General features: G+C 34.0%; 5 protein-coding genes across 5 annotated transcripts; 4 read left to right on the top strand and 1 right to left on the bottom strand.

The window, feature by feature from the left end:
* The first annotated feature begins 12828 nt into the window (after nt 1-12828).
* On the top strand, nt 12829-25647 carry LOC137400586 (G-protein coupled receptor dmsr-1-like). The gene is made up of 6 exons (XM_068086917.1): nt 12829-12977; nt 14713-14785; nt 15257-15476; nt 18693-18727; nt 21853-22127; nt 25455-25647. Exons 1-6 carry the CDS (start codon nt 12829-12831, stop codon nt 25645-25647), a joined length of 945 nt encoding a protein of 314 aa, XP_067943018.1.
* A 6104-nt stretch (nt 25648-31751) lies between these two features.
* On the top strand, nt 31752-32750 carry LOC137400585 (protein FAM200C-like). The gene has a single exon (XM_068086916.1). It carries the CDS (start codon nt 31752-31754, stop codon nt 32748-32750), a length of 999 nt encoding a protein of 332 aa, XP_067943017.1.
* Nucleotides 32751-58830: 26080 nt separating this feature from the next.
* On the top strand, nt 58831-84086 carry LOC137400584 (uncharacterized). The gene is made up of 7 exons (XM_068086915.1): nt 58831-58939; nt 74741-74935; nt 76008-76259; nt 76356-76541; nt 80911-81129; nt 83975-84030; nt 84075-84086. The coding sequence occupies exons 1-7, from the start codon at nt 58831-58833 to the stop codon at nt 84084-84086; spliced, it is 1029 nt and encodes a 342-aa protein (XP_067943016.1).
* On the top strand, nt 84059-131146 carry LOC137399516 (receptor-type tyrosine-protein phosphatase epsilon-like). Its single transcript, XM_068085664.1, has 26 exons — nt 84059-84190; nt 84607-84837; nt 85627-85744; nt 88237-88445; nt 88661-88746; nt 89389-89581; nt 90609-90724; nt 91366-91525; nt 94617-94725; nt 97078-97211; nt 97873-98018; nt 99646-99733; nt 101573-101646; nt 102160-102196; nt 103384-103484; nt 104689-104814; nt 106674-106822; nt 108741-108876; nt 111089-111235; nt 115315-115411; nt 117508-117575; nt 119835-119957; nt 124807-124929; nt 126475-126617; nt 128635-128770; nt 130715-131146. The coding sequence occupies exons 1-26, from the start codon at nt 84103-84105 to the stop codon at nt 130787-130789; spliced, it is 3213 nt and encodes a 1070-aa protein (XP_067941765.1). The 5' UTR covers nt 84059-84102; the 3' UTR covers nt 130790-131146.
* A 5386-nt stretch (nt 131147-136532) lies between these two features.
* LOC137400583 (uncharacterized) lies at nt 136533-139032 on the bottom strand. Its single transcript, XM_068086914.1, has 2 exons — nt 138988-139032; nt 136533-137027 (listed from the first exon to the last, which is right to left on the bottom strand). Exons 1-2 carry the CDS (start codon nt 139030-139032, stop codon nt 136533-136535), a joined length of 540 nt encoding a protein of 179 aa, XP_067943015.1.
* Nucleotides 139033-144179: the final 5147 nt, after the last annotated feature.

Here is a 144179-nt window from a genome sequence, read left to right as displayed (position 1 = left end):
ACTAGTATGAGAACAGTATAATTTATAGATTACTATAAAAAAACTATGTCTGAGCTAATAAATACTACCACATGTGACTAGTTACTACCACATGTGACTTTGTTTACATACAATATCTTGAGATGAATAATGGAGCCAATCTCAATGCCCTTTTTAAAGTAAAAGATAATAAGATGGCTTTTAAAAGAGTTATAGATGTTGCAATAACAGCCAAAGGTGCTAAGCTTGCTTTGACAATGATAACTAGAAAGCTATATATATAGAACAAAAGAAAATCAGTAATGTGCAAACAGTTTGTATTCACAAACAAACGTACAACTGACTATTCAAGCAATAAAGCGACAAGATCGACAACTCTCAATAAAAACAGTTTTTGTAAACAGAGCCACGTGAATGTCATTATTCCAAACTCTAGGGTTTCTGGCACACCTTATGCAATGCCGAAATAACAGCCTTTAGAGTTCAAAATGTTAATAGCTAACTCTCGCCTACATGAAATCTATAAACTACCACCAAACCAGTACATCAAACAATTCACCAAACAACACTAGGATTGAGCATCAATTTTACAGCAAATTCTTACTTACATGTAATCTATCAACAATCACTGAACCACTGAACCTGAAAAGGAGTATATTGTGGTCTACGAGATGCTTTGTGAGGTTACTGTGCACTTTTATAATACAGCCACAATGCCATCAGTGAATAGTGCCATCAATGAACGCTGTTTCTTGTAAAATGTGCTTTCACTATTGCAATCCTTGGCACTTGAAGAAAAGAAAGAGTCATTAGTTAAGATGCTGAGTGGATTGCCTAATGCACATGCACATGTTGGAGCTGTAGGGCAGCTGTGGTTGTGGTCAAGTATCTGCACTTTGATCAACAGATTAACAGACAGCAACTGGAGTTCATTTAAAAATAGGTTTATCTAACAACTACTCATAGTCACGTACTGAGCCTGAGCATTTCTTTAGTTATACTGTGGGAGATGTCAGTCGATCTTTCCGCCAAGGGATAACAGGTCAAACTGGCTGACAACAGTGTTGGCAGGGGGCTGAAGAAAGGCTCAACTCGGTATGCTGAAAAGGAACTGGCAAGGCTGGGCTGAACTGGGTCTGTCTGAACTAGACCATACGAGGCCAGAGCAAAAAGGAACTAGCTTGGCTGACAGCAAGACTGGCAGGCCGCCAGATAAACTGCTACAAAATTCATTCAGAGTACAAAAAAGAAACAAATAATCCTTAATTGATTGCTAGTACAATATATTTTGTTTTAATTCTTTTTAGATCAATATGTAAAAAAAGAATTTGAATAACTTTTATGTTTGCTTTTGTGGGCTAATTTACTTTGCAATCTATTTTTAGGAAAGAAGGTGAAAGGCAATGGTGCATCTAACACAGCAAACAAACCTGCTGTTGTTTTTCCTGATCATATCTATGGCAACTTGGGTCAGCCGAGACACCATAAACCACTATGTGCTTATAAGATGGCTTTGTGTTTTTTTAATTCAGTGATCTTTCTAGACATAAATTTGCAACTTAACATAATTTCAGCTAGAAGATGTGAAGTAATTTGCTATTTATCCAAAAAATGGTTTAAACTTGAATTACGTGGGGTGTCTGAGAAAACTTCAAACTCGAACATGCTTGCAACAGAAAAATCAATTTAAATGCATTTTTCTTATGGACATAAATTGCTTTTATACATCTCAGCAAAACCGTCATATTTACACCATTCTGGAAACTTCTACTCACAATCAAGCAGATTTGTTCTTATTGCAGAGGTTGAGTAATTGCTTCTCATATAGTAAAAACCTTTTTAGGAATCTTAATTTTTTGTACAGTGCATCCTCAGGATACAATTTTAATTTATTCTAGGGTTGGCATCATATGGTGAAAGAACCGTGTAGAGGGTTATAGAAACCATAGAAATAAGAAAATGCAAACATCTGGTAAAAATCTTCAAAATCCTATACAAGTATTGTATGTATTCAACATTACTAACAAAATAATATGTCAACCTTGGTAACTATCGTTGCCTAAAGTAACTTTTGTGTATTTAGTGTATTTATTGGTCATGATCTCCATTGAAATGTAATGTTACAATGTGCTATGTGCAGTGCGTGCCATAAAGAGATCTTACATTTTTGAACTACTTTAAATAAGTTTAGATTACCAAACACTGACTTAAAGCTCATTTTTTGTAGGTATTTTAACTATTTTATTGATTTTAAACTTTTTATCACTAAAATTCTATCACCTATCAGTTTCTGGCTTAGCTTTATCTATAATTTTAGTCAATCTCATTAGAAACTCTTTCAAACTAATTCGGCAAGAATGCCCGAACGATCCTGTTTTAATAATGTAGTGAATGTTTGTTAGCGAATTAAAAGAATTTTTCTGATTGGGATCGAAACTCCAACTTTGCAAATAGTTTTGGAGCAACATATTACGTACCACTTTTTACACGAGCAATGCTAGACTGAAGGATATCAGTCATCGTATCCTTTTCAGGTGTTTTGCAAAAAAGTTGGTGAACAGAATATTGGTATCTTTGTTATTTCGATGTACGAAATAAGAACACAGACTGCCAAATTGTAACACAGGTGAAAATTTGGTTGAGCTCATATGGTAAAAAAATATTTGTATGGCAAAGTGGAAAAATCATCATGTTCCATTTCAACATGTTAAACAATCGTACAATTGGGTAATTGTATCCCGAGTGTACACTGTAATTGTTATGGTTCCATCTAGACAACGGCCTACCAAAATAACTTTACAAACGACTAACGTTTTCAGTAGGCAGCAAAATCTTATTCTATTGTAATCTTGATTTGAACTACCATTGTTTCAATAACTCTAACATTGTCAGACTTAAGTAGCTGTACTGGCATTGCTTGTTGGTTTTATTTCTTCTATTTTGCACTTTCGACTGTCTGCCTTTTGTTACCCATCTTCATTGTGTAGTCAGCTATTTCTAATGCTTCTGTTTTTTGAACAGTCTCAAAATAGATATATAACATTAATCAAAGCTGTAATTAAATAGCTAAGATAAATCTTTGCAATGTGGTAATATGCTTTGAAAACAAAATTAGGTTGTCATTTAAATAATTGCAATACAATATAAAATAATTTATTATCTTATCAAATTGTTCATGTTACAAAAGTTAGGAAGTTACCAATAATCAACGCAACGTGTCAACAAAATTGGTTAATACCTGTATTTTTAGTTTTAATTCTTAAAGATTACAAAATTTTACTCTGTCTAGCTTCTTCTTTACATGGTATTTCTTGCAGGTTGTTATTTTATCTGAACTTTAGAGTATAAATGGTAGACTGCCAGTAAAGTTGCAATCCTTACGAACAACATATATATTAGGGCATTTACATCATCTTTGATTACTCGGCAGCTCATAGCTACTTGTTATCAAATTCTGTATGAAAGTGACACTAAGAGTAGTTATATGCCTGCTATTTTTTCTTGTTTTTAATTTGATTGCCCATAATACTTGCTAAACAATCTTGAAACAAGAGTTGATAATACTGGCTCAGAAAATCATAATAAGCACCATTCATGTGCCTGTCTTAATTAAATCAATGCCCAATTTATACCTAAAATGGATTCAGTTTCACAAAGCTTTGTCATCAGAGTTGTCTTCTTTTACTACTAGCAGTCACTCAGTACTTCATGTCTCTATCAGCTTTTGTTTAGCTGGAGTTTATGTATGATAGTTTCATCAATGGGTAGTCTTTGATACAGTGTAACAGCATTGCCTATCTTTTAGTATTCACAAATAAATGGAATCACATCGATCATTAGCTTTCACTCAAACTGGTGATGACAATTTCATGTGCAGACAACTTCATATATCTGCCAAATGAAATAATACCTTCTAAGTGAATGTACCTCAATACATCATGTTTTAAAGTTTGTTATTCTAGTTGTTTCTATATATTAATTATTTGGGTCATTTCAACATTGTTGAATAGAGCATCAGAAAGCAAAATAGACATTAAATGGTAAAACTACAGTCAAACATGGATAACTCGAACTTCAAGGGACCGAGCAAAAGTGTTCGAATTATCAGAGCGTTCAAGTTATCAGAGCACTGTCACAAGTCCATATATTTACTTATTTATTAGTAGATACATGTACATATACAAACTATAATATAAATCAAAAACACAAATGGCTTGTTTCAAATTAAATGCTTCTAATGTAAAGTTTAAAACGTTTTCATGAAAAAGTATAGAGATTTTTCTATCACTTGAGATTGGTTTGTTGTTTGAGGTGATGTTATTGCCAGGACGTTTTTCAGATTGACATTGGCAAAACTTGATCGTTGTTGAAATGCTCAAAAGAAAGGACATTTTTTTCTTTTGGGGTTTTACCCACGATCAATTTTGCCGTTTTTTCTTGAAGTTTATGCAGATTACCTAACTTTACCTGGGATTCGTTAAGACCAACACTCCGAGGCAGTTCAATTAGAAGTTTTACGAGGTTTTACGGTACATTCTATATCACTCACGCTTTTTTAATAGATACTTATTGAATGTACACACGTATTCTGTGTTTAGGTCAAACGATGAATAGTTTTTTGTAGCTCAGACAACGTATACATTTAATTACAACATTTTTAAGACGTTTTAAACATTCAACATCCCGACGTAGATTCAACACGGAATCAACGTCGGAAAACTATTCATCACGGGCTAGCCGGATCACGCACTCAAAGATTTTCGCCACGCACATACAAAGCAACATGCGATTTTTGTTTTGTATGTGCGTGGCGAAAATCTCGGCTAGCCCGTGCTATTCATCGTATCGCAGTATAAATCAAATTTCACCAAACTTTTAGAAAAGTCGTTGACAAAAATATTTTGCCGATGGTGGTAATAATGACGCTTATGAATTACGAAAAGATGAAGTTTACCTCTATGGCTTTGAATAAAGTGATTTTCTAAAGCGATAACAACCGTTTCGGTAGCCGTTGGGCAAAAAACAGTTCGAATAAACGGTGTTGAGTTCGAGTTATCTATAGCAATTTATCATTACGTGGGAACGGACCAAAGGAAATGTTCGAATTAACCATGTGTTCGAGCTATCCGTGGACGAGTTATCCATGTTTGACTGTATTTTGTTTTTACCAGTTTCCTGATAGCGCTGAATGAACTGAAAACACTGTGATAGACTGTCAAGAGTTTCGATAAAGCACAGATAATAAGTACATGGGTCGTAATTGCAAAACACTGGAAGGTGAATGATTGGCTCAGGTGGTAGTGAGTTGCGTGGCGAAGCAAAATGTTGCTGCTGCGGTCACCCGCTACATTTTTTTCCTCCCAACTCTTGCTTTGAACAGACATGTCTCTTGTTATGGAACACTTTACTTGTCTGAGTCAAAGTATAAACAGTTTGTCTTTGCTTTTTGCAAACAAAAATGATGCCTTCATCTAAATGTAAACAGCACAATTGTCAAGAACTAATATAGCGAGTCTCTCCTCCTCTCTTCCTTTTGATTTGTCTGTAACACAGTAGGTAATAAAATATCAGTATTCGGCAGTTCAAATGGAAAGTCACCTACAGTTAGTTTTACAAAAAGTAATTTAAAGGTTGAAGGTTCCAATTTGCTATCATTACCATAACAGGAACACTTTGCGATAAGAGTTAGCAATAATAACTTTTTTTCATTATTATTTCAAAGCAAGATCATTCTCATTTCTTAAATGTCAAATAAATATCAATTCAATAATAAGTAAAATTTTATGAAAAAATGTTTGAGGTTCGAGATGTTAGGATTTGAACTCACATGATTTTTGGGGTCCAACTGCCAACCTCTTTCAAGCTATAAGAAAGTTACAATATTGTTCACTTCCCAAGTGTTGGGAAACCAAGTTATTGGCTGATAGTAAAATAAGGTATGCTCGGCGATGCAGCAGCAAAAGGCACAGCCTGAAATATTTACAAATGTTTTTGGTGTTTTCAGTCTATAATAAGAAATAGTTACCTTTAACAAGTGCATTCAATGTATGTTAAACATGTTGTTATTCGTCCATTCAAGTTTCAATAATTGCTTAGTTGATTATATATTTATGAATTTTAAATTTGAATTGAACTACTCACATGTATAACAAACACTTTCAATGCATCTAACAAATATTTTTGTTCATCTAATGAAGTGTCACTGATTATCTGTTAAACATAATTATATTGATGGATTGGGCATGTGGAAGATGATTCCAAGATAATAGATACACATACAACTACAGTGTGAACAAGTACTTATTACACACTCTATTCCACTTTAGATAGTTTTTGACATTGTAGCCGTATAGGCTACCCTTTTAAGTTACATGTGCAGCATTCAAACCTGCTCACCGATGTCTTGTGGACTTGCATTTAAATTTGATATTTGCAGCACTATAAAACAAAATTAATTCACATTTGTCAGGAAAACTATATAAAATTGATTGTGCAGCAACTAGTTGCAACAATTGTACATAAAATTCTCATTTGCTGCATCACACGCCTGCAGGACAATAGCTAAAGCTAACCAAATGAACAACCCTGACTGCCAAACACCAAGTTGTACAAATAAATAAACTACTTAGAACCCTTAGTGTTTCAATTTAGTACCTTACTACCCAAATCAATAAACTCTGTTGGTTTTTTGAAAGCAGAAAAGCTGAGGACATCAACCCAGGAGCAAATGTAGAAAGGTAATTCTTGTTTCCTAATTCCTAAGATAGCAATGATATCTTTTGAACTACACACACAGTCCATGCAATCATTTTTAGCCGTTGGAAGCCCCTCAATGCTTCAGGACATTAGCAAAGACTCCTTACAACATCAAATCTCCGATAATGAGCAAAATGTGAACAATCCTTCTGAAACTTTGGCTTGATGGTAATGAAAGACCTTTGTGTGCAGCTATAACATTCCTAGAAGAAAAGTAATGCTTGAGAAAACGGAGTTCTTATAATTTTTGGTTACCTTTTAGCCTGCTCTGGCATGGACACATGGACAGGTCTACTGATTTTAAGAAACAAATTATAGTATTAAAATTCTTTGAAAAAGTATTTTAAAAATTGTTGCTTCCAAAAAGCAACAAGATTCACAACCGATTTATAATTTATTAGCAATAAACTAAATGTTTGGTTTAAAGATTTTGCAAGAACAAAAGTACATTTAAATTATATCAAAACACAAAAATCTTGTTCTTTTTAAAGTCATAAAAAGTTAAGTAGATTGACCTGATAATCAACAGAACTGAGTGTAAATATATCACTGATTCTAAAATAGGATTGCTTTATGAATGAGTACTTCAAACATTTTCAGTTCCTCAGGTCACGCTACATATACCATAGCGTTAAAATAAAATATATTAGAGCTTGATAGATGTAGATTAAATCAATATTTAATTAGGATAGAATAGGGATTGCAACTGCATAGAGTAGAGAAGCTAGCAATGCCAGTGCATTCTCAGAACAACAGGTCAAGTGTTATGTCCGACTAGCGGGTCTAAGCAAATTATAGAATTTTAAAATCTTAAGTGGGAGAATATTTTTAGTTGGCCGTAAGATCTAGTTTGAACTCAACAGCCTATGCATTATACACACTTGGTTAAGCCTGATTTCATATACGCAGCAATGCACCGGCGACAGCACCACAGCCTATCGCTGTGAAAGTGAACCTGCCCACCGGGTACTGCTGAGCACCACCAGTAGTTGCTGGCGGTCAACGCAAGAGTTTAGTGTTGTTCAAGTTTCGCAAATAGCCTCAGAAAAAACCTTCCTGAAATGCACCGTACAGGCGAAGTTCACCACTATTGGAACGGCATGGCGAGCAAACAGTTTATGTGATTATTAGCGCTGCAGCTTCAAATGTGAACAAAAGCCATGGAGCCTAGCATCGCAAGCGTTTTGTTGGGCAAATTACTATCGGGGTCTCGCAATCGATATGGGAACCATGCTTTAGATATTGAGAAGGCAGCGTAATGAAGGTTCTCCAGCTAAAAGAGCATTTGTAAGCTGATCTTAAGAAGACCTTAGTAAACTGATTTCTACCTTGCTATTACCCTCTTAGACTGTAAAATAAATTAGGTCCAATATACTGCAAACTCAAACAATGTCTTTGTCAAAGTTGATAGTAGAACACTGTCTATAGTATAGCATCTACTATTGTTATGTGAGTAACTGTAAAGATAAGCTTTACAGGCAAGAGGTTGAGTACTGATGCTGGTTTTATCTTTTATTTGCTCTGCTATTTAAATTAAGACAGCTTTTTAAGAAAAAATAAGCAAAAATTTAAGCAGAATAAATGGTGTTTGGGACTTCCTAAAACATAGCTGATGCTGGTAAAGTTGCAAGGCACTGAATATTCATCAATTATGGTCGCATAACTTTTTATATGTTTTATCTGTGAAAAGATATTTGCACTCTACCTCCTGGTTGACAACTAAAGTCATGGACAATTGCTGCCGACTGCAAGTGCTGACAACTATAATTGATAGATGAACACACTGAAAACTACTGGTGACAGCAACTACTGCCAACTAATGGTTACTGCAAGTACAAACAAACTTGGAAGGCTGATAGTATCAACAGTTATTTGTGACTGCAACTACTAACAACTAATGGTTACTGCAAGTACTGCCAACTACTGGTAACGGCAACTACTGCCAACTAATGGTTATTGAAAGTACTAACAAACGTGGAGGGCTGATAGTATCAACAGCTACTTGTGACTACAACTACTAACAACTAATGGTTACTGCAAGTACAAACAAACTTGGAAGGCTGATAGTATCAACAGTTATTTGTGACTGCAACTACTAACAACTAATGGTTACTGCAAGTACTGCCAACTACTGGTAACGGCAACTACTGCCAACTAATGGTTATTGAAAGTACTAACAAACATGGAGGGCTGATAGTATCAACAGCTACTAGTGACTGCAACTACTAACAACTACCAATGGATAAAAGCACAGACAATTGTTAGTGGCTGCTAGTGCTGCCAACTATAAATTACAGCAAATACCATCAACCGTGGATAGCTGAAAGTACGGTCAACTACTGGTGACCTCAAGCACTAACTACTGTGAATAAGACCTGCTATAATCAGGTGTTTTTCATTATGATTGGGTCTCTAATTTAAATATGACCAGAGTGAACCATTCACACACTCTAGAAATAAATAAAGTAAAGCTTGATTGGATGAATCGCATAACTTATTACAGGTTTGATCTATATTGATTGCACTAGCGTTATAAAAACTATACTATATTATGCAGTCGCTAATCTACGACTCAAGTTAGATAAGGATCTATTACGATGCAGTCGAAAGAGTCTGTACATATCATTTACAAGATGTCAGAGATGCCATCTTGTTTTACTTAGTTACGAGCAGGTAATCGGATAAAAATATGTCACATTCAGCTTTATGACTAATTTAATCTTTGGTTTCTATTCTTTTGGAATGACAAAAAGCTGCAGCTTTTGCATCTGCTGAGAAGTTGTTTAAAGAGCTAAAATCATGCTTACAAACCTCTCTTACTCTATTTCTGTGCCAACTGACTTTGCGGAAAAAGAAGAGCACACACACAACGTAGTTAGAGCTATCACAAGGTATACGAACAGCAATGAACACGCTTATATCTCTCTCGCTATATGTTTCATCGGAATTCTAACCAACGGACTCAACCTACTTGTGCTGACAAGGAAATGCATGAAAACTTCCACAAATTTACTTCTCAGCAGCATTAGCACTACTGATCTGCTCACAATAGTCATGTACATGCTGAAGCTTGTCGTTGTCACTGCTGACCCTATGCTAGATAGAACGAGGATGTTCAACTACTACAAACTTGTGAGTACTAGCTGCATTTTAGTTTATGTTTAGGGGCTAATTAGCTGTTATTCTCTATAAGACGTTTTTTGGTAGAGCATGACTTTTTTTTGCAAATAAATGCATCGATATGTTTCTGAATCATTAAACAGCCATATTAATTTTACCAAAAACCTTTAATGATGTCATAGCGAGCTCTGATTTAAAACAGCTTGTATGAACAAAGTGTGTATTCAAAGTATGTTAACTGTGCGGTACATACATGCAACCTTGAAATAATATTATATTTTGTGTGATCAAACATAATTTCTGTAAACCATATGTTACTGCTTAAGTGTTTCGAATACTTACATTAACAATTAACTTTGCGTACTCTCTATAGATGTTCTACTCTGGTGCACATTAAATCTGTGAGTAAATAAACAATGTGCTAACTAAACTTTTGCATATTCATCGCTTCCTCTGTATTTCTGCACTGTCACCGCTTAAAAATTGAAAATGCTTTCATTCATGTTACATTACTCTTTGGAGTAATTCAAACAGTTTGATGTACATTAATCAATTCTATTTTGTCGTTGTGTGTGTGCATGAGAGCATGAGCATTTTTCTGTGTCTTATTTTAGGCAGGCGACATGCGTTTTCACATTTTTTACCAATTTCATCTAAACTTTACAGCCATGTGCTGCGTACCTTTTAGTAGGTCACTAAAAATAATTTGTTCAAAAACTCATTTTGGTTAGTGAGAACCAGCCTCCTAAATACTTATCTGCGGGCTATCTGGTTAACAATCAAAAAATTATCAGATGTTGCTAGATTTACTCCTAGTGTACATTAACATGCTGCATAAAAGAAAACTTCTTTAGTTATATTTCTGTTTGTTATTTTATCTATTTAATAATTATACACAGCATGGCACGTTATAAAATGTCATTTGTTAATATTTATTGGCATGTTTTTAAAACCTTTGAAATGAAGTTTTTTTTGTAACAAGCATAATGTCTGAATAAAAACCAATGTGGCAATAGTGTTAAATATTTTTAGTGAAAAGGAGTTTTACATATAATAATAAATGGTTGTTAAAGTAAATTGTGTATGCAAGCTTTAAAGAAGGTTTACCAACATCTGTTAGTTTTGTTTTCAAATTAATTGCAATTGTTCCCAGAATTCATTGTATATTTTATTTGTCATGTCTGATTTCTTAATTACATACTATACATTATTGACCGGTCAGTATGAGTATAAACAATTACAAATTAATATTTCTCTTAACTGTTAAGTTATCTTTAGCATTAAAATGGCGGAAGCTTTTCTTCTTTAGAAACTATAATAAAAGTTTGTCTGTCATTAGGCCTGTTTATTAGTACTAGCAGTTAGAAATATGGGACTTATAGAAATTGTTGACAGTAGCCAATAGAGTTAGCCGATATGGAAAGCTTGTCCATAGACTTCACAATAATTGTAACAATCATAGTCTTAAGCTTGTTGCTTCTGTAATCTGGAAAATAAAATGTGAAACAATTGTGTCTTGGCGGAATAAAATTTATAAATGAAAAACTCTTATGTATTGAAAAGCGATCAGCCCCTGCTAAGGGTCTGTCTAACATGATAGTGGTATTCTTTCAGAAGAAATCATGGTGATTACTTTCAGTTACATGTAGCTCTATACGGCAAGCGATTCATTGTTCACTCATAAGATTTTACCTCCAGTAGAGTTGAATGGTAAACATTACTTTAATAACTGTTCAGTGTAGATGTTGATGAAAGCTAAATAGAAAAGTTAGTAACTGTGAAAAAAGTTGTACCTTTATAGACAACTCCCAGTGCCGATCTTAGGCTTCGACTATTTTAGAAACAAAAGAATGTGTATATTCTCACGAGAATGGAAACAATCTAGTAAAATGTTTCTAAGTTACTTTGTATTGTATACCTATAATTTCCACAGATAATTGAGTAGGTTGAACTGAGCCATAATCATTAGCATTGCTCTTATGATGGCTGCCAATGCGCTGAGTAGCCCTTAACACAACAAGCATTTTTAGAACAGGTCAGTTAGAAGTGGAAAGACAGCGCGTAACTTTCTAAGTCACTGCACATAATGGGAAAAATAAAACTGAAAGCTATCTTCTTTCGGACCGTAACAAATTGCCTGACCTGAAGGAGCCTGACGTAACCAACTATTAGACTCTCAAGCGACCATGTTAATCAATATTCCACTTCCTGCATTCTAAAGACTTAAACATGCTTCCACAATAGCCTTTTGGTATCAACAGATTGGGTGCACTAATCATATAAACATTCTACAGTAAAATTCATGTAGTTTAGCTTACAAGATTCTCCTATGCTAATTCTCTGATAAAACAATCAACTATCTTTTGTTTATTTAACATAAGATTTGGTCTACTTGTCTACTTTATTAAGGTATTTGCATATCTAGTTCAATAAACTAATCTTATATGCGTCATATCAGCTAAAGACAATAATATCAATTTGTCCATAAATAATTAGTTATCTGTCAGATTTATCTATGTGGTTAATTATCATTCATTATTAGCAGTTTTACATCTGTGCTCATGTCCAGTTAGGTAAACTAGTCATCTACAAGTGAACACACAATTCACTAGAACGAGAAAAGAGTATACCAAAGCTTTAGAAATTAGCATAGCGTTAGATATTACCGTAGTGTTAGATATTACCATAGCGTTAGAGATTACCATAGTGTTGGATATTACCATAGTGTTATATATTACCATAGCGTTAAAGATTATCATAGCGTTAGAGATTACCATAGTGTTAGATATTACCATAGAGTTAGAGATTACCATTGTATTAGATATTACCATAGTGTTAGAAATTACCGTAGTATTGGAGGTTACTATAGTCTTAGAGATTACCATAGCATTAGAGATTACCATAGTGTTAGAGATAACCGTAGTAGTGGAGATTACTATAGTCTTAGAGATTACCATAGCGTTAGAGATTACGATGGCGTTAGAGATTACCATAGCGTTAGAGATTACCATAGCGTTAGATATTACCATAGCGATAGAGATTACCATAGCGTTAAAGATTACCATAGAGTTAGAGATTACCATAGAGTTAGAGATTACCATAGCGTTAGAGATTACCATAACGTTAGATATTACCATAGCGTTAGATATTACCGTAGTGTTAGATATTACCATAGCGTTAGAGATTACCATAGTGTTGGATATTACCATAGTGTTATATATTACCATAGCGTTAAAGATTATCATAGCGTTAGCGATTACCATAGTTTTAAATATTACCATAGAGTTAGAGATTACCATAGTGTTAGAGATTACCATAGTGTTAGAGATTACCATACTGTTAGATATTACCATAGCGTTAAAGATTACCATAGTGTTAGATATTACCATAGAGTTAGAGATTACCATAGAGTTAGAGATTACCATAGCGTTAGAGATTACCATAACGTTAGAGATTACCATAGCGTTAGATATTACCATAACGTTAGAGATTACCATAGTGTTAGATATTACCGTAGTATTGGAGGTTACTATAGTCTTAGAGATTACCATAGCGTTAGAGATTACCATAGTGTTAGAGATTATCATAGTGTTCGAGATTACCATATAAAACATAAAATTAAGAGCTCTTTTAATAAAATACACATATATGTCTATTTCTCTAAGTGATCACTTACGCTGTCGTACAAGTAATCTTTTCATTCTCTTACATCATATTTTTTAATGTGGAGGTTTAACAGCTGTTTTGAAATTTAGTATTCCACCCTATAGTTAGGTATATATTATGGTATGAGTCAAAAGTTATAGGACCAATTTGAACCTGATTAATTTTCATCTCTGGCTACTAAATCTAAAAAGTCACAGTCAGCTGTGATTCTCTTAGTAACTCCGGTACTAGTACTTGATGTATTAGAATAATCTCGGAGAGTTCTCTTAGAAGTCGTCATGACAATAAACTGAATTAAAACTCTCGAAGCTTTCAGTAAATAACGGCTAAAACAGAACCAAAAAGAAAAAAAGTAATTAAAAATTATTCAGAACGGTTTTCTAATTTTTTTCGCAATTTTTATTCATTTATCACTGCTGAAAACAATCGTTTTGTGCAAATATAAATTTTTTAGAAGCTAATCGAAGCCAATACACCGTAGCTTGCTATCAATTAGAAAGGTACACAAAAAATGGCATTTAGCTAACCAAAAGCCGCAATAAAACAAATATGTTACTATGGCAACAAAAATGTCGCTCCGCCCATTTGAAGAAGTATCGCGAAGCGACAAAAATGTCGCTTTGCCGCAAAAGGGTTAATGACAAGCTCATGTGTCAATACTTCATAAAAATTGAATGTTGTTTTCCATCACGTTATAGGAATCACTTCCCTTCTACACTTTGGATCTTACCAAAGCCAGAGTGACTTTATAATGTTTGTTTAGATTGCAGTAAGCCAAGATATGACAGAATATACAAGTTTATTTTAATTGCTGCACAGCTACTAACCAATCAATATAAGTCACATATTTCCTACCTAAAGCATGCTTATTTACTAAGCATATATTTCATAAACTGTGTAAAGGATCCACAAAGACCCTTTACTTCTCGACTGAAAACCAGCAGGTTGTTTGAGTAATGAAATAGCATATTTTAATATATTGATGCAGTGCAGAGCATGCAATACGAACATAACTGTTCACTAAGGCTTGCGTGGCTCTGCCTTTCTTCGGTCTTAGCTGCGCTCATTTATAATTTTGGCTTCGGGTACTTTGTCCCAGAACCCATTTAGTTTTTCCAATGCCAGCCAGAGAATGCCTGGTCATTCTTTTGGCTACATGTAGGTGAGTACTCCCTTCTTTTGGCATGGTAGGGTTGCACAGTTTTTTTGCTGGCCAGGTAGGGCTAAAGACAGTCAGGCCGCCCAGTGTCTGGGTGAGATATCGGTCAGTCGGTTTTTATCGAGCTCTGATTTCTGTTATTACTTGTGTTTCAATATCTGGCTGAACTGATAACAAAAGAAGAACATAGTTTAAAAAGCGCCAGGGATCAAGAGTATAATTATGACTGTTTGTTCATAGATATTTGTTATTGTGGTCATTCCACTCTGCTGTCTAGTCACATTGTTAAATGATTTTTACACAAACAAGTGTTAGGAATAGAATTATAAACTATTCAGTTTATAGCAAAATATTAATTAAAATTTATTAAAATTATGTTGTAATCACGAACCATATTTATAGAGTGTTTTGATACATAAGGTGTTCCTAGCAGAATTTATCTCTCAACTTGCTAAAAACTATTTTCTAAGCACCTTTTTTAACTATCAAGAATATTTTGTTGCAAGATTCTTTGCTAGACCTGCATTTCCAACTTTGCATAATGTTTTTGTCTAAAATGTAAATGATGCCTTACAGGTATTTGCCCATGTAACTCTTCTTGCTCACACAACTTCCATATGGCTGACAGTGTGTTTGTGCGTATTCCGCTGCCTCATTGTGCTAGCAAACAGGGGCAAGAAGTACACAAGGTTTATTCAAGCAAAAGTAGCAATAGCTTTAGTGGCTGTTGCAGTCATAATATTTGGACTTCCCAACTTTGTACTACTGAGAGTGCACAGCATCCACCTACAAAAAGGTTAGAAAAATCTTGTCTTATTTGTGACATTCTTGATTGCTTCATGTAATAAAAAGGCCCTACATCCTTTGAAATACATGTATATAGATACACATGGCGCTCAAAAGAGGTAAACATACATGTATTTTATCAATTGTCAATTAGACCAATAATATACAGCCCCCAAGGATAGGCAACATCTATCATCTGGGGGGTTTAATGATCGTGCTTTGTTAGCATTGTGCTAGCCTGGGTTTCGGAGCTAACACAATTCTCGTGGGGCGGTCGCGTTGCCTTGTTAGGTTTTGGAAAACACGACTTGCTGTTATCGTGTCATTAGCTCATTCAGTCAGTAGCCCCCCCCCTCCCGCAAACCTTGAATTTCTACAATGTAGGGGTAGCACCTAACTAAAAAAAGTAGATCCATGAAAAATAAAACATTTCAAATTATCTATTTTTACCAATTTTTAAATTGGTAGGCGTCGTAGTATGTGCTTAAATTTAAATATAATTTACCCAAAATCACCCGATCAATGGCATTTTTTTCCAAGTTTTTGATTAATACATGGTAGAGTTGCACAATTTTTGTGTTGGCCAGGTAGGGCTAAAGTCAATTAGGCCAAGCATTGTCTGGGTGATTTATCGGTCAGTCGGTTTCCCTCACGCTCTGATATCTGTTATTACTTGTGTTTCAATATCTGGCTGAACTGATAACAAAAGTAGAACATAATTCAAAAAGCACCAGGGATCAAGAGTATAGTTTTGATTGTTTGTTTATAGTTATTTGTTATTGTGGTCATTCCATACTATGCTACCTAGTCTCATTGTTAAATGAACTTTTGCCATCCCTAATATAAAAATATAAATACAAAACCGAATTCGGGCTATTTTACGATTGCGACTATTAATATCATGAATGCTTGTGAATGGCAACTGACTGATCATAACGGTGACCATATCGGACAACTATATTTATTTTACAACAAAATGAAACCAACAGATCAGTAAAATAGCCACTATTGTTTGCAATGTTGGTAAATTTACAAGGAGCTTTATTCAGCATATTGGTTTGTTCCAGTGCTGTGTTCGGGTTCATCCCAACAGAGTTTGATCATTACACCCCGCCCACATGATCCCATTGTCTATCCTTGTGGGGGCTGTATATTATTGATTAGACTTTTATTATACTTTCTATATTTCAAAAAGCATAAATATTTGTATATAATTGTACACTGTTTTATGTATCTAGTTAAATAGCTCCTATAGCCATGAGTGCAGCATTTGTTGAAACCTGAGACTCAAAATATTAATATTGGCTGCTGCATTAATTTACCTAAAGTTATGGTTTGAGGCAGAGTGTAATCCAAAGTTCTGGTATGATGACTTCTGTTCTACTACTGCAAGCTGTCGCATTTATCTACAAGAAGTTATAAATGATTACGAAGATCTATATTTCTATTTTCACCATGTTATCAGCATATTGCTAGATTGTTAACAAGGCTTAAAATAATAGCACTAGTTATTATAAGCTACTTATCTTAAAATAAAATTACTATTTTAATTTAATTTTTAATTTCAGAGATCTCAATTCTACAATAACCATATAAATTTTCAACAAACTTTTTTCACCAGCCAGTAATTTCATAGGTTTGAATTTTTTTTAAGTATTATGGTTAATAACATAACTATGAAGCAAAACTCTAAATATGTAATAATGTTTATCAATAATAAGATTATTAGTTAGATCACCAATTCTCAAGTCAGTAGCTTCTTTTCTATTGGTCAGATGCCATTAGGCTAATTCGTGGCTTCTTTGCTATTCACCCAATGCTATAGGGCTAAAATAGACTAAGCTCTCAAAATATCACAACATACTTTACTGAAGTAGAACAGTCTGTTTAAACTACTATTTTCTTTATTTTAAAAATGCAAGAATGTTTGCATGTAATGTTTGAATCTGATGGCTCCACTTATATAAATTTCAAACTTCGTGTGTGTGCGTGCGCGTGCGCGAGCGCGTGCGTGGGTGTGTGCTTTTTTCCAGCTATAGCTATTAAAATCTCGGAGTGAAAAGCTCGCTGTGTGCTGAATTTGAACTCACAGAGATATTGACTGCAGGTTTTAAACCCCGATATTCACTGAGCTATAAATTCCTTAGCATTTCAAAGCTCTTATTATATACGGTATACTGTATGCGCACGCTAAATGTGCATTTATGCTTTGAAATTGTTTAAAAACTAGTTTTTGCTACCATTACCGACTTTTTTAATTTTTAATTTTCACATGGACTATTTTAATTTCAAATGTGCCACTACATTTATATTTCTGGTTTTCATTACATTTTATTGCTAAATCGTAAGGGCAATACTTTTCACTCAGACATATGTATTATCTCAAGAAGGAATCGCGTCTATACATCCTTCCTCTGTTCAGTCAGACAAAGTGCCAGACAAAGGCTGTTCAATATCTCATTTTACGTTTGTAACTGTATCGAGAGATACCAGTATCGTCGTACTTAAAGTTTTGATAGATAGCTTCTGCTTGAACAGTAGCCTTTTTATACACATACTTCTATGCACAAATTGTTATTTTAATTCAACATAATCTATTTTTTTATTTTGTTTTGTCAGTTATATTAATTGCATCAATAACAAATCATCTTTTATTGTAATCGTAGCAAAACGGAATTCATTTAGCTATTACTTACTTATTATTTCACATTTACATTTAAACTCATTTATATTTGTTTTATTTTTGTTTCCTAATTCATTTGACTTGCACAAAATATTTTCCTTGCGATCTGAAGTTTGAAAGTTAAAGTTGTTTGAAAGAGTTTGAAAACTCTTACAATTGTTTTAGTTTTTGTCTCAATTTATTTAATCTTCATTAAACACTTCTTTTTGCAATATTAAATTTGAAAGTTAGAATGGTAGCTGTTATTATATGTTAAATTAAATAAACTATTTGTGCAATAATAACACCATTATTATTTCTCTTTGTGTTGTTGCACTTTAAGCAAAGCAAATTCACCAAAATGAATTTTGCAAAAGAAATATATTTATCTTGTAGATTGCAATACTACTGGGGAATGTGGAGATATAGTACAGCTCTGGTACATTGACATTGGAAATGTCAATTCTAGCACACAAGAGAGAAAAAAAGCATTAAACTTTTACAACATAGAGATGTGGATTGTTGCTGTTTTTGGGAAAATTTTGCCATGCATATTGATTGCAGGGATGTCATCTATTCTGGTTCATAAACTTGTGCAGGTAAATGTCACAAAAAAATTATGTTTCAATGCTCTAGAATATCAACATAGATTCAAGTTGTTAAAAAACAAATTTAATTTGAGAAAGATTTGTCACAAAGAAGTTACATTACGATGCTCTAAGTTGTCAACAAAAAATCATGTTTTTAGACCACATTTTAAAAACATTTATACAGCTACTTGACCAAGTTGAGAGGGAAACATGCTAACACAGTCAAACACGGATAACTCGCCCTCCGAAAGCTCAAACACATGGTTAACTCGAACGGTTTCTTTGGTCCGTTCCCACGTAATAATAAATTGCTTTAGATAACTCAACCTCAAGTCTGTTACCTCGAGCAGTTTTTTGCCCAAAGGCTACCAAGATGGTTATCATCGCTTTAGAAAATCACTTTATTCCAAGCTATAGAGGTAAACCTCAACTTTTCGTAATTTATAGGCGTTGTTATTACCACCATAATATCACCACAAAATATTTTAGTTCACGACTTTTTTAAAGGTTTGGTGAATTTTGATTTTGACCAAACATCCGCTTAGCGATGGTCCTTCGGAAGCAAGGAAAAGTGAGGTAACCTTTGCATAAACCTCAAGAAAAATCGGCAAAATTGATCCTTGGTTAAAACGCTCAAAAGAAAAAAATGCCTTTTCTTCCGAGCATTTCAACAACAATCAAATTTTGCAAATTTTAATCTAAAAGTTGTCCTGGCAATAACATCACCTCAAACAACAAACCAATCTCAAGTGATAGAAAAATCTCTATACTATTTGATAAAAAAGTTTTAAATTTTACATTAGAAGCATTTAATTTGAAACAAACCATTTATGCTTTTGACTTATTTTATAGTTTGTATACGTACATGTATCTACTAATAAATTTATACATGGACTTGTGACAGTGCTCTGATAACTTGAACGCTCTGATAACTCGAACACTTTCGCTCTGTTCCGTGAAGTTCAAGTTATCCACGTTTGACTGTATTTTGTTGTTAGTTGTCTCATGGTATATTTTACCATGTCCTATACAAAAAAATTAAAATAGAAAAAGATAAATTTTTAAGGAGACTTTTTAATGGCAAGTTGATCTCAAAAGCACAAACAACTTTATTTACAAAAACAAGTTTACTGTAGTTTTGTGTCCCCTATTTATAACATTTGTTTTTACATTAGCTCATTTCACTCAATGGCTTTTACCTTGCTCCGATGTGTTTGTCTTTTAGGAGTTTACCTGTTGAGTTGTCATAAGCATAATACTTCTCTAAGCTTTGTACTGATTGTATTAGCCTGCCTGAATTAACTTCAGATGAAGGGGTCAATAGGTCAATAGGCTGCATAGAGCTAATGATTGGCACAAAACATCAAATGAAAGCATATTTTCAAGTCAAATAGACATTTCACTTTGCCCAGTGATTTCAAAAAGTTTATTTCTATAGTAGTGCTTCAGAATATTCATTCATCTATTACTTTGTGTTAAACCATAACGGTCACGTACAACTTTTGTCGTATTTTCTAGGTAAATCAGACAAGCTGATTCTGATTTTGTACTCAAAATAAAGATTGGTCCACGAACTTTTAAAGTCATTAAGGCTTTTTTAAAGCATTTCAATATCCATCTCGAAACAAGAAAATCGGCAAACCAAGCGCCACTCATAAATATGTGACGAAACCTAGCTTTTTCAGGAATGGAAGTTAGGAATGTTTAAGCCGTGGTCACACGGGCACCGAACCGAACTAAATGACGCAAAAAGACGTCGTTTTCAGCTCTAAAAAGTTCGGCTGAGGACATTTCTGGCCAAAACGAACTATTTCGATACTGCTCGAAATTTCGTGCCGAACCCTTGCTCTTATTGGCTGGTTAAAATTCTAGAATTCTAGCAAGCACGCGTCACATTTCTTCTTACGTGCGTGTGAGTAAAGTTAAAAAAGAAATGGGATGATACTTTTATTTCGTTAAATAAACAACATGAAGCAATTTACGACAAGGTTCACCCGGACTTGTGATTGGGTTGCATAAATGTAAGATGTTGCACTTAAGTTTTGCATAAATGTAAGGGAATGGTTGTGATTTTCTTTCGTGTAGAATATAAGTAATGTGTCATATTCATCCTGATGAACTATCGTTGACTGATTTATTTATGTAAAACCACAGTACTATGATAAAGACTGTTTTTGTTTGTTATGTACTCAGCATAGAAAAACATTCATATGTTATTAAAAAAGTATAATTATGTTGATGGGAAGGGTTAGCAAAATCTTTGTATCGAGTGATTTATTTTGAGCAGCTGAACGATCTTCTGATAAATCTGCTGTGTAATTATAATTTATAATAGCTCCTCAAAGTTGTTTGTTTACAATAGAAATATTTAACTCAAATACATAAAAACTACTAATGAAACCGTGTCCTGTCTCTATACATATGGTATCTAAGAAGCGAAGTTACTTCGGTGGCCGTGTGACATGTGCCACGTACCGAACCAGCCTCCGAACCGATCCTACGTTGGTTCGGTGCTCGTGTGACCACGCCTTTAGTCTGATTTAGAATAATAGAGATGTTTGTCTTAAAACTCGTTATTATCTAAATCCAGCATGTAAAATTATCTCAATCTTTTAAGAAAGGTACATAATAACCTATTTAAAATTGCTCGTAGCTTGTTACATGATGTTTTAATAGGCTGAATGCCAAGAAAAATGAGCTCAAACAACGCGGTTTTATCACAAGCTAGAGTAATTATCCTGCTTTTTTGAGTTCAATTTTAAATTTACAATGTTAAATAGCTTCTCTACCTTTCAGAAAAGACAGATTATTTTTTAGACTGAATTTAGATAATAATGGATTTTAAAACACCCATCTTTATCATTTTAAATCGGACTAAACATCCCTAACTTCTGTTCCTAAAAAGCTAAGTTACGTCACGTATTTATGGGCGGAGCTTGTTGGGCCAATCGTGTTGTTTTCGAGACCGATACTAAAACACTGTAAAAAAGCCTTCATTACTCTGAAAGTTACTGACCAATCTTTATTTTGAGTACAAAATCGGATTCAATGTGTCTGACTTACCTAGTAGATACGATAAAAGTTGTATGTGACAGTTATGGTTTAGGGATTAATGAATAACTCTCTGTCTATAGATTGACACAAAATACAGGCATCTCAAAGCAGCTTCACTATCAAAGGCTTTACAATGTCCAGAAGAAACGCAGCTCTGCGTGACTGAAAGTAACTCTAATGATGCCGAACAGAAACAAAATCAAGTCGTTACCAAACTGCTCTTATTTAAAGGATCAGCTAGCTATCGCAAAAACATTCGAAATTCTCAAAGCCACAGATCGACTGTCATGCTGCTGGTCATCGTCTTCGCAGTGTTTTTCACAGAGTTTCCACTTGCAATTCTTCTTTTACTCAGGTAACAAAGTTTTAAATCATTTTTTGGTATTTAATCAACGAATCAATAACATAGTTCAGCCAAAATACACAAAACTTTTCATTTATGCAATTGCTTTGCAAGTCAAAACTATTACAATAATTTATGATAGTACTTGTATTCTGTTTAATTTGTTTCAGGGCTCATAACAACAGTAAATACTTCCAATTATATGCAACATTATATAACATACATTAAATAACATGCATTGTATAACATGCATTATATAACATGCATTATATAACATGCATTATATAACATGCATGGTATAACATGCATTATATAAAATGCATTATATAATACTAAAACTGATTGTGAAAAAATCAATTAATCAGTAAAATGCGATTCCTTTTTAAATTATATTTGAGGTGCATGAACAAATTTAGTGGGTGCAGCCACAATGAGTTTGTTTGTTTGTTTTATTTCAAACTAGCTGTGCCACTCGGCGTTGCCCGCGTAATAGAAAAGTCTTTAGACAGAAAATTGATTTGTATTTAACATTCAACAACATTTGCCAGTCTAACTTTCAAACTACATATCATGAGAAAAGAGCAGAGCAGTTAGGTATTTTCTCTTCCGTAATGACTTATATTGGCAAGCTAGCAATTTGATTTCTGTAGTCTAGCGGGTAAGGCGTCAGACTGGTGAATGGCAGGGTCCGAGACCAAATCTTCTTCGGTATGGAATATTTATTCCAAGATTTTAGGATCTATAGCCAGACAATCAATCCTATAAATGACAAACTTTGAGAAATATATATAGAGATTGAACCATGACATTATAAGATTATAGAGAATCAAGGTGCAATGTGGGCCCATATGCGCAGTAGCATGGCTATTCAAGGCTCAGAGCCCAACTTAACAGGTGAGATTGATTGTCAATGAAAAAAAACATGGTTGTCTAAGCAATAAAAATTGGAACAAATCTATCCCAGAGAGTTCAGCAAGTATTGCTTTAAAGCAGCTCTATAACCATAATGACTACCAATTTTCTTTAGCCAAATTGGCAAGGAATTCTATGCTGATGTCACGCGATAGGCAATCCGTCTATGGCCACCAGTAGAAGAGGAGGGTGGAAGAGGTAATGAAAATAAGGAATGACGAGTGTTATAATGAGTTGACATGTTAGTTTGAGATTTAAATTGTGTGAAGGCTAAAAGACATATTCTTAGTTGGTAAAGTTGCTACATAGACAAAACATGATATATCTTTTAAACTTAGAAATTGACGGAAATTAAAAGTTTTTATGATATATTATTCACAGCAATCGCTTTTTGACGACTGAAATTTTATTTAGTTAGCTCATTGGAGCATTTCTTTATGCTTCCAAGCAGTAAAATATTTTACTGTTAATTAGAGTATTATATAAAAGCAAAAGAGGCATTTCCAGTAATATCAACGAGGCTTGGTAAATATGTCCCAAGCTTTGCCGCAGTTGTTTCCTCAATAGTTCTGTGTGTCTTGACTAGTTTAGTGTGCTATCTATTGTAGGACCTAAAAATGTTATGCTATCCGTCATTAGTATGTTTTGTCTATTCATGGAAATGTTTTCTGCTAATCGAAATTTATTTTGTTGATTTTGAATAACTATGAAGTTAGTCTGGTCATCATTCAATGTTAGTTGGTTTTAGTCACAACAATTTTTATTGCATTTAATTCTTTGTTCATTATAGTTATATCTTTATTTGAGTTTTTACCAGTATAAAAAAGTTAGTATCATCAGCAAACAAAATAGTTTTCAATTTATCAGTACTCTTTACAAAATCATTTATGTATAACAAAAATAGTGTTGGTCCAAGGATGGATCCTTGGGGTACTCCACATTTAATTACTACAGGTTGGGATATTTTTTGAAATATTATAACACTTTGAAGACAATTTGATGAATAATTTTGAATTAAATTTAAACATGAATAAGAAACATTTATTTGCTTAAGCTTACTGATCAACATAGAGTGATCTATTGTATCAAAAGTCTTTGAGAGATCAATGAATATACATTGTATTTAAAACAGCTAGACTATTATTTAAAGCTGTAAGTTTACTGTTTCTAAATTCTATCAATGCTTCACGAGTTCCTTTCCCTTTTTGAAATTCAAACTGAAATTCTGCAATAATCTTTTTTTTATTAGAGTAGTTTATAATTTGTTGGTTAATAAGATGCTCAAAGATTTGTGAGAAAACCTGCAGAATAAAAATAGGTCTATAGTTATTAAATAAAAGCTTACTGTCTTTGTTTTTAAATATGGGAACCACTTTCCCGCATTTCTTTTTTTGTGGAAAAACACAATGCTTTATGCTCATGTTGAATATGTAGGCTAAAGGTTTTGATATATCAAGTGAAAATGCTTTTACTAATTTTGCGGGCAATAATAAGGTACAACAAAATTACCTCTACCCTAAATATAATTGATTTAATTTACACATTTTATCACTTCTATATTTTTTTTTAACTTATAAAGTTCTTTTAATTTACTCTCAAAACAGTAGCAGCTCAAAAAACTTTGGGCACCTTTGGCAACTACTTCATATGCTGAGAGGGGTATTTGCTCTACTTGCATTTGGTTTTAAAAACATTTTATGTTTGGCTGCACATTTATATTAAAAGGCTAAAGTATGGTGTTATGAACACTTGTATCATATTCATCAAATAAGTAGATTATTAGAATAATGTATCAGGAAAGCATTCCACTAAGTTTAAAGTACTCTACAATAATGAAATTAATGTTACCTTTTATGTCGATCATGCAATAATTACTCAAATTTCTGTAAAATTTATTGATGTGTAAAATTTTACTAACAACAATATTCAAGTTTAGAATCCTCTGGGGAGGCGGTTTTGATGTTCGGTCTCTCTTTAATGTTTAGTAGGTTTGTTATGCTTGGTAGTGTTTTAGTCATTTGATTATTAAATTACCTTCTATGGAAAAAACTAACATAAATGTTTACACATTTGTTGGACTATATACTTTGTTGTTGTTGCATGAGAAGCAGTGTACTAAGATTTTGCTGGTGCACAGGCTATGTATGCAGGTATGGTCTTTATAGGCTAGAAACTTTCTATTTTTAATAATACCTTTTTAGGTTGCACTTCATCATCTGGCAAACTTGTTCCCAGCTAAATCAGAAATATTACTCAATTTTTAATAGTCATAATTATAATTAATGATGTAGAGTGTAATAATCTTCAGCAGCTTTTCACACGTAAAATACGGAATCAATGTTGACTAAAACACAAGCAGTTCAAAGAAACTTTAAGCCTATGTTAGCATAGCCAACAAGTGCTGATTTGTTCTTATTTTATTTTCAGCCAGGCAATCGGAGAGCAGTTCTTTGACCACATTTATCTCCGACTTGCCAGTCTCTTTGACATCCTTATAATCTTCAGGAGCTCCTGCAACTTTCTCGTTTACTGTTCCATGAGTGGACAATTCCGTAACACCTTTATAGAGCTTTTTCGCTGTCCATCAACTAAAAACAGGAAAAAAATAAACATTATTTAGCAGTGTGTGTTAGAGTTAATGTTAGTTAGCAGCAAGTGTGTTAGCAAAATTGATCAGTATTTTACAAGTCTCTTGAACTGTGTCCATAATATGTTAAATATGCATAAAATATAAAAAAATGATTGAGGATGGGTTCATTCCTTTATTAGGAAATAAAATCATATCCAGCAGAGAATGTTTTTTTAAAAAGCATTCACCAAAAAATCTTTAGGGATGTTTTATAAGGTTAAATTAAAAAATAATTTACAAGTAGGCTAGCGGCAAATGATTTTTTTTCACAAAAAATTTAATTGATTATCTATTATGTACATGTATGATATTTAGTGCTAGTGCAATGTTTGTACAAGACCCACATGAAAATAAGTTTTCTACAAAGTTACTCTTTGGAGACCACATTCCCTCTTCTGCTCATCCTCTTCTTTTTCTGTCTCCTCTCTCCATCTCTTTTTCCCTTCTCTTATCCCTCTTCATGATTCCCCTTTTCCTCTACCGCCCCTACATGCTAGGACAATAAGCTATGTTGTTTAAGCTCTAGCGTGTCAGACGCTATAAATATACCATAGATAATAAAGTCTTCTGAAAGTCTGATTCTTCTTGAAAAGGTCTGTTCAATCGAAAGCATTATAGAAGTGAATTTCATATAAGGAGGTTTAAAAATATTAATCAATAGCATGATATGATGGAGGTTTGTGCAATTTTTCACATTCGTTGTTTTGTGAGTTATACATGTCAGGCAATCTCTAAAGGTCTTCATGCCATAATATGCCTGTACCAAAGGTTTCAGAAGTTTTTTTTGAAAAGCTTACAAAAAGTTAATACTAGTTTTTGAGCATGTTTTTGGTCAAATTTTAAACAAAACTCAATTTGATCACTTAGCGTGTGAAATCATTCTCAACAATCACGGCATGCGCTGCTTGATACGTACATGGTTTTACTTTCTGTGACTGTATTTGCTGAATAATATTGGGTTTCTAGGAAAATAAATTGTTTATTTATTAGTAAAAAACTTATGCTTGTAATGTATTTTTGTTCAATTTGTGGTGATGTTTACAATAGTTCTATATATGTAGCATTAAAGTATTTATTTCTTCTTACAAGTGCAAGTGAAAAAGAATTGTCAGGATTTAACACTGTTTTAAGAAACTTTATGGCTTTAAATTCATGTTATACCTAAATGTTGGAATAATAATAATTAGATTTTGTATCACAGGTTATTGTGTTCTTAACAAAAAATTTATTTGTTCATTGTTATATGATTTTTGTTTGTTAAATACTTTTATTAATTTGTGCTTATGTTTACAATAGTTTATCTAGTGTTACATTATTTATTATTGCTCATAAATTCTTCGTTAATGTTACAAATGCAAGATGAAAACTTATTGGCAAGATTCAACACTGTTTTTAGAGAAACTTCTTACTTTATATTCATGTTATACATAGATGTTAGAATCATAATATTTTTATTTTATATCACAGGTTAAACCTTTCACACAAAGTATTATGAAGGCAATAGATTTCTGGTTGAAAAACCCTGTCAGTTAGTCTTTTGTCGATTGATTAAAATATTTCTAACATTTTCATTAATGATTGCAAGTATTTCTAAACATATCTATAAAACACTGTATATTTAAAAGCAAAGAGGACATTGTGGTTGTGTTATAAAAGCTCTGTATAATAAAACAGTAAGCGCTTCTCACTAAATAGAGCTGCATAACGTTTATTACAACTCTTGAGGCTCTGGTTCTAGAATTTAACTTTGCTACTTATCAAAACACTGTATACATAATATGTATGTATATAATATGCATGTTATGCATGTTATGATTTCTTTAGAATATATTATAAAGCTTTGCATAGCTTATAATGCTTATTGTAAAGTGAACCTATTCATAAAAAAATCTACAGTGCATATTAAAAGTAAGGTACCTGAAAAGTTGTATAGTCATTTTGCAAACACTTGGAAAATACCTCTATTATAAGGATGCTCAACTCATATCAATGAACTCTGAATTTTTCATGTAGGCAAAAAATAATGTTTTGTTTGAAAAGGAATAATTATGAACTGTTTATTATTTAAGCTGATGCACAGAATTGACTCACTGCCAGAATTACTAAATAGAGTTGTTTTGGGGATATAAAATAAGCATTGTATACAGAGTGAGTATATATAATGAGCACAGATGCAATACTGTGATGGAAGGTCAGAGCAGATCCAGATCAGATCCACAGCCCCTAAAAGTCTCATCCTATGCAGTTATTTGTATGAGCGCTACTTTCGACTTTATTATATAATTGAAAAATATGTACACGTATTGCCATGCACTCGAGTGACTTGTTTCCTTGTGGAGCAAGTAGAGGAATTTGGTCGGATATTTTACAATACATAGATGTAGCTGTATGTTATACATGTATGTAATACATAGGATTGTGATATAAAAATATGCAAATATTTACTATTCAAGGAGTTATAGCAATCCTTTTGTCTGTTTGAAGCCAACTAATAGCGTTAGGAAAAGATTATTTCATACAGGAAACAAACTTGAGCATACAATTTTGCAGACAGGCATGCTACCAAATGCGCCACTAAACCACATTGCAAACCAAAGAATAATATTACATAGACCGTACAATTTGTTTGAACCCTTTTTGGAGGCCAGCTATGTTTGAGCACCACTATAGAAGGAAGGCTGAAAAATAGAGCGCTATCTTATATTTATATGTCTATTAAGCCTTTATGATTTGGTATAGCCTTGCAAACCTTGCTTGTAGCTGAAGGTTGTCTTTTCTCTTTCAGCACTTTTATACCAGTCACACCTAGTTTTTAGGAGTGTAAAGGGATAGTTTCTCTTCATCCTCCTGCTTTATGGTTATCAGTTTTTCTTCAAAGATAGCATGGAAGTCCTCCAATCACTTGAGTACAGCCACAACAATCTTATTGGTCTGTTGAGCTTACATGGGTGGTAGATGAGACTCCTGCTGGTCATATAGTTGTAACTCTTGTCTGAGCATCAGCATGTTGGCTGCTTCTTTCTTGGTTGAGTGGGGTGTGCTTCTGTACGCCTTTATAAGTTAAGAGAGCAGCCTGTCTCACTTTTTCTGGCCTCGCGTCTGGTCAACAATATTGCTTGGAGTGACTCACCTAGCTGTTGGTTGATACATTTCACCAATCTGTTAGCTTGAAGGTGATATCGGGTAGTGTGTGACTTTCCACTTGCCAAAGCTGGTACGGTTTGGTCATTAGTATACTTTCAAACTGTGCCTCTTGGTTAACGTGGATCTATTCCAGCAAGCCCATGTAGCAGAAGACTCTTTCATCTAAGGTGCTAACCACCACCAGCGCACCGGCCTCTGGGAGGGTGAAAGTGTTCTGCCATCAGGTGAAGTAGTCGGTTAAGACCAATATTTTTTGTTTCTCTTTGGTGTTATCAGCAGTGGCCCTACCAAGTCTACTGCTACCTTTTTCTATGGGCCCTTTGTGTTGAGCCTCTGTCTGCCGCCACCTGTTGTTGACCAACTGTGTTTCGCAGCTTAGCATACTTTACAGTTTTTTGCCAGTCTCTTCACATTCACTGTTATACCTTATTAATACCATGTCAAATGGAGGTGGCTGGGTGTATTTCTTAACTAAGTATGTAGACCAAAGTAATTGCCACGCGGTGGTTTCACTATCGGCCAGCAAGCAGATTGCATCCCATCGAGGCTGGTTGTGAAGAGATGTCTGTCTGGGCTTTCAATGCTCTGTATAGCCATTTTCAGAAAAACCGGCCAGATCTTGTATAAATGCAGGAGCTCTTGGTCTCTTAGTTGTAACTTGTCTTTAGTCAGTTCTTTTGCCCAAAATGGTGTCTGGTATATGGTTGCCACTGGTTGCCGGCTCAGAGCCACTGGGCCCTGGTTTTAGCCTGTTTGTGAGCCAGTTCTTTGTCGAAGTCATCTCCAGTTTCACACGAGTCTTCTCAGAGAGTGCCAAGGTTGCTTCAGCCAGCCCTAGCCCAACCCCTCCTTCCCTCTCTCTAACTGCTGTAGTGACAGCGTATTTGGTGACCTTTTGGTGCCAACCCTTACAAAAGGGTCCTTTAGATCTTCAGAGAGAGCTGACTATAAGGCAGCTTAAGCTCGCACTTGTTTCAGAGTCTCTTGCATCGGGGTATTCGTTATCTCTGAAGCTCTACTCTTACTACTATAAGGGTTGCCTTGGAGATCGCATCTATATGTCTACTGTATTTTGTGGAGTCGAGATCCACAACTCCACTGCTCTCACCAGGGTAAAGAGAACTACTTTGTTACTTTTTTGCCTTCTTTTACTGCTCCACAAGAACTAAACCACTTGAGTACAGAAGCAAAAAATAATTGTTTCTCAAATGTATATAATGGAGCAGTTTATCAGAAGCAATGAAAAAACAGTAAATTGCACGATCGGAGACTTCCAGGTGCTGTATTTTCAGTCACTTCTGTATCGTTTTATATAGCCTCTGTAGAATGGCAAGTATCACTTCTCAGTCGTACGGCCGACTTGGTAACTGACCAGTTGACTGACTAGGGAATCTAACAACGACCATGTCGTCTTGCAAAGCTCAAGTAAAAGTGTATTCTCATAATTCTCATAGAACAAGAACTACAGAGCGCTGGACTTCTTCTTCCTTACAGTGATTTCAAAATTGAGCTCATTACCTGGATTCATCAGCAACATCAAAATAATTGGTATCAGGTGAATGATGCTTTGAAGAAAAGTGTTCCTTTTGTTGACATGTAGAGGTTTCAAAGCCAGAAATGGCTGGTTTGAAGAGTTTTTGCTTTGCCACAACTTAGTCCAAAGTCATCCAACGATGACTTGCCAGAAAAATCTAGAAAAATACGCCAAGAGAATCATTAATTACTTACTGTATGTCAAACAGCAGCATCAATCCTTGAACTATTCATACATCTATGCTGGGCACGAGATGGCGGTCAATTTTCTAATTTAACAGTCCGCTGTTGAAAATAAAGAAACCCGAGACGTTCCTGTGCAGACTTGAGGTCACAACAAGTTATACTTTACTGTCATGCTGACAGCTCAATCTGATGGAATTGTATGCTTACCATATATTCTGCTAAACAACAATTGACTAATTAAGGAGATAGTCAGCAAGTTTAAGAATACTCTCGGCCTGTGCTGAGCTGGCTGCTCCTTATTCAATGAGGATTAAACCACTGAGTCTCTCCAGAAAATATTTGGTTCTTTTGTGTTTGAAAAACTCTTCCTTGTCTGGGTGGGACACATACATACGTCATATCAGCAATAGTACAAAAAAGCACTTGAAAAACTCCAGTTTGAGTCAGCCATTATTTCAAGAGGCCGCACCAAGTTTATACAGGCCCAAATGTTTACTTTAACATCTCATTTAGGAGTAAAAAAAACAGATCTGAAATAATTGAATGGTGCACAGTCAAAGGAGCTACGCAGTATTTGGAAACACGCAAGCAACATCAATCGAATATTATTTGCAATGGACAATCAATGCTTGGAGTCGATTGCCAAATAATATAGTCATCAAGTCATTCAAGGGTTATGGGTCGACCAATGCTTTAGTCCAGTGGTTCTTAACCAGGGAGAATTCCCCCCAGGGAATTTTCTAATTTTAAGGAGGAATTTGGCAGTTTGCCAAAGGGGATTTCTGTGGCACCAATCTTTCTTATATAAAGGCCAGCGAGGAGTGAATGATATTCAGTAGTTTCAACAAAGCCAAGATCTAAAACTGTGGAAAAGGTAAGGATTGCTACACTACATGCATATGCATACCTGCAATATTAATTGTTCAGTTACCGATTTGGTTTGCATAAACGTATAACATTTTGACAATTGGCTCTGTAGCCTAACATATGTATGATGTTTCGCTCATGTAGATATTGAATGTGTTCAACTATTTTGATTGCATATCCCATATTGTAGGTGTTAGAAATGTCAAAGACAAAAAGACGAACATATGATGATTCTTACCTTAACTATAGATTCACTTGTATGATTAAAAGCGGCATCGAAGTACCACAATGTGTTTTGTGCATGAAAGTGCTCGCTTAAGACTCCATGAAACCACATCAACTTAAGCAACACTGAAGAAATAAACATGCAAAACACATGGATAAATCAAAGCAGTTCTTTGAAGCTAAGGAGAGAGAACTCAAGCTGGCAAAACTGGATCCTACTGGCAGCTTTCATATCCAGGCACAGGCCATTATCGAGGCATCCTATGCTCCGTCTCACTGTATTGCCAGTTAAACCCTGTCTGCTGGGGTGTACAAAGATTATTCTCGGAGACACAACCGCTGAAAAGATAGCTGATTTATTTCTCGCAGACAGCACAGGGAAATCGAGGATTGATGATATGTCTGCGGACATAAAAAGGCAAGTAATTGAAAAGATCAAGTCATTTCCCATGTTCACCATTCAACTTGATGAGTCCACTGATGTTGCTAGCATTTCACAGCTGATGGTGTTTGCAAGCTATGTACACAGAGAGACAATTGAGGAAAAATTTCTGTTCTGCAGTCCTCTAACAGAGACCACCACAGCTGCTGATGGTATGAACCTGGTTTCCGACTTCTTCAGCAAAGAACATCTGGACTGGGGCAAACTAATTGGAGTTTGCACTGATGGTGCTCCAGCCATGCTTGGCTGTCGTGCTGGATTTACACAGTTGGTAAAAAAAAAGAATCCTTTCTTGGTGAGTACCCATTGCATCATTCACAGACGAGCACTAGCAGCAAAAACTCTTCCCAAAGGATTGCAGGAACACCTTTCTTCAGCGATTAAAGTAGTAAACTTCATCAAAGGCTCTGCCTTGCAAACAAGTCTCTTCCACAAGTTATGCAAAGATATAGATGCTGTGCACTCATCACTATTGTTCCACACCGAAGTTCAATGGTTATCAAAGGGTAACATGTTTCTGCATTTTTTCAATTTACGAGCAGAGGTCAATGAGTTCTTGAAAACTCATAACATACCCAAACTACTGGCTTCAATGCAGGTAGAAGGCTTCCATCAGTGTCTTGCTTTTCTGGTTGACATATTTGGTTCAATCAATGAAGTGTACACAAAGATGCAAGGTAGAGACAGAATTGTGTAGAATGTAACTGATAGTATCAATGCATTCAAGAACAAGCTCAAACTCTTGGTGGAAAGACTGGCTACTGGGAGTGTAAGAGTTTCATTTCCAGTTCTGCATTCATTAGTTGACAAGAAAGCTTCCGCTTCTCTGCTAACCAACATAAAGCATCACTTGAACAGCTTGATAGCAGAGTTTGAGAGATAATTTCCAAAGTTAGATCCTAGGACAGAGCAATTGATGAGCCTGACCAGAGACTCTTTCAGGTGCAATGTCCACGAGATTCCGGAACAGCTTCAGGAAGATTTTTTGGAGCTAACAAACAACTCTGCATTTAAAGATGACTTCAAGGAGCTAACAATAGAGCACTTTTGGGTTCAGGCCCAAAGATTGTATCCCAACATAAGCCTGACCGCTTTCAAGATGCTCATACCATTTGCTTCCACATATCTTTGCGAGTCAGTATTTTCAGCAATGCTAACCATAAAGAGCAAATTTAGAAACCATCTGGAAGTAGAAGCTGACCTACGGTGTGCCCTATCTACAACAACTCTTAACATCAAAATTCTGGTCAGCTCCAAACAAACACAGAAATTGCACTAGTCTGCTGACTGTCTTACAATGATAGGTGTATTGAGTTTCAATATACATTCATTTTTAATATACCATGTAAATATTACTGTAATAAATGCATGTATGTATACATGTATATATATGTATATAAGTTATATATGTAAATAAAGTTCACTATCTAGTTGCAGTGCATTATTTGAAGGAATTGGGAGGAGAAAATTTCTGTCTTTAGGTTTGGAAAAGGGGAATGAGGCAAAAAAGGTTAAGAACCACTGCTCTAATCCATGGGTAAGCAACCTATTTGGGCATAAGACCAATTTTACATAATAATTTAATAAAAGGTCACTATCACCTATATGCAATAATTTTTGACGCCCAGTGCAAGCAAAAAATGTGTACTTCCCCATATCATTGTTTCTCACATTGTCAATGTTCATAGCATGAGTTTTTAGGTAATGCTTCAACATTATAAAAATTTTAAATTCATGGAAATTGGAAGAAACGCAACGTTGTCTAGTTATTGCAATGACTGTATTATTTACTTTTAATTCTCCTTGAATGCAAATAAACATTATTTAGTATACATATAAAACAAACATAAGATATTGTAAGCATGATAAGTACCGATGTTAATTAATTTAGTGAATATCGATGTTCATGCAATTTATTAATGGAGTAAAATCCCTAAATTTGAGACCCCATACAACGCGTTTTACGAGTGATACCATTTATTACGACCTATATAAAAATTTTGTGCTGATAGTTGGCTAATGAAGCAATCCTATATTTATTGCTCGTTGACTCTTTTCAGATGTAACACTAATTACGTCACGAATGAAGCACCCGCATAAATGTGGGCTTTTTAAAATATGACCTCATTTAAACGCATATATCTCTGGATAGGTTAGTCTACAAAGACAAAAATGACACCAAATTGTAGCTGATGTTTTAGCCTTTTATTAGTCTTAATTTTATTAGATCGACCTTTTTGATGCAACCACATCTTTAAATAGTATAGCGTTGGTATCTACCGACATTACCTGCTTTGTATATATCTAATGCGTGCTCTTAACTACTGTAGATCAAAACTTTGTGAAGTAGTCTGAAGCATTTTCTGTTTCTTTGTTTGTGCAATAGCCAAGGAAGAATCGACAAGAGAAGAAGCAGTGAAGTGTTTCACGACAACTGAAGATCATGAAGCTAGCAACTGGAATGACAAGAAACTTACAGAAAACCCTGTGAAATTTCCTGCTGTCTCACTAGATACCCAGCTGAAGTGTTTTAAAATTAAGTACCTGAAGCATTGCAAAACACATTATACTAGTTATGGTGTTTTTATTATAGTTCTAGTCAAAGGTTATGAGCATTGTCGACAGGAGCATTAATTTGGAATGTGTGATGTTATTCAGATGGTAAATGAGACCATTTTATATTATCTTAAAGAAAGTTACTCTGGCTATAAGGTCATTAGTATTATATACATATATAATAGCCGAAACAGTACTGTCTGTAGCATGAGTATATATATATATATATATATATATATATATATATATATATATATATATATATATATATATATATATAAATATCTATATATATATTGTCTCGTATATATTTATATGTATATAAATACGGGACAGATGGGGCAGTTGGTAAGGTATTGGGACAGCGATAAATGGGTCCTAGGTTTAAACTCCAACAACTGTATCCTTCTGGCAGGTCCTTAGACAAGGCCTTTGCCTATATATTGGCTACAACCTCTATGATGAGTGCAATAACCAAAGCCATGCCGGCTCAGACGTCGCCTGGTCAATCAAAGACCGTGCTGCCTGTAGCTGAACCAGGACAAGGCAGTGAAAAATGGTCTACTGGTTCAAAAACGGTTGAGTGCTCAAACTCCTAGGTCTCTGGTAGGAGACCCAAGTTAGAGCAGAAATTACCACCCATATGGGTTAACCGAGGTGAGAAAACCAATTTTTTTGTTTTATATATTATGTACATCAACAATGTTATTTTGTTGGGCATATATAACTATACATCCGCATTTAGCGGGACTGAAGAAATTAGTGGGACGCATGCAGCCATTGAAAATGGTATTTGTAATACATAATTTTAGCCATATTTGTTGTCAGTGGGACTACAAAATAAATTTTGAAGTATTTTGGAGTTGTCCTTCCAAAAGATATAGGTTTTTATGACTAAGGAATGGGGCCATCATTAAGGAAACACATCTGTTGGGACATTTCTTTGAAATGATTTTTTTAATTGGCTGAATTAGGTGAATGAATAACTGTGATTGGCTGAAGAGACTTGAACTAAATCAGTTACCTATGAAGATGTAGTAAGGTAATTACAAGTAGGGAAGACACTTGCAGAGATTAGTGCTGGCTGTACAGATTAAAGGTTCGATTAAGAGGATATGCAGACTGATATCGTGTTCTTAACCCTTTGAACCCTGGTTGTCAATGTCAATGTGTGTCATTAAAAATCGGCAATTTGTCTAACAATTCAAATTTTTTGAAATTGTATTAAATATATCTAAATTTGCTCATAATACATTGATATTTAGTTAAACACTAGTAAAAAAGTTTAGCAACACACAGCAAATGTCACCGAACAAAAAAAACATTGTTTCACAGTTATCAGGCTAAAACCATAAAAATCTGTATGATTTTAAAAACTCGTAAAAAGGTTTACAGTAGCATTATATTCATCAAGCATACACACTCATCATCATTTCATGACGCAAAATAAAATAGCAAATTAAAACTGGTATCATAAATTTTTTCAATTGCATCACAATCAATCTAATATATACAATGCATGCATTCCATGCATTGTATATATCAAATATCACTTTGATGTATACAATGCATGGAATGCATTGTATACATCAAGTTTTGCCTTTATACCCTGCATGGCAAAACTTGATATATACAATGCTGCATTGTATATATCAAGTTTTACCACTATACGCTGCATGGCAAAAGTTGATATATACAATGCATGCATTCCATGTATGCATTGTATATATCAAGTTGATTGTGATGCAAGTGAAAGATTTTATGAAACCAGCTTTAATTCGCTATTTTATTTTCTGCAGATAATATAATCCTATTATTGCAGACAAACATCTGCTTTGCATAATTTATTTTGTTAAACTTGTAACTCTTTGATGTTGCGTAATAATTAGCAAGACCCTCTCTGTTCAACGTATAGCAGGACCCTTTACATTCAACATATAGCAGGACTCTCCCTGTTGAATGTATAGCAGGACCCTCTCTGTTCAACGTATAGCAGGACCCTCTCTGTTCAACGTATAGCAAGACCCTCTCTGTTCAACGTATAGCAGGACCCTCTCTGTTCAACGTATAGCAGGACCTTTTCTGTTCAACGTATAGCAGGACCCTCTCTGTTCAACGTATAGCAGGACCCTTTCCATTCAACATATAGCAAGACTCTCCCTGTCGAATGTATAGCAGGACCCTTTCTGTTCAACGTATAGCAGGACCTTCTCTGTTCAACGTATAGCAGTCTCTAACTGACCATCTATTTACAAATTCCATTAAAGCTCTGTTATAGCAGTCTCTAACTGGTTTATATATATATATATATATATATATATATATATATATATATATATATATATATATATATATATATATATATATATATATATATATATATATATATATATGTATATATATATATATATATATATTAACTAAAAGCAAGTGCAAAAGCATATAAAAAGAGAACTCTACACTAAAAACCTAAAAGATTATTAGTGGAGTATGAAATATTTGAAAAATTATTGCGAAAAAAGTAAACTTTTAGTATTTGCGTTACAAATTTGTTTTGTGCGAAGCACTCCTCAGACGCAATTGTACTAAAAAAAAAAAAAAAGTGTTTTTTTTTTTTTTAGTACAATTGCGTCTGAGGAGTGCTTCGCACAAAACAAATTTGTAACGCAAATACTAAAAGTTTACTTTTTTCGCAATAATTTTTCATATATATATATATGTATATATATATGTACATATATATATATATGTATATATATATGTATATATATATGTATATATATATATATATATATATATATATATATATATATATATATATATATATATATATATATATATATATATATATATATATATATATATATATATATATATATATATATATATATATATATATATATATATATATATATATATATATATATAAATTGTTTCCTCACCCCGGTTAACCCGTATGGGTGGTAGTTTCTGCTCTAACTCGGGTCTCCTACCAGAGACCTGGGAGTTTGAGCACTCGCCTCAAGATCTTAGCTGTTCCCAATAGCGCACTTTTTTGCAACTCACCTTTAGTTGATTGCTGTTGGTATTTGGGCAAGCCACATTTTATGCGCCGGTGTTATTGCACCCAGTGCCCCAATGACTACTGGGATTACAATTGTTCTTACATCCCAGCATTTTTCAATCTCTTCTCCAAGAGGGAGATATTTCTCTACCTTTTCTCTTTCTTTGCTGTCTATATTGTAGTCATTGGGTACTGCGACATCTATTATAGTAGCTCTCTTGTTCTTCTTCTCCACCATCACTATATCTGGTTGGTTTGCTAGGACATGCTTGTCAGTCCGGATGTAGAAGTCCCAGAGGATCTTAGAGCGATCATTTTCATTGACCTTACCAGGAGCTTCCCACCAGTGTTGTGGTTTATTAAGGCTATACTCGTCACATGGACTTCTATACACAACACCTGCAACATGATTATGCCGCTCAGTGTATGCATTTCTTGCTAGCTGCTTGCATCCACTGATGATGTGTTGGATGGTCTCAGGTTCATCTTTGCACAGTCTGCGTCTAGGATCGTCTCTAGTGTGATAGATTTTTGTTTGGAGTTGCCTTGTTGGGAGCACTTGCTCCTGGGCTGCCATGATTAGCGACTCTGTATTGGCCGTTAGGTGTCCTTTGTTCAGCCACATATATGTCTGGTGAAGATCGCCAACCTTAGATATTTGTTGGTGGTAAGCACCATAGAGAGGTTTCGTGTGCCAGTCAATTTCTTCATCATCAGGGCGTAGGTCCGTTGTAAGAGCAGCCGATTGAAATTCAGCTAGCAACTCATCTGAAGTGGCCATGGAGGCTGCATATGCTTTGATGCTCTGCTCCTCCTCTTTCACTGTTTGCTGTACACTTTTGAGTCCCCTACCGCCATCTTTCCTATCGAGATACAATCTAGTAGTATCAGATTTTGGGTGGAGTGCTCCATGCATGGTCAGCAGTTTACGAGTTGCTATATCTGTTTCTTTGATGGCTTCCTCAGTCCACTTTATTATGCCTGCTGGATATCTTATTACTGGCAGTGCGTAGGTATTTATTGCAATGACTTGGTTCTTGGCATTGAGCTGGCTTTGTAGGACCTGCCGAAGGCGTTTCTTGTATTCAGTAATGGCTTTGTGACGTACCTCGGCTTCGTGGTTGATGTTGCTTTGCATAATCCCCAAGTACTTGTACCCTTCTTCTATATCTTTGATGGTACCATTTGGCATTCTTAGGCCATCTGTGAGCATAGAATGGTTTTTCTTAAGAATTAGCCTTCCACATTTCTCAATACCGAAAGTCATTCCGATGTCCTTGCTGTATACCTGAGTGAGGTGTATTAGCGAATCAATGTCTCTTTTTTTGTTAGCGTACAGCTTGATGTCATCCATGTAGAAGAGGTGGTTTATCTTGGTGCTAGTCTTAAACTGGTACCCATAGTGAGTCTTCTCTAGCATATTGCTTAGTGGGTTTAGGCATTTGCAGAAGAACAGCGGTGATAAGGAGTCACCTTGATAGATGCCTCGCTTAATATATATATTAAGCAAGGTTCCCGCTTATATATATATATATATATATATATACATATATATATATATATATATATATATATATATATATATATATATATATATATATATATATATATATATATATATATATACATATATATATAGAGCGATCAATATAGCCAGCAAAGAAAAAGAAAAGGTAGAGAAATATCTCCCTCTTGGAGAAGAGATTGAAAAATGCTGGGATGTAAGAACAACTGTAATCCCAGTGGTCATTGGGGCACTGGGCGCAATAACACCAGTGCATGAAATGTGGCTTGGCCAAATACCAACAACAATCAACTCAGGTGAGTTGCAGAAAAGTGCGCTATTGGGAACAGCTAAGATCTTGAGGCGAGTGCTCAAACTCCCAGGTCTCTGGTAGGAGACCCGAGTTAGAGCAGAATTTACCACCCATACGGATTATCCGCGGTGAGAAAACAATTTTTAATTATATAATACATTTATATACACACAGAACTTGCCTTTAGTGGGAACTTTGAAAAGCACCCTTTATTAGGACTTTGTTAAGGGCTGTTAAATTACAATTGATCTATATGTATAATATACTATCCAATAGTCCAAGTTCTTAAAACATATTTACATTGTATATATACATAGGTAAACAATATATATATGAGTAACTAATATTGACTATTTGGTATTTAATACAGCTATACATGTATATATCAATTGTAATTCACTTAACCTTCAAAAAGTCCCAAAAAGAACCATCTTCTAAAATCCTTAAAATATGCAGATTTTTGAGTGTATATTTATATATGTACATTTTATCATATATTATTATTTTACAATTTTGATAGAATTTACTGCAGTTCAGTCCGATAGCTTTTTTGAATTTCTGTTCATGTACCTAGTCTGTAGATTTTTGTGGTTGTTCTAACACCATCACAACACACTAAACATTATACATACATGTTCATTGTCACATGCTCCTTTTTCTAAAATAATTTTATGCATAGTTCAAGGGTTGGCAACAGTAATGTCACCTAAACAGTTTCTTGTCAAATCACAAGCAATGTCATTTTTACAAATGGATTCTAAGAATAACCTTCAGAACTTGTTGAAGTTCCCAATCTGTGGAAGAGCGCTAGACAAGTCACTATCGACCTCCTAGATTACTGCCAAGTCAATGAGTCTGGGTCACAATGACGTTCCAGTATCACTGCTACTCCATTTTTTTGTAAATTTGTGGATTTGCGAAAAATCATTTTTCATTAACAACACATGAGTTGCACCATCACCATGTTGAACATATTTTAATACAATAGAGAACCTTAAGAGCTACAATGCAAAGCAAAAACCTATATTGATAGTTAATTAAGGCATGCTAGTATAACAGAGCTTTAATGGAATTTGTAAATAGATGGCCGTTAGAGACTGCTATACGTTGAACAGAGAAGGTCCTGCTATACGTTGAACAGAAAGGGTCCTGCTATACATTCGACAGGGAGAGTCTTGCTATATGTTGAATGGAAAGGGTCCTGCTATACGTGGAACAGAGAGGGTCCTGCTATACGCTGAACAGAGAAGGTCCTGCTATACGTTGAACAGAGAGGGTCCTGCTATACGTTGAACAGAGAGGGTCCTGCTATACGTTGAACAGAGAGGGTCCTGCTATACGTTGAACAGAGAGGGTCCTGCTATACGTTGAACAGAGAGGGTCCTGCTATACGTTGAACAAAGAGGGTCCTGCTATACGTTGAACAGAGAGGGTCCTGCTATACATTCAACAGGGAGAGTCCTGCTATATGTTGAATGTAAAGGGTCCTGCTATACGTTGAACAGAGAGGGTCTTGCTAATATATATATATATATATATATATATATATATATATGTATATTTTCATATAAATTTTTATATGCTCACAGATGGCCTAAGAATGCCAAATGGTACCATCAAAGATATAGAAGAAGGGTACAAGTACTTAGGGATTATGCAAAGCAACGTCAACCACGAAGCCGAGGTACATCACAAAGCCATTACCGAATACAAGAAATGCCTTCGGCAGGTCCTATGGAGTCAGCTCAATGCCAGGAATCAAGTCATGACAATAAATGCTTCCGCACTGCCAGTAATAAGATATCCAGCAGGCATAGTAAAGTGGACTGCGGAAGCCATCAAAGAAACAGATATAGCAACTCGTAAACTGCTGACCATGCATGGAGCACTCCATCCAAAATCTGATACTACTAGATTGTATCTTTATAGAAAGGATGGTGGTAGGGGACTCAAAAGTGTACCGCAGACAGTGAAAAGGAAGACCAAAGCATCAAAGCTTATGCAGCCTCCATGGCCACTTCAGATAAGTTGCTAGCTGAATTTCAATCGGCTGCTCTGACAATGGCGCTTCGCCCTGATGATGAGGAAATTGATTGGCACATCAAACCTCTTCATGGTGCTTACCACCGACAAATATCTAAGGTTGGCGATCTTCACCAGACATATATGTGGCTGAACAAAGGAAACCTAATGACCAATACGGAGTCGCTACTCATGGCAGCCCAGGAGCAAGTGCTCCCAACAAGACAACTCCAAACAAAAATCTATCACACTAGAGACGATCCTAGACGCAGACTGTGCAAAGATGCACCTGAGACCATCCAACACATCATTAGTGGATGCAAGCAGCTAGCAGGAAACGCATACACTGAGCGGCATAATCATGTCGCAGGTGTTGTGTATAGAAATCTATGTGATGAGTATGGCCTTAATGAACCACAACACTGGTGGGAAGTTCCTGGTAAAGTCAATGAAAATGACTGCTCTAAGATCCTCTAGGACTTTTACATCCGGACTGACAAACATGTCCTAGCAAACCAACCAGATATAGTGGTGGTGGACAAGGAGAACAAGAGGGCTACTATAATAGATATAGCAGTACCCAATGACTACAATATAGCCAGCAAAGAAAAAGAAAAAGTAAAAAAATATCTCCCTCTTGGAGAAGAGATTGAAAAATGCTGGGATGTAAGAACAACTGTAATTCCAGTAGTCATTGAGGCACTGGGCGCTATTACACCGGCGCATAAAATGTGGCTTGGCCAGATACCGAGAGCAATCAACTCATGTGAGTTGCAGAAAAGTGTGCTCTGGTAGGAGACCCGAGTTAGAGCAAAAATTATGGATTAACCGGGGTGAAGAAACATTATGTATATACAGTCAAACATGGATAACTCGAACTTCACGAGACCGAGCGAAAGTGTTCGAATTATCAGAGCGTTCAAGTTATCAGAGCACTGTCACAAGTCCATGTATTTACTTATTTATTAGTAGGTACATGTACATATACAAACTATAATATAAATCAAAAGCACAAATGGCTTGTTTCAAATTAAATGCTTCTAATGTAAAGTTTAAAACGTTCTTATCAAAAAGTATAGAGATTTTTTTATCACTTGAGATTGGTTTGTTGTTTGAGATGATGTTATTGCCAGGACTTTTTTTAGATTGACATTGGCAAAACTTGATCATTGTTGAAATGCTCAAAAGATCAGACATCTTTTTCTTTTGAGCGTGTTACCCACGATCAATTTTGCCAATTTTTCTTGAAGTTTATGCAAAGATTACCTGACTTTACCTTGCTTCCGAAGGGCGATCGCTAAGCGAATGTTTGGTATAAATCAAATTTCACCAAACCTTTAGAAAAGTCGTTGACAAAAATATTTTGCCGATGGCGGTAATAACGACACTTATGAATTACGAAAAGTAGAGGTTTACCTCTATGGCTTGGACTAAGTGATTTTCTAAAGCGATAACAACCGTTTCGGTAGCCGTTGGGCAAAAAAAGTTCGAGTTAACAGTGTTGACGTGGGACGTATCATTACGTGGGAACGGACTAAAGAAACCGTTCGAATTAACCGTGTGTTCGAGCTATCTATGGGCGAGTTATCTATGTTTGACTGTATATATATATATGTATTGGCATGCAAATTGGCATGCCAATTTTCGCAGGCTGGTGTTTTCATAAAAAATTATCGTAGACTATAGACGTACATAAAGTGGTATAGAAACCCATAGTAATTATCTAATGCAATCACCTCCTGGTAAAAATAATCATGTTTAAAAATAGTAACAAAATAGTATGTTAGTATTATTATATTTATTATGTAAATAAATTAAGAGAAAAAAGAAACAATGAGTACATGGAAGTGAGTGTACAAAAAACCTTACTCTTGCAACAGAAGCTCGTTTTATTCAAAGCTTTGATGGACAATACTGGTACTTTTCCACACTGGTACAAATGTAAAAATGGGATATAGGACTGTCTTTGTCTGACCGATCGAGGAGAGAATGTAAAAGTCATTCCTACTTGAGATAATACAATTGTCCGCATGAAAGGTATTGACCTTCACCGCGAATTAGCTATCGAATCTATATATATCATTATATATATAACTATATCGTTAGGCCCATATGTATATATAATTATATATATCATTATAGATATCATTATATACATGTATACATAGTATAGGTTATACAATACAATATATGTAATATATATATTTAACATGCATAAGTTGATCTAGTTCTTGCTTCTGTATTCTTGTTGATTACAAGTTTACAGAACTAGAACTAGATCAACTAGTCCAATAACTAGTTGATCTAGTTCTTATGATCTGCATCTTGTTTTACATTCATCTCTCGGTTTAGTTTATATCTTGCAGAAATTATTTGCCGTAAGAGTTGCAACTACAAACAAGTTCTACCTTTAAACACTTGTTGGCTTTAAAAACAGTTGGCTTTCGTAGAGAGCAGTCGTGTTTTACACTCTCTCTCTTACTATTGCACTTATCAACGCTTAAATTCTTTAATTGAGGATTACTCGCAATTTCAGAGGATTACAACCAATTTCAAGCTGGATAGTGGCTCTTTAAAATTCTTTAACTAACAAAGCTGCTAGAATATCTGGAAGAAAGCCTGGAAAAGCTTTGGGGGTGGTAACATCTATATGAACCGCCCCCAAATTGGGTAAGTTTTCGCTTCAAAATGCCGAACAAAAAGCACATTACGCGACAAACATCAAGTATCACTGAAGATAGCATTACCCTTAGCGACATCAACAGTAAACTTGATCTAACAAAAGAATGGATGGAGGATAAATTTAACGGCATATGTCAACATCTGGATCGTATTGGTAATCGTGTCACCGTCCTGGAAGATGAACAAAGGCAGCAAGCTAAAGCCTTGACGTACTATGGCGAAGAGATTGAAAGCATTAAAAAATCACTGTGCGACTTGCAGAAAGATTACTCTGACCTGCAACCATCTACTAGCTCGTTGACAAAGCTTTCTAAATCCATTCAACTCATAGAACAAGAAAAATTCAACAAATCACTTATTCTAGACGGAATTCCAGTAACAAATAAGGAAAATCTTCACGCTATTATTGAGAAACTTTCTGACAGCCTTGACCTTAGCTATAATGAACAAGACATTGACGGAATTTTCCGAACCAAACAGTCTGGTGAAAATCCTAAGAGAGCAATTATTATAAAATTCAACAAGATGTCTGCAAGAGATGCGTTCTATGATGGAAGAAAGAGTATGGTAAAAAAATCAATTACTACGAAGTCTCTGGGATATGAAAACTCAGACAAAATCTTCATCAATGAACAGCTGCCTAAAACAACACAGGAGCTGTTTTATAAAGTCAGATGTAAAAAAAGAGACTTAAATTATAAATATGCTTGGACCTATCATGGAAACATTTTCATGCGTAAAGAAAAAACTTCAGAAGCAATTAAAATTTCTTCAGACAAAGACCTGATAGACTTGAACTAATCATTTCCATAATTTAATGTGGTTTTTCTATTACTAGCGCAACTATACCAGGCTTCGACGATACACCTGATTTACTAAATATTCATCATAGCGCTTTGATCAAACCTAATGCATTGAAGAGCATAGTACTAAAAAACTCTATAAACATTCTGCATATAAACATTTGCAGCATTCATAACAAGTTTTCTGAATTTGAACTTTTTTTGGCCCATCTGAATGTTAACTTTTCTCTTATCGTTATATCAGAATCTTGGCTTGGTGAACATTCATATATTAACAAATTTATGTTAAAAAATTATCGATTGCTTTGTAGTTCACGGCCAAATGAAGGAGGTGGAGGAGTTTGCGTGTATGTGGCAGATGGTTTTGAGGCTAGAGTTTTGGCGGCTACACTGGCTGGGGCGGAAGCGGTGTTCGCGTCGGTGCATTCTTCGGGGCGCCGGATTTTTTCGGTGTTGGCGGTCTACAGGGCGCCCTCGGGCGCTCTGCCGTCTTTTCTGGAGGATCTCGGAGCCTTGATCCCCACATTACCACCGGACACAATAATTGTAGGTGACATTAATATCGATCTCGGTCCCGAAAATATTCTTGACATAAACTCATTCAATTATGAAAACTTGTTAACATCATATGGTTTTTGCAACACAATTTTAACTGCGACAAGACTAGGTAGTACCAAAAATAGCCTTATAGACCACATAGCAACTAACCGGATTGACTCTAACATAAACTCTGCAACAATAGATTTTAATATTTCTGACCATCAACCAGTTTTTGCATCAATTGAGTTTAAAATCAAAATTCCCAAGCGTCCAAATTTATCCATTTTCATTATTGACTATGATCAGCTAGCAATCAAGCTTGCTGAACAAGATTGGCGGGCGATAATGGATTGCTCTGATGTTAACAAAAGCTTTGAATCCTTTTCTTTATCGTTCCAAAATTTAATAAAAATAGCTGGGAAGAAAAAATTAATTTCCACAAATCAGAAAAAGCTCAACTTTTTAAAACCTTGGATGAATCACCATCTACTTAAACAAATAAATAAGCGAAGAAAATTGCACATTAAATGCAAAAAAGAACCTTTCAATACTTCGCTCCACACCTCTTACCACAGTTTCAGAAATTTAATCACAAATGAAATTAAAACTGCGAAGACTAAATTCTATAAAAAAGAATTTGACAAATGTAAAAATAATCAAAACGAAAAGTGGAAATTCATAAACAGATTGTTAAATAGAGACTCTAAAAATTCAGATAGCCCAACGAGCATAAACAAAGATGGAAAACTCCTAACAGACTCGCAAGATATAGCTGAGACCTTAAATGATCATTTCGTAAATGTTGGTAATAAACTGGCCAATGAGTTGCCACTTTCCGATATTCACTTTTCTAAATTTATGGACAACTGTGTAAATGATATTGATTTTAGCTTCCAGATAATTGACCCCTACCAAACACTGCAAATAATTGATTCTTTCAGTCTTCCTAAAGCAACCGGCTATGATAGGATTTCTCTCCGTGCAATAAAAGAAAATAAACTAGTCCTAATTCCAGTTTTAACACATCTTATAAATCTTGTTATACAACAATCTAATTTCCCAAATTGTTTAAAAATAGCTCGCGTGACTCCATTATTCAAAAAAGGAAATAGATCAGATCCATCTAATTACCGGCCCATTTCCATTCTTCCTGCTTTATCAAAAATTTTAGAGAAATGTTTGTCTTTGCAAATACGGGATTTTTTAGAAACCAATAACATCTTGTCGCCTAAACAATTTGGTTTTAGAAAAGGTAAAAGCACCACTACAGCAATAAACAGTCTAATGGAATTTTTATATACTAATTTAGATCAAAGTAATATAACTCAGGGCGTATTTTTGGATTTTTCAAAGGCATTCGATACGATTAATCACAAAATTTTAATTGACAAACTTTTTTACTACAATTTTAGTGTAAAGTCTTCCACTCTTATTCAAAGTTATCTCCAAAATAGATTTCAATTTACCAAAACAGATACTGATTGTTCGCAAATGAGGGCAATTACGATTGGTGTCCCACAAGGATCAATTTTAGGACCCCTCTTATTTTTAATTTTTATAAATGACTTAGTAAATGCTGCACCTGCTTTGGATTGTATTTTATTCGCAGATGACACCAATATATTTTCAACAGATAATTCTAAACTCCAAGAGGAATTAAATATTATTAATGAATGGTGCCTATCAAACAGACTCATTTTAAACAACAGTAAAACATTTCAAGTAGTTTTCAAAAATCCGTCTAAAAACACTCAAAATTATAATCTAAGCCTTTCTTTAAACAATTCTCAACTACAAATCAAAGATTCGACTCAATTTTTAGGTATCACGTTAGACAACAACTTGACTTTTAAAAAACACATCCAAAGTCTCATCAAAAAACTTAATTACATATTACTAATATTTCGTTTCATTCGCCCCTACCTAGACAAATCAACCATGATCAATTTGTACTACAGTTTTTTCTATTCTCTTTTAATTTATGGAATCGAGTTTTGGGGCCACGGCAACAAAACTGATTTAAACAAACTTTTAATCATGCAAAAAAAGGCAATCAGAATAATACTCAATTTTAAACCAAATCAAACAGTTTCCAAAAATTTTAAAATTTTAAAAATAATGCCAATTGAAATTTTATTCCAGTATCGCCTGCTAATGTTTTTAACAAATTCTTTCCCCATGGAAGAGTTGCAAGATTTTATGATAGATCATTGTCAAGATACCCGTTTAAAAAGTAAAAATCAATTAAAGTTGAAAAAGTGTTTGTCTTCTAAGGGACAGAGATCGATATTTTTTAGTGCAATGAAATTATATAATAAATTTTTGAGTGATTGTGCGGGCTCTGCTCCGGGTCAGCTGAAGGCGAAGTTGGTGGAGCGCCTGTGGGCGTCCTGGGACTGTCCTTCCTGACTCTGGTGCTCCGGAGTGTGCGCTTATCGCTGATTCTGTTTCTTTTCCTACTGCTTGCTGGGGCTGCCTTGACTCTAGCCTCTGGCTATCCGGCATGTCCTATTGCTACTCTGTGTATTTTTTTTTTACTCATATTGTCATGTTATTATTACGCAATAAAAATCAAATCAAATCAAATCAAAACTATCTGCTACTCTATTAATTAAGAGAAAAACTCATTAGAGAATTTATTAACTGATGTTTTGAGTTGGGCTGACTAGATTATCCCTAAATTGTGCACTGCTCATTTGCAAATGTTTATTCGTAGGAGAAGTGCATCTACCTGTAACAAATTTCAAAAAATCTCATGAATGATTTTGGGGATTATGCACACTTCATATAATCTTTCAAAGTTATTTAGATTGCACCTCGTTGCACTGAATCTACAACTAACTTTTCTGCTAATATTAGCTTGAGTACTTTTAGTTTATACTACTGATTAATGGAATGTACCTTTTTGCATGTTTTTTATGAGTTGCTTAGCTTTCTTGAATGCTATGTTTTTGTTCAATAACTGATTTTCGGTTTTGGTTATCTTACTCAAAAATTGTGTTTGGGACTAAAAAACTTTACCAGTTATTAGTATAAAATAAAAACAGCAATCATAAAAGTCTTTGACTATATATTTTACTAGTATGGTCAATATCAATCAATTAGGGTTGTTCTGAGCGAGCTGCAGCACTGATGCACTTATGCTCCAACAAAAGATTCAATGCACTAAAACTTAACAGAGTTGCCCAAATAATTGCAAACCTTACTTGCCTTCACTTACATAAGTCATTAATTTTACTAATAGGACAAATCGGAACTAATAGGAAAATAGCAATATTCAAGGAGTTGCCCTCATATTGTTGAGACAAATCCCATTCTAGCCCTTTACATCCATTATACATGTATAACATTAAATCTACAAGAATAAATTAAACATTAAAGAGAAAATAAGGGAACAACAATATTTATATGTAAAAAACTTGATGAAAAATAATTAGTAAACAAGGTTTTTATTGTTATTTCTTTAAAGGCCCAAGTAAAGAAATTACAGTTTAGGCATGCATATGTAGGTCAGTCGCCAAGTAGAGAAATTACGGTTTAGGTATGCATATGTAGGTCAGTTCCCAAGTAGAGAACTTACGGTTTAGGTATGCATATGTAGGTCAGTCCCCAAGTAGAGAATTTACAGTTCAAGTATGCATATGTAGGTCAGTCCCCAAATAGAGAATTTACAGTTTAGGTATGCATATGTAGGTCAGTCCCCAAGTAGAGAATTTACAGTTTAGGTATGCATATGTAGGTCAGTTCCCAAGTAGAGAATTTACAGTTTAGGTATGCATATGTAGGTCAGTTGAGTGTCTGATAGGACTGCCTCTGACTAGCCACTTTATTCACACTAGATATCGTTCAAATTTACTAGATGTATAAACTTTGTGTTATTGTGGTATATTGTTTATATTTTACTGACTGTTTCACTTTCATTTAGGAAACTGTGAGCATTGAACCCGTGGAAGCACTCTAATCTGAGCATTACTGTTGCAATCTGTTGGCAGCTCTTTTGTACGCCAAAATCATTTTGTGCTTACCTTTTATCGTGCCAAAAATTTTGATCTGACTGCATGATGAGGTTTACCTGTAGTCTCCTATTATTTCCCAGAATATTTTTTTATAGTAAAGATACAAAAGCTTGTTAGTGTATCTTTCATTTCATAAAATGCTCAAATATTAAAAGTGATTTGTGAAAATAGTGGCAAACCTTTTCATTGCTGGAAACAACTGTTTTGGTATGGCATTTGCCTTCTTATTTTGCACTTTTTTGTTGCAACAACAGAGAGTTGCAACAACTTTGTTGTTGTAATAGCAAAATCTTAGTAGCTGTAGGGCTACTAAAATTGTAGCTGTAGGGCTACTAGGGCTTTTTGTTTAACTCAAAAAGTTGAGCAAAATATTTCTTATAAAGTTTCGCAATAAATTATCAATGCAAATTATTTCTTCAGTTGTTTTGTATAAAAATACCACATTCTTATCACGATGATGACATCTTTTATGATAACAAGATGTTCTAATCTTTCTAATAATTTGCTGCTTCTTGAAAGCAATTGTATTCGGTTCTTTATGACTAAACAATGAAGTGCCTGATGTCGGAGTCATGATAGCTAAGCGCTTACTTATATCAAAGTCATCAATAGTAATCTACATTCAGTTAACAAAAGCTCTAATAACATTTTTGCCTAGGAAGAAGCGTAAAAGAAAAAATATCTTTATAATAATAAAAACAGTTTCTGTCTGTTATCCGTCTGTTCCAAGCCCAAGCCAGGGTTAGAGGTTAGGATAGAAGATTGATTTCACTGAGACTCTAGCTAATGACATAAAGCCTCCCAGACTGGTTCTAAATGAAAGTAAATTGGTAGCTTTTGGAATATTAGCAGCATTTCAAGACTTGGTTGGTCAGCCTTTATTGTTGATCACAGAATAGGACAAAATGGGTGCCCAATTAAAAAATTATATTTCTTGAAAATAGTTGGGGTGCCGAACAGAGCGTTTTCTCAAATATATCAACTATATATAGTCTGAGATACGTTATAAAGAAGGTGAGCTTATATCAAAAATGACGAAAAACACAAAAAAAAATAATTAGATGGTTCCATAACTCTAAGCTTAGTCATATATCGGGCTTTTAGCATCTATGGCCAGCGGCAATGGCATGTTAACAATGCTTCTCTGACCAACGTTCATAGCTATCAGCTGCTTGTCAGAGCGTGTTAGTTCCTGTCTGTTCACGTCGCAATTGACTCTACAGTTTAGTTGGTTTAGTTGCAAGTTGATCACATTGCCCAACCTATAGTCAAATATATGCGGTGATTGCTTTTACAGTAAACACACAAATGGAATTTCAATTATTTTAACAAGCGATTGTAGTTGCTTTTAAAGACCTATCTGGGCGATGTAACCAAAAGTGGTCAGTTGGCAAGTTTTTATAGCAGACAAGGAACTAAATCAAAAATGAGTTTATTATCAAATTGAGAAACGCCAGTTTCTAGCTAAAGTTTTTCAACTTGCTGGTAACACTCTAGAAAAATGTAGCACACATGAGTAAACATACCTTTTATTCTATTGTTTTAATCGCTATAGAAACATGCAACAGCTTTATGAGTTGTTCAGAAATTAGTATCATAAACCTTTTTATTAAAAAGAGATCAACAAAAGGAGCTATCAATCTTCTTTACTCCATTTTATGTAAATTGATAAAAAATTGATTAATGCACTTTGTCTCAACTATTGCCAGCTTGACGCACAAAACACCGTCATGGCTGGTTAGACTTTTTATCTGTGGTAGCTCAGCCAGAATTATAAGTGATGAGGTTATTTCACACAAAAAAAATCACTCATGGGTGGCCTGCAAAGGAAACTCGTGAAAAACTTTGTTCATTGCCAAAATCTATCAGTTTAACTTTCTGGTTCATCATTTAAGGCAAGACCTTGGTCTTCCATGTTATTTTGTTAATTCAAAACCTATATCCTTTGCAGCTAGCTAAGAATACTGAAATGATATTGCAAAAACTACTTTGGGTTATGCGGTGATTTAGTAAATGGTAGAGCTTCAGGCTTGCTATAGTAATATTTTAGTATCACCTAAAATTCTAAGAAATGTTTTGTGATTGTATTGAAAAGGACTACTAAAGACTGAAAGCATTTTGAGAACTAGTCATGATCAAATATACTGAAGAATTAAATTTGCTTTTTCCACTAATTGAAAGCAGTTGTTTTTCAAAAACTCTGTAATTGATGGCCATATATTTGTTACTAGTAGCTAAGCAAACGATATGACTAATAACAAGTCAAAGAATTAGAGGAAGTAAGTTAACAGATAAGATAATACGGATAAGGTGATAAAGGTAGTAATTTCACACATGTATATCTTTATAACAAAGCAAGATGTCAGATCTGTCTTCATTTGTTAATGAAAATCACGTCCTTGAACTCTTCATGTGGTCTACTCTCAAACTATGGATGCCTAGGTTAAAGTAGTGTTTCAAATTTTTAGTAGTAATCTTCAAATGCAAACTAGTTGAAATGCATGAAGAAAATGTCATAGTAAGCTCCTGAGTAACTAGCCCTAATGAAGCGAAGATATTGAGGCTTCTACCCTAAGCAAGTTTTCATTGGCTGCTTATGTGGGTCAATTATTCATTAATGTAGTTTTACACGCGCTTGTTATTTTTTATCAATATTTGCCTTGCTGTATATCTGCCAACAAATTAGGCATCTAAGAGCTTTTTAGCAGTTTGGTTCTACTTCATGATAGCTCAACTGAATCATCATTATGGACGGTTTAAGATTGTTAGAAACCTTCAACTAAAAAAGTGGATGCCGTGTTGACAAAATACCAACATTATTAAATAAGGAACTAGGAACACCAAAGTTTTTTTAACAAACATCAGCGCAATAAACTAACTAATAGTGTTGATGGAAGCATATACTGAAAACATCCAGACCTACATGTACAACCTTTCTAAACATTCATTGCTGTTATATTGTGTGGCTACTCAAGTAAGAAAGATTGATGTAATATGCCAATGGAATTTTCTCTAGAGGGCACTTGCACTGACCTCGCTATTTTTTAAACTTTTGCACAGCCAGTTTGTTTTTTGATTTGTAATGTTTTTTTTTGGGTAACTAAATTGGGCAATTATTTTTTGGGTAAATACTGCATGCTAAGAAGTGGTCTTAACAGAGCAAAGATAATTAAGTTTCATCTGAGTATCTGAGGCATCGCCATAGACACACTTGCTGCATTTTGCTCACTCGCTCTCTCTCTCTCTCATATTCTCTTTCTCTCTCTCTCTCTTTTTCACTCTCTCTCTCTTTCCCTCTCTTTTTCTTAAATACAATTTTCTGTGAAGACGTAGGGAGTCATGGCTCTTCCCTACTTCCTATAATCATGACTGTTGTTAGCAGGTTTCAACAGTGGTTTGCCATTGCCTTCTGTTAGGCATTTTTATTGGTACACCATCTATAGTTGTCTGGCCAGAGGAGTATTGGCGTATTGGAGAGGAGTATTGGCTCGCAGAGGAGCTGCTTTGCACTTTTGCTCTTTCTTTTTTCTTCTCTTTATCTTGCTCACTAGCCTTCTCATAAAGCAGCATCAGATGATCTTCCAGCTTGGCAGTGAGAAAGTCAGCAGTCAGCGTTTATGTATTTTATCATAGTAATCAATCTGCTATCTATTTTGGAACAACACTGAAATTTCAAATTTACAATTCCTACCTAGCTGCAGCTTCTTATAGCAATTATTAAATTGATTACTACTTGAAATAAACTATAAATAGACAACAATTTTATGTGAATGCGGTTTATAAAATATAACTATGGTCCACAAATGGGTTAAAAGCTATTTCCCTTTACTTTACTGCTGATTCTCAAATTTAAGCAGCAGTATTTAGTTTTTGAAATTTTTTGTCCATCCTAGCGGAGACTAATTTAAACAATTGATTATTTTTGTGTCATGGAACTGGTACGTTTCACTTGTAAACTATTACTCGGATCAGCAACTTATAGGTATACTATGATTCATACTCATACACCGATTGTAATGGTTAGTTATCAAGCTCTAGTGAGTTTGGCTCAAATTCATTGATGCGTGTCCATCGCTGATCTACATGTTTATTCGCTTAATCATTAAATGTTTACGCAAGAGGAACAAACAACTTCATGCATTCACCCTGCTAGTATGTTTACATCTACATGTATTGAATAGTTTTGAAAAAAGTTGAATTCAGTTTTACTAGCAAATCAAGCACCACAAGTTCCTTGACATCATATGATTGCTACATCGTTAACTAAGAGTAAAGAACTTTTTTCAGTAAAAAGTATTTTTACTGGAATAAGTATTTGTACTTACTCCAGTACTTTACTTACATTTATTTTTTATTATTGTAAAAAGTATTTTTACGATGTCACTTGAAGGATAATATTGTAACAGTTCAGCTTACCATACTTGCCTAGAGTCACAACTGATCACATAGTAGACACGCCATAATATTAAAACTGATAATAGTTTCTTTTAACTTTTTCATTTTTAATATTTACATGCAAATGTTGCTATGGTTTATCTACAAAATAAAAAACTTAGAAAAAAATGCAGCTCGTCTAGGTTTTGGTACACTCATCCATTTTTCATCGTATTTTTAGCAACATTTTTTAGTATAGCATTATTAAAAAGTTTGCAGATACCTTCCCAAAAAAAGTATTAAATCTACTATTTAATGACAGGTAGGTATTTTATCAATCACTAAAACCACAGCATTTCTAAGTGAATCTGCTAGCACGGAGCAACCAAAACTTTAGAAAAAGCAAAACAAACTACATGTTGCATGTACAAACAGAATGACTATAGTTTTGGCATATTTAGACATACGCACATACATGTGGGATTTAAAAAAGCTAGAATTTATCCGCAACCAAATTCATGGCCATTCTTCAGGGCACACTTTTATCCTGGTTAAATAGACAGACTTAAAAATTGCCTGAAGCTTATTGGAAATTATGTCTCTAAAGCTCTGACAAATTACTAGCTTGATGCAAATAGTTTTAAAAACATAAAATACTGTTTTTTATGCATGTATATCAGCTGGTAGGGCAACAGCATAGTGACTATGAGTCCAAGCTCGATCCTATCTACAAAGCTTTTTACCAGTTCCAAGACAAGACTCTGGCTTATATGCCTACGACTTCTAAGATGTAGACCATGATGTCTCCAATTTCCTCCAATTAAATGAAGTTTCTATGGCCTGTAGCTAAACCAAGAAAAAGCAGTAAAAATAGGTTACTGATTCAGAACTAATAAAATGGATGCAGCCTAATAAAAAAACATTGCGTAGTGCTGTTTTGTGCTGGAGAGGATGCAGCAACTGCATATAAAGATGGCTCTGATTTGCCCCTGATTGCTAACCACTTTGTTGCAAAGAAAACAGGATGCAGCTCTTATCATAACTTAAGGGTAGACGAAATCAGATAAAAAATGCCTTAATTACCTCTAGCAAGGAGAAAAATGTGTTCCTAGACACACTATTAGAAGACACGCTTGACATCTTGTGTCGACTCACTTGTTGATTAAAATATAGAACTTATGTCTAAAAGAGCTTAGAGACAGAATAATCAACTTTGCAGCCACTAAACATGAAAGCAGGATACCATTACAAAGAGTCAGCAAGGTTCTACTTAAAAAGCTGCTAAAGGGTATTTGCCTAAAATTTCAACCTATCTAGATAAAATCAGTCGCTAACAGAAATGAAGTAATCTCCAAGATAGAGGTATTAAGTCACTGTAGGCAAGCCGCCAAACCTTAATTTCATTTTGAGAGATGAGGCTGACAAATTTGACTAAAGGCTTGCAGAAGTGAGTTAGCAGATTCAATAAAACATCAAATCACATTTTCGAGTGGCCGAATAGTAAGCCCTCAAAAGAAACTCTAAGTTTTACCAAACAGTAGCTAATGGCACTTTCCGGTGCTTGAAGCAATGCACCAAAAAGTGGGATAACAAGAGCGCAAAAACTCCTCACCTAAACCCATCAGGAGTGTATGCTCAGTTCAAAAGTGAACTTAAGTCCACTGCAAGCTCTCCTCAAATCTAGCACTTCAAAGTTCTGGGCAAACATCTGGGAGAATGAAGTTACTTTGAATGCCACGACAGATTTGCTAAAAAGGGTCCAAGAGAGTTACCAACACATTTTGGTCTATTGAAGGCTCACATCACTGAAGAGCATATTAGGTGCATAGTGTAATGCACGAAGAATGGGGCAGCACTAAAACCTGATGTGACCTAAGCTTTTTCGTTGAATAAATTGACATCTCAGCACATGAGAACTGCAAAGCTGATGAAATGTTTAGTAGAAGAAAGTGACTATCTAAAATGCCTGACCAAAGGCCAAACTGTACTGCTGATAAAAAACCCAGCACAGGAATAAGTTTTTATGAGTTACCAACAAATAACATGGTTGCTCACTACCTGAAAACTGCTATCAGAAATAGTTGCAAACAAACTAAAATAGCACATGAGTCAGCATATTATCAAAACTTACAAAGGAATCAAGTGCAACATGCAAAGAGCCAAACACTAGTGGTTGGCAGATTGGAAAATCTGTCAAGACAGCAGGGAGAAGCGTAACAATTTTTCTATGGCTTGAATTGACTACCAAATGGCTCATAACTCAACTCTCTATTGCATGATCTTTGTGTTCTTAAGGTTTTATAATGTTCACCCTACCATTGTGGCATTTATCAATATTTTGAAGTCCCACTGAAAGACAACAAAGGTAAATAGCAAGAAGCTGCCGAGTAAGTGTAAAAATAAAGCATGGAACCTATCAAGATGACTCATCACTGTTGCTCTCCTGTATATGCTTCTGCTAAATCCTCTACGCAATATGCTCTAGCCGACCCAAGATAGACAAAGTTTTAAAAATATTTTGTTAAGCACCAAGATAAATGATAACTGTCTAATGTCAACTAGCTTGTTGACATTAGACTGTTATCATGTTGGTAACATGGATGACATTAGGCTGCATGCAAGGAAGAAAATTGACATTGATTCACTAATGCGCCTTACTCGGGCCTATAGCTAAAACATCGAGCTGACCCTAAGTAATAAAAAGTGTAGAAGGCTAGTCTTAAAGAATTGTTTCAATGTCTAACACAGATGGCCTGGAAATGCTTGCTGGTTTGATAAAGAATGTACATGTAGAAGAATGGTACAATTATTTGGGTATAATGTAAAGCAATAGCAACCATGAAATTCGAGTGTGCCATGAGGCCATTACCAGATAAAAGAAATGCATTTGGCTAGTCCTAGCATTCAGCTCAGACCAAAAAACACATCCCAGAATTAAATGTCTATGTCTATGCACTGCCCGGAATAACGTGTAATGGAAGTTGGCCAGTTGCCATATCAAGCCAGCCACTGCAAAGAGAAAACAAACCAGTTGAGAACCAGCCATCTGAAGAAGTGCCAACTGGCCTTTTTTTAGGATGAAGGAGCAGAGCTAAGGTGCATAATGGGCAGTAATAATTTTCTTGATGGGTATTGGCAGATGAGAGAGTGATAAAAAAAGAAATGTGCGCATACATTGCATATATACTCTTTACTATAACATTGTATCTTCGGTTTGAAAAAATACACACTCATAGTAAACTAGAAGTGACTGGTTTTTCTGGTTTAGAGAGATTAATTGTGATAAAACTAGTGACAACAGTAGGCTCTGCTAAATTCTTTCTCTACATCAAACTAGAAAGTTTCTAGATGGACTTATTTTACTACCTTAAGTGTAGCAGCGAGTAGAAATCCAGAGAGATCAAATAGTCAAGTCTAAAATCAGCTACGCTGAAGTGAGACACTCTGTTGATGGTAGCAAATGTGCTTTCTTAAAAGTCACAGCCTAGTTTCCGAAACCCCTAAGCTGACACAATAAGAAAAACTAGCAAGATGGTGAATCGGTAGGTCAAAAATACCAACCCAGATATGGACCGGCTCACCAATGTTTTAGAAAGGCTAATAAAAACAGGCTTAGAGCCGGATCAACCAATTCAAAGTACCACAATATGCCAGGACCAGAAATGTAGAGTACTTTACTAGCCATTTCTGGGAGGTTGCCAAAGCTGACGAGTAGAGAAACACTGTTTTGCTGCTGCACTTGAGGGTAACCCTGAAGGAGGACACAAAAAAGCTGCAGCACAACTGAATGAATAGAAGCCATCTTTGCTGCTCTATGAGCTTGGTTTTTACTTTTTCTTAAGTAGGCTCATGCTAAACTGAACACTTTGTGGAAAGACAAGCACATTCCCTCTCAGATCACACTGTAAATTTAGAGTGGTAGGTTCAGAAGGCATACAGTAATTTGCTTTATCCACACTTGACAAGGTGATGTTCAGTAACATTTTAAATGATCATTTTCTGCAATATTTGTTGTTGGTGCTCTAACCTACGTTGGCCGGTGTATTCCATGCTGGAAATTAATTTCTTCAAATTTAGATAGAAAATTCCAACATCCACCAGTCAAGTCAAAAGAGGATGCTAGAGGAACTTGAAAACCTTGTCCAGGGTAGCTAGAATCGCGAGAAAGGCGGCTGTAGATAGAGTGGTTGAGTCAAAGCCGGCCGAGACTCTTTTTCACATGGTTTAGGTGACACCTTGAAATGTTAAATGAAAGAAGATGACAGAGCTGTAGGCAGTTGTTTGGGGACTAGTGACCACCATGAATGGAGCACTCTACAAATGATGAGAAGTAGATAGTTGAGTACTTTGAGTTGAGCTTTCACGAGCACTGAAACTTGTATGAAACCTGAGAATCTATTAGAATAAGACCACATGGTGAACTGCAAGCCTGAATAGTTTCTCAAAGTCAGCCCATGTGGTGTGCTGTATGCCCACTAGCTGTCCTGAAGTTCACCGCAGGGCACATGCTTACCTTGGCCCACTCTGGAGTAGGCAAAGAAAACATTTGTCTCTATTGAGCTAATATTGACCTTGTCTGATAGCAATAGTCAAGAAGCTTGTCAAGTGTTGTGAGGTGTGCCAGGCCACAATCCACAGTAAAACTTGGTCAGCCATTGCAGAAGGGGGCTATAGATTTAGTTAACCCACTCCAAATGGCCCAAATGTGAACAAGTGGGTACAAGTACTGACAGACCATTTTACCAAATGACAGGAAGAATTGGCCTTGTGACAACCCAAACTGCAGGCTCCACTCATCAAGCTCTATTAAATGATGAAGGCCTGGTAAAACCATGCATACCTGTTGGAATGACAAGGCCAATTTCATTATCTAAACTGAGGGTCGGCTCAAACTGTCTCATCCATGTCCAAAGGAACTGGGTTGATTTCTGGCTACCTTGGAACCAAGAAGGGGCCGAAACATAAAAGGAATCGTACTATCGCAAAAGAAAAAGTTGCCGACTCAGTAGGAGGTGTCTACAAGGCTAAATCAAGAAGAATCATCAACCACCCTCTGAAACTGACAACCAGACTTGAGGCCATGACTCAAGGAGCATAAATAGGAAGCCAAGCAGTTCCGGCACCAACAGAGCTAGAGGTGGAAAAACCCGTATTGACTGAGTTCAACTAATTGGACTTTTCAGCATAGATCAGCAGCTTTACAGCAAACCAGAACTTTGTTCGACATAACTCCCAGGCTTCCCAAAGAACAAGGTAACCAGATCAATACTGGGAGTGGGTATGCCTTAGAGTCACACAGGCCAAATTAGTAGAACACCGGCAGTGTAATTCAACCACAAAGTATTATCAATGCGTTTGCAAGCAATCTCTACTGATAAACAAGAGTAAATAATGCTAGTTTGAGTACGAGATACTGTAAGTAGTTTTGCGTTTGACTCGGCCCGAAGAACCAAGCGATAGACGATGTCAAAGAAACAACTGCTTGCTGTTCAGCCTAAAAATTGAGCAAGCAGTCAACAAAATCTTTATGAGCTATTTATGTTGTGTGCCACGTAATATGATAACTTGAAGATGTATTTGGCTGCAAACTAAATTTTCAAATGAGCATTGTTAGCTGATAAAATAGAAGTTGTACTTATAAATTACCCAAATACCTATTAGTATTAGTACCGAAGTATATTAGTATTAGTATTATTACCAATACTGGTAATATGAATACAAGTGTTAACTTGGCAGAAGTTGGTTTGAGAAAAGTGTATGAATTTATTAAGAAGCTGAGAGCGTGGTTGGTGTACAATTACAAGGCTATACTTCCGCACTTATTATGTCATATTCCTAGCTTCTTGTTGCGCAGCATCATGTAATGTTCTTGCTAGACTATGACATGTTGACTGGGCAGTAGACCATCCAGGGTTAGGTGGATCTTGAAATTTAAGATCACTCTTCATTACCTTTAGGATACTTTTAAATCATTACTTGTGTTTTGGTGATAATTCTTGAAAATGACTCCTGAACAAGTGTTGCTATAGCAACTACTGTACTTAGAGTTTTAATTTCATTTGTGAATCCAAACAATCATAGCAAAGCTAACAATGTTTGAAGTACATTCTGGTACATCATTTCTAGTGGTAATTTTTGAGAATGGCTCTTGAACAGGTGTTGCTATAGCAACCATTGTAATTATAGTAGTTTCGTTATTTTAGTCAAAATGTTTATAGGAAAGTCTGAAGTACATGTACGTGCTCAGTGATTTGTGCAGCCTTGATATATTGACAACAATAACATTATTTTACCTGGTTACAGCTCTAACTTCCTTCTTAGAATAGCAGACCTTTAAAGCTTGAGACTCTCTTTCTGAGTTTGTTGAATAAAACCCTAATTGTTGATGTTGGCCCAAGTGTCTCAGTAGAGGTAATTCCCATAAACCAGAATTGCCAATCATGAAGGAATTACAAATAATAAAATTACATGAAGTGTTAGCATTATTTTCATTAAAATTGGAATGCTGATAAAAACCTAATTTTTGTAACTGCATTTGCTATCAGAATTCTTGTATGAAGAGAATGTTATGTCGGTCGCTCCATTGGTAATCATAACGATTTCGCGCAAAAATTCATGTAGAAAAAAATAAGATTACGTTTAACCAAAAACTGCTGGTTGTTTACAATTCTGTTGTAAACTTTAGTAAAACTTAAGAATAAAATAAATTGAAAATAAAATACATAAGAACAAATAAAACTGATTGATACAAAAATAGAAATTAAACTGACTGAGCGCACAAATAATGACATGTTTAGTCGCTGTTGTTGCCTAAGTTCTCAAGTTCTACTAGAGTTTACCGCAGAGACTGGTCGCTGGTTAAACGTTGTAATCTTATTTTTTCTACATAAACTTTTGCGCAAAATCCGTTATGATTACCAATGGAGCGATCGACATAACATCGCAACCAAGCCGCATAGATGGAAGAGAACAACTCCCTATAAGTGCAGCTGATGCATCAGGTGCAGTACGTCTTGTGACAAGCTGTTGTGGTGCTCACCCGCTCAACGGGGGACAACTTCGCAAAAAAACAGTTTGTCAAGACAGGCTAACCAATACATCAAATATGTCATTTACACAACAAAACGAATATGTTGAGTAAACTTTTTTAATGGTATAGCTTTTTTTAATATCTTCGATGAGTCATAATATTTCACTATAATTATTTTTTAGATCACTTTTTATTTTGAAGGTTTTATGGACTAAAGATCTTCTGCACACGCATATATGTAAGCTTTTTAATAATTTTATAGGCCATAATGTTATTTGTTAAAAGATTTAGCAATTTTATTGCTAAACATAAAGCTAAAATAAGAACTTTACCAGAAATTGTCAAAAAGCCTCTCTAATAAACATGGTTTTTTATGTTTTTTTACTCTAATTTCATCAATGCATGTGTGCATACCTAACTAACTATACATGTAACTGCACAAGATGTCATAGTTATAAAATACAATCATATTAGTAAATGTATCTTTATATCTGTTACAGTTGTGGAACGCTTGTGTTGTCATTTAACAAGCTAAAGTTATTAAAGTATTAAGTTATTAAAAGTTTACTTTGTATAATGTGAACGTACTCTTTTAGAGTTGTAAGAACATTATCAATTCAATTTTACTATCTGATACATAATCTGATGTAATAAGAAAAGTCGCTGAAACCAGTATCTGTGTTTGGTTTATGTGTACTTAAGTATTACTATATCTTAACTAGCTTCATTCATGAATACTTCTACAAAGACCCGTTGACCAGATTTTCCTATTTTGGACCAACGGATAGTAAACAGCCAAATATGCAATTCAAAACAATTACTCAGCGCATAATCAGCTTTCTCTTCAGTAGATGCCAATATGCAACCTTCATTTGAAAGCTTATAAATGATTTGTCATTGGTCTAATAGCACATCCGTTGATATTGGATGTTAATTATGCACACCATGTGTCATTGCAACATGACTTTTGACTCACTTGACTGATTAGAACTGTGTGTTCAGATGTACTAATAATAATAATTGTGCAGCGTATGTGTTAAACCAGTAGTAAAGCTTAACAAAAACAAACATGGTTTTAGATTTACAAACTTATTGCTACAACTACATATACGTTACCGTTCAGGAGAATCAAGCTGACCAAATCACCTGCTTAATCACTTGCTCTTTTATAACATAGGAGTACATAGTTTCTAAAGACTTACCAAACTGTATAATGGTTACATGTAGCAAGAGCAATGTAGCCGAGTAATCTAGACACCTTAACAGAATAATACTTTGTTTTAATACTATGTTAGATGTATATGGATGGCAATAGTTATTGAAGTAAGTTGACAAATATATCAGCAAAAGTAATGCTCATTTTATTTAGTATCTAAAGCTTTTTCTCTGTCTCTAGCCAGCTCTCAATAGAGTCCAGCTTCTTCAGCAAGCAGGCTTTAATCATATTGATGTAAATTAGTCACTCTTATAACTTTGGATATACTACCTACTAGACCTAAACAAAAGTCTGTGAAAAGATTTTTCAAACAAGACAATGAGGTACATGTAACTAGTGATCTCACGTTTGTTTATTCATGATTTTCAACCACTTAAAAATAAAAGTCAGTTGATTGGTTATGTACAGCAGCTGTGTAATAGTGTTAAAATATGTTACTATTTTTTGTATTGGCATAAAAAAAATGTAGCATCACTTTTGATAATAACAGAGAAAAGATGCTAGAAGTCATGTCAGCAAAACATTTTCTCATTAGGTTTTGCAAGCACCAAGAATTTTAGACTATTAATGCATTAGACGAAACAATGAACTTTACTGAAGTATAAGTCTACAGGAAACAGCTTTAAGCCTTGGACATTCATTGAGTAATTTTCATATTGCCTCCTGTAAGTCCGAGTGTGTTTTTGACTGTTGTCAACAATGCTCCAGTTATGCTAGCAAGCCGCTTTGCCTTCTCATCTGCTCTATCATTACACGGCTGGTCAGTGAAGCGTGGATTGCGCACACTCGTCACTAGCCAAACTTGTATTTGAACTTCCTTGTTAAGTTGACTGAGCATTGCACAAGTGTTGATTCATTAACCGCTGCGTTGAACAGCGATGACCAGATTGAATGACTTAGTCTACTTGTAGTCTACTATCTTCATACTTGCCATTTTAACTACAACCATAGAGCAATGCTTATTTCAACTCTTACTATCGGATTCTTTGTTCTTCTTCATACGACAAGTGGGAATCAGGGTAAGTATTAAGCCTTCAACTTGTGTTTCTTTTTCAAACTTGTTCTTAACAAACTCACATTTTCTATCATCGACTGGTTTGTAGTGTTTTACTAGGTGAAATATCTTTACAGCAGTATTTAGGTTTGTTGAAGGATGTGCTAAAGCTGACAAGTTGATTTGAGGTTGAGATTTTAAGGCCTTGTTCTTGTTAGGGTTCTTCAAGCATAACATATAGGAAGTAGGGTTTGTGAACAACTGTATGTGTTCTCAGTGTCGTATGTGTTCTCATTGGTGTATACTTACTACACCAATGAGAGCGAAGATCACTTTGTAAAACATAACGCTATATTATTTGGCATTTACTTTGTTGTATAAAATTTCTTTCAAAGATTAAAAACTACATTAAACTAGTGTGATGCTTTAGCATCTGCAATAAAAGAATAAATATCTATAACTAATCAAATGATGAACAGGAAACTTTGTGTACTCACAGTAAAGATATGTCTGAGTTCCATAATAAATCAAATGCCATTTTTCAATCTCACCAACAGTGCTGTGAACATGACACAGTTCTGCAGTCCAATAGTTATAATAATCACGCTGCATCATGTGGTTTATAAATGTGGTGTTGTGTGACTTCTTCATGGTGCAGCCTATTCGTATTGGTGCTTTGACTTTTCAACAGACTTCGGATTTATTGCTTGTAAACTTTAATGAAACTGCTGAATATTATTTTTTGATGTGCTGTTATCGGGGTCATAAAATAAGGCTTTTTGGTCGACTTTCACGTGTGAAAAATTTTAAGTTGTTGTGTTATTTAGACTGTTAAGTTGGGTTTATTGTCATGCATGTAACCTAATTATAGAACCTTAACTATAAAGGCTGCTGAGCAAGTTTATTAATTGCAATTTGTTATTGGTAACAATAGATAGGTTGTAGTAGCGACCAAGGTTAGTTGTTGGAAAAGCAACGTATAAAGTTGTGAATAACTTTAGATATATAGCACTTGTAACTGGATAACAGAGCTCATTCTCATTGAAAATTTAAGACTTCAAGCTATATGTTGATAGCAAAGTTATTACTGACAGTTTGTTTGCCTCAATATTACAAGCTTAGTGAAAAATAGACCAAAAGCTAAAGAGTAGTCATAGCTTATCCATGCGAGATCAGAAATGTTGAAAGCCTGACTCAAAAGCCTTTTACAAACAATGTGAATTGATATTTTGAATAGCGAATGGCGACTCATAGAATTCATTCTAGTATTGTTTGCTCAAGCTTTCATAACCACATCTAAGTAAACAAATGCATATTATGCTTAAGTATTAAGGAAAGTGTTTATCAAGAAAATACGCATATCCCTTGGAGGTGAGATAAAAAGTTACTCAACTGGATGATAACTGTAAAATGTCATGTATGAGCTATAAGACACATATAATGCTTTAAGACTACCTCTTAATAGAATGTATCCAAGTTAGTACATGTGAGGCATTAGAATTCTAATAATGTACCCTTAACCATCTTAAGATAAAAATGGTAGTTAGTATGTTGAATGAAATACATAACAGCTGAGACAGGCAGAGCTACTTGACAGTGATATGTCAGCAAAGACTGTAGTAAAGATTTTCATTAATATAATAATGGCTCACGGCTATGGTAATCAAATGCTCTTTTTATAACAAACTGATACTATGACAGTCTAGAGTGCTGCGAGATATCATCAAATGTCCCAATAAAGCACAGAGAATCTGTATGCACACAATAATTCTACAACACGAAAGGTAAATGATTGGTGTGGTGCAGTGGTTAGTTTCTCGGCCTTCGTTTCTCGGCCTTCCAAACTGATGGCTGTATTTTCAAATTCTGTATGATGCAACTTTTTTTCTAACACCCAACCATGGATTTGGATTATAGTAAAGATTTGGCCAGTTTTCATCAACTGTTTGAATGGATTCATTTGTAGGCCATCAATAAAGTATTTACCATATCTCTAAAAATTACATCTAGAAGATAACTTTATGGATACAAATTAGACCAAGTGAATGTTTACCGCATACCAATTCTATCATGAAGATAGATATAGATAGGGTATCATGCTATTCCCTAAAATATGGGCAAAGAATCTGAATTGTTTTTGCCTCAATTGGTTGATGTAAAATTGTCACTTTGTTCTCTAGTTCTGCGCAGTGATGTTATTCCTTGAGCTGTGTTAGTAATTCTTGACATAAGCCAGACATTCTCTTATTTGACAGAAACATGCTTTTTATAAAACTGATATCAAGAGCACTTTAAAGCTTAGAGCTAGTAGTAGCAAACTCAGTCAAATGGAAATAGTTCATATTACAAGCAGCGTGACTAATTTGTTTCATTTCTTTTAGGACAAAGCTTAGAAGTCTCTAACAAATTTTAGGTTGTTGAAGTTTGAATTATCAGCAGTTTGATTTCTTAACAGTTTTGAGAAACTCACTTTAGCAATCACTGATGTAAGCTTACATACAACTGTGCTACTAGTAAACTTTCAACTCATACTTGTGAGCATGGCTCATCCAAAGGAAGCCATGAAATTATAATGCCAGATGATAGCTATTATCCGACTGGCTTGCATGGCATTACATCGAGGTTACAAGGTCAAACCTTGTAAAACCATTTATCTATTCACTTCATGGTTAGGACTGTTCTTTGTAGTAGCATTATTACATGAAATGCTTTAAAGAAAGAAGGAAGCACAAGATTGGCAAGTGTCACAGAGCAGTTCTTGTAAGATGAACATTTCTCAGAAATATCGTTGGTCTATCAGGCATGTGCAGAAATAAATGTACTTTGACTCAACCACTTCATGTAGGAAAGAAAAGTAGGGTGTACAGTTGCTCTTTAAACTAAAGAAATTTTTTATCACTGTATGTATCTTGTTCAAAATCTCGGTTTAATTGATCAAATTTTTATCTTATTGAAATAATCTTACAAACTTACAAACATTCAATCTTCATAAAGCAGATAGCGCTAGGTCATTTATATTTGGGGAAGTTTTATATAATTTAATGGCGACCTGAATCATGCTATACTCCTTTAAATAGAACGCAGGCAGTTGAGGGAGACATGAGAAATCACCCTGTGTAATAAATATGTGCACAACCATTTTTATTTTACATATAACAACAGTTACCATTCTCATTTTCAAACTTCATATCGCGTGAAAAGTGTTTTGTTCAGTTGAAATAAATCAGGAGAAGAAATAACACAATTGTAAATGTGTTTAAATGTAAATGCCTTACTGCAGTTACCTACAGGAACTTTAATGTATTTAGTAGTTATGAGCTGTCAAAAAATGTATCATTACAATGTACTACGTGCAGTATGTATCGTGGGCAGTTCTTACGTTTGAGACAGATGTATATCATATAAACTTTGAATTTAACATAAATGAATTTAGCTTACTAAACACATACTTTAAGTTAAGTTTTTACTTTACGTTAAGTCCTTTAAGTTAAGTCCGTTAAGTACTTTTACTTTAAGTTAAGTCAACCTCGTCATAGGTTAAAATTTTATCAATTATCTGTTTTCAAATTCATTTTCACTATAACTTATAACGAATAACGCTGAACTGTGACATTTAATTAAACAAATATTTAAAGCTACATTTTAGTATGTATTTTACGCAACTAAACTTCAACTTTGTCAAGGGCTAAAACATTATGACTTACCTGTTTTTAATTTAGTTTTTACTATAACTTATACCAAATAAAACCGAACTAAAATAGCTAGCATCATATATTTCTTTCAAGTGTTGTGAAAGAGATTTTGGCAAATAGCATATCAGCATTTTTGTCATAATCAGTACACCGACTGCCAAATTTTAATTTCTCGAAAAAATTTTGTTTATGTTTATGGCAGAAAACAAATTTTTTCTAGCATGGCAAGGATGAAAACGCACTGTATTAATTAATAATTTTGCGTCTGCAATCGCGAAAAGGGTATACAGTATATGGTGAAAGCGCTAAGTGTGGTAAGAACGGTGTAGCCTTGGTGTTAGGTGTGCTTTTTCATTTTAAGATTTTTATCTCGATAGCTAGACAGTTGACAGACGACAGACAACAACCTTTGAGATTGATATACATAGGTTAAAAAGCATAAACAAGAGTTTGTTAATTAATGTTTTGGATAGTCAGAGTTGTTCATATAATTAGATGCATTTTTTTGCATATCACTACTGCAAACTGCTTAAACTCTTTGGTTTAGCTTTTTCCAATATTTAAAAATCTTAAAAATATTTCACTTTTAGTCATGGAAGCTGAATAGCACAATAATGTTACTAATATATAATATATAATACTAGAGGTGGAACGAGACACGATACATCTCAAGTGCCGACCGCTCTCGTCCCGGATCGATCTCGTCTCGACCTAACTAAAGTCAAACTCGAGACAGGAAACAGAACTAAAGCGCCTGCGCACGACTGTTAAAACATGGCTGCAGAAGATGGAAAATAAAGTTGGAAGAAATAAAGTAAGACCTATTCAATAGATGGTAAAAATATACATGTACAAAGCAATATGTTTATAATAATTATTATTAATCAACCTCAAATTTCTTAGAAATATGTAACTTCGCTATTTTAGAGCGGTTTGTGTCACTTTCGTTTACAAAAACATACATGCATATTGCTATTGAAATGTTGTATTTAAATCGTGTACACCAGGAGAAAATTCAATTTAGAAAGAGGTTTATCAATTTCATATATCAAGTGGGCTAGTCCTTGTTTAGTGAAATCATTACCAAATGCTCATTATTTTACTGTCTCGATTCTCGAATTTTTACAAGTCAGTGTCTCAAGTCTCGTCTCGAACTTAAAAAAACCTGTCTCGTTCTACCTCTACATAACGCAACACTTTTTTGTTACCTTCAAGGACCAATTAAATGGGACTGGTCGCTGTACAGGAACAACAGAGATTGTTCAGCTCTGTAGAACATGGAGATCATGCATAAACAAAAGCTTGGACTTGTGCCTTGTCTTATAAGTCCAATCTCATCAGAAAGCAACAATTCATTGGATAGCTTGTTTGCGATGTTATGGTTGAACAATTAGACAATTCCTTGTAATCAGTCAAGTGTGCAGCTGCAGCCAGAGGTGATTTCAAAAAAGATCAACCATTTGCTGCTGTAAGCAGAGCTAAGTCTTTCTCTAGCTTAGTGAGCGGTTTTGCATGTAGATTTAGATGAGCAGAGCTTTTTTGTGGGAAACGTTGCTTTTTACTTTCTATTTGTGTAATAATATTTATTTATTTATATATATATATATATATATATATATATATATATATATATATATATATATATATATATATATATATATATATATATATATATATATATATATATATATATATATATATATATATATATATATATATATATATATATATATATATATATATATATATATATATATATATATATATATATATTGTTGCAACGATGAGCTTTTATTCAACTCATCTTGAGCAATTTAGTGCACATATAGAGAAGGAACAATATCAAAGTAAGCTTTGCGTTCACTTTTATATAGTAATGCTCCTACAAGTCTATATATACATTGTATATAGGCTTACGTCGTACACTTGCTTATCAGATTGTAAACTAGAGATGTAAAACAAAATATAAATATTACAATATACTATAAAATATAATACCTCTGTATTACATAATAAATGTCTTCAGTAAACAAAAGTCACATTTTTAGTATTTTATGTTGTATTGGCGAAGTGACAGTGTGCGCTGTAGCTTTACATACCAAACTTACATATACCAAACCATAAACCAAATTTTCATTTCTTTCAAAACAATACAATATAATTCACATATTCTATTTTTGTGTTGTGAGTAATTTTTAATTAGGCTACCTTGAAAATAAATATTGTACATGTAGTAAACTGAAAGTTATATATCATTGTTGAAAGTTATGTAATAATAGCTGTATAAATAATATTAGGGTCGAAAAACTTAATTTCTTCAAAGAAAAGTTTCTTTTTATATACATGTAAATAATTCTTTCGATGTTTTGATGTTCTTTTGATATACTATTTTTTGCCGATTTTTGCTCGAAAACCTTTTCTGTTATCTGCACTGCACATCAAAATGCGGGTGAACTCATTTTTCAATGTTAGTGACTTACATGTACATAGAATACATGATATAGAGCAAAATATAAATATTACACTATACTATAAATTAGAATAGCGCTGTATTACATAATAAATATGTCCATCAAATAAAGGTCACATTTGTGGTATTGTATCTGGTTTTGGCAAAGCGATGGTATGCACTGCACCTTTATATACTAAACCTACATATGCCAAATCACATACAAAACTTTCATTCCTTTCAAAGAGTTACAATATAATTCATAGATTTCCTTTTTGTGTTGTGTGTAGTTTGAAATTGCCTTGAAAACCAATACTGTTGTGAATTTTTAAAAATTATATAATAATTAGCGTTAATAATGAAACTTACTAATAATAATTAGTAATAATACCAGGGTTAAAAAAACTTAATTTGTTCAAAAACAAAGTTTCTTACATGTATACTGAAGAAATTTTTGTTGATGTTTATTTTTTTTGGATAATTGTTATTTTATTGCCTATTTTTCTCATGCATCTTGTCAGGGACTTGCATTGTACATCGGTATATGGTAAACCGAACTTTCAATATTAGTGACTTACATGCTTTAATTTAACAAATTCTTATACTGCTTGCATTCAACAGTCATATGTAACTATATAATACTCAAAAAGTGAAAGTTGCTTTTAATATTAGTTGTTAGATGGCCAGACAAAATAGCCTACAAACAGTTACTTTTTGAAAACATCTTTTTAAGGGATACACGAGATGCATCTGTTTAGTTATTGGCAAGAATGCTAATTTGACTCGATCATTACAGTTATTATGTGCTAGTCATAAACCTATAGATGGCTGAAATTTTTTCATCTTTAATCACATGACTCTCAGGTAGGTGTTTAAAGGTTGACTTGCAACAAAATTCACATTACAGTTATTTGGTATCAAAAGATTCACCATGTCTTACTCTGTTGTGTTGTAGGTGCCAAATATGTGGAAATGTGATTACAAGCTCTTAAAAGCTCAAAAACGAAAAGCCGCTGTAGATTGGAATCCGTTTATTTCTCTGACGTTGTCATTACAGTTTGGTTGCTGTCCTGTCACGTGATGTTCTCACGTGAATTGAAAGGCCAATAAAAAGCTCAATATAAACTTATCGTAGCCCTAGTTTATGACAAACGCTTCGGGTTTTACCGAAGACCCCGTATCAAATATAGATGCTCGTTACTTTACAGTTTTGTTTCGGCTTGAACTAATCGTCAAGTCGTAATCTGATCATGTGAACCAATACTTCGCAAATAATTTTTGCAGCACTTTTTGATTATCACAGGTAACCAACAGGCTCGTCATGATTATTAGACAATGATATGTACTCCTTCGAGGTAAAGTTAAAAAATTAATTGTATTTTGATGGTAAGTTATAAGATATCGCTGCTAAAAGTGACAGCATTACAATGACGATAAAACAGACACGTAAGAACAATAGACATGTTTTTATTGAATGTGTGAAGTATATTTGTGAAAATATTTCGACGAATAAGGTTGCAGGAAAGTGTAAACAGAAACCATCTACCACAACTACGTCACATTTGAGCCATTTTTGAAAGAGAGTCCAAACTACGGCGGTCTCGTGTGGCTGCGACTAACTGTTCGTTTTCGAGCTTTTAAGAGCTTGTGATCACATTCCCACATATTTTGCACCTATACAACACAACAGAGTAAGACATGGTGAATCTTTTGATACCAAATAACTGTAATGTGAATTTTGTTGCAAGTCAACCTTTAAGAAGCTAGTTTCTACGAGCAGATATTTTAGCACTCTAGCAGAAGGCATCGGAGCACATGCACGTGAAGCTTACGTGAAATCAGCAAACATATGGAAATGCTTAACATTTACACAGACTAACACACGCGCATGAACACGGCGCACGCGCGCACACACGCACGCGCACGCACATGCACTCAATAACTGGGTAGATCTTTTTAATACAGACTAGCATTGAGCCTGTCCTTGCCCTGTTCATATTCAATCAAGTAGCCCACAGCCTGTGTGTAAATTTTCAACGCAAGTTGCTAAATTGGTTTTGCAACAACAATTCAAAAGCACCTTCCTTGAGGGAAATTGTCCTTAATGCATCATGCACAAGTGCATTTTTGAGCTTTCAATCAGATGGGTGTTTTAAAACCTGATTTTCAGGAACCAGACAAATTTTTGGTGACAAAGGTCTGGTCAATCAGGTATGTTCATAAAGTAAATAAGAATATCTTGATGAGTTCACAAGATATGAAAATAGTTTTGGCTGATGACTGGCTGGCTGTCATGAGCAACAAGATAGATTCAGTTCCCAAAAGTTTTCAAATGTTTTTTTATTTACATCAGAAAAATTTCTTTTCAACGAAAACTGTTAGAACTCTTTTAAACCAAAACACTACTAATCATACTAAAGCACTTTATCTACCATAAAACCTCTATTTGAACGCTGTGACGCTCTATTTTTAAATTCTTCCCATATAGTGGCGGTTTATTAAGATAGCATTCAAATAAAAGGTAGTGTTGTATTTTTCAAACACCTTGTCAGAGTTTTCGCAAAATAAATTTAACCCTATCATCGGCAAAATATTGATGCCTGTATTTTGTACCTCCCTTTGAGCAGATCGACATTAACCCTTTTGAATGCAAGAAATTTGCTAACTTATCTCCAACTTTTCGTAGATCTCTAAATAAATATGCATAGGAAAGCTGATACATGTCCCTACTAAATGATATGCATTACTTGCAATCAACCTCCAATGATCTTATAGCGTGTGTCGCAATTTATTGAAGCTTTTAAGTTCTTATAATATTCTAAATTTGAAGGTATATTTTCATTTTATAACTATATTGAACAAGTTTGCGTAAAAGCTCATAGCATTCATTGATATGTTTGCTACAAGTAGCAGTCAAAACTGGCTATTTATGTGCAATAGAAGAACAGTTATGAGCCTTCATCCATTGTAAGCCGAGTTTATATAGTACCCGCAATGCTTGATATGTACCCGCAATGATGCTATCAAATAATGTGCTGTAAACCTGCAAGCTTATAAATTATAAAATGATAATCTATCAAATGCTAAAAATATATATTCGAGAATGAGAGACATAAACAAACCATATTTATAACACATTATCAAACAAACATTAACATTTTTAAAACAAAAATATTGGTATCATTTGATCAGCCACTTGCATTCTGATTGTTGCCTTTGTTTGAATCTATTTCATGTTCTTCTGGCTGTTCAATATCTTCCATAGTGTCTTCTGACCTCAATTTTTTTGCACAACTTAGCTAATCAATCTTAGCATTCAAACATTGCTAGCAAAGCAAAATGAGTGAGAAAATTAAAGAGAAACCGTGTGTAATCAAAATAGCCTTAAACTTTTAGCCTCAAGGTAGCACAGATTCCATAATAAATGCGCAAAACTTTTCACATAGATCAAAGTATCAAGACTGTGTTAAACAAAGAACTACTACTAGCCTGATACAGTTACTAATTATTTTTATAGTGCTGCATTCTAAGTTTTAACAAAAAAACTGTAAAGACTTGGAGCTGGAAAACGAACTTTTGATATTGTGGGTTTGTAAAGATCAAGAATGTCAAATAGTGGCGGTCAAGTAGAAGTGGCATTCAAATAAAACTGTTGTTCAAGTAAATATGGTGCTTTATTTTTTAACCCTTCTCCCATAGTGGTGCTCAAATAGAAGTAACGTTTAAATAAAGGTGACGTTTAAATAAAGGTGGCGTTACAATTAAAATTCAATTTTTACAGTCAGCTTGCTTTCTGACTCTCACAAGCATCTCAGCAGTAGTTCTATCTAAAATTATAGTGCTGTCGTTTCTGTGAAATATGTAATGTCTTATAAAGCGCACTTTTGATTAACACAGCTGCCAACCAAAAGCTGCTAACTAAGCATTATAATTGCTCCTTTTAAACTAAATACAGTCAAACATGGATAACTCGAACTTCAAGGGACCGAGCAAAAGTGTTCGAATTATCAGAGCATTCAAGTTATCAGAGCACTGTCACAAGTCCATATATTTACTTATTTATTAGTAGAAACATGTACATATACAAACTATAATATAAATCAAAAGCACAAATGGCTTGTTTCAAATTAAATGCTTCTAATGTAAAGTTTAAAACGTTTTCATGAAAAAGTATAGAGATTTTTCTATCACTTGAGATTGGTTTGTTGTTTGAAGTGATGTTATTGCCAGGACGTTTTTCAGATTGACATTGGCAAAACTTGATCGTTGTTGAAATGCTCAAAAGAAAAGACATTTTTTTCTTTTGGGGTTTTACCCACGATCAATTTTGCCGTTTTTTCTTGAAGTTTATGCAGATTACCTTACTTTACCTGGGATTCGTTAAGAGCAACACTCCGAGGCAGCTCAATTAGAAGTTTTACGAGGTTTTACGGTACATTCTATATCACTCACGCTTTTTTAATAGATACTTATTGAATGTACACACGTATTCTGTGTTTAGGTCAAACGATGAATAGTTTTTTGTAGCTCAGACAACGTATACGTTTAATTACTTACAACAATTTTTAAGACGTTTTAAACATTCAACATTCCGACGTTGATTCAACACGGAATCAACGTTGGAAAACTATTCATCACGGGCTAGCCGAGTCACGCACTCAAGGATTTTCGCCACGCACACACAAAACAACATGCTGTTTTTGTTTTGTATGTGCGTGGCGAAAATTCTTGCGCGCGTGACCCGGCTAGCTCGTGATATTCATCGTATCGCAGTATAAATCAAATTTCACCAAACTTTTAGAAAAGTCGTTGACAAAAATATTTTGCCGATGGTGGTAATAACGACGCTTATGAATTACGAAAAGATGAAGTTTACCTCTATGGCTTTGAATAAAGTGATTTTCTAAAGCGAAAACAACCGTTTCGGTAGCTGTTGGGCAAAAAAACAGTTCGAATTAACAGTGTTGAGTTCGAGTTATCTATAGCAATTTATCATTACGTGGGAACGGACCAAAGGAAATGTTCGAATTAACCATGTGTTCACGCTATCCGTGGACGAGTTATCCATGTTTGACTGTATAGTTAATATTTTGAGACAGTAATATTAGAAATTTGAATGAATTGAATTGGCTTATGATTGATTATCTTTTATTATAAAAGGTCAATTAAGTAATTTGTTAATACTATGGTAATCCTTGAATTCCTCCTTATTATGGATTACATCTAAATCAAAGTTTAAGGTTGTAGCTGTAATCTTGCCATAGGTCTAAAAGGTTATTTACTTGCTTTATTCCTGCTTAAAGTAGTTTTAATGGTGAGTCAAGAAACTTTTTGTAAATAAATATTTTGATAAAAATTTATTGAAAGTTACTATTTTAGAGCATATAATTTTAGAGTTGGGATCCTCTTAACATATTTAATGATAACTGCAGGGGAAAATCTTGCCTTTAACAAGCAGGCCAGACAAAGCAGCACTTACACAGGTTACCCAGCTGGAAAGGCCGTAAATGGAAAGTTTGCAGACTTTTCACACACAAATCAGACTGGTATTAGATGGTGGACAGTTGACCTTGGACAAAGATATGTCATTGGACAAATTAAGCTATTTAATAGACGGGATTGCTGCGGTAAGTATAGCACCATTTTAAATACTATCAGTAATATAAAAATAGAAATATTTCTCATGGTAGGCACATATTACGTGGCTGGCTGTAACTTGTAGATTTTAAAGGTAAAAAGAATTGAGAAGGCATCATTAGTTGAGCATCAACGACGCATAGGGTAGATATAGTCCCTGTGGCTGAACAAGCCACACTACTAGGTGTTGTGTAATGGTGGCAAATTTTCTAGCTGATGAGAATCGGTCTCAGTAATTTTAAGTCTGAGAGGTACCATCAGAATATTTAATATCTAGTATGAATCTTCAAAGAGTTGAGATAAAAATAGTTTTTGTGCAGCTATCTCTTCTGCTAGGTATTGCTCACTAAAATACTGCACACTAATAATGAAAATAGGTTAGTACAAAATACATAAAGTATGACATAAATTAAGCTATAGGAAAAATTATTTTAACTACCAAAATAATTGTCTGAAATTTCTTATGAAACTTTCCAATTTAGATGTATATTAATAGCTTTTATAAACCAGAATATTTTTATCATGTATAAATATTTGTTTGTGTATAGATTTGTTTGCCATCATCAAACAAATGCCAATTCTGGTTACAACTTGCTTACATTTCAAATAAATAAAATTGAATTCAGATTGTTGTAATCAGTTAGTTCAGCCAAACACGGTTAGGTTAGCTTCATTGTTAACAACATAAGTAAACGTGTTTGATCTGATATAGCACATAACAAGTGTTTTGGCTAAGTCAATAGAAAACATTTACTTTTTATGTGTTGCCAAGTCTTGAGGAAACCGTGTTTAAAACACAAATTAACAATGTTTACACATTAGCATCATCTTTGACATCTGGGACATATAAAATTTGGGACATCCAAAATCTGAGTGTTGAATGCTTTGATATTTTGTATTACATTTTGTATTCAACAATATCCTGTTTATTATTCTAGGGAGAATATCAGAGCAAACATGCAAATTTAATTCAGAGTAGGTATCAGTTTGTAACATAACCAAAGGAGATGGCATGATCAAGTGCTAGCTTATAGCTATGAAGGTGTTTTAATTGGGTTACAGAAGAGAGACTTGCTAACATAACAACTCTAACATCAACACTTGATAGCCTAACTGATCCATCTCTCTCATCTTCTGACTGGATTGCTAGAGCCTACCGTGAACCAGCCTATGCTGCTGTTGGCATCATAGATTTTAAACCTTCAATACAAGCTCGACATGTTGCTGTCTACAGCTCACTCGACCCAACTACTGTTTTAAATAGCAGAGGAAAGCCTTCTGGAGCACTGGCCCTGGTTGAAGTTGAAGTTTATGGTAAGTGTATATCAATAGTTAGGATTACAAGTGATACATTACTGTAAACTGATGTGCTAGAATCTAAAAACTAATCATAGATCACATTTTTTCAAGGTACAAACAACTTGGCCCTTGATAAAACAGTCAGCCAGAGCACCACTCTTGGCAGCAATTCAGCTGAGAAAGCGAACAATGGAATTTATACAGACTTCTCTCAAACCAGCTCAGATGGTGTGAAATGGTGGAGAGTAGATCTGGGAGAAAAATACAGCATCGGTATTATTGAGCTATATGGTACATGTGAGTAGAAATCATTTTATTTTGTTTCGTTTTTCACTATTATATGAAGTAATCACAATGCAAAAATGCACTATTTAAAATAACCGCTCAATTGCTGCAAAGTGAATTGCAGTCTTAGGATTTTTGCAAAGTTAAATTTTTTTAAACTTTGTTAAATTCTTTGGTTCTACATTTCTCTGTAGATAAATAAAAAGATATTTTAAAAATCAACTAACAACCAAGTATAGATAAACACAGACCTTCTCACAAGAGTCAAACTAATGATCTGCTAAAATTAGTTTCTCAAAGTCACACTTTTAGCAACTACAAAAGATCGAAAACATCCGCACCGTGATGTGATACAAGTGTGCTGGTGTTTGTTTTGGTGGCTGAGCAGATAAATCTGTAAATCCTTAAGCTGTGATACCATCAAACTTCTTTTACTTATAGATAACTATTCCAATGCCTAAGCTGTGGTACCAGTGAGTTTCTTTTACTTATAGAACACTAAAATACAAGCTAAAGTTTTTTTGTAATCATTCACATTTTAAAAATCATGCACAGCTCAAAAATAAACAATTTTGGGCTGTTTTAGACAATTAGTTTCTAGATAATTAATTATGTGTCACTATCACTTTTGTAATCAGTAAAAAAGTTTCACTTAAAATGATCTAACACAACTTAGCCAATGATCTCACAAAAAGCTGCATTGCCATACTGTATAAAAAATCGGTATTCAAATTGTTTTAAATTTAAACTAGGGGTTACTTTAACCTTTAACGTAAAAGAGATGTCCAAATTTTGTAAAACATTAATAATAAGGCTAATAAATATATTTTTACTTTCAAGGTTAACATGAACACATTATTTGTATTGGGTTGATCGTTACAGTACTTGACAATCATTTTGACTAGAATTTATTAACAAAGGAAAAGCTCATTTGTGGTAATGCTTGAGCAAAAGCAATGAACCAATCTATACTTATTGATCTTTGTAAAAAGGTGTTTCAATAAAATTGTTTTCCGTTAAATGATTACAGTAATTGCTATGTTGGTCACATATCATTAAAAGAAACGAGAAGACAACTCCAAGTTTGTAACTAAACAGAGTTGAGTGAATGCTTATTGCAGGTTTTACTTTGAAATAGATAATTTTTTAGTATTTCACCATATATACCTTTTTGAGAATGCTTGTAGAGTTTTTTTTTAATATCCCTCAATAGCATGCTAAAAGAATTCAGCAGTGCAAGAACTGATTAAGCTTGTCTCACCCCATGCATAATTTAAATCTATTATCCAATAGTGCCAACGAGCAATCATAAATTTAGTGTCATTTCAGCAATTTTAATCTGAATGAGAATCCCTGTTAGTTTCTTGTTATAAATTTTTACTCAATATACAACATCATCACTATAATTATAATCAGTGTAGCAGTAAGCCGGGCTATAATGGTCATGTTCATTTTGGTCTCATCAATTGCATCTTTCTCTATTGTTGTTCATTTTAAGCAATTCTTTATAGATTATACACACTTTTTAATTCCCCCGTGATTATTCTGTTGTTTTTTTATTTACCGTAAATTCTTCAATTTGCAATTTCGTAATTTCGATTTGTGGTACCACAGTTTTTCGTGCAAGTGATTACATATATTTTTAACATAATAGATTCATCCCAAATTGATTTGTTTAAGTATGGCTTTAATTGATAGCATTATTGCTTTTTTTAACTCACTCCTATTCCTGATTTTCTTTCTTTATAAAATACCCATCTTTGATTGGAAATATCTCATGCAACTTCTGGTTTTTATGATGTGATAATTGCAAACATGTTTTTTGTACATTTCCTAGTCTACAATCCTCTGATTCTATCAAAATGTATGTTTAAAAATTTTGAATGCTGCAACATGACATTGTAATTTTACCAGCAATAACATTTAGGCTAAATGTTCAGATTTCTACTAGATTTTTTCGCTTACGTATCTGATGAGCTATTGAAGTTAGTATCCATTAGAATTATCATCAGATGTTTTTGATCTCATTGACAGCTAAAAGGTATTACATCATGAGTAATGAGGAATTATACATTTATTTATTTTCATTATTTTGCTGTTTCAATAAAAATCACAAATGATTTTTATTTCAGCCATCTTGTAGTAGCTCTGCTAAGTGTAAAAAAAACTTCATGCTGTGAGAATTGTACAACATATTGTTATCAGGTCAGTTTTTTTAACTAATGAGGATCCTCCTTCAGGTTAAATCAAATATTCTCGCAGAAATATATATTTTTATTAAACTAAGTGATAATTTTCTGTTATCGAACCTAGTCTTTTAGTTTTACAAATCAAGGCTCTGTATATTACAGTGTTTACCACAAATTTCATTTTCATGTTTTAGTACATGACAGGATATCTCAACAATTGCTACAAATGAAAATTATTATCCACCTTTTGCTATTTTTAAAATACATCTATTTTAAAAATTCTCTCACACTTTTTGATATTTTTTCTGTTCTATGAAACTAATCTTAGTAGGCGTGTTTGCCAGTATTCTGAATGCATGTAATCACATTGAAAGCATTGCTATCATAGATTAGTTTGACTTATTCTGGTTTACTAAAGTTCAAGAAACTATTATATCCTATTTATCTAGGTAGAAAGTGCCATTATTGCTTATGCCATTATTGCTTATTGCTTGCCATTGTACTATTATACTTGCTTTCCCTGAGTCTATATATGCTTTATTATTTACATAGGTAACTACCCATGTTACACATGTCACTCAATATGGCCTCAAACATTAACCCTGGAATTTTCCAGGAAATTAGAAAAGTTTGGCAAGGTATGCCACAGTTCTATAAAAAGGTAGCTCATAACTAGTAAAAACTTTTGACCGATTTCTTTATGCACGTAAAAGATTAGAAAGCGCTGTCTATGCAGCCATGAATTCTAACCAATTGACCGAAATTGTTTCCTGCTTATGCTATGTCTTTATTCTTAATAACAGTAGTCTCACAACCTGTAAATAAAGTATGACAAGGTCTATTATCTGATATGACAGTTTTTGGTATTCTATGTATAGCGAATATGGTTTTAATAAAGTGATGCTAACTATCATTGTCATGCTGGAGAGTCAAGAGAATTATATGCATTCGGCTGGAGTTTAGTCTGCTGCATAAACTTCGTTTTGAGTGCTCGAGTAAAATAACTTTGTAGGAAAAACTTCAGGGTTTGTCTGAATGCATTGAAGGTGTGTGAAGCTTATTATGTTCCGAGTGGTGCATCTGACAACTTTTGCATTTTTCATCCTCATGATGATTTTTGCGATACCATAGACTGCTACATATATTGACAAGCTCTATTTCTACATTGTTGTTACTTATGAATGATTTCTGTAGATGTGGTTTACAGTTTCACTTCTTTTACAGATTATTAATGCTCACTCTGATTGGACAGCAGTAAAATTGTAATAAGAGTTAGTCTAGGTTTTCCTTGCAAGTCTGCTTTGAGATTTGTTTCAGCATGGATAGCTAGTAAGGCCACATATAATAGTTGTTGGAGTAGGTTATCTTCTGTCAGAGAGTTGCTTTCTCATACACTTTTGTCTTGAATTGATATTTACTTGAAGGGCTTACTTTATTTACTTTACTAAGACTGAAGCTGTAGCAGCTTTTTCTATTTTTTCTGAAAAGTAGTTTACCTTTAGCATCTAGCTTTGATATATTTTGCCAATACAAAAACCAGGGGTGTTACAGCATTTACAAAAATATAAATGGTAGTGAATGTGTGTTTAGCTCTTATTAAAATGTACAAGTTGTACCCAGCCTTCATTCTATTAAACTTTGTCTAATATTTTGCCTAGTAAAACCTTAAACTGTACATTGTGTGCTCCTCAAGCATTTGAAGTACGTTTTTTTATGTTTTATGGTTAGGTTTATCTGGAGTTATTTTCTACTTTCATACATAGCAGTAAAACTGTCATAAATACACTAAATCCATTTGAAATGCATTGTGATAGGTATTTACACTTCAAATATATGGCAGCACTAACAACTATGACAAGTTTTTAAAGTAATTTAGTTGTACAGGTAAATCTTCAACATCTTACACAGGTTGTGTCTCTAAGCTTGCTATCAATTTTATACGACAAATACTCAACATAAAACATCTATATCTTCACAAAAAATTTCAGTCTTAGGCTCTTTTTGTTAGAAAAATTCTTAAAAGCGTCATATGGTGAAGTTCCAAAAGTGAAGTTCAAATCTAATAAAAAAGACATTATGTAGCAGTTCTAAGTAAAATGTCTGTCTAGGATTTCCTGTGACCAATGTTTGTGTTTCATGTAGTAATTTCGTAGCCCATTAAATTAGGAATAATCTTGCCATTATATTTTCAGCCAACACTCTAGAGAAGATATATATATTAACCTCAAATTATGAGTCACCACAAGCTCCTGATCTTGACTCTGATGAATGGACACAGAGAAGCTATCAAGGACCACCATATGGTGAAGTGGGAGTGATACAGTTTACAACGCCAGTTGAAGGGCGTCATGTAGCAGTCTTTAGTGAGAGCACTGATCAGCCTCTGTCTCTAACAGAAGTGGTTGTCTATGGTATGAGTTTTATTCAGACATGTTTTAAGTTGGTGTAGAACTTTTAACATGTTTTAAATTGTTAAAGGTTCCAATCAAACCAAATAACTTTCCATTTCAAAAACTGTTTAGCAGATGCTCAAAGTTTTGGCAGCTAAGATGCATCGGTTTCGCGGAGAAACAGTATATATGAAAACATGACACCTCTTTTAAAAAGCGTACTGCTTTATCTGTTTAACTGTTAATTTTTGTGCTGACTACTTACTGGGTTTACTTACATAGTTAATATTTCTGAAGTCTATTTGTTCTCAATTCCAAATGTTTTTCTAGTTTTAAAATTGCAATCAATTAGATAGCAATGCTTTTAAGTATAACATTTATTAGGAGTTATTTTATGAGCTAGCGGACGATAAAATATGTCATCCAAATTAAATATGTTTTTGTAACTTATTTATACAACTAAAAAAAAATTTTACAGCATATCGGTAGAACCAAAAATCCTAAGTTAATTAAGATGTTGAAATTTTCCATTGGCTTTTTTAAATTGCTTAAAAACCAGTTTGAAGTATTGGCAATGAAATAGCGTTAAATTTAGTAAACCCACTATGAATATACACATTTGCAAAAGATTTGTGGATGTGACATTAACAAATCAGATCACAAAGATCTAAAAAAGACAATTCTTAAAAACACTTAAGCAGTACTCAACACAAAATTTATGGTTAACCCTTTAAGGCTCAATAAAATAACTCCATTAAACACATCCAAGCACAGTTAATCAATTTACTTTTCATAAATTATAGACTATATAATTGCTAAATAGTTGCTAAATATCTTGTATCTCCTTTTCTACAAATTTTATCTTATTTTGTTTTTTGTTGTAGAAGAAAACATCTCCGCTACATTTCCAATAAAAAATAGGGTAACTATGTACAAGAAAAGAAATTTTTATGCACAAAATAAAACAATTGTGCTCAAAATTACTAAACTATTTAAAAAGTACTAGCTGGTAAAAGAATGAAAAATCGGTCCAATTTGGCAAATCATAGGTTTAGGTTGTAGGCACATTTGGTAGGATGAGCAGTAGAAAAATCACGAAGATCCATGTACTACAAGTTGAGATAATTTTGATAATGCAAAACATGCTTGGCCAACTACTGATAGTATTTAGCTACTTTAGAGTAATCATTATTGTCAATATACACAACTTTAGCAGTAGGTGATATTGCTGCTTGAAATTATAATCATATTCCATCAAAGTTTACTCAATTCACACACAAAAAACAACCATCCCAGCAGTCAGGCTCAGTCAGATAGTAGAAACTAACATAATTATTGCATGTTTTTTGCTCATCCTTTATTAAAAATCTAATATTTACCTGTAAGTAAATCTTATAACTACATCTGCTCTTGAGACTTATTTAGAGCTAGTGGTAAGGTGATAAAGTTGTAGAGTTGGGATATAATGTTGAAATTATAATGATATTGCTGAAAAAAACGATTTACAAATTTTGTCGATATGGTGGGTTTTTCTTACAATCACTTACAAGAAAAAATCTTATTGGACAGTTGTATGACTTCCAACCTGTAGCAAACTAGTACTCATTTAAAATCTTGGAATATGTAATTTCAAAATAATGCTATCGAATTGCAATATACCCAACGACTTTTGCACAAGTCTCTTAAAAAGTCTCTCCGGATAATTTGGGTCTGGCTCAGTCGATAACAGCTTCTTCCTAAATATGTCAGGTTTGGGCCTGAAAAAGCTCAACTCAAAAAAAGGTTAAATAATTTGTTCAAATCAGGGTTGAGAAAAAAACTGTTTTACAATGAAAGTTAAAATGCAACATGATAAAATAATGATTTAGGCATTAATTGACATTCACATGTATGTTCCAGTAAATATTTATTTGATTTTTTGTATTTGTTGTGTAAGGTTTAGCTACATAGTCTACCATAGTTAGCTTAAACTCACAGGCCATCTTGTCATCAATGCTGTGATTAGCATGATTGACATTTTTATTTCAAGCAGCAGGTTAGAATAACATAAAGTTTATACACACATCGAAGCATCAAATATTTCTCCTTGTGTACTCCCAGCAAGTCATTCATGTTTTTCATACACTCTAAGAATCCTTGTAACACATCTGGGAGTGTCGTTTGATTGCTTCTCTGGCTATAATCAATAGTGGTTTCAGGTTTGTCTCTGCTGGCAATGTTGATTAGAAACAATAGACATAAATACATGAAAATAAATATTAATTATCCATCAGTAACTAACCACATGAAAAATATGCAAATATGGGACAATAGCATTCTATGTAGTAATTTCAAAAACAAGTGATTTCCTTGAAATTATCTGTGATATCAGTAATGAGAGGCTTCAAAATTTAAATCTCAATAAATCTAGCCAATTACAGCAAACCTAAAAATGTCCTACATTATTTTCATCAGTAAAAATTCCATAAACTTTGGCTGGTGCCACTTGTAAAAAGTAGCTGCTAGAATCTCGATAGCAGCCAAGATTGTTAGTAATTGTCAAGAAATTCAGCCCAATCTACTGCGATATTCTACAACTATTAAAAACGAGGCAATTTATTGCTTGAATTTCTATTAATATTAGTGTACGAATGTTGCAATTTTTTATGAACCTCGGATGGGCTTTTGCTTTTATTTTTTCATGCACCTAGCAACTTGCCTGATTTTAAAAATTCACTTGTAGTAATATTACCTAACTGCTATATGATGACTTTAATCCTGTAGATATAACATCTAGTAGCATATAAATGAGTAGTAAATGTACTGCGTGTTGCTACTTTTGTGGTTTACTGATCCTAAGTTTTAATATGACAGAAACTATTTTCAGAATACAATTATGCAAAATCAGAGAAGACAACTCAGAGTTCTACCCAAAATCAGAAAGCTAGTAGCTATGCAGTAGATAGAGATTTGGCTACCTTTTCAAGGACTACAAGTGACAGTAGTCCATGGTGGATGGTTGATCTTGGAAGGCTGATTCGACTCAAGAGTGTAGAGGTCTTTGTTAGAAATGGAACATGCTCCTCAGGAACTATTGAGTGCTGTATGTTGACTATTATAAAACGTACATATTTATAATGCATAAAATTATTCACAGTGTCTTGTTACTGCTAGCTGATTTACATATTGACTTGTAACAAATCAGTTAGCAGCTATAAAGAAACCCTAAAAAACGCAATGCTAAAAAACTAAAAGCTTGACACTACATGGGATTAACAGAAGGTTTTCGTGATGTGAATTAGTGTGCATTTACTGTTGATTGATGAATTAATTTGTCTATTTTTCTCCTGTTGCTCTTTCCCAGTGTAAGACATAAAAAACAAAATATCAAACTTGTATAAGTTACAAAATTTTGGCTCAAATAGTGAAAATTTTAGTAAAATAAATAAAGTTGTTTACTAGGTGAAACTATTTGGGCAATAAACAGCATTCTGAGTCTTATTTTAAATACTTTCACAGCTGATCGCTTGAGTGGTCTCTACTTGCTGACAAGCAAGGTCGATACCAATACTGCACCGAGTACTGACTCTAGCAGTGTATGGGAAACATGCTACCAAAACAATTCAGCACAAGGAGACAGTTTTAAGAAAAAGTGCAGTTCTAATCATACTCCTCTCACTAGATTATTCAGTATCCTGTCTACTAGTGGTGATAGAGTTGAACTGAGAGAGGTTGACATCTTTGGACATGGTAAGTCACAAACTACTTACATGTGTAAATAACAGTTGATGAAGCTTGAATACGCATCAACAGTTTATTTACTTTTATTTATAATCTTTATACTTACAATAATGATCAACGTTTTATTTAATAGTATTCACACAGTTCTTTATTGCTGTTTATTGTATACTGGTAAAGATCATTGAATCATTGCTGTAGAAAATGGAGATAATTAGGAAAAAATTTATTATTAATTAAAATGGATCATTTTTAAAGGGTTTTTAATTTATATTTGCTTATTTCATGTTAAACCTGTTATTAAATTATATTTAGCTGTTCAAGGAAGCATGCATCATTTTTAGAAACTTAAGACATCCTATACATGCATCTTGGTTTGCTAACATAACAGCCACCTATCAGGTTGATATGATTGAATTAAGGAATAACATTTCCTCATTTAAACTAATAAATCTTTGCTCCAATTTTTTGTCATGAACTTTTTGCACAGCCTATTTCACTGTTTTATCAGCCATAAACATTGGCTGGCCTACCACTTATTGTATACAATATTAATCATAGAAATTTCCTGGTTTGTCACCATTTGTGATAGCTCGTGTAACAGATTGTTTTTATGATAACTGCCGGGTTATTATTCATAGCTTAGTTATTTCTGAAACTGTATAGATTAACAAAATTTCAAAATGTGCAACAGAATAAATGAAAATCTAGTGACATCTACGCTGAGGGAAAACTTAATATTTGTAGGTTGCATCTTACTTTTTTGTTCTTAAATAACAGATCGCTTCATCATATTTCCAGAGGCTGCCCAGCTTACAGAAAAGGTTGCAGGAAGAAAAGAAAGCTCAACATACACCAGTGTCACGATCTCTTTTGTTCCTTGGAACCAGTTAATGGTGGGTTTTGATCCACCAACTAAGTGAGTTTTTAAATCATTTCCTTGTTTAGCAAGTTTAAAATTTTGTTGTGCTATGCAAATGATTGCTATGAATTAGTAAGACAGCGCATCAAAGAAAATCACAGGCATAGAGCAGCTTAAACCTTTCTTACCAATTAGATCAGAGGTGTTCAAACTTTTTGCAGAGGGGGCCAGATTAAGTGTGTTAAAAATTTAGGGGGCCAACCTTGATGGACATTTTTTACATATAACAGCAACTAATTGAAATAAATTTTACCGAGCCAATCTGTGTTACTTATTTGCTTTTTTATTTTAATTTCAGCCATCTTGAGCATGTGTTTTGGTTCGTTTGAAACATCACTTGACTTCACTTTTATAACACTAACTTTTTTGTAGCAGTTGAACAGAAGTAATTGTACTCTTGGGTACAAATTACATTTGAAACATAAAAAACATTTCACCATGGCAGTTTACTATTTATAGAATTTTAAGCCCTTACAGAAAAATATGAACAAGTGTAGAGTTCATTTAAAATATGACAGTAACTATAAATGTTGATTCGATTTTTAAATGTTTAACTCACAGGTAACAGCGCTTCTGCCCAGTTTATTAACCTTTTGAACCTTGGTCATTTTTCTCAGTGTGTGTCAGTAACCCTAATCAATCTGTCCAACAATCCAAAGTTTTTAAACTCTTATTACATATAACTAAACATGCTCATAATACAATGATATTTTGTAAGAAATTAGTGAAAAGGTCGAGCAACCAACATCAAATGTCATCAAACAGCGCGTCACCATTATTCGGGCCAAAACTATAAGAGTTTGTACGATTTTAAAAAACTTGTGAAAACATTTACAGTAGCATCATATCTATTGACCACATGTTCATCATCATTTCATGACTCAAAATATATTGGAAAATTATAGTTAGTACCATAAAATTGTTTATTTGCATCACAATCATTTATGACCTACCAACAAATGAGTCGTATCAATTTTTTCGCGTTACCGTTCTAATAAAATTTGTTATTAAATCGAAGGAAGTAAAGATATTTGAAAACTTTTACAAATGGATGAGACATTTCTGGTCAAACATCTTGTGCAAGAATTAATCTGATTGGTTTACGCTGTTACTTAGAAACTGCTTTTGTAAACAAAGCCGTGTGAATGCCAGAATTCCGGCTGTTAGGGGTTTTGAGTCTTTGACACATCCTACATAATGTTGGAAAATCGGCCGGTTAATTCTACAGGCGGGCCAGACGTTATTGATTTTATGACAGAGGCTGTGGACCGAATGAAAATTGACCCCGAGCGGCATTTGGTCCGCGGGTCAGACTTTGGACATGTCTGAATTAGATAATACAAGATGGTTCTTATTAAAGTATGCACAGAGTGGGTTGAACTTTCTAATTAAAAAAATAAAAATCATATGCCTGAGCTAATCAAATCAAATGACTGAGTTTTTAATGTAGCCTTAAAAATGCTTGTTGCAACTCCTAGAATACAGTAAAATTTTGTATAATAAAGTTAGCCTTTGTTATCACTCTAGTCCAACTAGTCACTTTATCCTCAGGGCGTTACAATAGCTATTTTCAACTTAAATTTTACAACCTTGAGAGCTAAGCAAGCCAAAGCCATGTAAACATGATAACTACATCATCAGCATTTCAACTGAATGCTTTTCAAAAGCTAACACAAATGTTTGCTGCTTTTATTGGTAGCTTTAAAATGTTTTTTATTTTTTTATGGGCATCACATAATGATTCTTTTTCAAACATAACAAAAAAATATTTAATTATGTGTTTCGTAACATACTATTGAGGGAACCAGTCGAGCTTTAAAGCATAGCCATGTCCTTGTAATGTACATTGTTGTTCTGCTTTGTTGCTAGCACCACTCTGGGTAAATTATATTGATCCATAATCGATTTAGATAATATCTTTGTGTGATTTTTAAAAGCCTTTTTGTAATGGTTTTGTAAGATATATTTTTGCAAGCTTTTGTAAGAAAAGATTTTCTTTTTAACTAGTGCTTCTGTTATATGATTTTAATATGTGATCTCTTCAAAAGATAAACCATTTCTCATCTTTTTCAAGTCATTTAGTAGATAATAAATGTTGAAGTTTTATATTGTACATTTTCAGAAAAATTTGCAGGCAAATTTTTCTGAAGGCATACAGATTGGTGCATCTTTTGTGCAAAGTCTTTACCACAGTAATTTTAAATACTTGGTGCAGACAGTTTAAGATCTTTCAATTTGCAAACACTTAAGATTTGCTTGAAAATTTCACACAAAACTTTGCTTCTGTTTAAGCTTTTTTTTAATTTTTAAGACTGACACAAGTTTTTGGCTGCATGCAATATTTGGCTTAGCTACAAAATAAAATATTACAAAAAACATGGTATTGACAAATCATTTATGTTAATATGTTGACTTTTGTTGTACCGAACTTGTTTATTCTTCATATCACCCATTTTAAGCATGAAGTAAAAGTAAATCATCTATTACAGGTACGAGGTAAAAGCAAAACATGATGGTAACATTATAACATCACCAGGTGATATCACTCATGATTCAAACTCTGAAAGAACAACAACAACATTATCTGGGCTTGATCCTGGTATAGAGTATGAGATATCTGTCAGTTGTCTTCTAGAAGGTTCCATTCCATGTGAAGGGATTTCCCCTACATTCATGGTCTCTACTTCAGCATGCTCAGGTACATAAATACTAAGACATATTTTTCATATAAAAGGTGTATATATAATGTTACATATTATACGTAATGTGTTACATATTATAACATATACATGTTATAATAATATCAATGAGCATTATATATAGTATATATAATTCTCATCGATATTATTACTACTATTATAAAGTGTATATTTTAGCTTAAAGTATATTAAAAGGATCTTTACTCTATTTTAGGCCCATCCCCACCTGAGTTTCACTACGCAGTTAACTCAATAATGGATAGTGGTAGAGAAAGGTGGAACTACACTTATAATTGGGAGGTAGGTACTTTGCCTACAATTAATGGTTGTGTCAACAGTTTGCTTGTACATATAGGTTTTAGACTTTTTAAAGCAAATTAAAATTTGATTTGCGTAGTTCCTGAAAATAAAAACTTATTATTGTTAAAATTTACTTTATATTGTCCTTTTCTACTAAAAGATAAACATATATTGAGCACCACTATATATTAATGAAAAGGTTTGGCATGTACTCATTCTAAAGTTGCATTGTATGTCTCATTGAGTTACGCATTTTTCTAAAAGATTTTAACATGCTAAATTCCAAAGTTTAGTTAGCAACATTTTTTTTGTTCTACTAAAAAAATAAGCCAGCATGCATATAAAAGCAGCACCGTGACCACACCTTGCTAAGTTAGTTTTAGCAAAATAGAAAATATCAATCAATCTTTTGAGCTGCAGCTTGCATACTATCAGTAGTCAATTGCTACTAGTAGCACAAACCAGACCTGCTATATTGTGGTCAAAGAGAGAATGAAGACATAAGCAAATTGTGATACTGTTCAGTTTTTCACTACTGTGTAAAGTAACTGATCTGATATGCCTTAATAGATCTTAATTAAAAATCCAACAGTCAGTATTAATAAGGTTTGGTGGCTGACATTATTATTGTATGGATTCCAGGTGTCTGCATCTAACTGTCGTGGATTAGCAACGTACACTTACTCTAGCAAAGAAGTACAAGTTCAGAGTATCACTGATAGATCTGCTACATTTCTAATAGATGGTTATAAGGAATTTACATTTACTGTTACATCCGAGAATGAAGCAGGACTGAGTTCCTCATCAGACAGCAAAGAGATATCTCCAAAACTCAGTATGTTGTTGCAGTGTCTAATTTATTGAGCTCTCAATTCATTCATGTTATCTCGTCAGCATCTGAACATGTTATAAGTGGTTAACTATATCATTCTAAGCTAACAGCGCCAAACTTTAATGAATGCTTTTAGTATAAAAATGTTTGCTCATGAAGTAGCTTTCAATGTTATATAAGCTGTTGAAACGCTGTCAGTTAGAATTAGTTTTTTAAAAGTTAAGACGGTGTGGTTATTTACCTATAAATATAATTAGGTCATATTGTACAATATGAATATTTCAATTGGAAATATATATATTACTACAAGTTGGCTATGTCACTTCATTCTTGAATACTCTAAGTAAATCCTTTTGAGAGAGCCATTATTTTAATGGGCTTGTATGTAACTTGAATGAATAATAAAATCTACCTTTTGTTAGCTAAATTTATTCAACTTGTTTCAATCTTGTGCCTTTTTAAATAATATTTAAATTCTTTTATTGTAGTTAGATGTGTTAAAAACTGTAGCACTTAATATGATTTAAAATTTTCAAACCTTTTATCTTTTTCTTGATTTTCAAGCCAAACTGCATGCGAATTTTGAGTTTTTTCAGATTTTACTCAGAATTCACCTAATTTTTATTAATATGTTTCAATTATTCAAAACAATTTTGTAAGTTATTTGCTTTTGATATAAGTCTGACCATATTGAAAAGCTTTATTCATGCTTTTCAATCCACAATAGATGTGTATTGTGTATGTAGTCAAAGGGCCAATGGCTGTGCCAAAGGTTTACATTAATACAGTTGTGCCTTGACTTCTATACTTGTTGTTGCTGCTAGACCAGTGTCTAGCTGTTGTAATGAAATGCAAGTACATGTACCAAGAAAATTAAATATCAAATTGTAGTTGTCCTAATAAACTTACTTTATATTATCACAACAATTGAGTACATCTAGGGCAGTGAAACTTCTTCGTGCATCCTATTTGTCAGACATGCTTGTTATTGATCTATTGCAAATTTCCTCATACTTTTTTGTTTTTTCAGAGCCCCAATTTGGTGTCAGCAATAATATTCGACTTTCTCCTACTTCTGAATGCGTAGACCTCGCATGGGACAAACCTGAATTTATAGGAGGACCAGAATCGCGCATAGAATATCAAGTAGGTTTAGTTAACTTAACCTGCTTTTATTGGCATGAATTGGTGAGGTTTGGCCTAGTCATTGTAGCATCATTCCTAAGCAGTACATGTGCTAATTTAAAAAGCATAACTAAACTTATTGACCTTGCTGTCACCGTTTTGCAACTTAAAGTTATGGCTATTGTAAAAAATAATATTTTAACTTGTGTAGGTGCAAAAAGCAGAACAGTTATAAATATTTTTTATGTTTTTGACATCAGCTGCTTTAAAATTATGGGTTATTTTAATTTCAAAGTATTTACCCCCTAATATTAAATTTATCTATATTTTATCAGACATGGTTAGTTATAGCAAAGACCTGCTTTTAAACATGGCTTACCCTCATAAACTATCAAATTATTAAGCCACGTTTCTGACTGCAGGTGTGTACCTTGTTGCACGATTTCTATCTTGTTAATCTACCTGATGCGCCTAGTTAGGCTATTATGGTAAATGCTCTAATTGCATCAATTAAACTACCTTTACCTATTCTCAACTACAGGCAACCAATGTTTGTCTGCTGTTGGTTCGCCGGAGTTGTAATCTTTCTCTTACAGCCCTGCACACTTGGACTTTTTTATACAGGTTACTTGCGGTTATACAGGTTACTTGTGGTTATACAGGTTACTTGTGGTGAAGAGGAGAACTGGGTTACTGCTAATGGCTTATCAGCATCCTCGTGTGGCCACAAACCATCTACTAATGTCACATGCAAACTTAAAGCTTTAAATGGTAACCTTCAGAGTGATGAACTAACAGCAACTACAACTACGCTAGTAGAAGGTGATGTTTGTTTTCAGTAATTTAAGAAATAATAATGCGAAAAATCAATAGTATCTTGCAAATACTATTGATTTTTTGTGTTATTATTTTTCCACATGGCCTGAATTGCTCTTATTGGCATTAACCAGCTAAATAAAGTCAAGTTCAAATCAGAAAATCTCGCCATATTGGCATTTGCAATTTCAAATACATTGCGGTTGTCAGCCAGTTTAGGAGTGTCCATATGCAAGGATAAGTGCATTATCTGGTTTGGCGATTTATTTAAGTACTTTTGGTTTGGTAAACCTTGTTTATGCAAAGATTCAAGTGCAATGACTTATTCTCTAATATTCCTACTACAAGATAAGGCTATTTTTATATTTTTAAAAACAGACTGTGTGGTTGCAGGTAATTGTGTGAGATCGCTGTAGGTGGTACCAATGATATACAGCCCCCACAAAGATAGACAACGGGCATCGTGTTAGTGGGGCTTAAACAATAACTGTCACGAACAACTTTTATCATATTTTCTAGGTAAATCAGCCACGCTGATTCCGATTTTGTACTCAAAATAAAGATTAGTCCACTAACCTTCAAAGTCATTTAGGCTTTTTGAAAGCGTTTCAATATCCGTTTCAAAAACAACACAATCGGCATTACAAGCTCCGCCCATAAATATGTGACGAAACCTAGCTTTTTCAGAAACAGAAGTTGGGAATGTTTAGTCCGGTTTAGAATAATAGAGATGGGTGTCTTAAAACCCATTATTATCTAAATCCAGCCTGTAAAATAGTTTCAGTTTTTTTATGGAAGGGATATAAACTATTTAAAATTGCTCGCAGCTTGTTACATGACGTTTAAATGGGCTGGACGCCGAGAAGAATGAGCTCAAAACGCGCGGTTTTATCACGAGCTAGCGTTGTTATTGCGCTTTTTAAATATGCAATGCTAAATAGCTTATCTACCTTTCAGAAAAGACTGATATTATTTTTAAGGCTGAATTTAGATATTAATGGATTTTAAAACACCCATCTCTATTATTCTAAATCGGTGTTGTTTTCGAGACCGATATTAAAACGCTATAAAAAGTTCTTCATTACTCTGAAAGTTAGTGGCCTAATCTTTATTTTGATTACAAAATCGGAATCAGCATGTCTGATTTACCTAGCAAATATGATAAAAGTTGTTCGTGACCGTTATGGTTTAATGATCGAGCTCTGTTGGGATGAACCCAAACACGTACCCAAACAAACAAATATGCTGAATAAAGCCCCTCGTAAATTTACTATGAAATTTAATTTTATTATGAACAAATGTGGTTGTTATACTGATCGGTTGGTTTCATTTTGTTGTCAAATAAATATTGTCATTATAAATGTTGTCACATATTGTCATCGTTATGATTAGTCAGTTACCATTCACAAGCATTCACGATATTAGTAGTCGAAATCGTAAAATAGCCCAAATTCGGTTTTATATTTAGATTTTGAGTATGAAAACTACACTCCACAGCTTTGCCTGCTGTCCCATTTTATTGGCTAGGTAAAATGATGTGACAACGGTGAAAGACTTTGTCATTTTATATCAGGGGTGGCAAAATAATAATCAAAAACTAGGAAAAAAAGGCCGTTGTTCAGGTGATTTTGGGTGAATTATTTTCAACTTTAAGCATATACTACAACACCTACCTACTTCAACATTAGCAAAAGTAGATAATTTGAATGTTTTGAAAATAATTTGAATGTTTTATTTTCTATGGATCCACCTTTTAAGGTAGGTGTTACCCTAACATTGTAGAAATTCAAGGTTTGCTATTGTGAACCGTGGGGCCTACTCACCAAATAAGCTAATGGCACGATAACAGTGAGTCGTATTTTCCAAAACCTAACAAGGCAACGCGACCGCCCCGCGAGAACTGTGTTAGATCCAAAACTCAAGTTAGCACAATCCTAACAGAAAACGATCATTAAACCCCGCCCATATGATAGCCGTCGCCTATTCTTGGGGGACTGTATATCCTTGGTAGTACAGACTACATGCTGCAGGTGGTACAGGAAAGTATTCATGAGCCATAATACATGTAATAGCTATAAATATTTTTAGGGGGTGTTGGTGTATGTGCGTGTTTGCATGTGTGTGGGTGTGGGTGTGAGTGTGTGTGGATGTGCGTGTGTGGGCGTGTGTGTGTATGTGGGGGTGGGTGGGCGCGTGGGTGACATCTGTGTGGGCGTGTGTGGGTGTGTGTGGGTGTGTGTATGCGTGTGTGTGTGGGTGTGGGTGGATGTGTGCGTGTGTGCGTGCGTGCGTGTGCGTGTAGGTGCGGGTGTGTGTGTGTATGTGTGGGCGTGCATGCGTGTGCTTGTGTTACTAAAAAAGTTTACTGTTCCACCAGAAGTTATCCACCGAAACATTGAATACGACGACACTGGTACTTTTCGATACTGGTACAAATGTAAAAATGAGATATCGTACTGTCTTTGTGTGACCTGACCAAACAGAGAGAGAATGTTGAGACTTTTCCTTCGGAAGTATTACAGTTATCTGCATGAAAAGAATCAGCCTTGGCCACGATATAGTACGGGCCTTATCTGTAGATGCACTGTGGACTAGTCCATAAGCTCTTTAGAGGTTGATTAACAAGCCTGTTTATTTTGCTGTGTCGAAAAGTTATGGAAGGCACAATTTCACTATTTGTATAAAGAAGAAAGCTGTACATTTTGCTAATAAGCATTTACTTTAAACAAGTTTGTAGCATTAAGGTCTGTCAACTGCTACAAGAGAGGTATTGTTATTCATGAATTTCAACAAGTTATAGTTTTGATTATGGATTCCACGGACTCTCGTCACAAGCATAAGTGCAGTACATACACGCTCTTTGTTAGGGTCTTGACACGATCTTTACAGTGAATGAGATTCTTCTGAGAGCAAGCAACACGCATACAGTGTGACTGTTTATCATTTCTTTTTACACTGAGTGGTGTACCACAACCATAACTTGGAAAAGCAGCAATTTGTCTGTTGCTTCCTAAAAGGTTTCCAACTCAAAACCATTAAATGTTTTTACTTTAAAGCTTTTAAACACAAGTTAGTAGTACAATATTTTTTGTTGCAGATGTTACAACACCGAGTCCAGCATCTCAAACCATTATAATTGCAGCTTCTATTGCGAGTGTGGTCGTGCTTCTACTGGTTGTAGGAGTTGTCATACTAGTTATGTTTCGGTAAGCATTGCAACGTATTGGAATTCATGCTTTTACTAAGCAGAATACTGGTTTATTTTTGCGTACATGTTGTTTCTCACATACTTACCTTTGAAATATTAAATACTTACTTTTGTTGTATTTGATCAGAGGAGAGCTTCTGTAGGCCCACAGTATATATTTCCTTGTTTCTCTGTTTTGCACACTCCATAAAGGCAATACCAACAGGTTCAGCCTGGTTGCGTTTGCCCAATGTCTGTTTGCATCGCAAGGAGCTACCTTTGTTAACTATTTATGTTTGAAATGTTGAAAATTTATCAAAGGATTTATTATCAAAAAATGGAAGTTAAAGCACAGTTTTAGAATGTAATATCAATCATCTGGGCATCAACAATTAATAAGGTCATAAATATGTTGATACTAATTATGTCAACAAAAATGTGAGTGCACACGCTAAACCTGTCAAGCTGCTAACATATTGTTTAAGATTATATATCTAAAAATATCTGAGCAAATCTGAAATTATATATCTCAAAATACTAACAACGTCGGTCCTCCTTAAAAGTTTTGTTAGATATATTGGTGACCGTATAACAACCTGAGTCAGTGCAAGGCATCGGTTTACTATTTTATTTTGGCAGAGTTCTCTACAGTTCTCCTTCACGAACCATAGTGGGGTAATTACGATGAAATGTCAAAAAATGGATTCAACAGTGAGCTTTTGTTTGTTTAGTTTTATTCATAAATTTGGAGTTGTCATCTACATGCACTTTTCAGCAATAAGTGGATGACATAAAAAGTGTTTCATCGAAAACAAACAAATCAAATAAACCATTTTAGAAAGCACTGAATTTGCTTGAAGTAACTTTTTATTAAAACCTTTATAAAAAAAATTCTTGTGCTGCAACCTTTGCTGGCGCGTGGTCACGCATGTGCCTATCTGCTGCTAATGAACTTTAACCACTTTTGTTATCATGCACTATCGTGTGCCCTAATAAATGCAAAGATTAACTTGTATTTACTAAAATTGTGAGAAATACAGGATTGAAGTCAAACTGTTCACGTGTAAGCAATCATTGACCATTTACCCAATCGTGGACCACATACTCCATTGTGAACCATCTACCAGCAGGGATTTCGAAAGTACATAAACAATACCAATTAGGCATTTTTCATTCAATAAATAATAGAAAGGTGAACTTATTTTTACTCATGCTCTTTGTGTTGTTTTTGCACCAATTGCTAATGAATAAAAAGCTTTAGCATTAAACTGTGACAACTAGAATATTGGGCGTATTGGTTAGAGAGCAGAGTGTAATGTATTTATTAAGCTTGCTGTTCATAAGACTTCTCTGCAACAGTCTATTTGACAATTAAATGTTAAGATTTACCTGTCACTTCCAGAAAAGGGCAAGTAGGCTATAAGCTTTCCGCTCTGGTGAATATGATAGCTCAGAACCTAAGAAGTAAAGGCAGAGCTTTGCATAAACCAGCTAATATTATTAAAACTAACTTATACTAGCAGCAAAAGGCGTAATCTGCTGACAGTCATACTAAAAGTAACGCTGTCGTTAGCCACCCTTTACGCTATTGAAATCTCTTTTTCTGACACAGTTAAGTGAAAGGACAATTTATTGAGCAAGTGTTAAAACATAATTTCTTTTTATGTCACTTTTTAGCTATGACCTGAAGAGCATAAAATGGCTCCGCAATTAGATTAAAGCTTTCATGACTGTCATCTGGCACTGTCTGCTTAAAACCCAGTTGAAATCGCATATGCAGTTTCCCTGAGGGATTTAACCTTATCTCTAATGAGTAAGCTTATCTATAAGGAATGCTAGGAAAACTTGCAAACAAAAACGAATAGATCAAAAGGGCAGTCCATTTATTTGTTTTGCTGTGACCAAACTTTTGCAGCTTTTCTCTAGCCAATTATTCATAAGTTTCTTAACAAATGTTTAAGAAAATGTTCTAACAGTTGACTTACTATTAAAAGTGTCATCAAAATTTTATCTTTGCCTGAACAAAGTTATTTGTCTATAACAGACAATTATTTTGACTAAATGCAATTTTGAAGCATGGAAGATGAACCAAAACTGATACTTTCTTCATTTTGTGCTTTGGAGATCAGTGACTCATGCATTTTTATAGATCGTGGGCATGCAAAGTTTTTTTCATCGCCTTGGATTCCTCTCAATACACAAACAATGTAGTGATTTACTTGTGAGTGTCAGGAACTCGAGGTATTACCATTAACAACAGAATATTACTATTAACACGAATTAATTTTTTTGTAAAAGAGACTATGTTAACTTATGCATAAAATAGCCTGTAACTTGAAGTGACGATCCAATGATTAACATTCCTTTACAGCCGCAGAAAGTCACTTGCTAATAATAAGTCATCAAATGCAGCTGTCTTCACGGCGAATGGCCCAGTGAGTATTGAGCAGGAAGCTCCTCCTGTGAAAAAGCCTTCCATCAAACCTCGTGCGCATAACCCATCAGGTATATTTTCTGGCTATGGCCAATAAGCCATTGAGTTATTATAGTTTTAACTATAACTCAATCAGGATATAGCTGAAGCTTTAAAAAAACTTTTAAGTTTGGTTACTAACTTAGGTGGCAGGTATAACTGTTCTCCAGTTTTGGCAAAAAGCATTTTTATGTGGTGATCTATGTAGTCTAGTAATGATGACACAGGTATAGCTCTTCCCTTACATGGATATTATCACAACCAAAGTTTCTACTTCTACTAATTTTAGGTACATTGCTAGAAACCATTTGAAGTTTAGTAGGTGTGGTCTAGACTTGCTAACTGTTCTCTCAGACAACAAAAGTCAACAACTCCAACATGATTACAAAATGTCGATTTTGTCTTTTTTGGAATTTTTTGATTATTTTTTTTAGTCTTTTATATAGTTGTCACAAAAATTGCATGAAGGATCATATTTTTAAATGTCAGTTACTTTGATGAAGAAGTCTAATTTTAGTTCGAACTTCTAAACTTAGAAACATCTGTTACAAAAATGTTAAAAAGCTTCCTTGAAATGTTAGTTTATCAAATGCTTATTGGTTCTTTCCAAAAGATGCTAGTTACTGGCTCATTTGAGGATCACACCCTCTGCTATGATGACGTTATGAATAGCTTCGCTGTTACCTTTTACAGCGGCTGATGAGGTTGAGACAGTTGCGAATGAGAGTCCGTACGGTAATGCTGACATCATTCAAGCAAGTCAATCAGAGGCCATTCCCATTGGAAAACTAGCCTGGTACAACAAAACCAACATCTCAGTCATCAGACAGCAGTACGAGGTAGGCATTCGCTGACACATAGGCTGTCGGTTTTGTGGAGCAAATTAGTGTAGCGCAGAGATAAGTTCACAGGTTCAAGTTTGAATTTGAAACCTATATTCACTGCAGCTTTTTTTCTCAAAAAGGCAAGCTAACCAATTTTATTATCTGCAAGCAGTGCTGTTTCCATAGCAATGATTACTAATATATTTTATGAGTACTCGTTATCAGATTTAGGCTACTAATTGCTTAATATGATAAGAAAATCTTTAAGGGATGCATCTTTCCTTTCAAAGTTATAGTAACTGCATGATTTTAATTGGCTAACGATAGTTTGCTGCTAAAAAGTTCAACACAAATATGCCAATATTGTAGACGCTTTTCATGAGCATAAAAAACAATGACTTAGATTGTTTTCGTTATAATTTCTAATATTGATGAAAAAACACAAAGTTAGCCCAAAAAACATTTTGTTGCTACAACAATGCACATATTGCTATACAGTAGACAACCTACATTGTAAATAATATGTTCTTAAATTGTTTACGCGTTAGGAATTTCATATATACAAAGAATAAATACGTGTAAATAGCCTAATCCATTTTCTTAAGCTCACCACTTTGGCATTTCAAAATGAAAAAACTAAACTTTTTAATTTAATAATTGTACAGTAACTGTGTACAACCATTGGTTGGTATCAACAACTTTTCTCGTCGTTGTTATAACTTGCACTTGGTTTTAGTTCCGTGATTGTGATAATTTTGCGTTAGGAGGAGCTCACGCATTCAGTGTCAATTTAAACTAATTTGTTTCGTTTTTTACAGTAAGGTCTGTTTTACATATAAGAAAGAAAGAAATATTATATATGTCTGAAAATGTACTATGGAATGTATGTATAATTTATATGCAAGCTTCTTAAGGCAGCAAGAGAGGAATAAGTAGTTTTCCCTTTCAAGTGTGGCAAAAGAGGAAACGATATTTTTAAGCTAACTATGGGATTCTTGTTATTCAAATCAAATTTGAGAATTTGGACCAACTTGATGCATTATGTTGTATGGATTTTCTTATATAATGCGCTTTCGTTATCTCTCTCTCTATATATGTCTCTCTATCACTCTTTATCTCTTTCTTTCTCTTTCATTTGCATTGTGCCTTAATCTTGACGCTGACAGGCAACCGCCTTACAAAATTTCATGTGATACTCAAGTGTTTTTATCTATTTTTAGATTTTTTGCTGATTGCGAGACAGTCAAATTACATACAATGTAAGAAATGAATTGTTTTTATTGTTTCATGACAATCACTAACACAACTTGCTTCTGTAATACACCAGTCTTTCTCAACACTTCCACTTTATCTTGTGTCTCGAATCCCAAATCTCTTTTAAAAAGACTTTTGTTTAAAATACTAAAATAAAACTTGACTGGTTTTTATCGGTAGATATTTAGAGGTCACAAACTTTTTCTTTTGGAGTTTACAGTGATCAGCAGGTTTCCGTTTTTGGTTCAATATGCTTATAGACATAAAACATTCCTTTATTCCACCGTCACTATTTGAATTGTTTTACTACGGTACTTGAGCATGTTCCTCAAGCACCGCGTGCTTTCTTGACCTGGTTAACACATTTACTTGTACATTCATGTTGTAGGCTCTTGAGAAACTTCCCAAACCTAACATGAGTGTAGCGCTGCAAGCAGAAAACAAGGGCAAGTGTAGATACAAGGGCCTCTATCCATGTAAGTGCATCATAAATCTATCGTTTACTAGCAAACTTGCTCTATAAAGTTGGGCTAAATAAAACTAGAACACATGTTTATGCACCGTTCCTAAGCATTCACAAAAAAGTTTTAGCTTTTGCGTTTAGTGAATCAGATGGAAATACTTAATCTGGTACAGATAACTCTGTTTTGACAAACTATTTCATTTAAAATATTTTAAGCTTCCAAATTTAATAGTTCCATCATTTTTCAATCGATTTTCTAAGCATAAAATCTCCGATCAACTTTATGAACCTCAGCTATTTGATTACCGCATAATTGAAAACTATGATTTTGGCAAACAGCCAGAAATATTTGCTACGAACAGTTTTTGGGTAAAATGCCTCATGTTATTCTTGAGGTACAATGCAGAGTATACGCACAGGGTTTGTGTGCATCCACCTTGTAGCTTTCAAATAGGCCACTTAAAAAGAGGTGGTTTTTTATGAACAATCTACTTGTATTTTTCATTATTATTACTAGTATTATTATTATTACTAGTATTATTATTATTACTAGTATTATTATTATTACTAGCATTATTATTATTACTAGTATTATTATTATTACTAGTATTATTATTATTACTAGTATTATTATTATTACTAGTATTATTATTACTAGTATTATTATTACTAGTTTGCTTGCATGTCCCGTGCACTGTGAGAAATCATCCTGAGTAATTAGCATATGAAGAACTATCCAGTGTATTGTTTTGGCTGCTGAGTGGGGTAACGATAGCGCGCTTGTCATTCAATCTTACACTTCGAGGTTGATTCCCGTGTGAGGCGATCTTTTTTTTCCCAACGCTCTTAGTGTGACTTTGGACAGACGGATAAACACTGCCCTCGCTATATTGAAGATTACCTTATTTTTCATTATAGCAGACTGCTTATTGTTTCTTGCATTAGATAAGGAGGGCTCTATTTGTAGAAGTGGGGTATTGTACACTACTTTCGCTCGCTATCTTAATTAGTCGCTTTATTCAGCATTCCAGTTCAAGTGCAGGATTCCTGTCTAGGAAACCATTGATAAACAGAAGCTTGAGGCAATTTGAAGTTGGATTTATTAATAAAGCAAATTGAAATATCATGTCGCGCAGTGTATAAATACGTGCATTTACTTTTTAAGGAGTGAGGCCGTCTTCGTTTAGCTAACAGGCTAGCTAAGCTTTCAGTTGCCGCTAATGTTGTGGCGTTACTTCTTATCCACCCTTTGAATCGCAGAAAATTCTTTAAAATCTATCTTACTGTTTTTAATTGGCTATCACAAGCATGTGTTGTTTACACATGCTATATACACATATACAAATGTTGTTTACACATGGTCATATTACGCTGAATGTTGTTAGACTGTTCGTGTTATAGGATTTCCGACACACCCAAGCAGGTCATTTCCGTTTGAACTACAATAACAGGAATTGCCGACATACTCCAAAAGTTTTTATTTAAAGAGGCATCCTTAAATACTGTCAGTGCAGCAATTTGCTCTGCCATATCCTTTCTTGTTAGACGGATAGTTTAGGAAATAATGAGTTGTCTTTTCCTGTTAAAATGCTGATAGTTTCTGCAATTATCAATAGATTGTACAGCCTTTCAGACTTTACTAACTCTTAGAGACAAACTCATGTGGCATAGTAAAATCTACTTCCCACATATCAGTGTAACTAGAATATCTCTTTTAAATCTTTGTTTGATCTATTTGCAGCTGTGGATTTGTCAACCTGAATTGCAAAAACTCTAATTTTCAATGTAATTGAAATGTTAGCTTAGCAACCTTTGTACTTAGAGTCATCCGTTTCATTTTATCTGTTTATAGCTAACAAACACCGAGTCAGGCTTGACCCAACTTATCCTGGAGAGACAGATTTCATCAATGCCACTTATCTCCAGGTTGGTGGCATTTTTGAAATTCTTCCTATTTATGCAAAAGACAAGGGAATTTTTGCTGAATTAGAGTTGTAATTTGGTATAGCTATTGATGCTGTTATGGAAGAAATATTTAAACCTGTCAAATGTATACTATTTGCGACGTGATTAAGTTATGTAATCATGTGAAAAAATAATTACTGCTCTAAGAAACCCTTTCGACACCCCTATTATTGAGATAAACCCCATTAGTATTTTTATAAATTTTCATTATTTTTTTATAAATCCATTAGTATTTTTTGTGAAGGATTAACTGTTTTGTTTGCTACAAAGAATAAATATTTAGTAGTGCCACAGAATTGCATCTTCAAAAAATTAAAAAGTTTCATTTAGCTACGGCTCTTTAAAAATTGCTGAGCTAACCATTGTTAGCAGTTTCAATTTTCAAAATAAACTAAAATTTGAACTATTCTTTTTCGCACACGCTAATGTCAACCACGGCCAGTTACTTCTATTGAATATTAAATATACTTACAGGCATACAGCGTTGATGATCACTTTATCGCTGCACAAGGTAAGTACATATTTTTCCTTTTTTGTCAGTGTGTTGACTTGAATTAGCTGAAGTAGGCTGTGACCTTGTATTTTACGTTACAATTCAGTGATTCATAGTTCGATTAATAGGATGGCAGACGACTAGACAATGTCTGTTTGTCTCTCTAATCATTTTGACAGTTAAAATTGGAACTACCTGATGCTGCCAAACTACTAACTTAGTGAGTGTTTGTTAGACTACTATTAGTAGTACTATGGGTAATTCTAGCTTCATATGGGTAACAACTTTTGTCATAACTCACTGCTATTCAATCACTATATGCTAGTTAGACTAGTACTAGTACTATAATACCTACGGGGCTAAGGTAAAGGTAAGTATGGAAAGGTAAATGTGGAACAGTAAGTATGTAAAAATTACTTCACTGATTACATGACGCAGTTAATCTGCAGGTTGTGTCATCCGCAAGATTGAAATGACATAAACCCCGAAAACCAGGGAAGTTTGGTACATGCATATGTTTTATCTAATGTTTCATGCTTGCAAAAAATAGCAACGGCACTTGTCAATGATGCACAAAAAATGCTGTGCAAGTTATGTCATTTTAAATATTTTCCAAATTTCAGTCATTATATTTCAAAAGTGTAATGCTAAGCAAGAAAGGAGTGTGCTGCTATGACCTCTGGTTTAAATTCCTTTATAGTTAGCTAAGAATTCGTGTTAATCCGTAGCATGCAATTTTCCATTGAAACATCTATCACACGGTAACTCCATGTGGGCACAATTCCAAATCCACATCATCTGCGCTATGAGAATGTAATGGTTGTCAGGTACGGCTAAATGCAAGCTTTTACTTTTAGTTTATAGCAAACAAAAAAAGTTTTTTATTTTTTATAAGAGGTTAAGACTTCACAGTTGAGGCCTTTTTTACTCACGATGACTAGTGCATGTTAAACTAAGCATTAGGTTATTAATTTGATTAGATAATGAAATACTTGCATCAGTCCTTAGCGTGTGTTGTGATATGTACTTAGTTTTTTAGCTTTTAGAAAAGGTGGAAAATATCAAAATAGCAAAAGAATATTGGATTATAGTATTAACGACGCTTAATATGCGCTATACCTTATTTTAACATTAGCTTAACTTAGCTGAGTTTAGCTCAGTGTCATTGTTTGCTAAATTAAAGTGTTTTTGTGTATTAATTTCAGGACCGTTTACTGATGCTGTTGTCAAAGACTTCTGGTTGATGATCTGGCAACAAAAACCTAGTGCCATTGTAATGGTTACTAAGGCTGTAGAAAATTCTAAGGTGGGCTTCTGCTATATTATTTTATCATAAAACCATCTGAAAGTGTAAGGTTGTATTTTTGATTTCTTGATTTCAATTTCTTTGGATGCAAAAGCATATAAAACTTTTAAAGAGCCATAATGAAAAACTAGCTACCTGTTCTTAAAAAAGATAACTGAGAACATACTATAGTAAAATTTAATATGTAAGGCGTAAAATATTATAATATATATTATAATTTATGTATAGGAATCTCAAAGTTTCTGTTTGCGCATGTACGCCTATGTGGGTGATTCGGTTTGTCCAGCTCTAGCTATTAAATATTGGAATGAAGAATCCGTATCGCAGGAGATGTCTTCCCAAAAGCTCTCATTCTCCAGATGATATGCTAAACCATTGAGCTACACAGAGATTGATTCATTAAGCAATATATGTCGCCTTGTGGGTTTTAATACACATACCACTGTGCGTTACGGCGCAACCTCATTTTATGCTATATCTTTTGGCTTTTATTAGTGAGTTTAGCAATACGTACTAACTTACTCAAATTAGCCATTGGCAATATGCCAGGCTAATAACAAGTGGCAGACAGCTACATTACCTGCCTCTGTTTTATAAGCTGTAATTAATACCCGAGCAACGCCGGTCATGCCGCTAGTATAGTATCAAACTATCATATTAAACATTACCCTAGGACACATATTTTGCTAGTATTTAGTTTCGTGAGTAGCATACAGAGTAAAATTTTGTTGCAACTTAATTTCGCAGCTCTGATGAGTGCGAAAATGTAGTGATGTGAAAATAAATGCAGTGGAACAAACATAATTAGATTCCTCAGATTCGGTTCACCGATAAGAAAAAAAATCTTAATTTGGGACTAGTTTGTAATTGTGAACCGCAGGTAGAATTGTGTGGCCGAGATCGATAATGCAATTTGATCGCTTGCTGCCATTTGTTTCTTGGACTATCAATAAACAAAGCAATTTAATTCCGCGCTTTTGCTCGTTCGTAATTACAGTTTGGTTTCGCTCATGAAATTTTTGCGAGGGGATGACTCCGTGAAAACGCGCAAGTTAGATGAGGCGAATACATAAATGTCCTAGGGTAATTTACACTAGTGAGTACACATCATGAGTAATAAATATACGAATAATTACATAATAAAACATGTCAGTATATAATATACTGTTACGCAATATAACAATTTCATTTAATGTAATTACAGGTAAAATGCCTTCAGTATTATCCGTTGGACGTCGGAGTGGTCAAAACATTTGGAGAGTTCAGAGTTACACTTCGGTCATCTGAGATTTGGTCTGACTTTACTACTAACAGCCTTATGGTTCAAAAGGTAAGTTACACTATTTTACTAGCCAATTGCATGAAAGGTAAAAGCAGGTAGCTTATATATTAGGCCATTATAATTACTTGAAGTGAGTTTTATGTGCACCTAATCTTTGACAATATTTCACATTCATTCATCACATCATGTATTTTATGATGACAACAAATGAATCATAGGTATTACTAGCGCGCTGGCATTTCAGTGAGAGATCGTCATGTGTTATGCTACTAATACTCCAAAGGCTGCCAATTTACATTCATATATTCTAGGTACATGTATACATACTGTATGTTCAAGGACAACGTCATTCATTTACTGCACATGTGTTTAATTGTGCCGTGTTCTGACTTATCAAATCTGTAGGCACTCCTTTTACCTGCAATACAATGAATGAAGAACTGATCAATAAACTGTATTTGAACAATTTTGAATATAGCATAATATTTACTGCACTTTTTTCAACAGTATAACAAAAATAATTCAAAAAAGTTTTTTTTTATTTTGTTTGTCGTTCTTAGAGCATAGATGAATTATTTTCTCTACACTAAAAGTATTATAGTCTATTTGATGTTGGCTTAAGAAATTTCTACCTGTACTAAGCGCAACTTAAACCACGGCTGCCACGTACAACTTTCATCGTTTTTTTTAGGTAAACCAAACACGCTTTTCCCAAAATTGTACTCAAAATAAAGATTTGTTCACTAATTTTCAAAGTAATAAAGGCTTTTTACAGCGTTTTAATATCAGTCTCGAAAACAACATGATCAGCACAACAAGCTCCGCCCATAAATATGTGACGTACGCTAGCTTTTTAGGAATGGAGATTGAGAATGTTTATTCCGATTTAGAATGAAAGAGATGGGTGTCTTGAAACCCATTATCATCTAAATTCAGCCTTCAAAATAGTTTCATTTTTTTCTCAAAGATAGATAAGCTATTTAGCATTGCATATTTAAAGATAAGCTCAAAAAAGGGCGATAACAACGCCAGCTTGTGATAAAATCGCGCTTTTTTTAACTCATTTTTCTCGGTGTTCAGCCTATTAAACATCTTGCAACGAGCTATGAGCAATTTTAAATAATTTATCTATCTTTCATAAAAGACTGCGATTATTTTACAGGCTGAATTTAGATAATAATGGGTCTTTAAGACATCCATCTTTATCATTCTAAATCGGACTAAACATCCCCAACTTACGTTCCTAAAAAGCTAGGCTACATCACATATTTATGGCTGGAGCTTGTTCTGCCGATTGTGTTGTTTGTGAGGCAGATATTGAAACCATTTAAAAAAGCTTTCATGGCTTTGAAAGTTAGTGGACCAGTCTTTATTTTGAGTAAAAAATCGGAAACAGCCTGTCTGGTTTGCCTAGAAAAAACGATAAAACTTGTACGGACAGTTATGGTTTAACATGAACTGTTAATGTAACTGTAATAAGATTACTTGAATTTCAGTAGCAATTAGTGTTGTTACTGATTTACTAGCCAGAGAGCTTTTATGCTTTCCATGCCTGTTTCTTTACTACTGCTTACCATTGAAATAATTGTAGAATAATCAAAAGGAGTTACCGTAGGTGAATCTGCAAAATATAATACTGAAGTGTAACATTCAGGCTCTGTCATTAAAGTGGGGATCCAATTGTTCTTCGCTGTTTTAAACAGTTAAAGCTGCTTTTAAAATCCTGGTAGGCATTCTTACTGCTCTGAAAAAATAAAAAGGTTTTGATGAATCTCTCTCAAAACGTCACTCAAAAGGCATGGTAAATGACTAGGCTGAGCATCCGTAGTTTAAAAGTCAATTTCAGTAAAATAAATAGGGCTTTTCTGATAAAAGAGCTAAGCTTTAGCTGCCTCTTAACCTTTTAGGGTGATGAATCAAGAGTCATTCCCCACTTTAATTATATTGCCTGGCCAGACCATGGAGTCCCAGACCTTGAAGTGTTCGTCTCCTTCCACAGACTTGTCAAGTCTCACATTTATAGGAACTTTACTCAGCCTGTGCTCATACACTGCAGGTAAGTTTATTACATTACATGTTTGTCGTAAAGTAAAGGCTTATCTAGAATTCAAGCGCAAATATGAATATTTGCGCTTGAATTCTAGAAAAGTGTATGTTCAATCGCAAATATTATATATACATAATATTTGAGCTTGTATATAATATATATAAATGTTACATTTACATATATACATGTATGTGTACTGTATATATATACAATACACACACATATATTTGTAGCCTATATGTCTGTGGCCTTACCACAAATTTTTGGAGTGCGCGCATGCCCGCACGCACATATACACATGCGTATGCATGCATGTGTATATATGTACGTGCGCGCATAACATAACATGGTGCATAGCCAACACGCGCGCGCGCGCGTGTGTGTATGTATATATGTGTGTATGTATATGAGTTTGAAAATTATACAGTTATATATTATTTACCATTCAAACTTCATATCATGAGAAAAATGTTTTGCACAAGTCAAATAGATTAAAAGAAAAACTAAAACAATTTTAGAAGTGTTTAAATGTGAAATAATTAGCAAGTAATGGTTTGATGAAGCATGTTTTGTTACAATTATTACAATGAAAAGTGAATTGATACTGAATTAAAATGAACCAATAAAATAAATTAAAAATCACGAATATATTGGATTAATAATACAAAATCATAAATAGAAGTCTGCGTAGATAAAAGGAAACTGATGCCGCAGAAGCTATTCATCTGTAAAAAATTTGAATACTGATGATACTGGTACTTTTCTCAGTAGTTGACACTTGCACAAACATAAAGATGAGATATCGAAATCAAGGGTACCTTGTCTGACTGAACCAAAAAAATGTAGAGACAATTCTTACTCAAGAATGTGCATGTGAACATTTTTTTAATTTTAAAATTTGTAGCAGTTGCCCGAAAATCAAAGAATGAGATTGTGCCATCACTGTTGCACTATAACAGAACATTTGAAACTGACACAGCACCATTGAAAACTACAAATGAAAAAAATAAATAACGGATTTTGAAATTGCTTTTTTAAAAAAATTTGAAAAAGAACAAATGAAAAAGGTTAAACTAATTCATATTAAAATGTAGATATTTAGCTTCAATCATGATGAGGAGACCGCAGATAAGCTACATATGAGAGAGCAGTTCAGCCTTGTGGTTAGGTGTGTGTGCTTGCATACTTGCAATTGCAATCATCGGGAGTTTACTTTCAGTGGACTTTTTCAGTGCTAGATTTTAGTCACTTTAGCAGCGACAACAGAAAACCAAAAACCGAAAAAAGTTAAAAGACAAACATATAGATTTTTATATATATAGATTCTATAGATAGATACTAAACAGATTGAAAAACTAAAAGGGATTAAAAAACAGCTTATAAGCATTACCTTATTTACTACATTACCTTTACACTACATGTACATTACCTGTAACTGTTTATAAGCTGGTTTTAGTACTGAGGTGTAACGTCAGGCATTCACCTAATGAGACCAGCTGGTAATCGCTACGTGTGATGCAACGGCATTGTGGGTATTTTAATTGATATCATGAATGTCTTCAATATTAATGATTGCTATGTTCAGTTAAGTGCAGTAGTCTATTGAATGAGCTCGACATTTCCAGAATTTGATGTTCCAAGATCAAATCCTCTGCGAAGAAGATTTTTTGTCTCTAAAACTTGATTCTTATAACTAGACAGGCAGGCGCTAAAATTTGTGTTTAGATACATCATTGCTACATGGGAAATCTGTTGTCATACGATGTTGAATGTGTTTCTCATTTTCCTTCTGCTAATATTAATAGTTTATATTTTCCTAATTTAGGCTAAAATGATTAATAATTATATTAACTTGCCTTGTTTAGAAGTTTATATCTGTAAAGCATTCAGCATCTAGCACAGATTCAAGTCTTACATGTTATTATAGCGCTGGAGTAGGAAGAACTGGCACCTACGTAGCCCTTGACTACTTGCTGGACCAGGCTAAAATGGAGGGAGTTGTTGACATGTTTGAGTGTGTGAGAGAAATGAGAACAAGGAGACCATGCATGATACAGACTGTGGTAAGTTTATATAGTATTTATTATGCTTCATTCGCAAACACTTTCAGAATATCATTCCATATGTGCATCGCATAGTGTCATTTTGGTGCTTTACGGTCTAAAATTGTTTAGTTTTTTGTCTAATCTATCGTCTTCAGTCTGCACAATGTCTTGTAATCTTCCACCAGTTCTAACCAATCTTAACTAGTCTATTCAACTTTAAATTACAATGAATCATATTAATGAAAACAAAATCACCATATATAACAAAGTGTTTTAACTTTCAGATGTAAAAATGGTGGAATTAGCAAAATGTGTTATAAATATTCACATAAAAAAGACTGTTTTACAAGCTACAACAAGTTATTAATATGTTGTTAAATAGATGTATGTATTTAGCTAACAATGTTAGATCTATCTAACATGGTTAACAACAGTGACTCAGAGATTATTTAACACCTTGCAGGTTGCGCAGAATTGTCATTACAAATGTTTTAGGTATGTGCTGATAAGCCGGTTGGTTGTTGCATCATCAGCCATGAGTTTTTAAGTATTTAACTTAATTCACTTTTTGTAAAACAATCAAATTTGTGCTTTTGCAATATATTCTTAAGATACTTTCGTTTTATTACTTAAAAGTAATTCAATAAAATAATAAGATCTTTTGATGATAAGTTAAAGATGCATTTTTTCTCTATAGGTTCTTTACTGTTTGAACTTTAAAAGAACTCGTGTAGAAAATTGTAAGTCAGTAAAATAGATAATTACGGTCTACTATAAATTTAACCACCATGGCAAGTCACCAAGTCATGCGATCATGGCAATGTGACGCAATACAAGATGACACAATGCATATACAATATGTGACCATGACGCCATGTTGTGGTGTCATGGTCATTATGGCATGTCATGTCACCATGTCATGGCATGTCATGTCACCATGTCATGGCTTGTCATGGCATGTCATGTCACCATATCATGGCATGTCATGTCACCATGTCATGAGAAAGCGAGTTGCAATAGAAAAGGAACCAAATAACTTAATCTATAAATTGTCTACCTTAATTAATATGATCGATCAGATATTGCATTTGCATAAACGACTGTCGAGCTGCCATGTAGCCAAAAGGAAGAAAAAAGCTAAGAGGAACAAGTGTATAAGAAATGTCAATAGAGAAATATGCATTTATCAGATCTGTGTGGAGATACTTTTTGAAATAATATAGACTATGTGGTAGGCAGAGCATGCATTGTTTAATGAGTTTACTAAATTAGTATTTGAACTAAAGATGAAAATGCATGAATCATTAAATTAAATTCATGAATAATTCCAGTCTTCGAAGAAATATTGGTTTTTGGAGCAAGGACCAGTACAGTTGAAGCTATGAAATGGTTTTTTGGTAGGTTCACATTGAGCTTTAATTAAAGCCACCATAACTGTGGCAATGCCGGGCATTCACCTAGTGAGACCAGCTGGTATTATCATTACATTGGACGCAATGGCATTTTGGGTATTTCATTCGATTTAATGAATTTCTTCAACATTATTGATCGTTATGCTCAGTTGAACACAAAGGTTCCAAGATCAAATCCTCTACAAAGCGAATTTTTCATTACTAAAACTTTATGGTTAGAACTGGACAGAGGTGCTGAAATTTATGTTTAGATACATCATTGTTACATGGGAAATCTGTTATGCCATGAGATGTTGAATGTTTTTCTCGTTTTCTGCTGCTAATATTCATAATTTATATGTTTCTATTTTAGGCTAAAATGATTAATGGTTATATTAACTTGCCTTGTTTAGAAGTTTATATCTGTAAAACATTCAGCATCTAGCACAGGTTCAGAAGTCTTACATTTTATCATAGAACTGGAATAGAAAGAATTGGCACTGAATGTAACTGTGGCAAAAATATTGTGAATATTTTTATTTTTTATTGCGCGCTAAATCGATGTACGAGTAAGCTCAGTTGTTCAAGTTTTAAGGCAGTTGCCTTTTAAATATACGCTGAATTTTGGTCGATTAGACATGCCATGCAAAAAGATGTTGATTTCAAATGTTCTATTTCAGTTTTAACCATCTCACGATGTCAGTCATTTTTTATAATTGCAGTTTATTAGGTCAAAGGTTGACCTTTGCTTACGCTGACCAGCCTGTTAATCGCCGTAGTTTTAAAGCTAAAAAAACTTTTCAGATATTTACAAATTAAAACAAACTATTCTGTTACAGGAACAGTATGAATTTCTTCATCATGTCTTGTATCAGTCACTCTCTACTAAGAAGTTCTCCTGCAACGCTGGCCAGCTGGCACAGAAGATTGACATTCACATGACCCAACCTGGAAGTGAAACAGACGTGATTCATGCTGAATATCAGGTGAGATTATTTACAGCTATCAGCTTTGGTTTGGTTAAATTTTAACTTTAGTTTACCTGAAATTGTTGATAAACGCATACCAGACCATGTTGAAAATATTAACATGAGAATTAAGTAATATTTTTAAAAATATTTCTTATGATATGAGAATGTTTTAAATACTCTACAGGATGATATTATTTGATGGATTTGAAAATTTGCAAATTTGCAAGCAAAAATTTCCGCGAATAACTAAAACCCGTAAATAGTTAGAGTTGTTGGCTCTTTTCTTAAAAAAGGGAGAATAACTACTGCATCAAATTAAAAGCTAGTCGCCAAACGTAGTCAGTAAAAATTGCTGAGCTCCAAACCTTTTTGTAATTATTATCCAGAGTTAGAATTGTGCCCGTTGTTAATGTACCACAACTATTTTACCAAATTATTATTTCAAATTTTTTATTATTATCTATTATCTATTATTATTGTTCAGCATGTCTTTGTTAAAAGTTATTCTTGCAGTTTTTTCAATGTCAAGTCACCTCCAACAAAGTCTAATACTAAAGTTTATGAAGTTGATAATGATGATTTTGATTTAGATATTATGGTATTTATATGATTTGCAGATACGATTACATATAGAACAAAAAAGACATGGATGAATTTAAACACATGCTATGCGCATTGAGGTTTTTCACTTTATTGCTGGATTCAAGGATTAATTTATCCACCTAGAGATTCTTCTATGAATAAAATAGTTTGAGAAACTGCATAAGAAGACAACTTTGGCAATATAACACGGTGAATAATATTGTCATGTAGGGTATAAGATAAGTAAGATGTTTACATCTGATGTACTCAGAGGTACATGCCTGTGAGGAGTAGCTATGAAGTGACTGGTCGGGTATATGAGATAGTCTGTTAGAGTACATTAGACAGAGCTATGAAGTGACTGATCAGGTATATGAGATAGTCTGCTAGAGTACATTAGACAGAGCTATGAAGTGACTGGTCGGGTATATGAGATAGTCTGTTAGAGTACATTAGACAGAGCTATGAAGTGACTGATCGGGTATATGAGATAGTCTGCTAGAGTACATTAGACAGAGCTATGAAGTGACTGGTCGAGTATATGAGATAGTCTGCTAGAGTACATTAGACAGAGCTATGAAGTGACTGGTCGAGTATATGAGATAGTCTGTTAGAGTACATTAGACAGAGCTATGAAGTGACTGGTCGAGTATATGAGATATTCTGTTAGAGTACATTAGACAGCAGAATTCCAAGAATACTGAAAGTTCGTAGAGCCTAAAAGCCTCTTATTTGTTTGTCATCGGTAACCAAATCCGTAAGAGGTATCATCACTCTAACAGAAAGTTTTTGTAGTTTGCTAAGCTTTTCTATGTCTCTATCTGATAAAGACTTACTTTCTGGCTTTGATCAACTCCATGTACTAGCTGTTATTCAACTGTGTAAGTACCTCTGATAGGCAAATTTATAAAATGGTTGAAAATTAGGATTTTTCTTAATTTATAACATCATTTATTTTGTTAGTTGTGTCTCCATTTTAGTCAAATAATATTCAAGTTCAGTTATCCAATTAATACAGCTGTATAGTTTTATCGGTTCTAAGATAAGTTTTAACCAAGCATAAAACTGATGAAATAAATCATATACCTTTTGTCAAAGAATAACATTTGATTAAACTATAGTTTGTTTTGGCAAATGATTATATAAAGCATGTATTGATGCTCGATGGTAAGACACCATGTATTTGTATATGTATATACATATATATATATATATATATATATATATATGTATATATGTATATATATATATGTATATATATATATATGTATATATATATATATACAAAAGTAGACAATAGCCGTCAATATAGACAGCAAAGAAAAAGAAAAGGTAGAGAAATATCTCCCTCTTGGAGAAGAAATTGAAAAATGCTGGAATGTAAGAACAACTGTAATCCCAGTAGTCATTGGGGCAATCGGGCGCAATAACACCGGCGCATAAAATGTGGCTTGCCCAAATACCAACAACAATCAACTCAGGTGAGTTGCAGAAAAGTGCGCTATTGGGAACAGCTAAGATCTTGAGGCGAGTGCTCAAACTCCCAGGTCTCTGGTAGGAGACCCGAGTTAGAGCAGAATTTACCACCCATACGGGTTATCCGGGGTGAGGAAACACTTTTATATATATATACAGTCAAACATGGATAACTCGAACTTCACGGGACCGAGCAAAAGTGTTCGAATTATCAGAGCGTTCAAGTTATCAGAGCACTGTCACAAGTCCATGTATTTACTTATTTATTAGTAGATACATGTACATATGCAAACTATAATATAAATCAAAAGCACAAATGGCTTGTTTCAAATTAAATGCTTCTAATGTAAAGTTTAAAACGTTTTTATCAAAAAGTATAGAGATTTTTCTATCACTTGAGATTGGTTTGTTGTTTGAGGTGATGTTATTGCCAGGACGTTTTTTTAGATTGACATTGGCAAAACTTGATCGTTGTTGAAATGCTCAAAAGAAAAGACATCTTTTTCTTTTGAGCGTTTTACCCACGATCAATTTTGCCGACTTTTCTTGAACTTTATGCAACTTCAAGAAAAAGTTACCAAAGAAAAATCCCTTACTTTACCTGGGATTCGTTAAGAGCAACACTCCGAGGCAGTTCAATTAAAAGTTTTACGAGGTTTAACGGTACATTGTATATCACTCACGCTTTTTGAATGGATACTTATTGAATGTACACACGTATTCTGTGTTTAGGTCAAACGATGAATAGTTTTTTTAGCTAAGACAACGTATACGTTTAATAAAAACAATTTTAAGACGTCTTAAACATTCAACATTCCGACGTTGATTCAACACGGAATCAACGTCGGAAAACTATTCGTCACGGGCTAGCCGGGTCACGCACTCAAGGATTTTCGCCACGCACATACAAAACAACATGCTGTTTTTGTTTTGTATGTGCGTGGCGAATATCCTTGCGCGCGTGACCCGGCAAGCCGGTGCTATTAATCGTATAGCAGTATAAATCAAATTTGACCAAACCTTTAGAAAAGTCGTTGACAAAATTATTTTGCCGATGGTGGTAATAACAACGTTTATGAATTACGAAAATATGAGGTTTACCTCTATGGCTTTGAATAAAGTGATTTTCTAAAGCGATAACAACCGTTTTGGCAGCCGTTGGGCAAAAAAACAGTTCGAATTAACAGTGTTGAGTTCGAGTTATCTATAGCAATTTATCATTACGTGGGAACGGACCAAAGAAACTGTTCGACTTAACCATGTTTTCGAGCTATCCGTGGCCGAGTTATCCATGTTTGACTGTGTATATATATATATATATATATATATATATATATATATATATATATATATATATATATATATATGACTTTTTGTAGAAAAAAGAGAAAAACTGTTTTAAACTGTTTGTACGTCCCCATACCCACGGACATACTTTGAGAAATATATATATGCATATATATATATATGTATATATATGTATATATATTTATATATATGTATATATGTATATATATATATATATATATATATATTTCTCAAAGTACGTCCGTGGATATGGGGCACGTCTGTCTGCATTCTGGCTATAGCTATTAAAATCTTGGAATAAAGAATCCTTACTGAAAAAGATGTGATCCTGGACTTTCCCGATGGCCATTCCAACGCCGTACCGATTCGGCCATAGATACTAATAGACTCGCTTAGTCGTATCTGTTGCTATATGAGAGCAAATACCATAACACAAAGTCATGGTGTACGTCATTAGAAGCCCTAACTATTATTAGTAAGCTTACTGAAATTTTCCACTGGCAATATGCCAGGCTAATAGCAAGTGGCAGGCAACTCTCATCACTTCTCATTGTTTATAAGCTGATTTTTAATGCTCGAGCAACGCCGAGAGGCACAGCTAGTTACATATTAAGATAGAAATAAGGAATGCATGTTAAGAATGCGTGTTAAGTGTAGTGTACAGGTGTAGCGTATATAAGAATTCTGTCATATTCACTTGTGACCTGTTTACCCTTGTATACTTTCAGCACATTCTCGAAAGAATTCAAGATCTCTCGCTCACGTACAAAACAGCACGTGCTTCTACTAACCGCAAGAAAAACAGATACTCAGAGATGCTGGCATGTATGTATGATTGTACAGTTTTACCGAACACAGGTTTTTGTTGAAACAATTTTTTTGTTACTCTGATTATTTTCTTTAATATTAAAATCTCATTTGGTTAAATGCTGTATTATTATTTCTCTTGTTTATTGTTTTTCTTCTTGTTTAGCAAGTAGCAATTGTTTTTGTCGTAATTATCACTACTTCAGAAACTGTAATACTATAAAATATCATTTTGCACATGTCCAGTTTAAAGCTAGCAGGACATTTTTTTTTTTAAATGGCTTAAATTAATCGAATTATTAGATGAATGCCTGGCATTGCACTGGTAATAAAATATCTGCGTAATGAATTTGAGTAACTGAACTAGTAAAGCTAGTCACTTACTATAATAATAGCCATGTCCTACATCTGAAGCTAGCTTGTGACATTACGTTATGCATAATGATCTATACCGCAGTCATGAGTTTGAAGCGTGGTAGTATTTTTAAGTGATGCATAATTATGTGCCCTATTATGCTATAGTATGGCAAGGACATTGCAGTATAGCTGCTTGCTGACCTTCAGAACTACAGGTGTCAAGTTCAATTCTAGTGCAAAGCACATTTTATGTTGCAAACACAAAAACAAACTTTAAGATTTATAGATTACATCTGTATGTATGCTCAATTAGATTTATAGATTACATCTGTATGTATGCTCAATTAGATTTATAGATTACATCTGTATGTATGCTCAATTAGATTTATAGATTACATCTGTATGTATGCTCAATTAGATTTATAGATTACATCTGTATGTATGCTCAATTAGATTTATAGATTACATCTGTATGTATGCTCAATTAGACTTATAGATTACATCTTTATGTATGCTCAATTAGATTTATAGATTACATCTGTATGTATGCTCAATTAGACTTATAGATTACATCTTTATGTATGCTCAATTAGATTTATAGATTACATCTGTATGTATGCTCAATTAGACTTATAGATTACATCTTTATGTATGCTCAATTAGATTTATAGATTACATCTGTATGTATGCTCAATTAGATTTATAGATTACATCTGTATGTATGCTCAATTAGATTTATAGATTACATCTGTATGTATGCTCAATTAGATTTATAGATTACATATGTATGTATGCTCAATTAGACTTATAGATTACATCTTTATGTATGCTCAATTAGATTTATAGATTACATCTGTATGTATGCTCAATTAGACTTATAGATTACATCTTTATGTATGCTCAATTAGATTTATAGATTACATCTGTATGTATGCTCAATTAGACTTATAGATTACATCTTTATGTATGCTCAATTAGATTTATAGATTACATCTGTATGTATGCTCAATTAGATTTATAGATTACATATGTATGTATGCTCAATTAGATTTATAGATTACATCTGTATGTATGCTCAATTAGATTTATAGATTACATATGTATGTATGCTCAATTAGACTTATAGATTACATCTTTATGTATGCTCAATTAGATTTATAGATTACATCTGTATGTATGCTCAATTAGACTTATTGATTACATCTTTATGTATGCTCAATTAGATTTATAGATTACATTTATGCTCAATTAGACTTTGTTATGGTTTATCAAATTTGTCGGCCCACCTTTCACCTGCACTAAAATGAGTTGAAAACTGATCAGTAAGTTGCATTTGAAAATGAGCACTTTGTGAATATAGCATCGTGTTTACCATACTTTTTTATACAATAATATAACAAAAATAATTCTAAGAAGTTTTTTATTTGGTTTGACAGTTTATTTTTTCTCAGAGTAGCTCTGAAACGCTTTCTTATAAATATACTAAATTACTTTCGTATATAGTCTATATACAGTACTACGGAATGGTTATGATCTGTTTTAGGTGTAAATGATTTGGGTGATGATCGTAGTTTTTCTTTATGGAATGGCTCAAACCTGCTGTGTTGGAAGTTATTAACAGTTTCAGGTTTCTTTTATTGCGTCAAATCTTTCTTTTTTTGTCAATTTTTTTCCAAGCGTCAAGTTGGCTGTATATATCAACTTACATTTGCACCACCAGGGTAAATTGAAATGTGTATCTGCTTGGATTTTTACAGCTGATGAGCACATGCCATATTTAATAAATGGAGCTCATGGGAACTATGTCAATGCTACTTTTGTAGACGTGAGTTATGATATATGCATTTCCTAAAAATAGGACTTACATCATGGATTTATTATTAGTGTTTGAAAACTGAGTGCAGGGAGTTATTTGTTGACTATTTTAACCATCTGATGAAATTGCAGCTTTTCTCATCATCAATTGGTTGTATTACTCTAAATATTAACAAACATTGATCACTGTCTAGCTAAATACAAGCTGCAAAATAGCTATGTAATTGTTTTTAATTTCGTTGTCTAAATGTTCATTTTTATGAGAATACTTATAATTTTGTGCGTGAATATGTTTACATACTTACAATGTTTACTTAGCCAACAGTTTTTAAACTGTCATCTCAATTTCTTCCAAAGTTTTTTGGGATTTTACATGTCTGCTTGTATTTGTTAACCCTCAAGTTTGAATACATTCAATCTTACTGCACCTAATAATCTCAAACTAAGTTGATTTGGGACAAACCTTTAAAAAATAAAACCACATTGATTTTAAAATAAATTGAATATGATTGCAATAGTTTTTTGAGTATTAGTAAATTGTCATACTGTTGAAATAAAAATTCTTCTGGATAGTTTCATACAATATTTTCTTCATCTTTCAACATTCAAAGCATAAATAATATTTAACTTGTTGCAAATTATCTCATTTTTGAAGATGCTAGCTAAGTATCTGGTTTAAATGTAAATTAAGATGTTGAATGACTTACACTTGTTTTGTGAGCTCTATAGCGTACTATTAAACAAGATTATAAGGTAGCTTTGTCTGAAGTCAATCTCTAATGATCACATCATATTTTGGTTGAGTACATAGGAATACAACCAAGCCATCTAGTAGCACTGAATTATGTGAATGCTTGTTTCTTTATACAGTGGATGCCCCTACAATGTATATACCGTAATCTGTTCTGAGAACAATTACGTTATAGAATTTTTACATTATATGAAGTGTAAAATACATGAAAATAGCCTAATTTGTTCCAAGATCTTTTCGAACTCAAAAGATTTTCCCTTTGGCCCTTTCAAAAAATAAAAAACTAAACTTATTAATTTAATGACTGTACAGCACTTGTGGTATTTTCAATTTGCATCGGCAACTGTTTTTTTTTTATTCTGTTCACCTGGTAATTTTATGCTGAACTAATGGAAGCCCACACTTTCAATGTCAGTTTAAAACAGTTTTTCCCTTTTTTCTACAAAAATTCTATGCTGTAAAAAAAATATTTTATACGTCTAAAAGAAAGTAAGACAAAAATATAGCTTTTCTATAATACGAGTAGTGTATGTCTGTCCGTGCCCCTCTTCAAAGCCAGGGTTAGAATTTCAGGATACAACAATATTGCAACTCGATACATTTAGCTTGGTAGACCGATGCTCTGAGACCAACACGAATCAGCTGAGGTCACCAACCAATCAGCTGAGGTCACCAACCAATCAGCTGAGGTCACCAACCAATCAGCTGAGGTCTTTCTAAATTAAATAGCTTTGCTGTTGCTTGTTTTCTGTGCTTTATGTGCACCTGACAATTTTACATGAGGCACTAGACTACCAGGGTACTAGTGTATACATATACTATATATACTACATATACAGTGCACCCTCAGGATACGAACACCCTGATATACGATTTTTTTCAGCTTACGAAGTGAAACATGGTGATTTTTTTTACCTCACCATTTGAATCTTATTTCATCGTAGGAATTCAACAAAGTTGTTGCTCCAGTTCAAATTTGGCAGTCACCATGCTTATTACGTACATCAAAATAAAAACTTCAACTCGACTGGTTATCTGTCATACAATATGTTGTGTAATCTAGATTTTCCTTCTAGGTAGTTGCTGCCGGACTAGTATTCTATCGTTTCAGCGACTGAATTGTGTGATGAGAGCACTATGTAGGGAACTGATGACCATCCATGGATGGTCATGGTGTGAATGATGTTATGACAGGGATCACCAAAGTATTGCGGTATTAACATTGGCATACTGAGATATAACGTGAACCATCCTTTATCAGTATTAATGTAGCTCATATCTGAAGTTATCAATTATCACTAATGTACTTTAATTGATTCATGACAAACCTGACGGTTTCAAATCATTTTAAGACTAACAATGTAACTCCATAATTTTAATAGCATTTGTAAAAAAGATAAAAAAGGTGTAAGTATATCTGTGTAAATGTTTTCAATAAATGTTGTCAGAAAAGTTTGATATAACCATTAATAAATAAACATAACGTTGGTTTGATTAACGAAAGCTCAATGTTAACAGGGCTACAGAGAGAAGAAACAGTGGATAGCCACACAGTTGCCACTCTCTCATACAGTTGGAGATTTCTGGCAGCTACAGACCGAGAGGCAGATACATATAGTTGTGCAGCTGGAGATGACTCAGGTGAGTGAGCAAACCATATCTGACCACCAAACTGACTTCTTTTTTACTCATGTTTGTTGATTGCATTGCTCTGTGCATGCTGGTGAAGCCTTAGTTCATAACATTTATTATGTATCAATAGATGTTTCAACTCATCTGCATGCTGGTGAAGCCTTAGTTCATAACATTTATTATGTATCAATAGATGTTTCAACTCATCTGCATGCTGGTGAAGCCTTAGTTCATAACATTTATTATGTATCAATAGATGTTTCAACTCATCTGCATGCTGGTGAAGCCTTAGTTCATAACATTTATTATGTATCAATAGATGTTTCAACTCATCTGCATGCTGGTGAAGCCTTAGTTCATAACATTTATTATGTATCAATAGATTTTTCAACTCATCTGCGTGCTGGTGAAGCCTTAGTTCATAACATTTATTATGTATCAATAGATTTTTCAACTCATCTGCATGCTGGTGAAGCCTTAGTTCATAACATTTATTATGTATCAATAGATGTTTCAACTCATCTGCATGCTGGTGAAGCCTTAGTTCATAACATTTATTATGTATCAATAGATTTTTCAACTCATCTGCGTGCTGGTGAAGCCTTAGTTCATAACATTTATTATGTATCAATAGATTTTTCAACTCATCTGCATGCTGGTGAAGCCTTAGTTCATAACATTTATTATGTATCAATAGATGTTTCAACTCATCTGCATGCTGGTGAAGCCTTAGTTCATAACATTTATTATGTATCAATAGATGTTTCAACTCATTTTAGAAGAGAAGCATCTTAAAGATAAACTTGCACCAAATTTTCATATAGGAAATAGAAAGTGTCGGTATTTTTCTATCATTTGCAATATTCTATGATGTTTGAAATGATCTGACTGCGGAGGGTTCCATGATTAAAATCAAAATCATTTGATTGCTGTAAAAATGCTCGGATCAAGCGAAGGTGTGATTATGATGTCTATGGTAACAAAGAGACTGACAGAATAGAGGCGCATAACACTGTAACTTGAATGCAATAGCTGATATCAACTATAGCAACGATAACAACTAGTGATGTCATTTTCACATCTTTTTTCTGATCGTTTGAACTGCCATCAAGTTTTGTTGATTTTAAGTTTAAACTTCCTGGCAGTTAGACCACCTCAAACATCAAAGATTATCACACATGATAAAAAATACCGACACTTTCTGATAAAATTTTATTCAAATTTTGTGCAAGTTCATCTCTGATTGTGGATCAATGGTTTGGTAAGATTTTTTAGGAATAAATAGTTTAAAGTTGACTTTTTGAGCAGACAACAATGCTATGTAGAGTAGCTTAATCCCTTAATTTCTAACAGTGAGAGCGTGACCTAGTCTCGTATTTCCACCTTCCTGTCTAGCGTAAGTACTCGTGCCTTTGGAGCTCGTGCTATTTTAGTCAATCGAATTGTCTCTGCTTACTTTAAAGCTTACAAAAAGTTGTTGGCGTTGTCAATCAATAGCGATAAACAAGTGGGCTAAAAACAGTTTAAGATGGCTCAGCAGCGCAGTTATTATTTAACCGTTTTCCCTGCTGACATGTCAATCCACTGTAATTTATAAAGTTTTTTATATGCCCTTCTTTGACTGTAATTCCGCTTTAGGAAGCACAAAAACTGGTGTGAAATAATTTTATAAAGCGTGGAAATGCGATGACTAGCTCATGTTTTCTATATTTCTTCGCTTATAAGTGTATGCTGCTTTCTGCCTTGCACCTTTTACACCTTTATAGGAAGTTGATGTTTATTCTATTCTATTTTAACTGTGTGGAACTATAAAAGCTATCTAGGTTTAATTGCTCTATTGCTGTGGGCTCTCTTGGACAAAGTTACAAAATAGTAAGATAACAAAACATTCTACAACATTTTCATTGGTCCATTTTTGTTTACAAAAGAATTTGTTCCTGTATTTTGTAGTGTAGAGTATTAAGTATCATTATTACTGATGTTCATAAATGTAACAGTAAAATAATTTATATCTAACAAATTGTACGTAAATAAACCTTTTTTTTAAATGCACTCTTTTAGCCACCAATCCAATATTTTGTTTAAACTAATAAGCAATAGAAAGCACATCAAGTAATACAAACTTTATTCCACGAATTTATTTTTCAAAAAAAGCTGAAATTAATATGTACAAAATTTTTGAATAAATAACAATCTTTGCGAACATTTTATATTAGTTCCGCTGCTGCATTTGTCTTGTTATTTGACAAATTCATTGGTCAGCCTAAATATTTTCTTACCGTGTACTTCAAACTCATCAAATACCTGCATACAACTTCCAATGAGTAAATACACCGATGCTGATAGATATATGCCCCATCTTGTAAGGTTCTGGCCTTGACTTGTATTTATTGACTTAGCAAAGATAATTCTGATCAGAAATTTTTTTCGCCTCAAATATTATGATTAATGAAATTTTTTCTAAATTCAGTCATAATTCTTTCTGTTATACGCAGAAAATATATAATAACATTACTTTATTTATATGTTATATTTCACGTTTCATATTTTGTATTTTATCCTAACTTCTAACCCTGTCTGCAAACAGACAGACAGACAGACACCGCTTTTAGTATAAAAGATTAATTTGTAAATTACATTAAACGTCATTCCGGTAATTTTTGTAAATAAATTTAGGCCGAGTGCAGCAGTGAGATCTTTGCTAAGCTGTAAATTTCTTGGATTGATTATTTTAAATTCATAAAATCACAATGAAGTTTTAAAACTGAAAGCGCCTACACATATCAAGCAACTCGCATAACAAGCAACTCGCATAACAAGCAACTCGCATAACAAGCAACTCGCATAACAAGCAACTCGCATAACAAGCAACTCGCATAACAAGCAACTCGCACAACAAGCAACTCGCATAACAAGCAATTCGCATAACAAGCAATTCGCATAACAATAGTGGTTTTTAAAAAGGTGTATAATAGAGGAGTTCCATTGTTGGAGTCAAAAATGAAAATATTTGAGATTGCTGTAAATTTTTAATTGCGCTCTACTGTAGCTAAAAAGATTTATATTTAGTTATTAGTATACTTTTGAAGAATGGGGTAATTTCAACCAGATTGCAGCTTGCAAAGTATTGGCCTGAAGGTCTAAAACATATTGAACAGCCACAGGAACTTATTTAAATCACAAAGTGCGAGCTGTTGTATATTAGCTGTCATATATGATTGACTGAAGCATATATGTAGCACTGTCTCAGTAAATACAAAAGCAAGCATTTTGTTTAAATGGGCTTTAGGCAATAAAAACTAAAAAATGTAACGTAAATGAATACTCGATAGGTTTGACTTAGAACCACAGCAGTCATCGTAATTTGACATGTATGTTATTTCAATTAATTTGTTCTACCTCTGGCAACCTCCTATATACCCTTAGTTCAGTTCATAGGCAGATAGCCACAAATCTTGACCTCATATAGCATCAAAAAAATCAATGACACGTTTAGTTTACTAAAAATACCATGCTGCAAAAATTATATTAGCCCAGCGTGTGTTCATCGACAGCATAAAAGATCAATAGAACAAAAATGAGTTAGTCAAATTCCATAAGCAGAAAAAATTTGAGAAACATGGCTTAAAGCTTTACTTGTATAACCCTTAATCTAGCCTTCGGCTCTGATAGCTTTAAAATTTTAATAGCTGCTCTATGGTATTGATTAACAGTAGCCATGCCAAATACAGGATGCAGTGTCAAGGTGATTAGGATTTGCGTTAGTTTCTAAAGGTAAATATTTAGTGACAGAAATAGGAAAGGTCATGCTATCAGAGAGTAAACACGTGTTATCAGAACATATTGACACCGCTGCTTCCATGTTGATCTCATCTGCAAATGTTCCAATTTATTCAGCAAACTCTTAGAATGTAAATAATTAGTCAACTCATGTTCAACTTTGATTTATTGTTACTAATTTCTAGCCAACGCTGAGCGGATTAACAACGGTTTGTTTGGCGTTATAGAGTTGGTAAATACAACACGACTCACTAGATTCTTTTCTAGAGCTTTCTCTGGTAACTCTTTAACTGAACATGTGTGAGGCGTGAGACAGTGAATCTATTTTACTTTCACATCATTTTAGAGTAAGATGCATGCTTCTCTGATTTTCTCCTTATCAGCTTTTTGTCAGCTATATTGATGCGCTTGTTTTACGCTGTATAGCGGTGAAAAGCTGGATGAAAATCACTGCAACAAGCTATTGCTAGATGCAATAAAAAAGAAGTTAAACATAGAGTACGCTAGCAACCAACTGCTTACAATTAATCATTTAAAAATGTTAGAGCTATCAAAATGATTAACTTTTTTGCATTCTTTTAATCAAAATAGTTTTAACATTTTGATTGTTGTTTATGGTATATAAATTGACAGACATAAAAAGGGTTAGTTTGAATTAGAATAGGTGTTAGCATAGTTTCTGTTTGAGCTAACATCAGTATTTAAAGATGATGATTGCATCATCTAACGTTTCATTGCATGGAGTTGCTCTCTCATGCAACATCTGCCTTTACGAATTTCATGTAAATTAGCTTCTATATTTTATTGAATAGTTATAAGAAAAATACCAAATTTGTAACCAGAAACTTTATTGAATATTTGGCCTACCTGCTCCTATCTAAATGTTCGTACATAAGTCTATCAGTACGTTGATTTGAGACTCAATCAAAACGTCACTTTAACTACCTTGCATCAGGAGTCTTGAAATAACCTATTTGCATAAACAAGCATTTTGGTTTGATTTAAGCATAATTAAAAGTTAACCTTTTTATCTTAATAGGCAATATTCAGTTTTTTTAAGACCGTGCTTTTTTTACAGACTCCATTCTACCCAGGCATTGATGGTACAGACATGGTTGCTGGCTCAATCCTTATTAAACGGAACTCTTCGACTGACTCCGAGCACGTAATGACTTTATCCTTAGAGGTCGAGTCTAAAGAGGCAAGTTTTTTTTAAGTATTGTGGCAGAATCACTGAAGGGCTGCTTGAAATAAGTAATTTGGAAGATAATTCTCTGAGAGTTTCAGTTAGCTATTCATTTCTGTTGAATGACATTATTTTCAGAATTGGCAGAAGTTTTAGTAAAAATAGCTCATTTAATGCGTAATCAATAAATAACTGTATAGCTAGTAGTCCCATTCAGCCGCAATTTAAAGAGTGATCGGTCTTCTAAATTGTGACATTAAAATTTGTCATTTCATTTAGTTTTTCAGCATTTATTCATCATCTGTATAGTAGTTTATAAAATATAAATATTGATGAAAGTGTCTAGATGTTACAAAAGAGCAGGAAACAGCTGAGCTACACAGTTTGTATCAATCTTCATCCTGTCGAGCTAATATCTTGTTTACAAAGTTTTTTAAAATTTTAAACTGAGCCACAACGGCAGCACATTTTTCAACTGCCAACATAAACTTACATTGATATAAAATGTATTATTATAGAATTTACTCACTAGTTAAAAATATATGAAGCCATCTTTATTGCAATTTGTGTCAAACCTCTACTTCACAAAAGTTGAAATATTGTCAAATGTTGAAAGTATTAAAAGGAACGTTTAATCTAATAATGCAATGGTGTAATGTTTGAGTTTAAAAGGAATCTTCTTAAATATTAAAACTTAAAAATAAACAAATGTAGCAGAAGTTTTTTAAACATTTCCATCATTTCAATTGATTTATACATCAAAATTTCTTCTGTTTGGCAGAATTTTGTAAGTAAATGTATTTCAGTCTTTTTAAATGAAACTTGCTTATGTGCTTTTATTTGCTGACCATTCACTGTAGCAATGAATCTTATAGAATATAATAATATTATATAATATTCTATTATATATATATTATTTTATTCTATTATTCTAATATTAATATTCTATATATTATATAGAACATTATACAATAAACGTATAAAAATGTTTTGCCAAAGGATTAAAGAGGTGATTATTTTTTGCGTATTCCTACCTGTTATTTCCTATAATTTTTCAAAATGAAGCGGAGAAGGGATCAATGAGAATTTAGGCTTTTTTATTAAGGTTTTGTTTGTTTTTGGGCTTGTACATTGCACAAACACAGAAACCAATATTTATACATGTCTTTTTTATCAAGTCCCAGCCAAACAATATACATGTACATGTATTTAGACTAGATAAAAAAGAATGTACTCAGCACCCAGCATTCCTTGAAATTCTAACTCCTTGACATGGTATATCCAAAAAAATAGTTTTGTATTCTTTTCACGATGAGTATTTTGAGTTGTTTGTAGTAAAACATAAGAGTCTATCAGTTATTTTCACTAATATGCCAATTTCAGATTGCTACAGAATTATTCATTTTTTAGCTTCATTTCAATGTTTATGAAAACAACAAGTATTTTAGCACTTGCATGAAAGAATTTTCTAGCATACCAAAGCTTTAGCATATGCAAAAACACAACAAGTCATAATCTTTGCAAAGCATTTGATGAAAATTAATATTTATTTCTATGCAGGCAAAGGAGGCTGTTTATGTGATAGTTCTGAAGAATTGGGAAGCAAACAGCCTTCCTCCATCACGAAAAATCATTGCTTTGCATTTGGCTGTAGAAAAGCTTCAGCAACAAACATGCAGCCGTAAAGTCACAGTCACCTGCTTGTAAGTGTCACAATCGGACTTTGCAAATGCCACTGTCCTCTGTTTGTATGTGTCACTATTAGAGGTTGTGAGTACCACTGTCACCTCCATGTAAGTGTCACTATCAGAGGTTGTGAGAGCCACTGCCACCTGCACATAAGTGTCACTATCAGAGGTTCTAAGAGCCACTGCCATCTGCATGTAAGTGTCACTATCAGAGATTCTGAGTGCCACTACTACTTGCATGTAAGTGTCACTATCAGAGGTTCTAAGAGTCACTGTCACCTACATGTAAGTGTCACTATCAAAGGTTCTAAAAGCCACTGCCACAGGCCACTTGCATGTAAGTGTCACTATCAGAAGTTCTGAGTGCCATCGTCAGCTGCTTTAAATAGTTTTAGCAACTGTTGGTTTAAGAATTGTTAGATTAATTTGAGTATTTTTGGCTAAAGTGCGACATACAATTGTATGAAATTTATGCTCACTTAAAAATTGACTTTTTTTGATTCATCAAAACTTACTAAATTGTGACATGGCAAAGGTCTGCTAAACACACAAACTGCATTGCACTTCATTCATATAAAAATGTTTAGAACATACTCATGCTATAGTATATTGAGCTGATTGCTCTTTTAGTAAAACATGTCAAAGTCATTAAGCTCGCGCAAGTAAAAAAAATCATTTTCAAGTTATTTAAATTTTTTTAACATTCTATTAATAGCTCAAAAATTTTTATTTATACTCATTAAGTATAGAGTGAAACAAAATCAGAATGAGTGATAATACATAGTTTATATTGCAAAATAACAAGACCACAAAACAAACAGCTCAGCTCAACCTGTTCAAAACGAATACTCACTACTTTACGCTGTGCTTAATGTAATGTATAGCGTCAAGCCTGACCATGTATAAGGAAAAAGCGAAAAGCAATAAGTTTCACACATACAATTGTGAAAAGCCTTCATATCTACAATATAAAATATTCCATGCTACATGTGAATATCTGACAACCACATTTGGGCGCTGCAGGTCATTCAGCACTAATCTATTTAGTAGCAAGTAGCATGTAAAATACAATCATAGCTTCATCGCTGTTGTAAAGGGTGTTCAATAATTTCATAGTCTGCTTGACCCAATGTCATACACAAAACTCAAACACTATGTTGCCTGTAGTAAGCCTTCAACTTACTAAAACTTGTGTGAATATTTAAGCTAAACAGTCAATTGTTACACTCACGAACAGAGTGGACAAAATAGAAAGCATCGGTTGATAAATGCATTTATTGTAACTCCTCTAAGCTTGACACAAAACACATCTTGTTTCTAATATTAGTCCTTCATAACATTTTTTCCAGCATACCATTTTTGAAGAAAGCTATCTTTAAGCACTTTTTTATTAGAGAAGGGACTTTTCAATAGCTTCTTGTGCGTGACAGATTATTTGCATTCAAACCTCCATGTTGTAATTTCAATGGAGCTCCTAATATCAGTTCACTCTAGTAGACTGAGTTAAAAACATTATCTAAAAATAAAAGTTTGAAAAATTGACCGTTATTAAGTCGTAGGTCTATGTAAATAAGTAAAAAAGTGATATGGTTATGATTATATAGCCTTAAGCCTTTGGATTAGGTAATAGATTGTGTGATATGAGCTTGGCTGCTACATAGTCCATGAGCTTAATGCATTTCCTTTGCCATAAATGTTTTGACAAAAAACTTTGTTATGTTCTCTTCCAAATGTTTAAAAACAAAAGTGCAGACATATTTTATATAAATAATGGCTTGTAGAAAAATATATTTTTGAAGCATAAGACCAATGTGTACCTCTGCATGAGCGCAATTGTGTAAAGTGCTTTTTAAAAGGATATGTTATGGTATCAAGTGCCACACAGAACTTTAAACAATTCTAGAAATCAATGCTAGAACTCTTATTCAGTTAGCCTAGTAATATATTTAGGTGCAGAGAGCTCTCTTTCCCTGTTTCATCATCAATCGCCAGTTATTTTATTTTATTGAATTCGTGCAAAACTTTAATACAGGGATGCTAGCACAAGATGCGGTCTCTACATCTGTGCACACAATGCTATAGAGAAGCTGAAAGTTGAGCAGGATGTCGATATTTACTATCCAACTGTCATGGCTAAACTTCGAAGGCCTCAGTTTGTATCACTTCCTGTGAGTTTTAAAGTGATTATACTTGTCTTATTGTGTCAGATGCTCAGATTAAACTTGTCTCAGTATGTCAAGTGCTCAGATTAAACCTGTCTCAGTGTGTCAAGTGCTCAGATTAAACTTGTCTCAATGTGTCAAGGGCTCAGATTAAACTTGTCTCAGTATTTCAAATGTTCAGACTAAACCTGTCTCAGTGTGTCAAGTGCTCATATTAAACTTGTCTCAGTGTGTCAAGTGCTCATATTAAACTTGTCTTAGTGAGTCAAAAGCATAGATTAAACTTGTATCAGCTACTGGGTTTTCATGCTTCAAATGGATTCTTAGTTTCTTTTACTCCAAATCATAGAAACTGTAAGATCCGAGTGGATTCGACACTATTTTGCTTTGCAAAATTTGTGCGAAGACATTTGCAGTGAGTCTACTATTTAATGTCACAGATACGCCCACTGTGAATGAATTCAAATTGACAATACCAGTTGAGCTTTCCCCAGTAGATGTAAAAAAATTCATCACATTTCATCATACTACCAGACATGTATATTTGAACTACTATTGTAAACAATAGGCTGCTCAGACAACAATGATAAACTTTATTTGTTAAATAAATAAACCTACCGATTGTATATACTCCTACTGCTCTGGTGCCGGCCTCTTTCTAGGCTTAACTTGTCTAGCATAGAATAAGTTTTTTACTTGAAGCGATTGTCGTTTATGCGACCTTCAAAGTAATAACTGTATAGCAGGGAGTAAATTCTGTTGCTGTTCTGTAATATAGAGGTGTATTAATATTGTTAATAATAAAAAAATTCTGATCAGGCATCCTGGATGAGTTGGTGCAACAAGTGTACAAAGTGGGAATTGAAAAGTTACTGTGATTCGAAGGCGGGTGCACTTATAAAATTTCTGTTTTGAGGGGTATATCACTAGTCTTCGAAAAGTCGATAAAGTGCAACTCCGAATTATTGAAACGGTAGGGTGTGAATTCGTTGGCCGACATCAACTCCAAATTTTTTGAAGCTTGGAAATCCAGTGATTATATCAAATTCTCAAATCAAACTTGTCTCAGTGTGTCAAAAGCCAAGATTAAAGTTGTCTCAATATGTCAAATGCTCAGATTAGTCTTGTCTCAGTAGAGGTGGAACGAAACAGGCTTTTTAAGTTCGGGACGAGACTCGAGACACTGTCTTGTAAAAATTCGAGACTCGAGACATGAGACAGTAAAATAATGAGCATTTGGTGATGATTTCACTACACAAGGACTAGCGCACTTGATATATGAAATTGATAAACCTCTTTTTAAATTGAATTTTCACCTGGTGTAAACGATTTAATTACAGTATTTTAATAGCAATATGCATGTATTTTTTTAAACAAAAGTGACAAAAACTGCTCTAAAATAGCAAATGATTGTATTTCTAAGCAGTTTCTAGCAGTTGTACTTCTAAGATTTTTGTGCTTGATTGATAATAATTATTATAAGCATATTGCTTTGTACATGTATATTTTCACCATATATTGAATAGGTCTTACTTTATATACGGAGTTGTTGTTACCGCAAGAAGAAATTAAACTAAATTGTTAAATCTTCTGTTTTAAAGCCAAAATAAGACCACACCACACTTTTGAATTTTTGACTGGTGATGGAACTAAAATTGGCAAAACCTCTTCTTCTGCAGCCATGTTTTAACAGCAGTGTGCAGGCGCTTTAGTTCTATTTCCTGTCTCTCTAGTTTGGCAATAGTTAGGTCGCGACGAGATCGATCCGGGACAAGACTGGTCAATACTCGAGATGTCTCATGTCTCATTCCACCTCTATGTCTCAGTGTGTCAAAGACCCGGTTGCTCTTTCGGTAGTTTATTTGTACTGGTTATTATTGTTTAAAACATATTGTTATAAAAACATAATTATTGTGAGCGCAGGAACAACATTCAACTTGTGTCTTTTAGGAACACTACAGCCACATCTACAGCATTGTACAAGACTATATCAACGAATTTTCAGAATATTCGAACTTCAAGTAGGATGGTACAGCAGAGTTTGCCAAATCTTATTATATGTCATGTTTTTTCTTCTGGCAATTGATTTTTCTATTTTACCTTTACTTATTGCTCACATTTAAAGATACAACTTTGTAAATGGCTGTGATTCTAGATTTTTTCATAATGATCAGTACAAGTGCCTGTCAATACTAGCACCTGTCAGTACAAACACCTGTCAAACAATCACTGTGTAGTAAAAGTTCAACAAGTAGCAATTCAAATATTTTTAATATGTTATTTTATCTGAGTTTTTTAACTAAATGAAAATGATCATTTGCTTTATATTTCCTTAGTTCTAATATTTATAATACTTTACAGGAATACAATCTAACTACAGTATTTCTATGTAATAAAATAATTTGCTTAATCATTAAAATATCAGTTTATATCATCTTTCGACATTTTAATAAAATTGCATTAAAAAATTAAATAATAATTTAATTAAATAATTTTGCAGTTTTGACTTAGTGTGACAGATAGCTAGTGAAAGTTAAAAACGTGGCAATTACAGCATTAACTGACTCAGATATGCAATATCTGCTATATGCAGCATCAACAACTTAGTATCTGTTATGGTAACAACTCAACATTCATTACGAACAATTCAACATAACAATAATACGATAACAATTCAATGTATGTTACAGTAACAGTTCAATATATGTTATTATTCCCACTAAATATCTGTTGTGATAACAACTTAAAATGGGTTACGTTAACAACTCAATATCTGTTATGATAATAACTCAATATCTGTTATGGTGGCAACTCATTATCTGTTATGGTAGCAACTCATTATCTGTTATGTTTGCAACTCAATTCCCGTTATGGTAACAACTCAATACTTGTTATAGTATTGAGTTTCTACCATAACACGTTTGGAGCTGTTAGCATAACAGGAATTGAGGTGTTGAGCTCAATAAGTGTTATGGTAACAACTTAGTATCTGTTATGATAACAACTCAGAATATGTTATGGTAGCAACTCGATATCTGTTATGGTAACAACTCAATGTTTATTAAATTCAATGAAATTAAATTCTCAAAGTTTTTTTGCTAAAAAATTAGTGTAGCACATGTTTTGGTTTCTATATATTGCCTAGGAACCATTTCTCCTGTTAACTCTATACCTTTTATTTCCTGTATGCCTCGAAGGCCTTGATGGTTACCTGAGCTCAAGATTAGTAAAGTGTGTTGAGATCATTAGAGGATCTGCGTTTCAGCATGCATGAGGACGGTGGCTAGCAATTAAAAACAAAACTTGACAAAAGGTGAAAAGCTCTTCTGCGAGCCAATGGCTCAGCTAGCGAGAGATGTTGTCTAAAAGAAGACCCAACAGAAGGTAATAGCAAAACACTGTTGAAATCTGCCAAAAAAAGCCATGGTTATAAGAAGTAGAGAACACACTGATTGCATACGTTCCCTCAGGACATTATACTTAGAGAAAGATACTGTAGTTTCCTCTGTTGCTTAGCTATGATCGGCCAACTGATGGCTAAAACATTGTTAAAACAGCCCAAAACTTTGCTCTTATTTTTGAAACAAAATAATAGAAATATAAAATTTATAGCACAAAAACCATAAAAAATTGATTTCTGCTAGTGCCATAGACAAAATATTTTCTTATATTTGATGCCTCCAGTGTGCTTTGCAATTTACTCATTTGCCAGGCTAACAATAGTACAAATATTTTGCACTGCCTTTTAGTTCACATCAAGTTTGCTTTTGTTTTTTCCTATAACATGCACAGACAGCTCACATTTTAAATAAAGTGCAGCTTGTGGTCACATTGCATGAACAAACTTGAGTAGATAATGACTTTATTTGCCTCAAAATAAAGCAGCTTAGCTGCTATCAGTTGTCTGGTGCTAGTATAAGAGTTGTGCTTCCTCGCGCTAAGGAAAATAAGATGAATTGTAGTGGGTACTCAATACTCAAGCTCGGTAAGGTCTGTGTTATTTTGGCCAAAGTGGTTGCTACATGTATAAACAATGCTATCACTACATCAATTTTTAGCTTGCTAGCTAGTAGGGATTTTAGATGCTACTATAGGGTGAGGTCTACCGTTGTATGTGGCCTACTCAGGTGTGGGTGAGGTCTATTGTCATATGTGGCCTACCTAGGTAGAAGGTGATTTCTATGGCCCTATGTGGCCTACCCAGATGAAAGGTGAGTTCTACGGCCATATGTGGCCTACCCAGATGAAAGGTGAGTTATACGGCCATATGTGGCCTACCCAGATTAACCGAGTTATCCGGCCATATGTGGCCTATCCAGATGAAAGGTGAGTTATACGGCCATATGTGGCCTACCCAGATTAACCGAGTTATCCGGCCATATGTGGCCTACCCAGATGAAAGGTGAGTTCTACGGCTATATGTGGCCTAACCAGATGAAAGGTGAGTTATACGATCATATGTGGGCTACCCAGATTAACGGTGAGTTATACCATGTGACCAGCATTCGTTACCAGATTTGTCTGGAAACAGATTTAATAGGGTACTGCAGTCAAATATGTATATGGACCAGCAGTATGGTGACAAAGTGCATGGCGCAAAGTCAACAAACAAGTTGCCTAAATAAAAGGGAGGCTACGAAATTGGATAGCTAACTGGCAAATGCTATAATACTAAAGGTAGGTAAATCTTACGTTATAATGTGGAGGACCACATGCTATAGGAGCACCATGTTTTAAGTAGAGTTTTCACTGATATGCTTTAGGTAAGTCCTGACTCAATCGCGTGACAGGTAGCCCATGCGCATAAGCTGCACTCACAACTATCAGACATTCACATGCTGTAAAGCCATGACCAGTCAATAAGGGCATGCATGGCAATGCATATTTAAAAGCCATGGCTTGAGGTCTTCATTAATATTTTAAAGTATCTAGGTTATGATAATCAAATGCTTTAACGATAATAATCACAATCATTTTATGCTAAAAACATTTTATCGAATTCATTTAGTGGCAATCAATAGAATAATTACCACGTCTGCCGCGTGTCACTGCCGTATGTCCTTGAAAGCTAATAGCAGGAAATAGCTGCAAGCTTGTTTTCTGTAGAAATAACTGATTGCTGATCAGCTACCAATTCTGCAACAGATTCCTTTTATATATATATATGTATATATATATAGATATATATATATATATTTATATATATATATGTGTGTATATATATATAAATATGTATATATATATTTATATATATTTATATATATATATAAATATATATATATAAATATATATATATATATATATTTATATATATATATAAATATATATATATATAAATATATATATATATATATATATATATATATATATATATATATATATATATATATATATATATATTGTCACATATACTTCTTTAGGGCAGGAATCAAGAATCCAAAAGCATCCTAACTTTTAAGAGAGTTGATATTCTTCTCTTTTGGTTTTTTGTTAACTTCTAGCTGTAGTGCAGCAGAGCTACGCTGCACAATGTACTTTGCGCTATATCTGCTTATAAACCCAGGGCGTAGCATATGAGTTTTTGTCTATCAATACTGACTCTATCAATGTGAGATGAGCAGCGAAGAGAACTGTGTGTAGTGAGGGCTAGGTGTGCATATCATCTGGTGAACTAGTCTGAACAGTGTTTATTTAGCATTGCTAACTGAGCTCTCAACTTAGACTAATCATAATTTAAAATATGATAAAAAGGTCATTTGTGTTAAAATTTACAATTATTAATAAAGTTTACCATTCATGAAATTTATTATCCCCATACATGGAGACACACCAGAGCTATGTTTCCAGGTATGTGAAAATTTATAAATATTGATAAATGTGTTATTATTCATTAAATTTAATTTAATAAGTAGTAGTTTCATTTAGTTGGTTTGCTTCAGATAAATTTTACAGTATTAATTTTTTGAAATTATCTTCAAATTTTAAGCTTTTTGATAAACAAAAATGGTTTCCCCTTCACTTTTCTTGTTGTTGACGGCTACAGCTCTGACCACTTTTGCACAAAACTTTCTGTTTCAAGCAACTGCAGTCTGTTGAAAATATCACACTATTTTCATTTGAAGGAATGACGAAAAGAGGATACTAGGTAAACTTTCAATATCATTTAAATACGTTTTATTTAAGCTTTCACAAATGCAAGGTCCATACATGGAACATTTCTTCAACAGCTGATGTCTAAAAAAACTTGGTCAGGCTGTTATATGAACAGCTTGTAGCCCTTACATTGAAAATCTTCACTAATCTCAACTAATCTCACTAATCTCAATTGCTACATTCAGCTGTTCTACCCTTTCTCAATATCTACTCTATATTTATTACAGCGTGGTGTAACAATAGTTTGCTTATCGAAGTGATTTACCGCTTCTTGGCACGTGTCACACATTGCAAGTGCATAGTTTTGCTCATGAATATAATTATTATAATTCAAAGCTGGGTTTTAATATATGAAGCTGTTAAAAATTTGTTTCATTAAAAGCACAAACAACACATAAACCTTTTTATCAGCCATGAAATTTATTAGAGAACAAATTTAGGGGCACACGCCCTTTGCAGTGTTCATACATCATTTTATGGCTTGACTGATTCGGGTGCATAATAACAAATCAGTGAGTTCATCAGGCGGTCAGCTGTTAAGTTCATTGTAATGACTACAACCCTTCATTCGAAATGTTATTGTAGCTTTAAAACTTTCTATAGATTCTTCCTTTTTGTCATACTTTAAGCCTAGCATTTAGGGAGAGCAGATGGTGCGGTTTTGACCCTTGCCAGCATGAGCCGGTTGTAAAAAAACGGTCTCTGTTTAATAATTCGGGGTATTAAAGATGCAGCAGGGCTCTTGTTCAATTTAGAGAATAATCCTCTGTTTATAGCGCAGTTGTAACTTTGTACAGGTGTTCATATCCTTCACAATAACTTCAACAATATTCTAGTCTTACAGCAATTGAAAATATTTTAAGCTATTACTAACAGGTTTTGATTCTTGCCTAGAAATAAGTTGTTCATAGGTCTTGTTATGGTCAAAAGCTATCACAACTGCATCCCTCCTAGATTTTTGATTTAACAACTTTCAAGCACCATAGAGGTATCGTATTATCCATAGAGGTATCGTATAGCATGGCTTCTCTAATTAAGTGAAAGGTGGCCTAGTACTGTATTTCCTACTCATCCACTTGTATTTACTCTTCAGGAAATCGTAGTCTGCTGTATTTAGACTCTCTTTCTCTATGTTAGCTACATTCTCGTAACAATGTTTACAAATGAATTTTTTGCCATCTGTTTGAGTGTTTGCCTATTCTAACAGTTGGCTGAACTTTTGTAGATATTATGTATGTGGTTTTCCGCGGATAAAAGGGATCAATTTCTAAAAAAAAGATTATGTACATGTATTTGTTTTATTAGTAATTTTTTATTTTTGCAAAACTGAGTTTACTATAGGTTTACAGTTGAGTACTATCATATAAAGCTGCATATAAAGTTAAAGTATTTTTGCTTCAATGTTGAGCTCATCATTATGGTTTACCTTAGTTCACATCTATGTCATGGAATTATTGGGCGTATCAAAAATTAAAGTCAGTTTTTCTTTTCGTGATATTACAAGCATATAAATTAAAAGTATCTGCCTTGAAAGTTAAAAAGTTATGTCAACATGATGAGTAGCAGTGTCTGGTTTTCTCTTGCTTGCATTGTTTGTTGTAGAGTGGCCATTCTGCTATCCTTTGTTGTTGCCATTGTTGCCATTGTTGCCATTGTTGCCACAATTCCCTTGACCCTTGCCATTACCATTGTTGCCTTGACACGATGTTGTGGCAGCTGCAGTAGTTGTGGTCAGTGCACCTTTAGTTGTAGTAGTAACTTCTATGGTAGTTGATGTGGTCGGTGCCAATGTAGTTGTTGTGGGAGCAACTGTAGTTGTTGTGGGTGCAACTGTAGTTGTTGTGGGTGCAACTGTAGTTGTTGTGGGTGCAACTGTAGTTGTTGTTGGTGCAACTGTAGTTGTTGTTGGTGCAACTGTAGTTGTTGTGGGCGCAACTGTAGTTGTTGTGGGTGCAACTGTAGTTGTTGTAGGTGCAAATGTAGTTGTTGTTGGTGCAACTGTAGTTGTTGTAGGTGCAAATGTAGTTGTTTGAGGGGCGGCTGTAGATGTTGTGGTGATTGCAGCTATACCGGGATCAGTTGTTGCGGCAGATTCATTAGAGAGGAACCCCTGTAATGCAGTTACAGAAAGTCATCAAGATTTTATTCCATCATAAGTTTGCCTTATACTCTTTTAAAAGATTTCCCTGCTATAAAACTTTTATCTTTAATAATAAATCTCACTTCCACTCTTTGTGTCTGTTAGTCCAACAGTCTGGTTAGTGAAAACGCTAACATTTAACGTTCCCACATTTTTTGGCTAATTTTGTCGAAACTTCACACGCACATGGTTTGTGCCTTCCACTAGGTCGTCAAAAATATATGGTTTCAAAACTCCTTTAAACCAGCGTTTTAAATACACATCTGGTTAGAAACTCAAGAATGCACCTGTGCATGTATAAGAACATTTGCCCTCAATGAACATGTTCATTGTTGTCAAGAAAGCGATGTAGCATCTGTGTTAAAAATCTACACCTTTGGTGTTGGGTGGCTGATTCAAAATGAAAGAAATGTCTGACAACAACGAGGTATTATAGTATTATATATGGATTTATCCATAAATAAATGATTTTTCAGCTAAAAGAAATTGTAATACTTGGGGTATAATTTTGACAGTTTTCTGTATAGAAAGCGATAAATGGCAAAGATAATTATAACAGCATTATTGTACCTGAATATTTTTGTTGAGTCTATTCACCATTGAACTTCAAGGCTCTTCGAATCATCAATTATTAACAAGGTTTTTAGTTTTTTTAATTAATTGTAACAGGAAGTTAGGATGCCAAAACAATCCTTTCTCTTGTGAGCATCACTCACACATTTTTTCTAGATGAATACATAAAATACCATTATGATATCTGTATTTTAAAGCGCAGGGCAATTATTATAAAAACCGCTAAAAAAATGTCCCAACATTCGCCAAAAACATGTTCAAGTTTACATACTCAGCTCAATTTGTAAAGACAGCCACAAAAATTTTATATGCAAAGTAGAAATAGTATTATCTTTATATATCATAAAATACAGCTTTCTACCAGTTGTCACATTTGATGGCTGTTGTGAATGATGGGACATCCCATACATTGAGTTAAAGGCATTGCATTCCATTGTTATCCAGTTCTTGGACGTTTTTGAGAATGCTTATTTGTGGATGTGAATGTAAGTTCTAAAAAAGTATTAAACTTTGAGTTGAAGAATTATAACCTGTGTCTAGACTAGTGGTTCTTAAACTTTGGGGTTCTTAACCAGGAAGGAATTCTCCCCAGGGAGGAATTCCCCTCTGGTTAAGAACTACTGGTTTAGACTTATAAAATATTTTAAAAAGTGTCATTAAGTGTAAAGTACAATCATGAACTGTTTTAGTGAAGACCTTTAAAGGTGTTTCTACAAGCTTTTAGACTTCAAAGAGATGGAAAGCAACTACACTCACTAACGTTAGCGAGTATGAATTATAATTGGAAACAACCTATATCAGTATTCAGTGTAAAGTCTACCCAGCAACAACATGACCAATACTCATTATGACCGTACAAAGGAGTGCCAATCTAAAAAGATTCTAAAAGTGTTATGAAAGCTGATGCCAATACTAAGACAGTATTTTATCAGCACAAGCCGCTGTTTCAAAGAGATATTGTCAAAAGTAAAACATGTCAGACAAAGACATAGAAGGAAAACGTGGATAAGAGCAACAGCAATGAGAAAAAAAGTGACAGCTGTGAAATTATACCCAATCGTAATTTATACTTTTATACATTAAATGTATTTATTAAATCCCTATTATACATTGATTTGAAATTTATCTCTCGTATAGTATGTAGACTTTAATTCTTTACAGACTTTTTTCTACAATTTATATATTTTATATTTATATATTACATGTACAATTCTATATTTGGCAGCTTTTGTTGGCAACTTTAGAATGTGTACAAAACCTATTTATCGTGTGCAAAATTTTTATTGTAGCTGGTATCTTTGGAAACAGACAGTTAGAAAGTAAAGCTGTCAAAAGACTGTAAAAAGCTCTACCTAACCGTCCTCATAGATCTAGACAAGCTGTGCGTAAGCTGGCCCTTCATGTTGAAGTGCAGTTAGCTGAAGACATACACACTGATGAGAGACTTGGCAGGCAGCCAATTGCTAATGATACCGTTGAGAAGGTTCAAACTTTCTACTTAATATATGATATATCCCGACAAGCTCCAGGTATGAAAGATTGTAGATGCGTCAATGGAGAAATAGTTCAGAACCGCCATCTTTACCATAGCTTCAGTGAGGCACATGAGCTCTACAAGGCTGAGTACAATGACGCAAACCCTATATATAGGGTTTATACTGTAGGTAGAACTAAGTTTGCGGAGTTTCGACTTACTCAAGTATATGTGCTCTAGATGATATGCCTCATAATTTTTGTGTTTGTTCAGTACATCATAATATTTTTATGGGTGTTTCTACGCTAGCTAAGAACCGTAGCTTACCAAATATAATGTGCTTTTATATATAAATATAATAAAATAGCTTATACAAAATATAATAGCTTTTAAAGACACGATTTATTCGCCATCTTGCTCCAACAGGACCTTATAAAGTTGCACATGATCTGGTTAACCAGCATGTGAAATGGGTGTGTCATAGCGTTTTAAGATCTGCCTAAGTCTAAATAAATGAGAACAGTTTACTTTTATAGAAATTTTGGAACATGTTAAACAATTTTACCACTATTTTTCTCCCAGTTAAACATACTGCTCTGTAAATACACGGGGAATTTTTACCTCTACTTGATAGTTTTAGTAGAAACTTGTATTTTCATTATTTTACCATATATTTTCACTACAATGTATTACATAATCAATAACAATAGTATTATGCTCTTTTGTGTATAGTTATGTGTGTTTTATAGTTACAATAAAAACATGGACATAATTATTTAGGTAACTAGATATTTTTAAATCATTTTCAGACATGTCCCATCATTCGCTATTGTAGTGACCCATCATTCCCATTTTCCAGGATAGCTGTTTGAGACATTTAATTAGATAAAGCCAAAGTCAAAGTTAATCAAACCACCTGCATATGCGGTCAAACCACCTGCATATGTGGTCAAACCACCTGCATATGTGGTCAAACCACCTGCATATGCGGTCAATGTTTTTTGAAAGTCCTATGCTTTAAAACTCAGCGAAATACCAGAAGTTTTACAAAGTTGAATACTAGGCATAAAAACACATGTTTGTGATGTTTCATCCTTTACGCATGTTGCACTTCATAGCTTCGGAACTACTATTTTGAAAGCAGTAAACTTTGTATTATCTGAAAGCCAAGGAAATACTGCATCAATTAATTCAAAGAATTTTAAAATAGGAACAAATAGTAAGTGTAGTTTGCATCGAATAACTCTAAATCTCCCATCATTATTTATGAACATGTTCATATAAGTGCCAACATTCCCTAATGAATATGGTCCTTAGGCTATTTTTAAAATAATATATCAAGGCAATTCAGATCTTAAACTTACACCTAAAATAGAGTTCTTTAAAAAAAAGTTGTTTTATGTAGATGGCAGAATATTTTATATCAAATGATTCATATATTTATATTATATATTATATTTATATGATTACATCAAGTGATCAACTCGATGAACACAGAAGCTGTTTGCCAGAATTTTAATACTAAATTACCCTACTAAGAAAATTCCGTAAAGCATGCTAAAGCAATCATTGATGTTTATAATGTGTTCTTCAAGCACCACATACTCGGTGAGCGAATACCTTGTGTTCTTAAAGTCTTACCTTGTTGTTCACTATAACAGAGAATCTTGAATGGGCTCCTCCATCAGTCCAACAGTCCATTGATGTGTGTGATAGAGAACAGCTTTTAACCGTCTCATCAAATATTACTGACTGGCAACCTTGTAGCTCCAAACAGAGATTCCCACAAATAGAGATCACAGGAGCTGCTGTAAACATGTGTATTAATGAACACTGTTTTAACATACAAAGGTGGTGAATATTATAACAGACTTTTACATTTAGTAAAAATTTGCAAATTGTGAAACGATACCGACACGTGTAGTAAAATCAATTACAATTTTAGTGCAAGTTCATTTTTAATGGGTTTGAGTTTTTATAAATCTTTGGTTAACATTCTGAGCACTCATAAAATATATTTACGTAGTCAAATTAGGAAGTAAAAAAATTATCTAACCAGCATTTCCAGCATACTCAAACCAAATGGTTTTTTAAATGTTGCATGATGACCCCAACCTTATTACTTGAGTGTTCCTTCTCTTCTGAGAGTGTCTTCAAAATACCAGCCTGTATAAACCATACTCTGTTTGATACACTAACCTATCTAGACAGGACATTGTAGTTGTTATATGTTCCCGGGTTGTTATATTCTTGCATTGCTGACCAATGGCAGTTTTAAATTAAATAGTTTGTGCTTAGCTTCCAGCTACTGCCAGTTTCAAGCGTGCTGCCCTACATGCAAGCACTGTAACCTTAAAACTGAGAGCAGCCCTACATGCAAGCACTGTAACCTTAAAACTGAGAGCAGCCCTACATGCAAGCACTGTAACCTTAAAACTGAGAGCAGCCCTACACGCAAGCACTGTAACCTTAAAACTGAGAGCAGCCCTACACGCAAGCACTGTAACCTTAAAACTGAGAGCAGCCCTACACGCAAGCACTGTAACCTTAAAACTGAGAGCAGCCCTACACGCAAGCACTGTAACCTTAAAACTGAGAGCAGCCCTACACGCAAGCACTGTAACCTTAAAACTGAGAGCAGCCCTACACGCAAGCACTGTAACCTTAAAACTGAGAGCAGCCCTACACGCAAGCACTGTAACCTTAAAACTGAGAGCAGCCCTACACGCAAGCACTGTAACCTTAAAACTGAGAGCAGCCCTACACGCAAGCACTGTAACCTTAAAACTGAGAGCAGCCCTACACGCAAGCACTGTAACCTTAAAACTGAGAGCAGCCCTACACGCAAGCACTGTAACCTTAAAACTGAGAGCAGCCCTACATGCAAGCACTGTAACCTTAAAACTGAGAGCAGCCCTACATGCAAGGCTACATATCAAAGGCTAAACACGAACTATTTTTTCAACTATTTATTTATATAAATAGTGTGTTAGTAGTATAGTTTTTAAACTACAGTACACCCTCAGGATACAGTACACCCTCAGGATACAGTACACCCTCAGGATACAGTACACCCTCAGGATACAGTACACCCTCAGGATACAGTACACCCTCAGAATACAGTACACCCTCAGGATACAGTACAACCTCAGGATACAGTACACCCTCAGGATACAGTACACCCTCAGGATACAGTACACCCTCAGGATACAGTACACCCTCAGGATACAGTACACCCTCAGGATACAGTACACCCTCAGGATAGAGTACACCCTCAGGATACAGTACACCCTCAGGATACAGTACACCCTCACGATACAGTACACCCTCAGGATACGATTACCCTGACGTACGTTTTTTTCATCTGATGAAGTAAAACATGAGGATTTTGGCACCCCACCAAATGAATCTTATGTCACCATTAGAATTCAACAAAATTTTCGCCAGATTACAATTTTGGCAATTGGTTTACTCATTACGTATGTCAAAATAATGAAGACACCGCAATGCTGTTCGCTGAAAATATTTTCACAACGCATGAAAGAAACACAATGACTGATTTCTCTCAGCATTTTTTGTGTCTAAAATGGTAATATTCTCTCGTCAAAACCGGTTGCATAATTGAAGTTGCGGTCGGTTCAAAAAGAAGGACCAAGTGGTCAGACAATTTCTCTTAACCCGCCAATAAAAATCCACTTTTTTACGAAAATAGCATCGTTCAGGCTTTTTGCCGAATTAGGTTAAAAAAGGATTTAATGAGACTGGATAAAGTTATATTAAAAATCAAACCAAAAACTAATAGGTGATAATTTTACCAAGGAATGTTTGCATTATATAATTACTGTGGTTTCTATACCCCTACGTACAACTTTTTCACCCTGCGATGCCAACCCTAGAATGGACCAAAATTGTATCCTGAGGGTGCACTGTATATATGTATATATATATTTATATATATATAAATATTTAGTTCATTTATATAAATAGATAGGTATGTAAACATGTATACATGTATACCTATATATAAATATATATATATATACAGTGAAACATGGATAACTCGCCCTCGGATATAGCGAACACATGGTTAACTCAAATGGATTTGCTTGGTCCATTCCCACGCAATAATAAATGGCTCTATATAACTCGAACTCAACATTGTTATAACGAACTGTTGTTTGCCCAACGGCTACCGAAACGGTTGCTATCGCTTTAGAAAATCACTTTATTCCAAGCCATAGAGGTAAACCTAAACTTTTCGTATTTCATAAGCGTCGTTATTACCTCCATCGGCAAAATATTTTTGTCAACGACTTTTCTAAAGGTTTGGTGAAATTTGATTTATCCTGCTATACAATGAATAGCACGGGCTAGCCGGGTCACGCGCGCAAGGATTTTCGCCACGCACATACAAAACATAAACAGCATGTTGTTTTTGTTTTGTATTTGCGTGGCGAAAATCTTTGAGTGCGTGACCCAGCTAGCCCGTGATGAATAGTTGTCCGACGTTGATTTCGTGTTGAATCAACGTCGGAATGTTGAATGTTTAAAACGTCTTAAAAATTGTTGTAAGTAATTAAACGTATACGTTGTCTTAGCTAAAAAAATTATTCATCGTTTGACCTAAACACAGAATACGTGTGTACATTCAATAAGTATCCATTCAAAAAGCGTGAGTGATATACAATGTACCGTAAAACCTCGTAAAACTTGTAATTGAACTGCCTCGGAGTGCTGCTCTTAACGAATCACAGGTAAAGTAAGGTAATCTTTGCATAAACTTCAAGAAAAATCGGCAAAATTTATCGCGGGTAAAACGCTCAAAAGAAAAAGATGTCTTTTCTTTTGAGCATTTCAGCAACGATCAAGTTTTGCCAATGTCAATCTAAAAAACGTCCTGGCAATAACATCACCTCAAACAACAAACCAATCTCAAGTGATAGAAAAGTCTCTATACTTTTTGATAAAAACGTTTTAAGCTTTACATTAGAAGCATTAAAGTTGAAACAAGTCATTTGTGCTTTTGATTTATATTATAGTTTGTATATGTACATGTATCTACTAATAAATAAGTA

Source organism: Watersipora subatra, chromosome 7, assembly GCF_963576615.1.
Source record: "Watersipora subatra chromosome 7, tzWatSuba1.1, whole genome shotgun sequence".
Taxonomy (NCBI): domain Eukaryota; kingdom Metazoa; phylum Bryozoa; class Gymnolaemata; order Cheilostomatida; family Watersiporidae; genus Watersipora; species Watersipora subatra.
This window is presented reverse-complemented; position numbering and strand designations above follow the sequence as displayed.

Excerpts from the sequence above, each read along its gene's own strand:
- LOC137400586 (XM_068086917.1), top strand. The coding sequence starts at position 12,829 with ATGGCGTTAGAGATTACCATAGCGTTAGAGATTACCATAGCGTTAGAT. Across the intron at positions 12,978-14,712 it reads GCGTTAGAGATTACCATAAC|GGTTGCACAGTTTTTTTGCT; the intron begins GTTAGATATTAC and ends TTGGCATGGTAG. Across the intron at positions 18,728-21,852 it reads TGGTTCATAAACTTGTGCAG|ATTGACACAAAATACAGGCA; the intron begins GTAAATGTCACA and ends CTCTGTCTATAG.
- LOC137400585 (XM_068086916.1), top strand. The coding sequence starts at position 31,752 with ATGCAAAACACATGGATAAATCAAAGCAGTTCTTTGAAGCTAAGGAGA.
- LOC137400584 (XM_068086915.1), top strand. The coding sequence starts at position 58,831 with ATGTCCAAAGGAACTGGGTTGATTTCTGGCTACCTTGGAACCAAGAAG. Across the intron at positions 58,940-74,740 it reads AGTTGCCGACTCAGTAGGAG|GGGAAAATCTTGCCTTTAAC; the intron begins GTGTCTACAAGG and ends TGATAACTGCAG. Across the intron at positions 76,542-80,910 it reads TATTGAGCTATATGGTACAT|CCAACACTCTAGAGAAGATA; the intron begins GTGAGTAGAAAT and ends TTATATTTTCAG.
- LOC137399516 (XM_068085664.1), top strand. The coding sequence starts at position 84,103 with ATGGTTGATCTTGGAAGGCTGATTCGACTCAAGAGTGTAGAGGTCTTT. Across the intron at positions 101,647-102,159 it reads TCAATGCCACTTATCTCCAG|GCATACAGCGTTGATGATCA; the intron begins GTTGGTGGCATT and ends ATATACTTACAG. Across the intron at positions 104,815-106,673 it reads ACAGCCTTATGGTTCAAAAG|GGTGATGAATCAAGAGTCAT; the intron begins GTAAGTTACACT and ends TTAACCTTTTAG.
- LOC137400583 (XM_068086914.1), bottom strand. The coding sequence starts at position 139,032 with ATGAAGGGCCAGCTTACGCACAGCTTGTCTAGATCTATGAGGACG. Across the intron at positions 137,028-138,987 it reads TGTCTAGATCTATGAGGACG|GGGTTCCTCTCTAATGAATC; the intron begins GTTAGGTAGAGC and ends ACTGCATTACAG.